The 107,059-nt window shown below is 48.0% G+C and overlaps 8 protein-coding genes across 13 annotated transcripts; 3 read left to right on the top strand and 5 right to left on the bottom strand.

Moving 5' to 3' along the window:
- The first annotated feature begins 1,542 nt into the window (after positions 1–1,542).
- On the top strand, positions 1,543–5,830 carry SLC51B (SLC51 subunit beta). The gene is made up of 5 exons (XM_009981681.2): positions 1,543–1,582; positions 3,044–3,418; positions 3,715–3,858; positions 4,686–4,776; positions 5,611–5,830. The coding sequence occupies exons 1-5, from the start codon at positions 1,543–1,545 to the stop codon at positions 5,828–5,830; spliced, it is 870 nt and encodes a 289-aa protein (XP_009979983.2).
- Positions 5,831–7,268: 1,438 nt separating this feature from the next.
- Positions 7,269–10,219, bottom strand: RASL12 (RAS like family 12). 2 transcript variants are annotated; one of them, XM_086620465.1, is made up of 5 exons: positions 10,111–10,219; positions 9,944–10,000; positions 8,719–8,792; positions 8,435–8,625; positions 7,269–7,653 (listed from the first exon to the last, which is right to left on the bottom strand). In XM_086620465.1, the coding sequence occupies exons 1-5, from the start codon at positions 10,217–10,219 to the stop codon at positions 7,269–7,271; spliced, it is 816 nt and encodes a 271-aa protein (XP_086476591.1). The 2 variants fall into 2 exon arrangements, with proteins under 2 accessions (XP_086476591.1, XP_086476592.1); XM_086620466.1 differs by lacking the exon at positions 9,944–10,000.
- A 2,620-nt stretch (positions 10,220–12,839) lies between these two features.
- On the top strand, positions 12,840–14,225 carry KBTBD13 (kelch repeat and BTB domain containing 13). Its single transcript, XM_086620519.1, has one exon. It carries the CDS (start codon positions 12,840–12,842, stop codon positions 14,223–14,225), a length of 1,386 nt encoding a protein of 461 aa, XP_086476645.1.
- Positions 14,226–18,609: 4,384 nt separating this feature from the next.
- Positions 18,610–31,973, bottom strand: UBAP1L (ubiquitin associated protein 1 like). 2 transcript variants are annotated; one of them, XM_086620425.1, is made up of 6 exons: positions 31,958–31,973; positions 29,044–29,198; positions 26,303–27,049; positions 24,497–24,706; positions 19,798–19,899; positions 18,610–18,793 (listed from the first exon to the last, which is right to left on the bottom strand). In XM_086620425.1, the coding sequence occupies exons 1-6, from the start codon at positions 31,971–31,973 to the stop codon at positions 18,659–18,661; spliced, it is 1,365 nt and encodes a 454-aa protein (XP_086476551.1). In that variant the 3' UTR covers positions 18,610–18,658. The 2 variants fall into 2 exon arrangements, with proteins under 2 accessions (XP_086476551.1, XP_086476552.1); XM_086620426.1 differs by lacking the exon at positions 31,958–31,973 and having other exon boundaries at positions 29,044–29,190.
- A 1,012-nt stretch (positions 31,974–32,985) lies between these two features.
- PDCD7 (programmed cell death 7) lies at positions 32,986–37,982 on the bottom strand. Its single transcript, XM_086620275.1, has 5 exons — positions 37,224–37,982; positions 35,666–35,804; positions 35,083–35,319; positions 34,374–34,461; positions 32,986–33,859 (listed from the first exon to the last, which is right to left on the bottom strand). The coding sequence occupies exons 1-5, from the start codon at positions 37,980–37,982 to the stop codon at positions 33,742–33,744; spliced, it is 1,341 nt and encodes a 446-aa protein (XP_086476401.1). The 3' UTR covers positions 32,986–33,741.
- A 280-nt stretch (positions 37,983–38,262) lies between these two features.
- Positions 38,263–61,040, bottom strand: CLPX (caseinolytic mitochondrial matrix peptidase chaperone subunit X). Of its 2 annotated transcripts, XM_086620273.1 has the most exons (14): positions 60,971–61,040; positions 56,490–56,650; positions 54,971–55,088; positions 49,346–49,500; positions 48,334–48,493; positions 46,973–47,014; positions 45,653–45,829; positions 44,619–44,783; positions 44,183–44,271; positions 43,485–43,649; positions 42,211–42,510; positions 41,625–41,717; positions 41,267–41,373; positions 38,263–40,123 (listed from the first exon to the last, which is right to left on the bottom strand). In XM_086620273.1, the coding sequence occupies exons 1-14, from the start codon at positions 61,038–61,040 to the stop codon at positions 40,033–40,035; spliced, it is 1,893 nt and encodes a 630-aa protein (XP_086476399.1). In that variant the 3' UTR covers positions 38,263–40,032. The 2 variants fall into 2 exon arrangements, with proteins under 2 accessions (XP_086476399.1, XP_086476400.1); XM_086620274.1 differs by lacking the exon at positions 46,973–47,014.
- Positions 61,041–63,122: 2,082 nt separating this feature from the next.
- Positions 63,123–75,884, top strand: SPG21 (SPG21 abhydrolase domain containing, maspardin). 2 transcript variants are annotated; one of them, XM_086620279.1, is made up of 9 exons: positions 63,123–63,155; positions 66,923–67,016; positions 71,157–71,318; positions 72,150–72,230; positions 72,835–72,980; positions 73,479–73,587; positions 74,057–74,164; positions 74,547–74,687; positions 75,021–75,884. In XM_086620279.1, exons 2-9 carry the CDS (start codon positions 66,954–66,956, stop codon positions 75,141–75,143), a joined length of 933 nt encoding a protein of 310 aa, XP_086476405.1. In that variant the 5' UTR covers positions 63,123–63,155; positions 66,923–66,953; the 3' UTR covers positions 75,144–75,884. The 2 variants fall into 2 exon arrangements, with proteins under 2 accessions (XP_086476405.1, XP_086476406.1); XM_086620280.1 differs by lacking the exon at positions 74,057–74,164.
- An 830-nt stretch (positions 75,885–76,714) lies between these two features.
- Positions 76,715–89,864, bottom strand: ANKDD1A (ankyrin repeat and death domain containing 1A). 2 transcript variants are annotated; one of them, XM_086620277.1, is made up of 15 exons: positions 89,831–89,864; positions 87,368–87,471; positions 86,589–86,687; positions 85,912–86,010; positions 85,293–85,397; positions 84,281–84,379; positions 83,759–83,857; positions 82,523–82,621; positions 82,088–82,186; positions 81,798–81,896; positions 80,737–80,835; positions 79,273–79,368; positions 77,842–78,043; positions 77,004–77,135; positions 76,715–76,776 (listed from the first exon to the last, which is right to left on the bottom strand). In XM_086620277.1, exons 1-15 carry the CDS (start codon positions 89,862–89,864, stop codon positions 76,715–76,717), a joined length of 1,527 nt encoding a protein of 508 aa, XP_086476403.1. The 2 variants fall into 2 exon arrangements, with proteins under 2 accessions (XP_086476403.1, XP_086476402.1); XM_086620276.1 differs by having other exon boundaries at positions 86,568–86,687.
- Between the last annotated feature and the right edge of the window lie 17,195 nt (positions 89,865–107,059).

Genomic DNA, 107,059 nt, shown 5'->3' on the forward strand with positions numbered 1-107,059 from the left:
TAAATATCCATTCTGCTTCTGAATCGTACCTGAGACATTCCGGCCTCCCATGGCTGGGGGAGATTTGGCGATGCTGAAGACTTTATGGAGTAGAGAAGTACTGTTAGCAGCTTTCTAGCATCCCTGCTGTGCGTGGCAGTGTTAGTGTGGACGCCAGGAGGTGGTCCACAAGTTATGAAACACCTTAGGAGAAAATCAGCAACATGCATGTCAAATATTCCCGTTCCAGGAAAGGATTAGACAGAAGCCTTGCACAGCAAGATTTAACACATTCAAGTGGCACCTCTTTATTAGGGTTGATTTCACTGGCACCAAGGCTTTATTTCCTCCTTTCTGAGAAGTGATCCGTGTGAGTAAGCTAAAGGTTACCTGGATGGTAAGGTAATTGGCATACCTGACTGCAGGGAGCAGCTTTACCCATATTTTCTGAAATACAGAGTCAAAGTGGACCATGTATCTGAGAGTCCTGTCCTCAAAGAATTGCGAAGAAGTGGTTTTCTGGCAGCAAGGAGCAAGCCTGCATGCCTGGCTGGCTATAAAACGTGAACTTTGAATTGTGAAGACTTTGAGAAGGGGGGCGGAAATAGTAGCAATCATTAGGTCTATAACCCATGGGACAAATGCTTCCCTGAGGAGTCAGCAGCAGCGTTGTTGGCACACCTGACACGGTGGAACGTGCTCGTGGGCGATTTCCAGCAGAGAGTTCCAGACAGTGCCAGGCCACACTACAAAGGTGGGTAAAAGTTGAGAGTGTCAAACAGTCATAAAAGTCCAAGTCTTCGTACAGTAACTGTTGGCCTGTGGGTCCAGCGTGTCTGAGGGACACGTGGGTGTTGTGTCATTTGCCTGTGAGCAAGTGACGGTTCAGATGAGGCCAGTGAGCAGTGGCTGAGCAGTGGGCTGGGAGAGCCGAGCTAACCCTCTCAAACTAACAGTGGGCAGATGGGAAAGCCTTCTGCTCGGGAAGGTCCCTCCAAAGGAGGCTGAAGAACTGAGTTGGACAAGCAGCCATAAAAGCTGGATCGATGCCACTGACAAATGAGGGACTAAAGGTCAAGGAGGAGCTTTCTGCCTCCCTGAGGGATGGGAGATACCTTTGTCTCAATGACAAGCTTGCTTCTCCTCCTCCTGGAGCTGAGCCTTCCACTTCTTCATCTTCACACCCTTATTTTGCTGTCCATGGATTGGCAGGAGGTAGTCGCTGTCCACAAAGAATGTGTTCTCTAAGGACTGTGTCAGGGGAGCAAGGAGGGAAGCAGTGAGGTTAGTTGGGGAGGGGCTGGCTCTCAGCAGCCCAGCTCGCATCTGCACGGGGTCACCTCGGCCAGAGGTCCAACGCCAGGCAGCAGACCCTGTACCAGACCCTCTCTGCTGTCACCTGTTACCTTCGGGGCTCCCACCAGTAAAACCAGTGGCACTGTGCAGTGGGAGCTAGCAAAGGATGCTTTGAAGTTATCTCTCACCTCTCATCTCTTTCCCAGGTGTCTGCGTGCTGAAGAAACACTGGCGAAGGCGTGATCCGTGCCAGCTGCACGTACAAATATGAAGTTCGTCTGGATAATCCCATTTTTCCTGCTGCAAGGTAGAGTCTTGGCTTAGAGGACAATGGTGTGGGTGAGGTAGGTCACACGTGCTGAGGCTGTGCCTCCTCACACACCAGGTTCAGCAGGATTACAAGACATTGTCTGCAGGGCAGGTTCTCAGGAGCTGGATGTATACACGCCAGAACTTCCAGCATTGTTGTGTGACCTTATAAATGCCTGACTGGCTGAAGGCAAACCATACAGATGGTATTGTGGCAAAGGCATGCATTAAAGACCCCACAACTTGCTGGAAATATGGTTTCTTCCTCTCCATGGGCCCATTTTCCTCAGTATGCACCAGCAGCAGCTTGGTTCAAGCATGGGGAGGATTGCACCCTAAGCCTGTGCTTAGAGCACTGTTGCAATCTCTTTGACACCAAGGAAGATGCCTGACTTACAGAGATTTGATTTTTTGAAACTCAAAATCAATGTCTGTTGGGACTGTCTGTACTTCCACTGTGCAGAGGCATGTTTCAGCTGGCGCTTTCAGGTTAGACAGCCAAACTGGAAAGTCCTGAGCCCCAAACCCTTCCCCTGCTGGTTCTGCAGAAACAGAGACATTGGAGATAGTTCCTAGTTCATCCAGCTGAAGCAGGACATCAGGGTGTCTGTCCCCAAAGGGAAAGCAGAAGCCACCCACGAGGCTTACCAAAGGGTCTGAGCCTCCTCTGCTTCTTGGAACAACCCAGGAGAGCAGCCTCCCACCTCCCAGGAGCAGCAGGAAGGGGCTAAGCATGGGCCAGGCTGTGTGGTTCTGGGGACTGGCACCAGCCAGCACACCAAGGGGCCCAGTAAATCTCAAGTCTAGGAGAGGAACTTACCATCATCTCTTCTCCGGGGAACAACTACAGATACAGCTTCAACCAAAGCTGAGCACCAGTTGCACGGACAGTCTAACTGGTCTTCCCTGAACCCACCCAAAAGGATGTGCTTGAGCCATGTTTGCTGAGGAGCGTGGGTCAGGGAAGGCTCAGCTACGAGCCCAGCAGCCCTGGCAAAGAGAAGCTGGACTGGAGGCAGTCTGCCTCTTGAAAGCCTTTTGCCCTTCACTGATTTCTCAGCTCCGGAATTGGATGTCATTCCCATCTGCCCTATACGCTCTGTCTGTGTATATGTCTAGTGCTTAGAGGATGGCCACGCTCATATATGTGCTGGTTTCTTTTTACAAGGGCATGTAGTGACAGGACAAGGGGTAATGGCTTTAAACTGAAAGAGGGCAGATGTAGAGTAGATCTGAGGAAGAAATTCTTCTCTCTGAGGGTGGTGAGGCACTGGCACAGGTTGCCCAGAGGAGTTGTGAATGCCCCATTCCTGGAGGTGTTCAAGGCCAGGCTGAATGAGGCTTTGAGCAACCTGGTGTAGTGGAAGGTGTCCCTGCCCATGGCAGGGGGCTTGGAACTAGATGATCTTGAAGGTCCTTTCCAACCCAAACCATTCCATGATTCTGTGATTCTTTGCAGACACTGAAGCTTTTCTGATGAAAAATGCTAAAGTCAAGCTGTGTTTACAAGCCAGCCCGATGGATGGGAATTTACTGCTTGAGGACTGTAATCCAGAGTCAGATTTCCAGGACTGGTCTTGGCAAGGCCATTCTTTGATGAATCACGGCACACAGAGCTGCCTCTCTGTGGTGGGGGATGACAGAGTGCAGACAAGTCTCTGCAGCAGCGTGGGCTACACGAGCTGGAGCTGCTCAAATTCGCTGCTCTCTCCTCTGGGCAGCAGCCAGAGCTTCCTGGTGGCAAGCAGGAAAGGGGTCACTCTCGACAGCGTGAGCCGCCTCAAGGCCCGATGGCAAGATGGTGCAGACAGGGGCGTGTGCGAGGAGAAAGCAGGTAAGTGCCACAACCTGAGGACCAGTGATACACACCAACACATGCTGCTGGGGAATGTGGAATTGTGGAAAGACACAGTCAGTACCCTGGGGTCTTTCCAACCCTGGGATCTGCAGTGTGAGCCAGAAACGCTCTCCACTTCTCGGTGCATGAAATAAGGCTGTGCCCTCACAGCTGCGTTCATGCCTGCTTGGAGAGAAATGCTGGGCAACCCTAGGAGCCAAGGGAAAGGCCATTTCTAGCCCAAAGTATTGCATCGAGTGACCATTGCATCTTTCTGCTCTTTTCCTCCACAGCCAAGGCAGAGCATGACAGGTACTTCCTTGCAGCCCTTGCCAGCACACACGTGTATGACCACACAGCAGGCAACGTGACCCTTGCGCTGGGTATGGATCAAGCAGAGCTGGAGGCGCTGCTCTGGTTCTTCCGCAGAGAAGACCGTAAGTCCCTTTGATGTTCCTGGGTTGAGAGTTGAAATAGAGATGCACAGTCCTTGGCTGTGAACCCTCCTGCCTAACGGAGACGCCCGAGGGAATTACCTGAGGAGGTGATTTACCCCAAGTACATAAACCCTCAGTCTCCTCTCCAGAAGAGGCAAGCTATGGGTGAAGATGGGCATGAGGCTTTGCTGAGATAGTGTCTCCTCCCTGGGAGGTGTCCAGCCTCTTTCCAGGCGTAGCCTGCCAAGAGAACAGAGGTCTGGGATGACCAGTGATTTTAGCAGCGTGGAGGAAGCAGATCAATATGAGCAGGTCAGTGCCCCGAGTCAACTTCAAAGCCACAAAAATCACGGATGGAGCATCCACTGCCATCTGTGCTGCACAGCCCAGCTGGTGTTCGAAGGCAAAATCTACCTGCCTGAGTGTGGCAGTGGCGGGAAAGGCTGCAGAGCGGAGGGGCCCTTCTAGCAATGCTCATCGTGAGGTGCTGCAGCTCTCAGCCTTCCTCCCACCCTCGGGCACAGCCACCCGCAGCTCGCAGGCAAGGTTGAAAAGCCACACGTGGCAGATGTGGTCAGCATGAGAGATACAGAGCCCGAGGTGGGGGGCTTTGAGCAGCAGAAAGCAGGTGTGTGACTCTCCTGCCTGAGGTTGTCCCCAAAAATGTGGCCTGGGTGCTCTGCTCTGGGTGCTGAGCTGGAAACCAGCAGCTCAGCCTTCATGCTGCAGCCAAGCCACGGCACTCTGAGCTTGGGGATCCTCAGGAAACGCTTGGCCGGGCTCTGCAGACCACACTGCTAACGCTGCCTCTCTGTGCGTTCCCCCAGCGTCAGCGTGGAATTACTCCATCCTTTTACTTTCCTTCATGACCATGATTTTGGGTCTTTCCCTCCTGGCGATTAACGTTGTGCGAAACAGGTGAGTTGGGAAAATCTGGCGGTCTTTTGATGTGTGGTGGTGTGCTGAGACCCCCCAGGCAGACAGGTGTGTGGGTTTGGCAGGACAGGGCGGCGTGCTGAGACGCGGGGCAGGAACAAGCCCTGAGTGATGGGGAGAAGAGCAAAGACAAACTCCCTCTGAACCGTGCTTGTTGTCAAACCTTTGCTGACTCCCTGCTCTCCTCGTGTGTCGCTCAGAACCAGTCGCTGCACATCTCCAGGCGCTGGATCTTCACCGGTAAAGCATCTGCAACAGCCCTGCCCAGCCCAACAGGGATATTAAATGTGTGTAGTGTGAGGTCCTCTCCTATAAGTACAAGGGCCTATAGGGACTGTAGAGCAGGACTCCCCAGCCTTTCCCCGTCTGCATTCCCATGATGTTCCCATGGGCCAAACTGCTGCACAACAACCCCGCAGCTGAGGAGCAACTCGCTGTCTTCTACAGCAAGAAAACTTACATCTGGGTCAGAGCTTTCACCTTCAAATGAGAGAAAAGGAGCTGATGTTACAAGTCTGCCATGCTCACGCTCTTGTTTTAGCGGTGGCTCGCTGGGTGTTCCTGCCTCACTTGGGGCGATGCGATGCTCTGTGTGTTCTCCAAGCGTAAACCCCGTGGCTGTGCGCCCCCAAACACTCCAGACCGCTGACATGGCACAGTGCAGCCGGTGGGATTTGCCCGTGAGCAGCTAACGTGCTCCTGGGGCCAAGGTGTGAAGATATGGATGTAACCATCACTGGGGGTGGATGCCTGTCCCCAGATGCGGGCTGGGCTCACTGCTTCGCTCCACATTTCCTTTTTGTGCCTTCCCTGCAGGAAAAGGAAGATCCACATGTATAGAGCAAGAGTGAGAACCACCCAGCAGGCTGAGCTGGAAGCCACGCAAGCCCTGATGCCTGTGCAGGAGTACAGCCCGGCCGAACCGCGAAAGCAGGAGCCGGTGCCCCAGGAACAGAGATCGGGAGAAGTGGTGGTCCAGTGGAAGGATGGGACCGTCACGTCTCTGTACACAGTCTGGTCCGAGGATGCCATATAATGGCAGCTGAAGTCAAACTGTTTAGGCCCTCAGGAATGTATCGGAATGTCGCGATTCAGAGTGATGGAAGTTTAAAAATGCACTTGAGCCTGGGGAAAGAAAAGAGAGAAAAAAAGGAAGCAGCAGAGCTGCACCCACCGACGTGGCTCTGGACTCGAGGCAAACACATGCCTCCCCCGTTTCAGCTCCCGGCTGCCTGGGCTTTCCCCGCCGTGCTCGTTGCCTCCTGCTTCTCCCCAGCTTCGCCCCCTCCCTCAGATGCTGCCTGCCTCCACCACAAACCGGTGGGAGCCGAGTTGAGCCGGGTGAGAGGTGGGAGGTGGGGGGTTGGAAGTGAGAGGCTTTTCCTGCGGTCAGCCAGGGAATGCGTTGTCAAGTCCCACCAGGAAAACAGCCACATTGAAGCAGCGGCGGTTTTGTTCTTTTCAGAAGTCGTCTTTATTAAAATATTTTCCATTGGTGATGGAAATGCCATACCAAATCTCTCTCTCAGTCATATATATATATTGATGTATATATGTACAAATATACACGTGGCTATTTTACTCCGCAGAGGAACTGCAACTCTGGGGAGAAGCAGAATGTTTAACCTGATACAGCAAATGAAACCGAACGCGCAGCCCTCAGCCCTGGCCTGGGCACAGGTGGAGCTTGGTCCACGTTAGGATTCGCTCCATGCCCTTCACCGGGCACAGGTAGAAGCTACGAAATAATTTAAGACATTTTTGGAAATGCATCAGTCTTTTTAACAAAGGCTTTCCAGAGTGTGTCCTTGTCAGTGAAGCACATCTCCTTGCAAAGCCTTTGAAGAACACTATCGTGTAAAAAGTTGGTTAAAAACCAACTGTTTTGGTATGACTAACTCAATACATGGGAATTGGGTTCAGGACACCTGAGGCCTTTAGGCAGCTGAAACAGTATCTGCACCGTTCTCATTCAGATTAAAAAAAAAAATTCCTCCTACTTATTGCTCCATCAGGGAATCCATGAGACAAACGAGACGGGTGCCTCCGTGCTCGACTAATGAGTAATTCTCCCTTCCTTGGCCCCCGTCGCCGTGCGCCGGTGCCCAAGCTGGCTAGGGGAGCACGGGGACAGCCCTCACCCTCCGGGCAGTGCCTGTGGCTCTGGCTGCTCCTGGAACTGCCCGGATCCACATGGAAAGCCATGGCAGGACAGGGCGCAAACACCGCGGCAGCCCTTGGCCAGGGGGGACGAGAGCCAGGGGGGCGGCAGGCGGGGTGATGCCACAGCCAATTTCAGACCTCGGCACCCAGCCACTCACCAAATTGCCACCACAGGCTTTGCGCCATGGCCACCGTCTGCCGGTGGCTGCTGCTGTGCCCCTAAGTCCATCGCGGATGGTCTCAGCCCTGGCGGAGCCGGGGGGACGGGGGGGTCCCTTGCCCCCACCGTCCACAGCCTGCCAGGACACCTCCTAAAATATCTTGAAGCCTTTCAGCAAGGTGAGCGTGGGAGCTTTCCTCTTGCTCTGAGCCCGTGAGGACTTGACGGTGACCAGCTTGGCCTGGGCCACCGAGGGGATCTCCTTGTAGTTGACGGTGGAGAGGGTGTTGAAAGTGCAGCTGGCCAAGCCATGGCGGGTGGGCAGGGCTACCGGCGTGGCCACTGGTGGGCAGAGACACTCCTCCGTGATGAACAGTGGCCGGACGGGCAGGCTCCGCTCCGCCTGGCGCCGTACCTCCCGCACGGCTTCGTGGAAGATGTGCTGCACCCCCGAGAAGTCCTGGCACGCCGACACCTCGTAGAAGAGGCACCCAAACCTGCTCGCCAGGGACGTCCCTTCAGCTGCGGGCACCTGCCTGGCAAGAGCGGAGGGGATGGGTGCAGCATCCCTCGGAGCACTGCAACCACCCGAAAAGGGGAGCGAGGGGTGCAGGCTGGGAGCAGGGGACCCTGCATCTCACGCCTGCTTGCTGGGGAGCACCGTCCTGGGACAAGCAGGGGACATGAGTCCAAAAGAGTTTTGCCTTTCCCGAAATCCCAGAGCAATGGGCTGCGCGGGTCCCTGGGGAATTGTGCGACCTCCCGTGCCAGGGATATGTGCCAGGAATGCAGGGAGCTGGATGTGATGGCAGCACACTGGGAAGCAGGGAGGAGACGGGGCAGGTCCTTGCCGTGGGGTGGGGGCAATGATGCACAGGGGGGTTCAGCAACATGAGTGACTCAAGGGCCCGTGGGACCAACACTCAGCACGGCCCCAGAGCGGCACAAAAGGCCAGGAGAACACACCGGGGACATCCAGTCCTGGCAGCGGGGACGGGGCAAGGAAGGGCTCCAGGGACAGGGCACATCCCGGGGGAGCGAGAAGCTGGAGCAGGCTCCAGCCCTGCCCGGGGACAGTGACGCTGTCATACAACACAGCCAAAAAACTTCCTGCTGGAAATACCAACGGGCTCAAAATAATCACATCAACCCCCGGGCAGGAGAGCAGGAACCTCGGAGATGGAGGAGGAATACCGACGGGGGGGGAGATAACCACAAAACAGGCAGATTTGGGTTTTCACCCCAGCCAGAGGGATGGGGGACAACCTGTGAGCTCTCCCCCACCGGGAAAAGACAGCTTTCCCCCACGCCAGGTACCTGTATTGCTCCATGTCCAGCTTGTTGCCCAGCAGGATCACGGGGCAGCGGCGCTGGCAGCCCCTGGCATGCAGGGCGAGGACCTCCAGGTAGCGCTGGCAGCCCTCGAAGCTCTTCCTGTCGTCGATGCTGTAGACCACCAGGAAGGCGCTGGCCCAGCGCAGGTAGCGCTCGCAGTTCCCAGGGCCGTCCTGGGGGCGAGAGGAGCGGCTGAGCCGTGGTCCAGCCGTGATCCAGCTGGGTCACACTGGGCATTTGGCACTGGTGGTGCCCCAGTGTCTCACCTGGTCGGCTGTGTCCATCACCTTCAGCAGCACGGGCTGCTGGTCCACCAGCTCCTCCGAGGCGTAGGTGTCCTCTGCAAGGAGAAAGATGGTTGTGAGGATGGGCTGTGGTCTCCCATCTTCTCCAAAGCCAAGCAAAGCTCTGGATGCTTGGGACACCATGGGAAAACCTCAGCCCTCGATGACGAGCATCATCCACCGGCGCCTCCCCCCTCGCTCCTGCCTGAGACAACATTATCTGGGGGGGCTGGTGATGATGCCGCTGCGCAAGCCCGGCTGGGAGCAGTTATTTTCCCCTGTGTGCCGCAAGCGTGGGTTCCCTTGGGAGAAGGAGGGAGGGGAAGGAGCCCGGCGTGGCCATTGCTGCGCTGTGGGCTCAGCCCTTATCTACATGCCGTGACCTGGCGAGATAAAGTGAGCTGGGGGCTTGACACTGGCACTGTTTCCCGATAAATCAGGCAAAGGGAGCACCCTTTTCTTTTGGAAAGAGGGCAGGCAGGGAGAGCCGCTTGGCCTTTCCCCTGCGGAGGAAGATGCCTTCTCCTGGCTGGGTCCTAATGGACACGTTTTGGAAAGGTTTTGACGTGGGAAGATGAAACCACATTCCCAAAAAAGATCCGAGGAGGAAAGGATTTGTCCTTCTTTCCTAAGAGTCGCTGAGTTATTAGGAGCTGGAGTCAGTTCCTGGACATAGTCCATATCTCCCTAATGTCCCCGATAAATCATTTATGGTTCTTCCCCACGCCCTGGAGTCAGGCCTAGGAAAATAGTTATTAATTACTCAAATGAGCGGAAAAAAAAAATAAATAAAAATGCCCAGAACCGCTCGCTGCAAAGCGCAGCCCCCGGGGCCGCCCGGCCTGCAGCCCCCACTCGCCGCCCCAGCCCTTCCCCTGCCCCACACCCCCAGGAGCGAGCAGGAGGCACCGGGTGCTCCCCCAGGACCCCCAGTAATTCAGCTCTCAGTTTCTACAGGGTGATGCAAGGAGCCGACATTCGCCCATGGGACGTGCCCAGGAGAGAGCTGCTTTCACCTCTGTTTTTACAGGCAGGTTTGGGTCAAATCCAGCCTTCCGTTGTTTTTCATGTAATTTTGAGTGGGTTATTTTTATTTTTTTTCCCTTACATGCCATATTCGTGGGAAATGTGGGAGACGGGAAGGATGCTCTGTGGGAGCTCATGGGGAACAACCAGGGGGGTAATACCGGTGGAGAAAACATCTTACCCAAGTTCGGATCATATTCACTTATGAACCTCTTGGTCAGAAACTTCACAGTCAGGGCTGCAGGAGGTGAAAGAGGCAGGTGAGGCGGGTGTCCCCCCATGGCACCAGCACCTTGGCACCCCCCCGATGCCCGGCCATCCCCATGGCGGCAGGGGCACCCATCTCACCTGACTTGCCAGCCCCTCGGCACCCCAGGATGGCCACGTTGCACTCGACGAGGGGGCTTTGGGGCGACCGCTCGCCACCGGCTCGGGGTTTGCCGAACATCGAGGACATCGTCTGTCCTGCAGGAGAGAGCGGGGGGACAGGGGGCACCCGCTGCCATGCTGGATGGGGACCTTCTCACTGCCTGGCTCGTGGGGTGCCCCAACCTGGGGGAAAGTGGGGTTCGGTGGCACCGGGAAGAGGGATCCACTCTCCTCCATCCGCATCGTGGCACCAGGGCAGCAGCATCACCATGCCCCGCTGGCGGCCAGCACCCCACCCAAGCAAAGACAAGGACCCCCCTCATCCCTCAGCCCACCCTTTCCACCCCAGAAACACGAGAAACGCAACCACCCACCTTAAAACCCACGGCCGGAGGAGACGCGGGGCTCGCCGGGGTGCGCGGGGACCGGGGGGAGCAGCGGCCCCCGCACCGCCGGGGCTGCGGATGAATGAGGCAGGAGGAGGCGAGCGCGGCTCCCGCTGCTCGGGCTCCAGCCAAACTCCTTGTAAGGAAAGCTGCCGCGCCGGCGCCGGGCTGGACAGACACACGGCCCCGGCTGGACACACGGCCCCGGCTGGACACACCACCCCGGCTGGACACACCGCCCCGGCTGGACACACCGCCCCGGCCACCCCAAGGACGGTCCCCCCGGCAGGGCAGGGAGCACACCGGCCCCCCCGCCGAGCTGCTGGGGCTTCGAGCAAGGATTTCCAGCCCCCGAACCTGCCCTTGGTGGTCGCCTGCCCCCGGCACCCCGCAACAGCGCGGGGCCGCTGAGGCCGGTGCGCTCACGGCACCTCCCGCAGGCAGGAGCCGCGCCCGGCAGCGGTGCCCCCCGCACGGTGCCCTCCTGCCCACCGCCCGCCCGCCGCGCTTAAGCGCGGACACCTTCTGCTGCTGGCAGGGACTGCAGGGGCGAAAAAATCCAACCTTTTTCCACCTAAAAGGCGCGATCCCGAGGGGGATAAAGGGGAGCATCGGGAGTACTCACCGCCGCTGCCCGCACCGAGCCATGAGCCAGCACCCAGCGGGCTCCGAGCCCGAGTAGGTGGCGGAGGCTGAAGTCAGCGTTGTCATGGCGATCGCAGCTATTTGGGATGGGGCTCAGTGCCCAGGACCGCAGGATACGGCCCCTGGGCCGGCCCCGGGGGGGTTTCTGCCGAGGAGACCGTACTGGGGGGGCTGGGGTACTGGTTGGGAGGGGGGGCCGAGGCTGCTCCGTGGTCACCCAGGGCTGCTGCACTCTTGGGATTATTGCCCCTTAGTGCAGGGAGGATATTTTTAAACCTTCCCAAAATAGTCTGGGAGTGTGGAAGTCCTTGCAAGCCCCAGGGACCAGCAGGATGGGGAGGATGAGGAGGATGGGGATCACACCCCTATGGGAAGCAGAGTCCGTCCAGGGACCCTCGACCCCCAGATCCCCTTTGGACACAGGTCAAGGATGCTGCAAATCAGGGCTAAATGTGATATTTTAAGCAGGGTACCTGTAAGGATCTGTGACAGTAACACAAGCACAAAGCTTTCACTTTCTCCCCAAAACTGAGATTTTTTTGGGGGGGAACCTGTGGGGCCACAATCCTGACTTTGAAATCACGCGGTGCCCCCAGAGCTGCCAGCTGCTGGGGTGAGGGGCTGAGGAGGGAGGAAAAATCCCACCTTTGGCAAGACAGATTGAACGATGCATTGTTGTGCTGCTTGAATTAACTTATGCATCAAAAATAAAGACCAGGTGGTGACGGGAGGAACTGGGGGTCCCATTGCCGGCCCTCCTTGGCACCCCACGACAGAGAGGAAATGGGATTTCTAGCCAGAAAAAAGCTGTGAATAGCACAGAAATGAGCGATATACCACAAATAACACTTTTCTTCACCATCAGCCTCTACGGGAGTCGGGGTGGGGGGGTGTCTCTGCCCGCAGGCGGGTGTTACGGGGAGCAGGGTGAGCCCTGCAGCCAGAGGGGACTTCTCCAGAGGGACGGGGTTTGCTGCACCTAATTTTTCTCACCACGGGATCCCCTAGACGCAGCACGGGCTGGTTTATGGTTCCTTGCGCCGGGGGTGGATGTTGCCCAGGTTGGTCCATGTCTCCTCCCTGGGGAGGGTGGCAAAGGGAACGGCCCCGTAAAAGCTTCTCCCTGCCCGTGGCCACGCTTAGGGGGTGGCAAAGCCCCTTTGCCGTGGCCAGGCTGGACGGAGATTTGCTGGTGAGTTTTGTTGGCTACCTCCCTGCAGCCGCAAACCCCACTTTTTAAGAGAAAAAAAAAAAAATAGTGTAGCAAGATGCTCTCCCCACGTTACCCTCCCCAGGGTGGGCACTGTCCCTTGAACGCACCGCAAGGAGGATGCCCGAGCGTGGGGACGGTGAAACCCGTCTCCCGAGGGCAGCCAGGAATCCTCCGTGGGATGAGCCGTGGTAAAGCCGGGCATCTCCGCCGGGAACCATGGCGGCGGTGACGCCGGAGCCCTGCCCGTGTTTTGGGGGGGCAGCTGAGCCCGGCGGATGCCTTTGAAAGGCCCCGGTCACGAGCTCGGCTATCTTTAGCCGAAGGTATTTATATTTCAAGGCAGCGGCGTGGCGGCCGCCGGGCAGTGCGGCAAAGGCATCAAAGGGTGGAAGAGGCAGGAGGGGGCTGCGCCGGGGCACCAGCGGGTGCTGCCCCCACCCAGAGCCGCTGAGCTCCTGGTGAGGATGACCCCAGAGGAGGAGGAAGGCTCCCAGGCAAGGCCACCGGAGCGGGTGCATATCCAGGTGGAGGAGCAGTGGTTCTGGGTGGAGAAGACCTTGCTGGTGGAGAGCAGCGAGTACTTCCGTGCCCTCTTCCGCTCGGGCATGAAGGAGAGCACGCAGGAGGAGCTCAGGCTGGGGGAGCTGAGCGCAGCCGGGTTCCTCGCCATGCTGCGGGTGCTGGCGGGCGAGAGGCCCATCCTCGGCAGCGAGGAGACCTTCCAGGCGGTGGAGTGTGCCGCCTTCCTGCAGGTGAAGCCCTTGGCCAAGTACCTGATCCACTCCATCAACTCTGACAATTGCATCCTGCTGTACCAAGCCGCTGCTATATTCGGTCTCCTGGACCTCTTCCACTGCGCTGCACTCTACATCAGGGACAGCTACGCTGAGCTGGAGGAGGACCTGGACTGCCTCTCTGCCGACCTGGTGGCCTACGTGGAAACCCTCCTACCCAGCACCTTCGTGGCTGTGGGAGCTCACACACCCACCTTCGAGTTCTTGGAGGACCTCTCCAGGACCATCTGCTACCTGGATGAGGAGACCAACACATGGAGGACCCTCTCCTGCCTGCCGCTGAGTGCCAGCACGTTCCTAGCCGGCATGGCAACCATGGATAATAAGATCTACATCGTGGGTGGCGTCTATGGGGCCAGCAAGCAGGTGGTGGAGAGAAGCTTCTGCTACGATGCCGACACCAACGCCTGGAGCGAGTTCCCCAGCCCTCATCAGCTGCGCTACGACGTCAGGCTGGTGGGCCACGAGGGCTACCTCTATGCCATCGGTGGGGAGTATGAGAAGATCTCACTGAAGTCTGTGGAGAGGTATGACGTGGCCTCCAACACCTGGATGTTCGTCTCTGACCTGCCGCAGCCGAGCGCGGCGGCACCCTGCGCCCAAGCCATGGGCCAGATCTTTGTTTGCTTGTGGAAGCCACTGGACACCACCATCATCTACGAGTACGAGACCCAGCGAGACACTTGGCTTCCCGTCACCGAGCTCAAGCGGCACCAGAGCTACGGGCACTGCATGGTGGCCCACCGTGACAACCTCTACGTCATGCGCAACGGTCCCTCGGATGACTTCTTGCGTTGTGTCATCGACTGCTTCAACCTGACGTCGCAGCAGTGGACCGCCCTGCCTGGCCAGTTCCTGAACAGCAAAGGAGCCCTCTTCACTGCTGTCATCAAGGGTGACACCGTCTACACGGTCAACAAGATGCTGACGCTCCTCTACTCCGTGGAGGAGGAGACCTGGAGGTCCAAGAAGGAGCGGGCGGGTTTCCCGCGCAGCGGCTCCCTGCAGACTTTCCTCCTGCGGCTGCCGAGGCGCGACCACAACATCGCAATGTAGGTAGCCCCCGTCCCACGTTGGGATGCTCTCCTTGCACGTGGCCTCAGCTTTGCACCCACTCCTCCAGGCTCCTCTCCTCCTCTGTGAGGCCGTGCCCAGGTCCAGGGATGTGTCATGTTGGACCTTGGAGGTGACACTAGACCCTGCCAGAGGGAAGGGGCTGCAGGCAGCTGCTGCTGCCTCTGCCTGCTTCACGGGCTGCCTGCAAAGTCCTACCACATGTGGACTCACGAGCCAACTGCGTGCAGGGCTTCATGGCTTCTGCAGAGGACGGGTACCAAAATTGATGCAAACGCAGGTTATATTTATTTTGACCACGCTCTGAAGGTGCGCAGCATCCCACCTCCTCTCTGCTCAGATGGGAAATTACCCATTTTATCCTGGAATTAAAAGGAAAGCTACAAAATCCCTTGTGGTTTTAATTACTCTTGGGGCTTGGGTTGGTTTTTTTTCCCCTCTCTCTTCTGAAGGAACGTACCTCCTGACAAGGTCCCACGTCACAGCTCGCTCCTGCCCGCCGAGTGCTTTCTCAGCTGTGGCTCCGTCAGAGCCGTACGTGGGAGCGTGGTTCCCACGCGGCCCCGTGCTCCCCAGGGACATCTCCACGGCTGCTCCCGGCCGCAGTGGGGTCCTGGGAGGAGGAGGGGAGATCGGGGGAATGAAGGAAAGTATCTCCTGGGCATCGGGTGCTTAGTGCACTGAGAGGTTTCTGGGACCTGAGAACCACCCGTCACCCCCCCACCCCGAGTACATTAACGGTCTGTCAGCTCCTCCAGGCTTATCTGCCAGACCCAATGGGGAGGCAAGCGCTGGTGCTCATCGGAGGCTCATTTGAGCCAAGACAGGGTCTTTTTAGGACATGGCAAACCTTGGAAATACAAAAAGGTGCAAAAAGGGAAGGGAGAGAGGGTCACCATTGCGTGGCCATGCCCGGCTCCTCTCTGTTAGCAAAGCTCCACAATCAGAGGAGCTGTTCTCATGAGATACCATCCTCCCTTATCAGAAGTTGCTGGCCCTCAACACCGGATCTGGGGATGGTTGGAGAACGTGGAGCTCCTCTTTGCTACTGCTGGGAGACCTGTGGGGACCAGAGCAGCAGCAAACGCACACCCTGGCTTAGTTTCCCATCTGTGGGACTGGCTTCAGGCTGGCTGAGCCGTCCCGGCCGAGACGGAGCGGAAGGGAATACCAGCTGGGATGCCTCAAATGCCTCCGCCGCTGACCCTTGCCAAGTTCTCAGCGTTTTCAAAACAGTTCCCGCATTTGAGAAAAAACCCACCCAACACAATCACAAACCAAAACAAACAGGAAAACCCCAGCTCGCATCCATGTCCAGATAGAAGATTGCTCGATGAGCCTTGTCCCCATTTGCCCTCTGCTACCAGGCCAGGCCACCAGCCCACTGTCACCCCCCGGGATGGGGACCACAGCCGGTGGAGGTGAAGGTCTGATGGTGGCATGGGGGAGGCTGGAGATGCTGGTGGACCTCACCCAGCTCTACACCGTGCTGCAGCATTAGTGGAGCGGTGTCACTGTGCTGGGGTGGACCGTCAGCAGAAAGCCCATCAAGTCAAATCCTCGTTCCCTTCCTAGAAGCCAACTAACATTTCACGCTGTCTTCTCCTAACTGAAAGCAGCACACGGAAGCACGCTGCTTTAAAACCATTTTAAGTTGAACAAACAGCTTAAACCCCCCATTAAAATGAAGTTAAAATAATTCTGTTACTAAATATTTACGACGGGCTCCCGTGGCTTGGTTTGAACTTGGCAGGCTCTCCCCTTCCCTCCAGCTCCGAAACCACCGAGCCGTACAACCTCTACCCCCCCGCTTCACATGCTGGTTTTTGACTGTTCAGGGGTTTACACAGATACTTGCTGACGAAATGTGAAAGTTTTCAAAATTTTTAGGTGTAGCACCTGGGGGAAAGAGTGGGTCTTGGCAAGGACTGTTGAGCGTGGCACGGATGCTCCCAGGAGAGGAGCGATTGCTTGCATCCATCAATCCAGACCACGACACAGAATGTAACATGAGATAACTTTAGGTGCATGGGGAGAAAAAAAGAGACAGTTCTTACCTCTGCAAGCAAGGTGAGGAAAAAATGATGAGCCAGGACCAAGCAAATCTTTAATGAAAGCACGAAGCTGCTCAACCTTTGCACAGTGAGGGGGCACGATGCTGCAGAGGTGCTTTGCTCCACCAGAACAGAGCCCCCAACGTTACGCAGTACTGGCACCAGCACAGCACCGTTATCTTCCCCGTTCGATCTTCATGGTGTTTACTCTGCCAAAGATTACAGTTGGAGGAGAAGCGATCTATCTAATCACAGTTTAACCTTTTGCAAGTTTCTTTTTTAAGGTGACATCATCTTGGCAAGGACGAACGTAACAAAAAGCTGTCTGTAGAATGGATTTGCCTTATAAGGGCCGTATCAAAAATAAAAGCTTGTGTAACCAAGGGAAAGTTGGCGGGGAAAACAGGGCTGGGAGCTCCAAGAAGAGCCTGTGAGCTCCCCAAGCACACCAAGATCTCACCGGGCAAACCGTTGGGATTTGGAGAAGGAAGCTGAGACCATGGCTTCTTCCTCAGTTCCCACTTCATAGAATCATAAAATCAGAACGGTTTGGGTTGGAAGGGACCTTGAAGATCATCTAGTTCCAACCCCCCTGCCATGGGCAGGGACATGCTCCACTACACCAGCTTGCTTAACGCCCCATCCAACCTGGTCTTGAACACTTCCAGGGATGGGACATCCACAACTTCTCTGGGCAACCTGTTCCAGTGCCTCACCACCCTCAGTGTAAAAAATTTCTTCCTTAGATCTAATCGAAATCTCCCCTCTTTCAGTTTAAAGCCGTCGCCCCTTGTCCTGTCACTACATGCTCTTGTAAGAGTTGACACAAGAAAGTCAAGTCAAAGTCAAGTCACTTGATGCAAGGAAGTCAACTTAAAGTCAACCTCCACGAAATACACAGCAAGACCTAACTGTCCCCATCACTCCATGACTCACCACCCACAGTTTCCCTGTCCTTTACCTTGCAGAGTATCTCCCTTGGCCATACAAGGTGCCACATTTTCCTTTTCAATGACATTAAAGAAGAGCAGGTATAAAGCATCCTTGGGTATGGACAGGTCAAGTCCCCCAAAACCTGGCTGCCAAGTTTCCTTGTTGTATCTGGATGAGGCCGAAGGCAGCCATGGAGGGCTGTACCCTCCTGCTGGTGTTTGGTACCTACCTGGAGACACACAGAGAAGGGACATGGTGTTTTTAACTTGATTGAAGTACGTTGGGCTGGGAGATCGTTTGGAAGGACACAATGGAAAAGTGGTACTAATGCAACTAATTTAGGATTTTTCTCTGCTAGGCTGCGCCAGCTGGCATTTTCACAGGAAAAGACACAAATACATTTCAGAAGAACCCCTCCAACCGTCTTTACTCAAATAAATTACATCTGTATCTAATTCACAGGAATATAATACACTTCTACATTAAAATTCTGTCCACTGTTCCACTGTCGAGCCGAAAGTCACATCCCGTAAGGTGATCTGAATCTCCCGTTCTCGGTCCTTCAGTTAGATACAAAGATTCTCCCAGGCATCCAGATTTTTCTGATCCTGACATTCATGCTTAACTTCATTTGGAGCCACTGTCTCCACAGTTTAGGGAAGCACCCCCTGGACTTTCCTGATTTGGGCAGAGCATGAGGGCAGCCAAGCCATTCCCCATCTCTTTGTACTGACTCCATGAAATTCCCCAAGCACACACCCTTGCATAAGCCATTTTTCATCACACTGGATAAACTTCATGTGTTTCTAGAGCAAGGGCGGCCTGATTTCCTTCCTTACTCTCATTGAATTGTGTCTTTTTCTCAAGTTTCTAGTTTAAAAGGAGAAGCTAATGTGATCGGACTGGATTTCAGTTACAATATTCAACCCTCACTACATCAGCTGAGACTCCTCCCAAGCAAGGACCTACAAACGTTTCTGCAGGAGCCTTCAGCTTTTATGAAAACAATCTTTTCTTAATCTTTTAAGAATCCACATTTGATTGTCGTGGAAAACACAGCACCAGTCACCCCAGGTGGAGGGAGAAAACTGTGGTTTGGGTTTTGCAAACTCTAAGCCGAAGGAGGTTTGGCTCTTATCGCGTCTCATCTAAACAGCTGAGATGGTCGAGGGTGGAGATGTGTGAGTGAAGAGATAAACACTCCTGCTATAAAGCCTTTGCCTTCGTACAGTGACAAACCCGATTATGATGGATGTCCATAAAACGAGACGAGACACCAAGTTGGTGCTTCAAAGGTTTGTGCCCAGGGAGCCGGTGCTGCTCGGGGTGGGATGGAGCAGCAGAAGGGTGAGCACGTGCTGACCCACCCGAGTCCTTCGGTGGTCCGGTCTGGAGAAGGAAAGCTGTGACCAGAGTCCAGGACGCTGGTCACTGAGTTTTCATCACGAGCTCTTCCAGCGCCTTCTCCCTCTGATTCCCACAGAGCAAAAGAACTTCTTTGATTTCATTTTGCTGGAAACCCATATCGTTAAACTGAGCTAACAAGCGCAAGAATTCAGCTGCCTGGAGGAAGAAGAGAAAGGAGCGATGTTATCATGGAGTTTGAAGGATGGATTTATCGTAGCGTTGAGGCAGAAACAGTGTTGGGTGACACGGCTGCAGCCAGACAACCCGGCCGGGTTGTATTACCGCTGAAGGGCACTCGGTGCCACTGCCAGCAGCACAGCGAGGGCACACATACCCTGCTAGCATTTAAAAGTGTGCCTTTATATCCACCTTTTAAACAAGAAATGTTTCATAAAGTCAGCCTCCAGCTTCGCTTATTCCCTATAAAGCTTAATATTAATTCCACGCAAGCGTCCTCCCATGTTATAAAGAGACCAGGGCAAGGCAGCGCGTACAAGCCGGAATTAATTTGTCCTGCTTTCCCCCTTGCTCAGGCTGGGCCCCAGCACCACGACATCTCCCGGAGCCACGTCCTCAATAAATAACCCCCTGTCTCACACCGAGACCCGGCCACCCTCCCGCTGCCGCAGCCCTAACGAGCAGCGAGCCGGCAATCCTACGTGCCGTCAGCATCACGTCAAACACCAAGTTTCAAGTCAACCAGCCCAAATTTCAAGCAGCTTTTCTCCCACCCCAGCTCTTCACTACCCTCAGGAGAAGATTGGTGATGGAGACCAACACCTGGAGCGCCACCATGGTTCTTCTCTTTGTGGGGTGAATGCAAAGGCGGAGCAGAGAGGGAAGGAGCGAACACGGGTGCTGGTGGGCTCGGGGTGGGGGATTCCCCACGCAGGGGCTGAGTGAGCGCCGTGTTTGCACAGCGGGGTGAGGGGATGGATGGAGAAGAGTGATGGAGCTGGTGTTCTTCCCAGGGGGTCCTCATGGTGATGCTGCCCTGGGGGTCTGCCACTAGTGCGGGTCGCTGCTTGCAGGGCAATGGGTCTGATCTGTTGGGAGGGGGCACGAGGGGCAGCGGAAGTGGAGGGGAGCGTGCAGCCCACTGGAAAAGCGAGCCCGGAGGACATAGCACAAAAGGTCGGGCTGTGCCGCCCCGCTCTGACCTTTTTCTCCGAGTACTGGAACATTTCCATGGCCTCCTCCACCTGCCCTTCCTCGTAGCCCTGCTTCAGCAGCCGGTCACAGGCACCCAGGTAGCTCAGGAACTGCAGAAGAAGACAACCGGGGTTAATCCAACCTCGCAGAAATGGGGATTGAGTGCATTTGGGAGCCCACCTTGCCGCCTTCCAGGGACATGCTCATGGGGAGGACCTGGGCCACCACTGTCCTGCTGGCTCCCATTTGATGCTTGGCCAGGGTGGTCCGTCCATCAGCAGGACTCTCACTGCGAGAAGATCACATTTCGGTCCCCCCCCGGCTCTCCCAGAGTGGGGATGGGAACAAGGTGGAGGGAGGACGAGGAGCAAACCAAACATCTGAACTATCTGAGACACAAAGAGATGGCCTCCAGGCTGCAGGGTGAAGCAGAGCCTGTCCCAGTGAGATGTCTACACCCGGCATCCCTTTGACATGCCGGGGTTCAGGCACGCATGGGTTCGCTCCAGGGTCTGAGCACAAAACCCACCCCGGGGGAGACCCGTGTGCTGTCATTACTGAAAGTAAACAGTTATTTTTGGCTTTCCTCGTTGTTCTTGGAGTGCTGACAGCGCTATTCCCAGCGGTATCTTTTAAATACCACGAGAATCATTCACTGTCCAAAAACATATGGGACAACAGACAATAATAAATGAGCTATACAATAGCAGGGGGAATAAAAACATCCCACGGGTCTCCTCAAAGCCGTGCTGCCTTCATCCAAGGAGGAGCTGATTCATTTCTCCCCAGATCCACCAGCACACAGACCTCTGCCCTCCTCAGCGCCGCCATAGCCAAGGAGAAGGATTCAGTAAAAGACCACAAAACACATGAAAAAGTCAAAAAAGTCCCTCAAACGCTGAGCTGATCGTTTGGCTAAAGAGCAAAGCAAAGATTTTAAGAAATGTCAGCCTAAAGGAGCGGCTTCTTAACTCAAAAATGAGAGTCACTGGCCATTGGCGTTCGTAACCTGGTTTTATTCACCCCGTTACCTGATTAACTAAAATCCCCAGATTATTGCTGTATTTTCTTGCTCTGTCGCAGCAGGGACAGGTGCCCACGGCAGAACACAGCCAGTCCTGGCAGCCTGTTTAAGCCCAGCATGAAATCGGTGCTGTTGGCAACTCAACGATTCTTACCATCACAAAAAAAAAAAAAAATATATATATATACATATATATATCCTCAAGACTAAACAAAACCAGGTTTTTAAATATTATGACCTGCTAACCCCTTGGGTCTGGAACAGTCCCCACCACTCACTGGGGAGGAGGAGGAGGTGCCACTTCCCTCTTGAAGCTCCTTCTCCTCTTTGTAGCTCTCAAGAAGGCTCCTTGTCACACTTGGACATGAAGCTCCTGCAGTGCAGGCACCCCTGGAGAGCTTGGCTTTATCCACTACATGGCCAAGCCAATAACCTCATCCTGAACTTCTCAGGTGGGAAGAGACCTCCAGGCTCTGGTAGATCAGTAATCTGCTGATTTCTCTCTTCCCTCATTTGCTGCCACTTGATGTTTTATGCAGTAATTTAGCTTTTCACATCAAAGACGAGCACGTGCAGTGAGATCCCCCCTCCGCTGAGTTTTTATCTTCCATGTCCTCATACCACTTTGGCTGACTCCCATCGGAAAGGCCCAACCCCATGAGGTCCCTGCTTCAGGTCCTCCAAAAAGTGGCTGCTTAAGAAGAGCAAAGCCTCACCCCAACCGTTTCACCGACCCACCTGGACCATATGCTGCCAGCACAGAAAAAAACACGAGCAACCACCACCAAAGACCCAAAAGCTGATTTCATTGTGGAGGCAGAGGGTAAACATCTCCCCAGTCTCGCAGCAGGGTCAAGCCAGGGACGTGCAAACCCAGTGGGCACTAGCCCTCGGGCCCTGAGCCTCCAGGGACAGAGGCTCTCCGGGGGGACAGAGAGACCCCAGCCAGCACCGCAGCAGACAGCTCTGCTCAATTCACTGTTGCAAACGCTGCCACCGAGAACGCAACTTCTACAAGCATTGGAGAGGCTCTGGGCATGGCTGATGCAAGGCTTGTAGGAAGCGCTGAAGATCTACATTGTCACTTGGGGCAAGACAGCAAGTTCTTTTGGAGGAAGAAAGGGGCAGGAGCACATTATGGAAGCACAACCGAGCATATATTTTGCTATGTTACTGACTTCACAAGAGTCCAACAGTCCATAGGAAGAGGTTCCCCATCCATGTATGGCCAGGAGGTGGCTGGCGCAGTGGGCTGTGTCCCACGGTGAACGCCCTGCTCTGAACCCCGTGCTTACAGCTATCTGGGGAGATGGATGCTGACCAGCTACAGCCATCTGTCACGTCTCACCTCCCATGTACATCAAGAGCTCCATGGATCAACGAGACATTTTTGATTGATCAAGACGCAATGATGCATTTTTGGTTTAGCCCTTGGCCATGACATCCTATATGATGAACCTCTGGCATGTTGGGGCAACTAACCCTCCTTGAGCCTTTTAGAGAGGCTCCTCCACCAACATTGAGAAGGCATCACCTCTGTAAGGCAGCAGACTTGCCTTCTCCACCAGTATGGGCCCTGCCAGTTTGACTTGACACTGCAAAGAAACAGCCATTTTTGGCTACCATCTGGTACGACAATCAATCTTCCCGGTTGAAGCTGTAATCGTCACACACTGAAACCTCGTGCGACACCAGCAAGCAATGAGGAGCACCCACAGCTCTTGTTTTTAACTTGAGATAAAATGTATTTTCCAGGAAGTTTTAGCCTAATTTGGTAGTTCTGTACTTGTAAAAGACGCACGAAGGGCTGAACTTCACCTTTTATCTTGGCTGTATTGGGTATAAATGGGAAAGATGGGAACTGCTGGCGAAGAAGGCACAGGATATAAGGCAGACCTTGTATTTTTGTGCATTAATCTCTTCTTCAAGGGAATGGGAGTCCTGGTGTTTACACGAAGGGAGCAGACTGTACTCATTTCCACCCTTAATAAGATGCATCTCTTCTTCATATTGAAGCCAGCGGTTGCTACAAGACACCCTTGTGTGGCTCTGTGCAAAGAACGTGGGCTGGGCTCTGCCCATCTCCCTCTGCCTAGATGAAACCTTCAGGAATTGAAGAAATAAAGCTTCCCTTCCCACCCCAGCTTGCAGCGACGTTCGCCTGAAACACCAGCGAGGGTCTGGGGAGGCTGGTCCAGCCGGGGGTGACTCAGAAGGGAGCCAGAAGCTCCAGGATGACTCAGCCACAGAGCGGCTTCGTGTGCCGACCAGATGGGCAAGAGTTGGCCCACGCAGCGCAGGCAGCTCCGGGGGAGCACGGGAAGGAGACTGGCACCCAACAGCTGCTGCTCGGTGCCGTGCCTGCTCACACCTCTGCCCGGGGTCTGCTCCTGCTCCCTGGCATGACAGCCCAGGCCACAAAGACGATCGGAGGGGTAGAGCACCTCTGCTGTGAAGACAGGCTGAGAGTTGGGGTTGTTCAGCCTGGAGAAGAGAAGGCTCTGGGAGACCTTCTGGCAGCCCTTCAGTATCTAAAGGGGCTACAAAAAAGCTGGAGAGGGGCTTTTGACAAAGTCGTGTAGTGACGGGACACAGGGCAATGGCTTTAAACTGAAAAAGGTGGAGATTTTGATTAGATCTAAGGAAGAAATTTTTTACAATGAGGGTGGTGAGGCACTGGAACAGGTTGCCCAGAGAAGTTATGGCTGCCCCATCCCTGGAAGTGTTCAAGGCCAGGTTGGATAAGCCTTTGAGCAACCTGGTGTCATGGAAGGTGTCCCTGCCCATGGCAGGGGGGTTGGAACTAGGTGATCTTTAAGGTCCGTTCCAACCCAAACCTATGGGTTTCTACGATTCTATGGTTCTATCCCTCTTGCTATGCTGCGATCAGGCCCCTTCTCTCTCTGCAAGAGCTACTTGGATAATTTAGCCCTATTAAATCCTCTGCTGTGATGGGCAGGTCCAGCCCCAAGCTTGCCAAGCCAGAGGGTCAGAGCCAGCAGCACCTCTCAGGGCACAGATGCTCCAAGCCTGCCTGGACCACAGAGGGTTCATTTGGACAAGCAGAGACCTTGGGAATCGGGGTGTAGCCGAGCGGGCTGTGATATACTCAGATACCAGGGGTAGGAAGATGTTTCACGTTAATTATTTTTAATAAAGTCCAGATTATTATAGAGGTTTCCACAGGAAAAGAGCTCTGGGAGCCAGCCACAATGCTTGCATGGAATCCCTGGTTGCTCCAACACGGGGAGCTTGTGTTTTAGAGAGAGCCCAGACTAATTCCCGAGGTATTTGTACAGTCCTGCTCTGAGAGGATGAGCCATGGCAATAATCATAGGAATCTAACAGCCGGGAAAAAATGACGTGCAAAAAGTTTCCATATAGGGGGGCAACATTTGTACTTCAAAAGGACTCCCCGCTCCATACACCAGATTGAACAGATAACGTTACTCAGCCGTTACTACTCGCTGAAAAGCTGAGGGCGACTCATGGCTGTTCTATTACAGCAAAAGCGCAGACGGGATCTCATGGAAAACCCCGTCAGCTGGGGTCTGATACCAAAGTGGGAAACCCAAGGCCATCAGAAGTCCACCCCAAGCAAGACAGCCATCCGTTTCTCCACAAAAATCAAGTTTTTCTTGATTACCAAAAGCTTTCCGCAGCACCGCGCCAGCTCCACCAACCTGATTTAAGCTTTGCCTTCCGGTCTTCTGGAGGGTGAGGATGGCTTTGCGGGTGGGGTAGCCCAAGGCTATAACGGGCTCGATGAGGTCTCGCTCCTCTTGGCTCAGCGCCGAGAGCAGGTCAGCCGCCGAATCCGGCTGGGATCTGTGGGAACTGAGAGGTCGCGCAGGCGTGGAGGCAGGGGGGAGGCAGGCGTAGGGGCTGAGGGACTGTAAGAAAAAAAACAGATGATGTTCTTCTCACTCCAGCTCATGAAACAATGTCAAACAACAGACAATGCTTTTAAACATTGGCAGTTATCTTGCTCTCTCCAGAAGAGAAAAATTTCCATACATGGAACAAACCCACTTGGGCATCTAAGGAGACCAGACTTAATGAAATCCGGGCTCAGCTATGGACACAGATCAGAGAAAACAGCGCTCAGGAGGGTTCACGGGGCAAAGCGAGCAAAAGCAGCTTCCTTTCCCTGAGAATCCCGGTCATCTCTCCAGCAATAAATGCCATGCTTGTCCTTGACCAGCCAAGCAAGAGGCAGCGGACAGGTGATGCAGCAGCCCAGGCAGGAGGATGTTCCCTTGATGCTCGTGATGCTTATCAGATGTATTCAGGTTCCTGTTCCAAAGCCATCTCCAGAAATGACCTTGCACATGGAAACACTCGTCTGAGTATGAGGCTTCAGTATTTGGCAGGACCCATTTGTAACAGCAGCCCAGCAGGGTGGGCAAAGGATTAGTAATTAGTTGCAACAGCTGTTTAGTGTATAAATACTCACGGGCATTTAATCTTTCCCTGACTACTCTACGTCTAACACAACCACATATAAATAACCTGCCTTCCTGTGTCCCATTGTCCTCATTGCAGGTTTTAAGTAATTCACCTCTCAAGTAGTTGGATGAGATGTGATTTCTTAAAACACATAAATCTTCCAGGCCAGGTTGGATGAAGCTTTGAGCAACCTGATCAGGACACCTGGAAGGTGTCCGTGTCCATGGCAAGGGGGGTTGGAACTAGATGATCTTGAAGGTCCCTTCCAACCTGAACCATTCTGTGCTTCTACGGTGCAATTCAGATTTAAGGTGATGGAAAGCAGTATTTACTCCATTGCTTCACACCACTGTTTCTATTGTTAAACCATTTGTATTTCTAGTAGGAGTATGAAATCTAACGTTTCCTTGACTTTTAAGAAAGGACAGACAGCCCTTGCCACAGAGAAGAACACCAATATTGCAAGGAGAGTTAGGAGAAGTGGCTTTTTCCAGCTACAAAACAGGGTGAAGGAGGGCAGTGAGCACAGGGAGAGGTAATGAGGGAGACCCAGGGCAGAGGGGACGCAGAAACAGCCCGGTTTTGTCTCTGTTCCAGCCTCAGTTTCTCTTCTGGGGCTGCGGGAGGAGCAGCTGTGATGACTGTAAGGGGCATTTCCCCATGGACCTCATTTGTATCTGTTAGAGGGGGAAAATGGAGAGGAAAGAGGGGAAAAAACCTTATTTCACTTCTTTTTTCAAGTGTTTCAATTCAAGATCAAATAAGGTATCTTGCTGGTGGGGAGAAACAGTGATGTCTTGGTTAGGACAGAACACGTAAACATCCTCCCAGAAAGCTTCTCCTTAAACTCCAGCAAAACTCTCCCCCTTCCTTCACTTCTTATGAAAACTTGTCAACAATTTCTCATGGATTTAGAGTTCCCCAAGTCCCATTTTGGTTCCATTTTCCTGGCCAGACCCCAGCAAACCGGACCGATTCGACCCTCCACCTCCCTCCTGCCCCAGTGAGAAGGAAAGTGCTACCAGAAGAAAACACCTCACCGGCACCGTGGGCTTATGCTGTTTGATTGGAGGGATCGGTGCAGCTGGAGGGGTTGGCACCAAGGTGCCCAGCTGGGATATATCCGGCGCTGGCCCATACTTGATGCTGCGGCTGGTGCGGGGACGCTGGGGCAGCGGCTGTGGCACCGGGACCCCTCTGCTCTCCGTGGCAGCTCTGTTCAAAGGATGCACCAGAGCAGCCAGCTTCCTCCTGGCTGCTTCCAGCTCGTTCTTCATGTTGTTAAATATCACCATGGATCTCCTCTGCTTGCTCAGGTCCGGGCTGGCTGGCTTGTTGCTGTTGTTCTCTGGCGGAGGCTCCAGCAAGCCGGGCGATGTCTTTGGTCGGGTCTGGTAAAAGCTGGGACGCAGAGCAACACCTCTGCCAACGCTTCTCCTCCTGGAAGCCTTTTCATCCTTGTCGTTCTCTTCCCAGGAGGTCGAGGAGTACTCATCATCCTCCGAGTACCCGTCCTCCTCCGAGTACCAGGTCTCGCTCTCGGTGTCGGACAAGGCACCTCTGCCCTTGGCATGCCCGTAGCCGTCGTCGGCAGCGCTGAGGCTGACGCAGCGCCGCACCGCCCCGTCCCGCGCTCTCCCCCCGTAGCTGTCGGTGGGGTCCACCAGCAGCAGCCAGCACGGCGGAGCCGTGGGGACGACTTCAGAGGTGACTCGATGCCGGGAGGTTTGCCGCTGAGAGGCCACCTCGACCCAGTAAAGCACTTTCCTTTCCAGTGAGAAGTCGTGCTGCGGAAGAGCGAGAAGGAGGTGGTGAGGGCATCTGAAACCAGAGCTCAGGGCACGGAGCAAACCACGCGCTTCAGGAGGGCACCTTAACAGCTGCATCCTTCCCATGTTGGATTCTATTTCCCAGAGCATCAGGGCTGGCTATGGGCACTAGGGCTGTAGGATTGGGCAGTGCCAGCCTCATCCCTATAGGGAATCCCCAAATTTATACTTGAAAATGATCTGGCTGTGAAGTTATGACTGTTTTGAGTTGTATCTACAATTCTTTTGCTAGGTGTTTTATGCTCAGAGGTGGTTTTGTGTCACTTTGGCTGCTGTGGAAGGGGAGAGGGTGCAGACAGGAGATGTGGGCATCCCCATTTCGGGCAGCTGTGGAGAGGCACCACATCCCATCACAGACTACAGGCTGCCCCTGGAATGGTGGCAGAGCTCGTTTGTGGCCCTCATTAGTGGCACCTGGCAGAGCCACCGCAAGCACGGGGGCTTGGGAGCCACCGAGGGGGGAGATGCCACCTTGGCCAGACGCAGGACCAACTGTGGGAGTCTCTGGTGGCTGAGCTGGTCCCCAAACAGAGTCATCATTTCGCCATATCCTGGCTTAAAATATCAGTGTGTTTGAGACTGAAATCTGAGGGTTTTCCTGGAATAAACAAGCCTTGTCTGTCCCAGAGCTCCCCAAACAAGGTCTCCTCCGGACAGGCAGGCAAGTACGTTCACAGCCCAGGAATGCTGTTTTTACTGCTCCCTGCCACTGGTCAGCTGCGGACCCAAACCAGCCTCCCTGAGGAAAACACCACCACGTGCCTCCAGAAGGATCAGCCCGGACCACCAGCACAACTGCTTGGCCTCGGTGGGGAGCACCGACACATCCCTGACCAGAGAGACACCCAGGGCTGGGGGTTTCCCGGGACAGGGTGGGGTGGTGGACCTCCTCAGCTGGTCCACAGGGATGGAGACCATCACCTGCCTTTACACGGGTGGCAAAAAACATGTGCAGTAAAATTTCCTTTGGCGAAATCGCTTAAAACGCACAACACGGCGACACGTTGAACACGTCCTGCGGATTTGGGATGTGTCGTTTTTAGGGGGAGGGATGAGCGAGGCTGAGCTAGGGGAAGAGCCAGATGTGGGGTTTTACTGCTGGTTCACCCATCGCCAGGAGCGAGCAGAGGCTGTTTGGGATCGCCCAGATCGCCGTCCCCCCGTGGAGTGCACTGACCCCATCTACGGGTGAGACTACTTAAGGCTAAACACGCAGAGTATTCCTGAAATCCTCTTGGGCTGGAGTTGTGCTGGCACTACTCGTAAGCCCCGAGAGCCAACTCCACGGCTTCAGCGCCGTTGTACAGGGAAAGGCTTCCTCCCCCCTTCCAGAGCACCAGGAGCTCCTTCGAATCACTGTGCCGGGTTTAAAATTGGTGACAAAGCTGTTACAGCAACAGGTGTAGATTCCAAAGCAGTTTAGGACTGAGTGATGTGGAAGATCACAAAGTGCCATGGGATATTTCATATATACGTATATATATTAAAAATATATATGTTGCCAGCATAGGTAGTGTTACCTGCTTACATCTCTGTTAGATGTATTAATAAATAATTAATAAGATATTTTTAATAAATGAGACAGTGATGATTCCAGACTAAAAAACAATCCCAGAGCAGAGCCTGAAGTTTGTCACAGAATCCTAGAATCGTTTAGGTTGGTCCTCCTATCCCACAAAACCCCAATCTTCCTGCTTGGATGGGATTGAAAAAAACCAACCCTAAACCAATCCCAAACCAACCCCTTCCTCGCTCCCACCCACCACTAATCCTCCTCACCTCCTCCCACTCCTGCAAAGCAGCCAATTAAGAGGAGATCAATAAGGAGGAGAGGTTTCCCTTCCCTTCTTTCACAAAAAAAGGCAAACGCTGCCGACATCCCTTTAAGCACCCCGCTTTGAGCATCCCCCCAGGAGCGAAGCCGGGCGCGGACACGAGCGGAGCCAACTCACCATGGTGCTCATGAGGATGTCGGCGCAGTCGGGGAGCTCGATGGCCGGGGCTGTGATCAAAGTGTTTTCTCCCTCTGAGGCCCCATCGAGGCTCCTGGCCGTCCGGAAAGGAACTTCATCCAGGTAGCTCATCACCGCTGCCTGAGTTCTCGCTGCTGGACAAAGGGATGAAATAAAACTGTGAAAGGCAGGACTGGCACCTTTGCAGTTGGGTGGAAGGAGGGAAAGATGAGCTATTTCGAGTGATGCCGGTGAGAGGAACGCAGCCCTTAGAGATGCTGCCAGCCGAGTAAAAACCGCTGTGTGCAATGCCCGGGTTTGCAAAATCTTAATTATGGATACCGAGATTTGTCTGAACTAACCTTTGCTATCCTGAGCTTGAGCCAGCAGGACCTGCCCAAGCTTATCGCTTCATTTGGCAGAGATCCTGAGCATTTTTCTCCTCTGCTTCCACCTCCATGCATGCCCCGCTGCTTTCCATCCCTCCTCCTGCCTCTCTCTCTCCCTCCGCTGCCCGTCGCACGCTCCCTATCCCAAGCTGGGGACAGACTGAGCACTTTTTCCACTTACAGAGGCAAAACCCACGGCCCAGAAGAACACCTCCCAGGTCTCCTCTCTCTGTGTGACCCGGGAGCACATGTGGTCACGGAGCTCTTGCATGTGGCCACGTGCTGCTAAGCCATCGCACGGAGCCGCCCGGGGAAGCTGGGGTGAGGACAACCTCTCCAGCGCCGCGGCAGCTTGGCGAGAGCCAGACAAGGGGACTGGTGCATCAGGCAAGCTTCGGTGTCAGAGGGATGTCAAACGAGCCATTTTAAGGCCAGATTAGCTTTTAACAACCATCGAGTCATTTTAAGTGCGGTCGTGTTTTTTAGATGAGGAATAGCAGGGGAAAGAAACATTTCTGATGGACTAGGAATGGTGGCGTGGAAAATCCTACTGCAATAGCGCAGCCATCAGCTCTGTATAAATGTCTCAAGTTAGTAAAAAGCCACTACTTGCTGCACAAAGCTTCAAGTCTTCAGCTTCCCAGTGACAACAGCGTGCCAGATCATTTCCTTTATAAATTGTCAGCTGGCAAGAGCTGAGGTCAGACTTCCACCAAGGTCTGGTACCTGCAGCCTGTGCCTGTTTATCCCAAAGCAGCCATTCTCAGGACACAAAGAGTAAAGACTTGGTGTGACATCTGTTAAGTGCTTTTACCTTTACCAATGTTTTGGGCTATTTTTTCCTTTAAAAAGAAATGGCTTCTATGACAATGAGGATAAACACTGCACAAAAAGAGAATAAGCAGATGAATGCATAGAAGGAAGAAAGAGCTGCCTGTTTAATGCAAAAATAAGGGTGTACAATGGGAAAGGGCATTCAAGGTAGCTCCTTACGTTAGCAGAGGACCAACAAACTGCTTCCAGACCACAAAGAGCGACACGAACAACCGCTCCGTGCAATCCAGTTGCTCTTATCAGAATTACAGAAGAGTTGAGACTCGCCTGCCTACGCCAGCAGCCTGTAACGCCCGGGGCTGCAGCGCAGGCAGAACCTCTAACCGGCTTTGCGGCTCCCGCACGTGTCCTGCTGCGGACACGCGGCACGTTGCAACGTGTTGGGAGCCCGCGTGGAGCCAGGCCACCTGCTGCCCAGCCTAAGAGGGCTCAGCTAAGCCCCAGTCCACGTCAGCGCTGACAAAGACAACGCGTAGGAACATCTGGAAGCGAAGCCGCCTTCCCCCGGCTTGCTCCGACTCCTCCGCACTGCCCCGGCCTGCCGGAGGGATGGATCCTTCTCAGAGCTTACGCTGTAGATCAGCTCTTCCCAAAAGTGGTACTGACCACTGCCGCTGCCAAGCAGGGGCAAAGGAAAGGAGCATCTCGTCGTCCCGCCACGTGTAATGGCTTTACTTGGGTTTAAATGTGACTTGAAGGGATGGAGATGGGTAGGGAACGGGTCTGAAGCCACGACAAAGAAAATATGGAGATTAGATCAGAAATATGGAATAAAATCTTCAGTCTGAGGGTAGTGAGGCACTGGACCAGATTGCCCAGAGAAGCTGTGGCTGCCCCATCCCTGGAAGTGTTCAAGGCCAGGTTGGATGAGGCTTTGAGCAACCTGGTAGAGTGGAAGGTGTCCCTGCCCATGGCAGGGGGGTTGGAACTGGATGATCTTTGAGGTCCCTTCCAACCCAAACCATTCTACGATTCTATGATTATGGTACCACATCTCACTGTATTTCACTGCATAAACACTGTGCTCCGAGAAAGGCTCCCACAAGTGTTAATTCCCCAAACCAGTGTTTAGAAAAAAAGAAGTACAACTGGGGTGAGGAGTGATGACAACGAAAACGCTACTAGACAAAAATAAAAGAGGAAACACCAACTTAGACCAGAAAGCAACTCCTGCAAGGGTTCTGACCTCATCTCCTTCACGCCAGCCCTGCCCACTTTCACATCAAAGACACAGGCTGGCAAACGAAAAAATTTGTATCAGGAAAAGGATGCACCTTAAAAGCTCAAGAAACTTGACCTGAACTAGGACCAGGAAGGAACAGGATGCAAATGAGTCTCAGAAACTCACAGCCAACCCTCACTCTTCTTCTGGGCTATAATAACTTTTTAAAACTTAACTGTAGGAAACACTATACTCAGACAAACTTGAGTCTTCAATCTGCACACACAAGTTTTCGTTAAGAATTAATGCCCCGTCTCCATGTATTTTATGAGTTAAGATTTTAAACATTTCTCTTCCATCTGTGGCTTCAACATCTTCCTCACTAAAAAGACACAACATTTTAGTGCAGATGTCGCTGGACAAGAGCAAATACGTAGAACAAACCACGTGTTTGACATATACCTAAACATCCATCACCCGCTGGCACTTCCGAGTCCTATTCCTACCAACAATATGAAGTTATCCTTACCGTCAGACAAAATCATGGAGCTCTTCCCGCCGTGCAGGGAGGAGAGAGCTGCTTCTCTGCTGCCTGGCTTATCTGCTGCTCAGTTCTTTAAATTCCCACAGCGTCAGACAAGCAGCTGACTTTGACAGTTTTAAGATTATCGTCGCTTACGCCGTCAGCCTGTCTCATCAGCCACGCTGATGAGATAACGAGCCCAGCTATTTAAGCGGAGCATCCTCCGGTCACTAAGTTTCCTGATCAGAAAGTGGTGTTTCTGCAATTGCTTTCATGCTATTTGAACTTTTGCTTTTTCATCAAGTAAGAGTCCCCAGGATCTGACCCAGCCAGAGGTCCTGGAGTCTCCAACAAGATGCTAGAAGTGAGAGTAGGGATGGCAGGACGTACGGACATGCAAATCAGACGCCCCACCTCCAGGGGACTTCATGGTGATCCGTATTTTGGGGTGCTACTGGAGGGCGATATACACGTGAACAAGAGCTGCAAACTTCTGCACCCGGAAAAATTCCATCAAAAATTACCAGTTAGTGTAATTCCATTACAGAAATCAGGGCAAAGCTTCAGCCAAGAAACTCTCAACCCTACACATAAGACCCAAGCATCGAAATTAGGCAATTACATGTTGCCTCTTCCATGAATTACACAAAGTTGTGATGTGAAGAGGTTAAGGAACTGGAGAGATTTAAACCCATTCCCACACATTAGGGCTAAGCAGGAATGACGACTTCAGCTCTGGAAAGATGCCACGACAATCTGCGTAGACCAGCAAAGCCCCAAATCCATACGGCCCACGGCTGTTCCAAGCAAACTGTCCAGCACACGGAAGGTTTTGAAATCAGACACCTCTGTCACCTTGTAGGAGGGACAAGTTCCTTCACACAAATCTTTTGCCAGCAATTCTCTCCACATCGGAGTCGCATTTGATGCCAAGTACTAGGATAAATCTCTCCCTCGGAGCAAAAACCCTTCAAACAACAACAAAGATAATCTATTTTTCTCTAATTACTCTGTACAAAAAACAACTTAGAAAATAGAGTTGTATTTTTTAATCGGATATTATATACACGAACTGTCCCTATACAAAACCAGGTATATATGCAAAAACACAATAGGTGAGACTTCAGATTTTACTGTTTTTTTTTCCAGCAGGCTTATTCATGAAATTTATATATATTCACACGGCTGTCTGACCTATTTCACCACAACTGGGAATTTTTTCCATGTTGTGGTACCCATTTTAGTCCACGAAAGTAAAACGTCAACAGCTGCTTTACCCAACCTTGAAAAACCCTGTCTTGTTTGTACTTTAGAATGTTTAAACTTGTAAGAGGCTCGTTTCCACACACAAAAATACAGAAACTATTTTGAAAGCGATGCTTGACATGCTTCATTTAAGAAGAAAAACATGTTTACTAATGATCTCTTTTATTTTTTTTAAAACTTCTTTATTTCTGGAGATTTCATCATCTGGATTCAGGCTCATAAAGATAAAAGTCACCAAAAATAGGATGTTAATACTGGCACAAATACCCTTGTCAGCAACGTTTCTTTACCAAGTCACTGAGGGACTGCAATTCTGTGCCACGAGAGGCCCAGCAGCTTTGGGCTTGCTCAGGTACTTCCCTGCAGGGTGTGATGGCAAAACCCAGTTCTTACACTTTTCTTCAAGATATTCCAGTACCTGGCTACCAAAACAGAGGATGAGGCTTCCTTGTCAGACCCTCTCATGTTCACACTCGCGATTATAACGAAACATTCCTTCGATGTTGAAATAATTTATTACTAAATTATCTGACAGCTGTGGCCCAAGTGTCATTTGTGGGGTGACTTGGAAGAACCCATCCTGGAGGGATGCAGCTTCCTTCAGGGTGATCAGCTGGCACCAAGTACTGATCCCATTCGTGCCTTTAACAGAGAAAGTGTTGTTTGAGAGGAGAGCTGGTAGGAATTTGATAGTAAGATTTATGATATACCAACACAGGCATCTTTCCATACCGATTAATACACAAAACACTACAAATTGTACTCTGAAACTTGTTTTTCAAAACACAAATGTGAAAATTATATGTACTATTCTATCAAATGGAATGGTTATGCATGGAATTACACTCTGCCTCACACAGGCATCTGTTGGATACAACTCTATCAATCATGGAATCATAGAATCACAGAATGGTTTGGGTTGGAAGGGATCCCAAAGATCATCTAGTTCCAACCCCCCTGCCATGGGCAGGGACACCTTCCACTACACCAGGTTGCTCAAGTGAGAAGCTTGATCCTTAGCTGAAAAAAAAAAAGACAATTCACTGCATAACCATATTTGGAAGTTAACAAACCAAAAGAGACCATAATTCTACAATCTCAAACAAACAGTATTTGTCATTTTTGATAATAAAATAAAGACTTTGTTTAGTTTTACCTGATTTGGATTAGAGCTGCTACAGAATGCTCAGCTTGTAAGTAATACTCTCTGAAGGGCTGCAATAGGTGGGCTAGAGGAAATTCATCTGTTAAAACACAAACACAGAAATCGCTCAGTAAACCACAAAGACCTTCAATTCCAGTAAGTCCTAAAAGGCCCAAATTTGCCAAGTCATTTGCTGCTCCCCAGCTATAACCTGAAATCACTTCCCTATGTAATATATTGAGGACTATTTACATGTTTTGCACGTCTCCTCACCCTTACCAGAGCTGTCAGAGGCAAGTTGAGACTAGCAAAACTTTTCCTGTCTCCATCCTCTAAACAAGGGGAACATATGGACACTGATTCTTTACAGATTACCCGAGTCACACTTACCACATCACCAGACTAAAGCATCTGTTGGGTGCTGGAAGTCTTCAATCTATTCTGTTCATTCTCACTTCAGCTTAATCCACCACCTCCTCACGCAAAACATTATGAAATCGGCTTGAGACATACTGCAGTCTATGCTGAAGAGCTAAACACTTCTTCTGACACCACATGTGTTCACAGCACACTATGTTTATCCCATCTTTTCCTCAGAGCATAAATTGCTCCAGTGGATGATTTCTTTCTCAACATTTTTGTGCCTGCATTTTTAAACCCACTGTCTGAGATGGGGGTGTGGTGTGGAAAAATACTGTTAAGTATAGCATGCAGAATTTACCTGGATCCCCAAACAGTTTGGAATCAATTTCCAGTTTCTGCTGTAGTAGTTTTTCCCTTTCCTTCTTCTGTTTCTTTTCCATCTCTCTCTTCCTTTCTTCCTCCTGTTCTCCCTCCAACATAACTCTCAACGCTCTCTCCTCAGCTTCATACAGCTCTGTGCGATTTTTGAGCAACGTTTTGAGACTCTCCACCTGGTTTTCAAATGCTTCATCTGCTGAGGGGGGAGGACAAACACCTAAACAGAAAGACAACTGATTTTTAATTTTCAAATTCAGAAGGGGCTCTGTTATCAGATGCGAGAGTGGAGCTGGCAACATGTCAGAGGAACATGAGCTTAACCTTGCCAACAACTCTCTCACTGGAAAAATTGAGTCTTTCTATCAAAAAAGATCTTGGAAACATAGGAACACAGTCACTGTATTCAGCATTTTATAGCTATTCTTGCATAACAATGTAACTAAAATTACTAATAAAGAAACAGGTTTTTCAAGCTGCATCTTGCTAGTCAGCACAGGGCACACACATCATCTTATTTCCCGTGTGCACAATTAAAAAAGTTTGGTAAAAATCTCATCATTAACCTTTTCTGCCAGCAGCCTCTTTTCTCAGTTTCCGGAGCTTTTCTAACGCACACAGGACGTCCACCATCCTCTTTGTGTCTGCTTGTTTCTTCCGTACTTCAGATAAGACACTGTCTGCAGCAGCCTTAAGTTCTTGTTCCTACGAAAGAAAGAAAAAAACAAACCAGACGTGAAATATCCCATGTAAAGAAGAATGAAATGCTACTGTCAAAAAGATCAGTGAAGATTTTGATCTCCAGTGCTTATCACAGCCTTCCAGTACTTAAAGGGGGCCTACAGGAAAGCTGGAGAGGGACTTTTTACAAGGGCATGTAGTGACAGGACCAGGCATAATGGCTTTAAACCGAAAGAGAGGAGATTCAGCTTGGATATAAGGAAGAAATTCTTCCCTCTGAGAGTGGTGAGGCACTGGCACAGGTTGCCCAGAGAAGCTGTGGCTGCCTCATCCCTGGAAGTGTTCAAGGCCAGGCTGGATGAGGCTTTGGGCAACCTGGTGTAGTGGAGGGTGTCCCTGCCCATGGCAGGGGGGTTGGAACTAGATGATCTTTGAGGTCCTTTCCAGGCCAAATCATTCTGTGATTCTATGATTCTATGAAAATTCTATGATTCTACGAAAATAACTATTCTATGAAAATAATTCTATGAAAATAACTTCCTAGTATCACAGCCACAGCAAGTAAGTCAACCTCGCCTTTTTATGAAAAACCTAAGACATGAAAGACTTCAAGAAACAAAAAAAAATAATGCTCAGCAATGAATCACTTTGGGCCAAAACAGCTACTGAACTGATAAAGCCTGATAACCTTTAATCACAGAAAGTCAGGGAAAATATTAACAACCAACGTAAAGCATCCGGATTCTGCAGCTCAGCTACTGAGGACCATTAACATGCCACAGCCTGAACACACCACCTTTCCCAACAGCTGCTCTGTCCTGTCCCAGCAGCAGAGCTAGCACCAGCAGCAAGGTAGCTCTTTAGCCACCAGCAAACACAGGTGTGCCTACGCCACTTCCCAGCAAGCCTAACTTGAGGTGGGTGGGTTTTTTTTTTGCTTTGGAGCTGTTTTACTCCCCAGCCAGACCTAAAAGCTTGCAAACAACCAGCTTTACAAGGACAAAGCCAGCAGGCAAAGCTCACGGTTACTGAAACGGTGCTGACCACCGCGGGGTGGCTGTGAGCACCGTGTGCCAGGCTCGAAGCTTGGAACCAGCGAGGAAGACCTCCGCACGCAACCGAGAGCTCAGAAACCACTTAAACCCAACTGCCAAGGCCTGGGACACGAGCGTGGCGAAGCCGAGATGCCCACCGAGGCTTTTAAGGAAGACGCAGGGCTGCACGCCTCGGGAACAGCGTGTTTCCGAGCAAGGGGCACCCACGCAGCGCCCGGGTGGCACCCACTGAGCCGCGGGGGCCAAGGCCAGGCGCCGGGCGGGCACAGCCCACCGCCGGCCAGTTACCGACCGCTCTGCCCCGGCCCTGCACCCCAGGACGTGCGGGAGGCCGCGGGAAGTCACCCCGCAGCCGAGGAAGGCAGGATGGGGCTGCTCAGGGCCGTACCCGGTTCTTCTCCTCCACCTCCTGGATGCGCTTGGCCCTCCACTGGTCGATCTTCGCCTCCCGCTCGGCAGCCCGGGCCGCCTCCTCCTCCTTGGCCGCCTCGGCTTCGTGCTTCCTCCGCTGCAGGCGCAGCCTCCTCTTCCTCGCCCTCTCGGCCTTCCTCCGCAGGGCCTCCCGGTAGCCGGGCTCCCTCAGGGGCCGCACCACCTCCTGCAGCTCCCGCCGCGCCGCCTCCGCCTCCTCCCGCGCCCGGGTCCAGCCCGCCTCGTCCCCCTCGGCCTCCCGCCGCCGCAGGGCCCGGCAGAGCGCGGCCAGCCGCGCCACCCGCCCCAGCGCCGCCACCGCCAGCTCCCGGGCGCTGCTGGGGCTGGCGGCGGCGGGAGGCGGCGGCGGCGGCGGGAGGGCGGCCCGCCGCCGGCCCAGGAACTGCGACAGCCACAGCTCGTCCTGCTGCCGCTGCGCCGCCGCCGCCTCCTCCTCGGCCAGCGGCCGCGGCGGGAACGGAGGAGCCGCTGGAAAGTAGGGGCCGCCGCCCGGCGGGAAGCGCGGCCCCGCGGCGGCCTCGGGCCCGGCCGGCGGCAGCGGCGGCAGGAGGAAGGGCGGGGGCGCTGCCGCCGCCACCGGGAAGGGCCCCGGGCGGGCGGCGGGGCCGGGGAAAGGCGCAGCGGGCGGCGGGAAGGGCCCTGCCGGCGCCACCGGGAAGGCCCGGAACGGCGGCGGCGGCGGGAAGCGCCCGGCGAAAGGCGGCGGCTGCGCCATGTTGTCTTCTCGGCCCACGGCCGCCGCCCGCGCCGCAGCGCCCCCTGGCGGCGCGGAGGACCCGCGTCCCGGTCCCGCTCCCGGTCCCGCTCCCGGTCCCCCCCACCCGCCCCTACAAAGGGGCCGGAGAATTCGTGCCCCCCACGGCTGCCATGCCACCTTTTTTTTCTTCTTTCATACAGATCCACTTAAAACCAAAAAAATAATCCTGAAAAGCTCCCAATACCCATAAACTTGAAAATTTCTGGGGATGACGTCAGGGATGACGACTCTCCACTGCTTGAATATTCGCTTTGTTTTATTCAAACGCCAGAGGTGAAGTACAAACTGTAGTTACACAGCATTTTGTTTCCTTAAAAACAGTTCTTGGTTACATAATTCCAAACAACTTTCAAAACTAAGTTGTTCAACAGTTTCACCTAAAATGTTGGGTTTTTTCCTCAATCCATTTAAAAAAGGATTTGAATTAAAGGATTCAGAATTAAAAGCTTTTTTTTTTTTTTTTCACTCTACAAAAAGTGAGGATGCAGTTACAGATAGTTCACCACAGATTCCCATTTGGAGGGGACTAAGCTGCTCCTAGAAATACCCTCAACTCCAAAGGCAGCTTTTTCTGAACCATTAGTAGGTCATTTAACCCAAAAACCACCTGAAATCCTAAGGGAAGCATCTGTTGCATCTGGCTACAGCTGCATGTCACACTGCTTCTAGGTAAGAACACAAGTATTACAGAAAATTTACATGACAAAAATCAACAAAAATAGGGTCAACGCATCTGCAGTATCCTTTTCTGTCCTAAAACATCCACAAGACTGGAAAGAATGAAGGAAATTTTATTTAAATAGTGTCAATTTAAATTTTAGAAAAAAGGGTCAGTAACACTTAAGTCCAGGTATCACTGAAGGACAAAAAGTTGTGACGATTTTAATTCCCGAAACAAATCGAAAGCACAGATCCCTTAGCGTGTTTACAAAGACTTTTCCTAAAGGATTGAATTAATTTCGGTATAGAACAGAAGAGGGAGGATCTCTTTGCTGTGAGACTAAAAATCGAAGACGAAACCACAAGATGCATCTAGCATTTGAGCGTATAACTTAAAAAGCGCTGTGTCATGTGAGCAATCGCTACTGATTACATCAAAAATATTATACATTTACTTCTTTCATTTCTTAACATTATAAGACAGGTTGGGCAAGTATCTGGCACCAAAAAATTGATGCATGATAGTTCCAATACGTTAAACAAAGTGTACTATATTAGAACATTAATATTTAAAAATTTATGTCGACTTCTCGTCCAAATTCGGATGGCTTACCACTTCCTAGAAATCCTGGTTACCCTTCTGGAAGAACGAGCAAATTACTGGCTTCACCTTCTTTCACAGTATTCAAGGTGACCGAAGCTTACTCCTAACGGAGAGGTGAAGGAAAAGATATTATTTGATATCAGACTCAAATTACTGTAACAAGCTAGTGCCATGTTTTAGCAAAATCTCCCAGCAGCGTCATAGTGTGTCCCATTTTTTCCAAAATCCTGTTGCAAGGGCTTCCTTCCCCCGTCAATGTAACAAGTCACCCCAGCACCCATCGAGTTTCCAACACCAGCAGAAATCTAACACTGACCTGAACGCAACCCCCTGCGAGTCGTACGAGGAGCTAATAGTTTCTTCACCTTCTACTAATTATTAATCTTGATTTCCCATTTGTAGAGTAACGTTATTGTAAAATCTAACTATTGGCAGCACCTGCATTGCTGGTTTAGTTTCTAGGAAGAGCAATCCAGGCGCTGCTAGAATTGCTATACGTTTTAATTGAACAAGTGTAATATACAATTCATATTTGAACATTATGCCAGCCCAGTCCACACAATGTCCATCCAATAAATCAATGTGATGTTGCGGTAAGATACACGATCTGATTTATCAAACAGAGTTCCTCATCAGGTATCGAATTCGGAATAGATCCAATGCCTTTAGTATCAGACTGAAGCCAGAGGCAATCGTAAGGAAATAACCACGTGCGCTTGATGCGGGCGAGTGTTCCGACAGTATTTAATGGTTTGCAGCATCTGCTTGTCGAGGCCAGCCTTCCTCTTCAACGCCAGAGTCGTACTCTTCCTCAGATGAATCTTTAGTGGGAGCCCTATAATTAAAACGAACTGATCAGATACTTTAGAAATTGAGGACAAGAACGGAGAAAGTTTCCGGAGCTTCTGGTAAATGCGCCACCTGCAAAGTGCCCCAGTGACGAACGTCGTGACAAACACCCATCTGCTAAATGACACTCTCACCTGAAAATGGGGCTGCTGTGCAGATTTACACTGCTACCAGCACGCGGTCTCGTTACTGACTTCAACAGTCTTTTGGTTTTCAGTAGAGTCGTTTGATTTAATCAGTAAATTCTGATTTAATCAGTAAATTTTCAGCAAACATGGGTGTTGGTGCTCTACAAAAATAACGTAAAGCAACCATTGCTTTACGAGCAGTATTGTCCACTCCAGTCATTCCCCTGGAGACACCAGGTGTGCTGAGGCAAGCTTCAGGCACACACACAGATGAATACAAAGCACATACTCCAAAAAGTTGTCAGAGGTGGAAACCAAGCCACAGTTCCTAAATTTCAGGCCTATGTTTTTTAATCTGACCCATCTCCTCTCCACTCCATCCTTTGCTCACTAAAATTAAGATTTATTTTTTTTTTAAATCCAGATTCGCCCAGTGCTTTCGATGTTCTACCACATCATTACCATAATACGATCTTTACAACATGAAATTGATTGTTTTAACAGGAGTTCAGCAAATCAATAGATGTGCCTTTGTGGCTCTCCACTGCTGCAACAGCAACGGATAAGGAAATTGCAGCAGTCTGGAGCTTGCATAAAAAAACCCAACCACCTCAGTGGTAGAAAGTAGGAGGAGGAAGGAAAAAAAGTTCTGTTTCAGAAACTTCAGTACAGTCACAATTAAACGTCAGATTTTTACTGTTAGCTTCTGATGTTTATAGATTACTTCTATTTCTACAAGTATACACACACAGGAAACGCTTCAAGTAACTTTATATAGAAGTTTATTTTTAAATTTCTATTTAAAAAAATAGAGCAATATAAACCCAAAGTCTCTAGGACAGAATAGGCATTAGTTCAGGTGCGTACAGTACACAGAGAACTGGATCCTGTTTCGGTTGTATGCATGGGTTTGTGTTCACAGGCTTGTTCCTACAGCAAACATCGGAATACCTGTCTAGCTGTACTACTCATCTGTTCCCAGACTTCCGTTACGGTTTTACCTAACGTATCCTGGCTCCTTTTTGCCTTCTACAACATCTTTGTCAACCTCCACGCATACGATGTCAGAATTGGGCACTTCAAACATGGGCTCCAGCAACAGCTTTTCCTACAAGAAAATAAAGGGAAGCAAGTATTTCTGTAGCCCTCTTCTACTTAACGGTATGGTTAGCAAATGATTTTCAGAGCTCAGAGTTTTCTTGGAAGATCTCCAAATATCCACAGTTTTAGAGAGAGACCGACTCTACCCATATAAGACCCAGAACTAAGTGAGGTTTTGACTGAGAATTGTCAAGATGAAGTCCATACACACACACGTAGGTAACTTCCTTCACTCAATACCAGACTTAGTTTACTCACCATTATAGATCGAAGCCCTCTTGCACCAGTTTTTCTGTCCAGAGCCAGTCTGGCTATAGCCTTCAATGCATCTTCAGTTACATTTAATTCACACTACATAAAGAAAAGCAGTAAGTTTAGTTAATTATTCCATTTATAACTCAACAGTGCGTTGAGAGCAACAGTGTGTTAATGAAAATAGCAAACAGTAGTGATTTTTTTGTTATAGACCAGAACATTTAGCATTTAAGCTGCATACATAAAGCTGCAGCTGTGCTTTGTTTTTCACTAATGTTACCAGTATTGACTCTGTCCCTTTACCTACAACTACTACAAGTACCTCTACAGCACATGAAGTGGCTTTTGATGCCTGCTAGGCAAGGTCTCTGATGTTCATTTGCATGTGAACATGAAGAGCAGCTCAACTACTTCCAGATTACTCGCCCCATAAGAACGGTCAGCAATCTAAAGCAGTCAGGTTTCAACGAGTTAGCTCTTTTTTCAGAGTGAGGAGCTGCACATGGAGGGGGAAGAAGTAATTTTAACTGATACTTCATATCGCTCTAACACAGTTTTCATAAACAAGAATAAAAATAAAAACTCAAACCTTATCCATGCTGAATAGCGCCTGGTACTGAGGAACCACAGCGTTTCGTGGCTCAGTAAGGATCCGTACAAGGGTTTTCTCATCCAGGCTGTGCAGAGGAACCACGACGGGCAAACGTCCCACAAACTCCGGAATCATGCCAAACTCAATGAGATCTCGGGCTTCCACGTGACGCAGCAGACGATCCTTTTCTTCAATATCTTCATGTGGATCGGACTCTCCACTTATATTTGCAAGATCAGCTGCTGCTGCAGCCCTTCTGCCTTTTCCCATGTTAGATGGTGTCCCAAATCCTAGATACTGAAAAAAAAAAAAAAGTGTTATGTTTACAGAACTGTAATAGTTAGGTCTTCTTCATGTAACTGAATCATATTCCATGTGGATAAAAAAAATCTGGTGTGACTATGTCATTACATATTAATTCAAGCGCAAGGAATTATTTCCAGTAAAATTGAGACACCCCGCACAAAATCAATTTCTTATAACATTGAATTACCTCAGTCGGGTATCAACACATTAGACCAAATACGAGTAAGTTTTTCTTAAAATAAAAAAAGGTGAGTAACATGTCCCAACACGTTTACAAATACCAGTGACACGAAAAACGGTGAATGCATACAAGAACGCTTGCACGAAAAGCTATGTGAATTATCCTAAACAGTAATTTGGATTTCAGTCACTCCCCTGTTAGAAACAGGGCACACACTTTGTCAGAAAGCTGCAGGAAGAGGAACTCTGTCCCCAGACATTAATACAAAACCAGTGAACTGCACGACTAGGTATTTTAAGATGATGATAGCTTTTAGCACCATTTGCTCAAACTACCTGAGTATCAACAGTAAACCTTTGGATATCAGTAGAAAAAAGCTTTTTCTCAGTTTCATACTTGGTACACTGTAACTGAAAACAAAATCCTATCATAATTGCTAGAACCGTTTCACATATTCTGTTTTTAAGAAACACAGGACATGACAACAATGTAAAAAGTTTACCACTTAAGTATGGACAGCAAGTCCTCTACTAACAGCTTTCAACCTTTCTTCTGCCCCTGTTTTTTTCCTATTTGCATCTACTAAAAATTTCACTGTGAAAGCAGAGAACACTGCAAGCTATTTAAACCTCCTAACGATATGCTTGTCCTTTGCTTTCTTAGGCTTTTCAGATGGAAAAACACTGCTCTACAAACTTAGTGGGTTTACAAATATTGCAAGACCTTTAAGAGTCAGTAATTAAGATAATCATTTTTCAGTTCAAATACAGCCTGATGTACTCACTTTTTCATTTTTCCTCCTGCTGATAATTCTGTCAAGACCATTAAAAGCACCAGAAGCTACAAAGAGGATGTTTGTTGTGTCAACCTGCACCGTTTCTCCACGTAGTTTACGAGAATTCTTTTCTGGAACATTTACTATTGTGCCTTCTAGTAATTTTAACAAGCCCTAAGAAGGAAAGAAGAAATAAGCAATATAAAATTCCACTGTATAGTATCATATAAAAACACACACTATACTGTGTTTACTTTCACAGATGTATTTTTACGTTTTTAATCCTTTAAGACTTTATAGTAGTAGTGTGTGTCTACAGAGATCAGCTTTCCATACAAGACAAACAACCCCACTCAAGAGTGGACACAGATCTTTGTTTGGGACTCCCACGCACATAAGCTGCATGTAGAAATGAGTCACTTTAAGGGTTTTGTTAAAAAAGGAAAACGTTATCTATTCTTGCCTGTATTATGCAACTTGCTGTCTGGATAGTGCAAAGATTTTTTTAAATTAAAACATTTCTACAAAGCAGTCTCGAGTTGCTTTTGAGATTTATTGGAATGAAGAAAGCAAAGAGGAAAGGTAAGTGCTTCAAAGGCTGGTAATTAAGGAGCTGAAGACTCTGTACACTCCCGTGCTGTTTGACATACAGCAGGATGATACGTAGACTCACCTACGAAGTAACATCACCCCACGGAAGTACTTACTTGTTGAACACCTTCTCCTCCAACATCCCGTAACTGATGGATACCAGGAACGCTGCCAATCTTATCTACTTCATCCAGAAAAACAATTCCTGCAGTTACAGAAAATGGATTTAAGGAAGGCTCCACTTTTTAAGAGAAGCAAGAACGTACACATAGGAAACAACATAATTTCAGATAGCAGCAATCTGTTCTCCTTCTGTACTGTAGACTGCAATAACATGTGTGATCTTGTCCAACTATGGACAAGAACAAAAACTACAAGATACGCTTAGAGCTCTTTTCAGGTTTATCATTTCTGATTTAAACTTTTAAAATTCAGGTACGTGCAACAGGAATATAAATTACACAAATACTGGCGGTCTCACAGCTTGGAGCACTTAGCCAAGATTAACACAACCTAAGAATGAACTTCAGGAAACATACTGTCAAAGTTTACCTTGCTGAGCTTTTTCTACATTGTAGTTGGCATCTTGCAGGAGTTTTGCAATGACAGACTCAATGTCTTCTCCAACATAGCCGGCTTGAGTCAAGGTAGTACAATCGCAGATGGCAAAAGGTACATCTAGGCATTTAGCCAGAGTCTGAGCCAGCAAGGTTTTACCTGATAAAATAAAAACTGAACGTTATATCTGCCATACATTTCTCTAGAGCACACAGACCTAAGTATTTACCACAGGACCATCATTACTGTCATTAGACATTTTGAATGATGCCAGCATGTTCATATATTCATGTATTTTCCAAGGGAGTCAGTTTTCATACACAGTGGTTTTTATGTTGGGTGAGTTATATCTCTGAATTAGACTAATACCACACATTTGGGGCAGACTGAAATGCATACAGTATCACAAATAAAATGTCACACAATATATAAACCAAAATCCATGTACTTGCATCGATTAAAGATTAAATAAAGCAGTAGCCTTTTGCAGACACTCATGCTGCAGAGCAAAGTCCAATTGCTCCTGCTTTGAAGTTGGAAAGAAACAAAATTAAAATATTCAGTGAATGTTCTACCACATAGTCTGCAAAATACTTATCACACTTCAGTACAAACACTCCCACTTTTCATGAACACACAAATATAATCTCTTTTAAGCCCCCAGTAACTGATCTGTCCCAGATGTGAAGCAACACTAACCACAGCATCTCAACTTGCCATCTAAAGCAGAGAAACTTTAAATGCATTTTATCTCAGCCTAGTGAAACTTGTACCTTTTAACTAGTCAGTAAATAATATAGACATTAAAAAAACCAAACAAAACACCACACCACATTACCACCTCCTTTCTTTTTAAGGCCATTTAGCTCGGCTTGTTACCACGGCATAAAAGCAAAAAATCCCAGTTCGGAATTCAGAGTTAGCTTTTTATACACCAAATTTGAATAGTTTCAAAGGAGAGAAATGACTCACTAACAATTAATTCTAAGAAAAAATCTGACGCTTATAAAAACCACACAGCTGTATACCTGATCCAGTTGGTCCAAGCAGCAAAATGTTACTTTTTTCAAGTTTTATGTCATCATTGGGTGAATCTAGTACTTCTCCTCCCCGTTTTTCCTGAGGTATCTGCTGGTTCATTTGTTGCTGCATCGATGCTCCTAAAGCATTACCGTGTGGACTGATTCCAGCAATCTGCAGTAGTTCTGAAGAGAACAGTAACAGCACTGTTTGAGCACTGACAAGGTCTGCCATTACCTTAAACACACAATAAAAACCTTGATTCTTCTGTTTGGTTCTGAAAACCTGCAATTCTATCTGTACAGAAGTTTACAGATAGGACTGCAACAGAAACACAGCACAATTACCACAAAAACACGAGCTCCTTTTGTATTTTTGCACAAGCACGTATTTACATATATGAAAATAATTTCCAATGGTACAGTGGATTATCTAAAAATATTTCTCTACACTGAAACAAGAGAAATTTTCAGTCCTTACAAATGGACTCGTTTTAACAGTAATTTTTTATTTTTAACACGAAAAGAAATCAATACAAACTTTTGATCTGATGAAAGAGCAGAAGATCTGGTACACTATAACAATACAAAAGCAACACACAAGTCTACTCTCAAGACTTAAAAATTTGTCTTAGATCAGTTATTACAGGTTGTGTTTCTACACATGGACACAGAGATTGAGTTGGATTTCCTTTTTTCAGAGTGCTAGAGTTGCAATTGGTTTCCAGGGTAGAATACTGAAGATTAAGAAAACTGGTTTGAAGAGGCATAACTGGGATTACAAATTGATCCACACTAGACTAAGGGAGAAGGTCAATAGTCAGAACTCTGGTGGACTGAAAACAAACATGCCTGACCTTATTCAGATTAAGGAGGAAAAAAAAGGCATTTTAAGGTTCAAGGTGACGGTGCCTATCAAGAGTACAAAGACCCTGCAGAAAACAGCTGCCTGCCTTCCCTTAATATCTGCCTCCCATCGTATCTTGTGTGGCATTATCAATGTAATCAGACCTCAGTTCTAAGTTACAAATAAATCTCAATTTCCACTCGTTCTATTGAGGACAACTGTAAGGATAAATAATTATTTAACCGACTTCATAGAAGGTATCTTTAAATTTTATTTGCTTTCCTACCTAGAACTAGATAAAGACTCAGATCCTAGTCACCTCTTAAAAACACGCTCAATGCCATCAATCAAATTTACTTGTAGAAGAAAAGCAAACAGGATTCTACCCAGCGTTTCAGACTAGTGGTCACTAAACACTCTTCTACATCAACATCCAAAGAGTAGATATTGCAGAGGAGGACACGAGGAGAGAGTTCACTTACTTGTAAATCTGTACTCATCCTCCCGTCTTCTGATTTCTAATTCTAAGAGAGAGGATGAAAACAGTAATAAAAAATAAGTTTATAAAAGCTTATAAATTCTCCACCTCTTGCCCTCTTCTGAATACATCTCAGCACTGTGCACTAATGTATTTCTAACAAGAGATTCCCATATGAATTAGCTTTTATTGCTGTCAAAATTAACTCAAAACCCAACTCGCAAGCTTTTAGAAGGACAGTAAGCTTTCTGCTACTTAAAACAGTATCAATCTATTACCTCTGATCAGGTTTTCATTTTAAAACCACTTATACAAGGGGAAAAAAAAATGCTGCAATATCATTTTGTTTTGAAAAGGCTTCCTTAAACTCTCACATTTATATCCAAGAGTTGCAATGTAAGATTTCACATATTTCAAAGTACTATCCATTATAAATGTTCACTGCCAGTCCCTCTGGGTGTGGACAATTTTATCTTCCTGTGGAGGGTCAGGAACTTCCCTGTGCCAGGTAGACAACTGCTCTCCTACCATTACCAGAACAGTGCTACTAATGTTTCCTCCTCAATTAAAACACTACTTTATGTAAATTCAAAAAACAAAGACAACTTCTGTTTGCTTAGCATACTATTCATTGCAAGACAGAACAAAACAAAACAAAAAAAAAAAATCAAGGTACACTTTGAATCAGAGTCAGTAACTTAATCCTACTTCCAAAAATAAATTAGATCAACATAGTTACACACTTACTCAGTAGCAAAAGTACTGCCAAGAGTAACTCCATCTACACCTGCTGGATATGGAACAATACTATGGTGACCAGGAGATGCTGCCAAGTGCAGCAAGCGAGGTTCAAAAGTCAGCTATTCCTCAAATTCACTATGCAAAACATCGTCTCCATGATCTGCATTGTTGCTTGCAGATCAAGCAGCAGATTTACCATTAAGCAGTAAAGGAGATTATAAAATGAGCCTCCTAAGTTTTTCTTTCTAAAGTTAAAGGAGAATGCCTAATAACATGTGCCAATAAAAAATGCTAAACCTTTAATACATGAGGCAATACCCATGGCATCATAAACCAGGACTACTGTTTAAATAAATCACAGAAGTTCACATACAGTGAAAATTCAATTTAACAGAAATTCTTTTATTCATAGATTCATAGATTTCTAGGTTGGAAAAGACCTTATAGATCATCGAGTCCAACCATCCCTAATCCCCATTAAACCATATCCTCAAGTAGATCATCATTTTAGATCATTTCAATTACAGAACATCTAGTGTCTAGGTAAAACCCTTCTCGGGTTTCTTAAGTTAGGGCCCTGAAATGGTTTTATTTGACCAGAAAAATACCAAGCATCACACAAACCTCTTGGGGTTAAAGAAGTCTGCTTTTCAACTTCTGCTTGCTGCCTCAGGTTAGCTGGGATATTATTGTAGATTCTCTTGTAATGATTGTACACAGCAACTGAAAGCACCTTCTTGGCAAAACACTGACCAACAACGTATTTGTCGAGGTAGTTATAAATCTGAAAAATAACTCAGTCTTAGTAACACTTCTAAATCATCAGCAGCAAAGAAAAAATAGTACATTGCACCAAAGATGAATTTTGGTCTAAACCAAACATTACAGAACTGAGAAACAGAAATCCAACATGTAAAATAAAAAAAAAATATATATTCCTCTTGGTAAGTTTACTTAAAAACGTGGCACTTACACAATCATGTTGTGTCTGGCAGCTCTCCCCTACTAATATTTAAACTCATTGTCATTTTCACTCAAATTTTTAAGAGGAACAGAAATTTCCAGAATGTTTGATTTCTTAGAAAAGGCCTATCCAGGGGCCACGTGCAGCCTCAGAAACCATTACAGTCCACTAGGAGCTGAGAAACACAACAACCTCCCTCGCTATTTCAGAGAGGGAAACCAAATTACTTCAGATGGGTCACGGCCACAAGCTCATCAGCCACAGTTCTCACCCAGAAACAGGCCAAATAAAAGGTTCTGCAGCTACAGAAGGAAGCTGCTAACACTGAGGTGCAGAACATGAGGCCACGGCAGAAAACAAAAGATACTACGGTTGGTGAGGGTTGAGGTTAGCCTCAGGGTCACAACAAGGAGAAAATGAAGGTACTGGACTTCAGTCATAAGACAGAGCCAGAGGAAAACAAGCCCAAGTACTTTTATTGGATCTACTTGCTCCCTTTATCAGTGCTGTGCTGGGTCACACAGCTCTCAGAGGTTTAATCTTGAGCTAATCGTCTTTATTGTTTGCTGCTCTGCCACAGCAGATCATTACACACCTGATGCAGAATAAGAACTAAAGCATTTCACCATGCTGTAACACAAGGAAACACTGGGGTGAAAGGAAAAACCGTACCTTTTTCGGCGGAGGCGGCGGCTTCTGCTGGAATGCCAATTTCACAGCTTCTGCTGCTGACTCGGGCTCTTTAATGATGCTTTTTTTCGTGTCTGCCTCCGACAGGACAACAAAAAAATGGTGACACTTCTCACACTTCACGAAACGGGTGGAAGCTGCAGAAAAAGTAAAATAAAACGGTAAGAGGAATCGCTTGGCATTCATTCAACATTCATCGTAAGACAGAACCGCCACCTCTGCGGTTATACAACACTTCCCCTTCGGTTACCTTAGAAGCTTCAAAAGCAATCACTGGGCTACGAAGTTTAACACAGAGGGAATGCAATTTGCCCAAAAAGTCACAATGCAGAGCAGCAACCAAACACAGGATTAAAAAGCAAAAAATCTCTTTTGGAGAGGGACTTTTTACAAAGGTGCGTAGTGACAGGACAAGGGGCAATGGATTTAAGCTGAAAGAGGGGAGATAAGGATATAAGGAAGAAATTTTCACTCAGAGGGTGGTGAGGCACTGGAACAGGTTGCCCAGAGAAGCTGTGGCTGCCCCATCCCTGGCAGTGTTCAAGGCCAGGTTGGATGAGACTTTGAGCAACCTGGTGTAGTGGAGGGTGTCCCTGCCCATGGCAGGGGGGTTGGAACTGGATGGTCTTTGAGGTCCCTTCCAACCCAAACCATTCCATGATTCTATGTACTTTTTCAGTCACACTACACCCAGAAGAGGAAACTTTGCACCTCAGAGCAATGCAAAACTAATGAGGGCTCCTAACTATGAAGGAATTGTTCCTAACTCTCAAACTAGCAGGCCAAAAAAAAGCAGTGGTTAGGGACAAACTAAAGCCCAGGGAAGCAACCCACAACATCAAAGACAGCACATGGCAGGTTCAGAAAGGCCAGTAGTGGCAGCTCCCACTCTGCATCCCACTGCCTGCAGAACACTACGGAGCCCGCTCGAGTCACCTAAACCCAGGGCATGGAGCACAGCGGGGTCACACAAAAGGCTCATCCCAACAAGAGGCGGCTGTGGTGTCCAACAGATGATCAGGACTTTGATGTTTCGCAAGACCTTTTGCTTATTTATTTTTACTGTCAAGAGCAGAACAGATTTCTTTCAAATTCCAAAAGCCATACTCTCCCACCGCTTGACTTTGTGAACCATGTCTCAAGAGATCGTGTTATCTGCAAAGATGGGTTTCAAAAGCTTGAAAACTAGAACTTGCACTGTTTGTTTTTTTCCCCTCCGGAAAAGCAAAGCTGAAATAATTGAAAACAGACAGTAGAGAAGAATAAATTTGTAATTCAAATAGATATATTTTGACCATATTGCTACACTATCAAATGCAAATGATGTGCAATAGGACCGATTTAAATACATGAGTAAACATATTAAAAACAAAGTAAATGTAGCAAAACAGTCACATGAAAAACTTCAATGTCTAAACTTCTGAAATGATAAAACATTTTCAGAAAATAGCTTGAACACTGTAGTACCAGTTGATTTGAACAACAACCTCTAGCAATAAACAAGCTGCTTATTTATAACTTGTTGCCTCCCATAGAGCTGGCATCAGCAAAAGAGGAGCAGGGTTCTTTTTTTAATATTAAACACACCTCATGGCTGTGTAAGTAAGATCAGCAGATTATTAAAATAACATAGCACGTGATACTGTGACCGTCACAGCTTTATTAACTCTACTCCAAAGAAAATTTGTGTAACAGCTGGAAAGTTCTCCTGGCAACATTCCAAATTACTGTTATCTGTCTGATGGGAATGCCATGGAGAAGCACTTGCATGCACCTCCTCTGACATAACTATTATTTAGCAACAATATTGTAGGAAAAAAACAAACCCAAACTTTCTCCCAGTGCTTACTCAAAACACCTCTGGTATTTTTAATGACTACAGTGCCGTGAGGCTGTTGTCCTTCCTTAGGCAACACTAATAGTCAGCTCTATTAGGATGAAACAGCCATGAGAATATTTGCCCCTTTTATAGATCCACAGGAACGGTTAAAAAAATAGAAAATAAAGAGCAGGCTGTAAGAATACTCTTGTGCATCTTTAAAACGGGATTTACTGAGAAAAATTGTGTAGAAGACATTTTGATCAATTACTCCAAGCAGCACAGAGGAAGGCTATTAGAGATCTTCCTAATTTTCAGCAAGACCAATAGGGTCTGTGGTTACGGAGAAACTCTGATGCACGGGGTGCCTTGGGGAGGAGATGGTTATCAAAACACAGCTGTGAAACCGGCTGGTTTCTGTGCTCTACATGGCAATCTGGAAAAAAGTATCAATATGAGTTCTAACAAAACTTCATGGATGTAGAAAAAAATCTGAGAAGGTTGCTCTGAAACGCAAGGAAACCAAGTTTAAGTGCTGCTACCTCCCTAAAATTGAGCATTCAAATTCGCAGGCAACTTTGCTATTCTTAAATACTGGTGTGTTTTTTTGTGTTCTTTAGCAAATGTAACAGCACAGCAAAGAGCCTTCACATCAAATTTCCTGTCATTGAGGTGCCTGCAAATATTTACAGCGTGGTACAACGCAAGTCAAGTGGTGGTTTTGATTCAGGCAACACCATCACAGAGGCTGTGTTGCAAAGAGCTTTGTAAAGTCCATAGGAGCTGCCCTTGCCTGGTTTTCACAATACATACAGGAAGTAAACAAGCAGAGGATTTATCTTAAAAACACTTGCAGGGTTGAGATAATGGGCTATTATTAAACTGCTAGAAGGGAAAAGGAGAGCAGACAAGCTGATTGCCCATGAAGTACGTACAGTAGCACGGAACTCCGGCGGGTGGGAGTTAACACGATGGCATCAGGTGGAGGCAGTAAGAGCAGTGCCCAGATAAGGCTTCTCATGTCAATCAGGTTTATAGCTTTTGGATTTCACTCTACATCTGAGGCTCACATCTTTTTACTGATCACAAAACTCTCCTTTCAGACCGAGTCTCACAACTCAAAACAGTACAGGAACTGCTGAGAAAGTGTGTCAAAGCAAAATTCCTTTTGGTTTGCATCATATTCTTCCTTAATTGTTAATTACTGGAAAACTATTGCCAAGCAAATCCTTGTGCAAGACTTACAGATGCAAAGTGAAGCCCCATTAAAAACAAACTCCACTGTACCACCAGCCTGTCACACTGCCACTCAACAGCAATTAATTTACTAATAACTGTGGCTTTTATGCAGTATTTTATTTCCCTACTTCTCTCAAAATTACTGAAAAAACTAATATTTAAAACTGAAACAAATGCCAATTGTGTATTTTCCTTTGGCTTTAGATATTTACTTAAGGCTCTACAGTTAGGTAATTCAAACCGGAATTGAGCAAATTCATCATTTTTCCTGACTAAGCAACATCAAAGGCTTATCTGAAAATCAAGTTACAGCATGTTTAATAGAACCTGCAACCCATTCATTTTGGGCAGAACTGGATAGATTTTTTTTTCTTACTAGTTTTTGTTTTCTTTTTTAAAATTGTTTTCAAGACAATTAGTACTTGGCTCTTCTGTTTTCCAGCTGCTTTATATTCTAACAACTTGGCTGGAAAGTAGCGTGCTCAAGTTAACAGACTAAACCAGAAAGAGACAGGTCCAGAGAAAATTTGACCATGACTCACAGAAATTAAAGCAATTACAATCTTTCATTTCTTTTTTTTAAGTTAACAATTAATAGAAAACTGACTACTGCGTTTTTCAAGATGAAAGAAAAAAAACAACCCTGCTCTACTCCATTACCTGGTGCCACTGTGCTTAGCTTGAACCAGTAATGACTTCATTTAAATCCAGTAAAATCCTAAAGCCTGAGTAGAACATGCAAGGATGAGGCAAGTAGATACATTCAATTATTCATAGAATCACAGAATCATCTGGTTGGAAGAGACCCTCAAGATCATCGAGTCCAACCATTCACCCTGTGCTGTCAGGGTCCCTAAACCATGTTGCTCAACACCAAATCCACACGGTTTTTAAACACCTCCAGGGATGGGGACTTCACCACCTCCCTGGGCAGCCTGTTCCAATACTTCACAACCTCCTCTGGAAAGAAATTTTTCCTGATATGTAACCTAAATTTCCCCTGGCGCAACTTGAGGCCATTCCCTCTCGTCCTGTTAAGCAGACTTCCTCATATTTTGACTTCCCCACTTCTGACAAATTGGACCAGCTGTCCTTGCTGTTTTCCCAAGGACACAGTGGGTTCCCAGTCCCAAGCTGTGCACAGTACCTGCTCCGTTCCGATGCTGCAGCTCAAGCGCAGCATCAGTCCTTGTGAACCTGAGATTGCACATACCAGACATTTTCTCCCATAACGCTGGTATGAACAAGCCCTCTAAGAAAGTTTTCCAGCATGCTCAAAGATTCCCAACAACACTGACAATACACTAAATCACATCTCTGGTCTCTGGGGATACAGTGATTGTTCTGCTCTGGGGCAATGCTTGAATAGTATTTCCAGATAAAAGCCCAAACTCCAGTAACAAGGGGAGCAAACACCAGTGAAGTGAGAGAGTTTCAAAATGTCTGTCGACTCATGAACCATCTGATAAGAAGGTAAATGACGTTAAAAATCCTCCCACTGTTTTCAACCACACCTAGTCCAGGGAGAGGCCAACATATTGAACACCACACAGGACTGCACTTCTATTTCCATCAACTAGTGGCAAATTTTTCAGAAATCCTGTTACCTATAGTTTCAAACAAAAAAAAAGGGCTTGTTACCTCTGGGGGGAAAAAAAAAAAAACAGTAGCTGAGGACTGATCCTTTTATCTAACAAATATTTTGTTATTATTAAATTGTCTTGCAATTCATGATGTTTGATCACTTTTATTAAATAGTATTTTATACAAGCAGCAGCAAATAGCAGCACATCTGCTCATTATTTCACAAACTGTGATACTAACAACTGCTGAACAAGTTTATCCTGACCTTGTCTTAAGCATCTTAGTGCACAAGTCTGATCATGACTTGATACTTCCTCCTTGAGCCTCACTAGCTGACAATGGGTATTTGCTTTCTGATGACTCTTTTCCAGGCTGGTCTCATTACTGCTGAAATAAGGAGAAACGTCTTCAAGTCTGATAGAACCTAAAGCATAACTGCCCCTAATTTGGACTGTAGTTCAAAAAAATGTTGTTGCTGCTGGACAATGGGCACCCGATACATTTGGGATTTTCTGGTTGGACTTTCCTGCCTGCTGTCTGGAATGTGTTATGGATCTGACTGCACCACAGAAGACCATTCCAGTAAGTCACCTGTGATATACCAATTCCTCTGGCAGATAAGCACTTTGGTTATAGTACACGCAGGACTGTTTACATGAGCATCTCTCTCACTGCATAAAATGTAACAAACTATTTTAAAACTGTGTATTCACAGCTGTGATCCAAATTCCACTACCGTATTTTGCTCCAGCACACATCCTAGGAAATTGGGCAAACATACTCACAGAGACAATACACACTTTCGTCAATGTGACCAAGCTAAGCATAACAATTTTTTTTACAATTAAATTAAGCTTTACAATTTTATCTAGGCAGATTAAAACTTGGCTATCAGGACTACATTGGATCACAAACACAATTGCATCTGTGGCTATGTGTAAAAGAAAGAATTCATTAAAACTTACACACAAAGGTCTCCACGTGCGTGCACAAGTCACCACACTTCGGGCAGCGCAGCTGGTTCCCTCCTTTTCCAGAGGTTCCAGAGCTTGACTTTTTACCACCCCCTTCACCGACAGACTTCTAAAAAAGATTTCCAGACAGACTTCTAAAAAAGATTTCCAGACAATTAGCCCCAAACAATGAGGCTGTTACATTAGGCATTTAGCAGTGTGTTTATGGAATCCAGTAAGGCAAATATTGCAACAGCTGAAGGACAAAGTAACTACAGTCAGTATTTTTAAAGGCTTTGAAAACTTAGAGCAACACAATATAAGCACTTTGAAGCGTACACACACCTGCATTTCCCAGCTTTGCCAATTTTCGATGCCCACGTAGAGGCATCCCATATCTACATCCAAACTGATGGATTGGTACTAGAACAATAACAAGCTGAACTGTGTCAAGACTGTTTTAATAGTATATTTTAATGTAATTTATTCTAACCCCAGAGAAAAAAAACAAATCATACTTATAGACAGAGTAATTTCATTATGGCAACTGTGTTGATTCTAAGGGTTTCTGAAGCCACAGCTCTTCTCACGTCCTTGACAGATGTAGCTATGCTGGCAGAGGGCTGTAGGGTAGACATGGCCTATAAAACAAGCATCTCAGAAATTGCTTAGAAATATTTTATTTTTTACTTCTAAGGCATAGTTCCCAGCCAGGAACTGACTTGTCTTTCTGCGTTACCCTGTTTATTGGTGTTCAAGATTAACATTTTTTAAATCTATATCTGTTCTATGCTTTCGTACTTTGATTAATAATAAAAGCTTTTGTCAAGAAAAAAAGACTTATTACCAATTTTTATCTTCCTTCTATATTTTTTGAAGAAGTTTAATCTGAGCCTTTGGAACACACCTGTGTCATCTGGACAGTTCCTCAGATTTCACAACGTGCCATAATAAGGTAAAGCTATCGCTTGTGAACTCTCAAAATTTTATTTGCTGACTAAAGAGCAGTTTTATTCTCAGGTAATCATTTATCTGAAGCAGCTGTTTATTAACTACAATTAGAGAGAAAGACTAGGATGAAAATAATTACAATTCACTAACATGAATAAAGCTGGTGCCCTCACAAACTTGTCTTGCTTAATAAATCAACCAAATCAGTGCTGAAAACAAAAACACTTTAAAGTGGACTCACTTTAAAAAGCCTGCTAGGGAGTAGCACACTTTTGAAGCAGAATAGTTCCAATTACTACTCTTTTCCGAGATCCTGAAACCTGTTGTAGATTTGTAACATCCTACAAAGTTTTCAAGGGTCCCTTTACATTAGGCAAAAGATTTATAAACCTGAGAAAAGTATTATAAGATGTTTATAAGGTTCATCTGGTAACAAATTCACAATACTTTTTTTTTTTCCTTTGCTGTCAGCTGTAGCAATTTGAAGGATCAGAGTTGTAAAGAATAAGGAAAAAAATCTACTACAGATATTTAAGAAGTTTTATAAAAACTACTGAAAAACCCAACGTGTGGAGATTACCTTGCTTCCATCACCAGAACCATCCTTGCTTGCACCATCCTTTGAAGCAAAATAAGCTGGTGTTTCCGAAAAGTTTCTAAGAGGAATTCGTCTTAAAGAACAAGTTTCAAAAGTCCCAAGTTTTCCCAAAACAGGGATGCGTGTACGACCACAAGTAATACCTAAAAAACAAACGAAAAAGTTAAAATAAAAACTTAATTTCATGAACCATTACAGTGTAGGGAGAATTCTGCTGATACTACAGGCAGATGATGGAGCCACCTCGTTATCATCCGACCGCGATGCATTTTGGTTGTCACTATATGCTGAACGCTCACAACTTCAATATTCTGTTCCATACTTCCATCCAATTCTTTAGGGACATCACTAAAGAACCCAACCAATGTTTTCCCCAGGTGTAATCTGTTCAAACAGCAATATTCATGTTAAGTACCCAAGTTCTTCACATCAACTCAAAATACTCTAGTTCTAATCTCAGTGTCACCAAACCCCCGAATTGATTTACATAAAACGGAGCTCAAAGGCTTCAGAACTCAACTCTGAACATCCAAATTTCAGTTATCCAAAATAAATTGTTTTCACCCCCTTAATGTTCATCTCATTGAAAGCTGCCTAGATTGTTCAAAACTGACCCATAAGTAACTCCGTGCCCTCTAATGTCAGACAGTTGAGAGTTCCCTTTACGTCATGAAATAATGAACATCCCAGTTACAAAACTGATCCTCGGAACGATAAACAACCAGCACTTATTATGAAATAATTCAACCCCTGAAGTAACAGAGACACCTTTGAAGTGTCTCCTTACCATGCCAAAGTTACCAAAGACGCATCTCAGACTCGCAGATCACATGCCTGCATTTGGTTTTCACTTGTGAACTCTGCTAAAAACTAGTTTCCAGGAATTTGACGTAATGCTTGACAAAGAAAGTTGTCCTGAGGAAAATTAAAACTTGGCATGTGCTGACCTTTAACAGACAGGCACAAGTAAACGCAACGTAATCTCAACTTTGTTGAAACAGTTTACTGCCAACATGAAAAAAAAAACTCATTGAGAAACTACACAGTCTGCTCTTGCAACAGCGAGTAAGATTACGTTTCATGACTAGGTATGGTGTGAACCAACATGTGTCCTGCTTGTGATTGCAACATCTCTCAACACAGATAAGAGCCTGGAATCCACATCCCATACCTCGCTCTCATTTAAAGCGGCAAATTTCTCACTTGCTCTGTGTTTTTCATAAGAATTCTGGGACTTACAGACAGAAGAGCTATATAGCAACAATGACAATTAAAAACGTGCTGGTAATACATGGTTTTACTGTTAGAGATGAGAGAATTCTATAGAAAACCCCAAAACTCCTCTAAAGAAAGAAGAGAGCCAGTAAGAATGGCAAGATGAGCACAGTTTGTTTGCTCTGAAAGAGTTAACAATGACAACTAAGACCTGAAATCTTAGTTCAAAGAGACATTTAAGAAATATCACTTTCCTACTATAACAGGAAAACTGAAAAATAAAGAAAAGCGTCATAGACAAGACTAAATTTACCAGGAAAACACTCACAGGCTTTTGTAAAGTCACAACCAAGAACGCAGCATCAAATTAAATTTGAAGTTGTTTTAGTAACTTAGATCCTGCTTAAGATTCCTGAACTTGAAAATTACTTGCAGCTATTTTTAACAGGCCTAAAAGTGGAATCTTTTAAAAAATCTGTAATAGCTTTACTTCTGTCTGTAAAAGTGAGGGAGGAACAATGATCGACGTGCTTTCCAATTATAAATTCCTCTGCTGGGTGCCACTGCAACACAGCAATACCACTTTAAGACTACACAGGATAAACTACGAAAATATCACAGCAAACAAAAATACTGGCTCAGTTCTGCAAGCAGTTGCACTTTTCCAATTGAATCTGCAGAGAACTCTGCAGACTACGTGCCCCAAGCCCACTCGTCAGTAGAGAATAAGCTGCGGAGAGTATTTACAACACAATAGTTGTTCTGCATTCATTCCCTCTCTTGGGGGCTTATTCCTCATAAATGGTTCCTTTATCGAGATTCGTTCTACCATTTCTAAAGGGAACTGAGAAAAGATTTCTGAACAAAATAAAATAATTTAAAAACAACGAACAAAACCACTTCACCTCCCCTGACCAAAACCCGAAGTCACACAACTCTCCTGCAATACAGGAGATTCCACGGAGAAAGGATGAAGCACTAACACAGAAACTCGAGTGTTTTACCACTAAGCACTGCACAAGGACCAAAGATCACAGATTTTCATGCACAGACACAGAAAACGTACTGAAAACTGTACTGGATGAACTATGAAACCACAGAGAGTGTCGAATACCAAGCCGGTTAAGTGCCACACATTGTGCCCATCTATCGACCAGAAACACCACAGCTGTGGGGCGTCACCTCCAGCATCTGACAGGACACCGGCAGCAGATCCAGGCTGGCCAGCAGCGTTAAACCCGTGCTGTAACACTTTTGTTCCTATTAAATTAACTCTCACAAAAGTCTTCACTTCCCAAAAGACAGCTTTTGGGAACATTAAACTCACCTGCTACACGCAAGCTCTAAAGGGTGTGGATAGGCTAAACCAGGAAAAAAAAATATCTATATTACTATTACATCAGCTTGTGGCTAAACGCAAAAAGCCTTGTCCCTGTGCTTATCACGAAGTCCAAGTGATTTTTTTTGTAATAAATATCATCGTACAATTAAAGACTGAAGCAGTAAGAAAGCTATCACAACCACTTTCTTGCATAAATAAGCCCAGAGGCAGATTTGCAGCAGCCATCAACATTCCAGCCCAACACCTGGCAACTTCCACTGAATGAACCAGATCCTGACAAACGTTCAAATATGCAACAGCTGGCTGGCACAGCAGGACTTGCCCCCACACACAACTGGCAGTCAGGGCTCAGACGGTTTTTGAAACAATAAATTTAAAGGACATTTACCTAACTTAAGAGTGTTGGTGGCAGCAACAGCATCTATCCAGGCTGTTCAGATCAGTGTGTTAAGAAATAACAGGAGGCTCCTTTACACCTTATTAACTTTTAATTGATACTTGAGGAAAGAAATACTGACATTTGGGCCAAGCTTCAAACATCTTGGAAGAATCTATTGCCCAAGGAAGCGATAGGGAGGCTGACAAAATTCTCCTCTCTATCCCACACAACACTTGATCCACTAGACTGATCCATACACTCTGAACACTCTCCAGTTTGTACCAACCAGCAATGGCAAACAAAGTACCTGGCAGAAGATTTAATCTCTAACAACACAAATGCACCAAAATAAGGTCAATTTCGTTTAAAGAACTTTGGTGGAAAGCTGATGCATAAATAATCTCATCACTCTGTATCTGTGTTTTAGTCTCACTTGTTCTTTTGCATACCCATTCCAAATCTTAGTGCTGACAAAAACATGCAAATTTTAAAAAAGATAATCCTGAAGTTAATTCAGTAAGTTACGTGCTTTAAAGTTCATCGTTTCAGTGGGTTTACTGGAGGCCAGACTGGCTGGAGTTGAAAGTACTGGATTAAGCCTTTCAGCACAGCTGACGTCAGAGATGTAAATGTAAAGTCAACTGCAGTGAGTTAACTCATCTCTTGAAGGTAATAAATCATCTCAAACTTGTCGGGCTATTGCTGAGTACATCACCATTCAAAACCCTGTTGCAAATGTGGCAGCAGTAGAGATTTTCTGCACAGTTTGGGAGCAGCACATGGTGTATCAACTCTCACTACTCACAAGAACACCACGAAAAGGACAATAGTGGTAAAAAAGTTCAGTGTCCCTCCACTTCAGCTTCCAGCAAGCTGTTTGCACAGTCTCACCCTTCTACCAAGTTGGAAACAATTACTTTTTGCTAACTGAGCCCAAGTCTTTATGAGAAATATTTCCAGTTTAGGCTGCAAAAAGAGCAGGCTTTTAATCAGTCAGCTAATTAAGCTCATTTACCAACACTGCAGGGTAACACACACTGGACGACTGCTGCTGAAAATCGCTTCCGTCGAAATAAACTCTATTCTCCCATTACATTTCCCAACAGACACTTCAAAGCGGGCTAGTTTTCCAGAACTTCACGGTATGTAATGCTGCCCTTCACCCTGACACGCCACCGGCCGCCCCCTCGCACCACCCAGGGTGACACTAGCAAAAGATTAAGAGAAAAAAAACAAAAAACCACAACAGGTCGAGTCAGCCACCCGTCGCCTGAGCGAAGCCCTTATCGCAGCGCCGCAGCACGGCCGCCGGGAGGGCTCGTCTGTCCGCCCCAGGGAGCGCCTCAGGAGCGCGGCTGCTCCCCGCTGGCACCGCTCCGGCGGGCTGGAGGGGCGCGGAGCGCTGACAGCCGTACGGCGGCCATAGGGAACGGGGCTTCCTTCAGGGAGGCGGAAGGGGCCGCCGCGCTCCAGAGGGCCCAGCCCCGTCGGGGAGCCGCGGCGAGAGGAGAGGAGGACGGCGGTTACCTCTCCGCGCGGAGGGCAGCGTGGAGCCCAGCAGGCGGGCGGCGGCGGCGCAGCTGTGGCAGGCGGACATGATGCGGCCGCGGGCGCGGCCCGCTCTCTCCGCCGCCGACTAGGCCTCACCGGCGGCGGTGCTCGGCGCCCCGCCCCGCCCCGGCGCCGCCCCAGTGACGGCAGCGCGCTGCCGCCCGCCGTCACCGCGCACGCCCCGCGGACTACCGCTCCCAGCAGGCAACGCGCGGGGCGCCGCGCCCGCCGCCGCACCAGCGGCCGCGCGGGACCTCATGGGAGATGTAGTCCTGGGAGGGGGAGCGCGCCTCTCGCCGCACCGCGTTGCATCATAGGAAATGTAGTCCAGGCACCTGCGGCTGCTCACGCAGTCCCTCCCTCTCGCCTCGACATGGGCATTTCAAGCGATTCTTGCCTTTTAATTCCGGCAGGAATTCTTCCCAAATAGAACTTGACAAAAACGATTTTCCTTGGAGCCCAGACATAATTTTTTTTTAAAGTCTTTCGTGAAAAAAATCAAACTGGAACAGCAGCTGAAAACTTCTCAGGAAAATGAAGGAAAGGAAATAAAAATAAGGAAAATGCAGCAGCTTCGGGAGAGAGATGGAAACGATGCCTCGTGTCGTGGGGTGATCTCCAGCCAGGGAACAACATTACGCGTAAACGTATATATTATCTAATCGAATCCACCCTTCGGACATACCTCATGGAGAAGGCACCTACGACTGACGGATACCCATCGCTCCGTTTCTGTCAGCTCACCTTCAACTCCTGTTTGTCGCACACCAATTAAACGCAGCTAATTGATCCCAACTGGTCTTTAGAGGAACGACTCAGAGACAGGAACACTCCACTCCCTGCTCTCCCTAATTAACCGGAGCTGCCCTGCAGCAAACACCATTAGACTGTGCCGTAAGCGGATAACCCGCACAGCAGGAATATTGAATGTCATTTTTAACTTCTACCAAACTCTGGATCGATTTTAACCCTTGTAGAACACAGGTTTAACACCACCACCTACAGCCACACAGCTGCCAATCTGATTTTAATCTGCGTAAAACTCACCACTGTTTCCTTTGAGGAGGTTTTTGATGGAGAAAGGCAGGAATAGCAGGTTGGGCTCAGGGACACACTGACGTACATGGATGAAAGCGGTCTGCCTTGCAGTCACGCCTTACCAAACCACAGAGGGAACCACAACGGCATCTCCAGCGGGTACTGGTTCCAGGCTGGGGCAAACACAGGTTTGTTATCTGGTCCACAGCATGTCTGGACCACTCATGACAACAGGTGGTGGGTGATCTCAGCTCGCCCCCCGAGCTTCCTCTTAAACTTGGGGTACTGAAAGTAAATCAGTAAAATACTTATAAAAAATTATTTGAATGACTATGTTCTCAGCTCACAGCTGTGTTTCTGTACGTATGAAAGGCAGGCACTGCTGTTACATCTTCTAACCCACCCTGTGCAACTCAGCTTTCAGCATAGCCTTGAATTTAACTTTTTTAAAATAAATTGTTTGAATAGACTTAGCTAATGGCAAGATCCAGGTTTCGTATTACAACAAGTACTGCACAACACGCAGACCAAGGGAACTGGACAAAACCTACTGTACTAAAACTAAGCCCCAACCTGGAACGCACACCGCTTCACTCACCACTATTTTCACCGAAATCGCTCGGGATTTCTCACATATACGGCAACAACGACACGCTCTCCCGCTGGAGGGCAGCGGCAGGTCGCGGTGAGGCCTTGCCAAGCACAGCGGCGGCAGAGACCGGAATGAAGCACCGCCGGAGAGCTGCTGTGTTTTATTTCCTCGGTTAAAACGCAATTCTCTGAGGAACCGGCCCAGCGACGACATAACACCGACGCCCGACCCCTCAGACGCTCCCGCCTGACGGACGCTAATGGCCGCCGCGGCCCCTCACGGCCCGCCGACCAATCACCGCCCGGCCGCGGGAGCACGTGACTTCTGCCTCGGTAGCGATGGCGCCGCAACCGCTGACTTCCGCCTCGGCAGCAATGGCGGCCGAAGGCCTTCTGTCCCGCCCACGCGCCTCCCCGCCGTCACGTGGCTGTCGCGGGCGCAACACCCGGAAGTAGCGGCCGGCGGCGGGTGCCCGCGCTTGGGCGCGCCGGGGGAGGAGGAGGAGGAGAGCGGCGGTCCCGCGCCGTCCCGGTGAGGAACGGGGAAGGCCAGGGGTGGCCGCTGTGGGCACAGGCCTTTTCCCGGGCCCGGGGAGGGGGTTCTGCGGGGCCGGTGGGCCCTGAGGGGGCGGAGGGGGTGTGCGGGACAGCGTTACCGCGGGACGCGGCTGTGCCTCAGGGGGCGGGAGGCTGTGAGGCGGGGGGTCTTTTGGGCTCCGGGACGGGCTTATCGCGGCCCCTGAGGGCTTCGGGCTTTGGGGGGTGGCGGGGGTCTCGGCCCCGCAGAGAGCCCCCTGCCCTGCGGTTCCTATTCCCGGGGGGCTCTCGGGGGAAGGGGCCGCCTCCGGCTGTGTTGCGGGAAGGAGAGCCTGGGCCGGGGGTGCTGAGCGGGATTCTGCCCCCTTCTCCCCGCGAATCTGGGGGAGCCGGCTGCGGTTGGGGGGGAGGGATGGATGGAGTAGGGGCTGGGGCCGGCGGGCGCAGCGCAGGGGCAGAGGGGAAGGCGCTTGCTGCCGTGTCCCGGTTATCCATAACTCTTTTTCCCCAGCGCCTGCATTGGGCGTTCATAAAGCACCTGTAGCCCTGGCATCGCCCTGGCATCTCCCTGCGTCTCCCGGTGTTCGCCTGCGGCCCGGCCGGTGCCGGTGGTGCTGATTCAGTCTCTTGGCCCGGGGGAGCGGGCGCTGCGGGAGCGGCTGTGTGGCGGCCCGGGCTCCCGCACACACAGCACCGGGCACTGGAGCAAGTCGCCGATCGTCTGGTCCGGCTGGGTTTCCTCTCCAGTGGTGGGATCAAAGTCTTCCTAATCGATAACGGATAGAAAGTGTCAGTAGTGGGGCATGGGTAACTCACAAGGAGAGTATTCCCAAGTGCTCTGAACACATCCGTAGGTGATTCTTCGTTTAGGGGAATTATTTTTAAGAGGTTGGAGTTGTTCGTGTTGTTTGGTTTTACTGAAAATGAAACTCGGGTCTTTAGAGGCTGGGTCATGTGCAGGATCAGGTTCTGTTTGTGATCTGAGTTACCTTCGCTAGCTTGCTCCCTGTTTTGGGTTCATGGTTTGGCTTTCCTGTGGCTGGAAGAGCACATAGTTGTTGTTGACGCAGATATTTGTGTGTGCAAATTTACTGCTGCATTTCTGTGCCAAGGAAACAATATTTCAGTAACAGGACATGGGCTTCAACTAAAAATTCTGTAGTCAAAGAAAAAATGTTTACTCTGGCTTTAAAAGGTGGCAATCCTGAGGAGTGGGGTTGCAGATGCACCTTCACGAGAAAGGAGCTGGGGGAAATCAGCCCACATCCTGGTGACCAGCAGTTTCCTTCCATGAGTGGTAACAGGTGAACAGGGAAGCTCAAAATTTAAGTTTCAGATGGAATTAGCAGTGCCAAAAGGCTGGCATGGCAGAAAGAGGGGTGATCACAGTGGGGAAAAGATTGCTGACCCTTTATGGCAACCAGATTTGTTACCAGAAGGTCTTCTCCTGTGCCTCTGTGTCTGGGCAGTGCCTAGTGTATTGAGGCCCTGCTGTAATACAGTACCCAGAGAGAATGTGGTGTTTTAAAGCATTTGCTGTATTTTATTTCTGCCCTAATTTTGTCACACCGTGGTTTGCTGAATGGCTTTTTGAATCATAGAATGGTTTGGGTTGGAAGGGACCTCAAAGATCATCTAGTTCCAACCCCCCTGCCATGGGCAGGGACACCCTCCACTACACCAGGTTGCCCAAAGCCTCATCCAACCTGGCCTTGAACACTTCCAGGGATGGGGCATTCACAGTTTCTCTGGGCAACCTGTTCCAGTGCCTCACCACCCTCAGAGTGAAGAATTTCTTCCTTATATCTAGTTGAAATCTGCCCTCTTTCAGTTTAAAGCCATAGCCCCTTGTCCTGTCACTACACACCCTTGTCCAAAGCCCCTCTCCAGCTTTCTTGTAGGCTCCCTTTAAGTACTGGAAGGCTGCAGTTGGAAAACTAGTTGATGTGTGATTATGGAAAGGAATTAGCAGTCTGAACTGCTGTTTCCTTTCTCTGGTGACCAGCTCTCCCCCTTAGTCCAGTAACGCGTCTTTGTGCCTGCTCTGTTTTGCAGGTTGCTGGAATAGATGTTTTTTGCCTCTGCTGTAATTCTACCTGCTGCCAGGCTGTGACAAAGAGCAGAATAATTGATGCAAGCAGCAAAACGAAGCCACATAAAATTGAAACGGTGGCTGTGCAGCTGGATTTCCTAGCTCAAACCCACAGGGCACATGGTACACCTCTCATGCCCGACAAGGAAGAATTTAGAAATTTTGCAATTTAGAAAGTACTTTCCCTTTTAAAATTCATGCTTTCTGTGCTTGGAAAATGGTAAATGAAGACTGAAAGATGAGGAAATTGTAAATAACTCTTAATCCAGCTGTAACCCAGTAAGCTGGTTAAGTCTGCACACCGGCAGCTTTCCTGCAGGGAGAAATGAATGGGAGTGACTCACGGAATGTACTGAGGTCTGATTATAGCAAGAATTAAGAAACAAAACCTATTGATTTATGCTTGGCAACTGCTAAGTAACAAAAGCAAAAGCTGCTTTGTTTTATTGTGCTCAGTGCTGTGTGTGAATGCATGAAAATCATCTCCTGAGGCAGTTGGCTTTCGGGGTGAAGGCTTCAAAACTGTTTGGTGCCATCTGTTGTGTAAATGGAAGCTGAAGGTCTCTCCCTGCTTTACAGAAAGTTAAATCTAGAAGTTACCCAAGTGTTTATTACAAATGAATAGAGTATTACAAGGTACTCGTTACGTATGTTAGGATGTGAGACCCCACCTGGAATACTACGTTCAGCTCTGGTGTCCCCAGCACAAGAAGGACGTGGAGCTGCTGGAGCAGGTTCAGACGAGGCCACGAAGATGATCCAAGGGCTGGAGCACCTCTGCTATGGAGACAGGCTGAGAGAGTTGGCCCGTTCAGCCTGGAGAAGAGAAGGCTCCAGGGTGATCTTATTGCAGCTTTCCAGTACTTAAAGGGAGCCTACAGGAGCACTGGAGAGGGGCATTTTACAAGGGCGTGTAGTGGCAGGGGTTGGAACCAGATGATCTTTGAGATCCCTTCCAACCCAAACCATTCTATGATTCTATGACATTGTGACTTCAGGGTGAATTAGTGGCATTCCTGGGTGGACCCAAGTCTGAATCGATTTGTTCTATGTTAATTGGTGTGCTTCAAAGATGTCTTTGTTGGTGACTCCTGACAAGAGTCAGCTTCTGTGTGGGAGAATTAAAACTCCAGGGCTCTTCTGTAAATTAAGCCTCAGATCAGCTGATGTTCCCGATGTGCTTTGGGGCTCCTTTGGGTCAGTTATGCTGAGATGGAGGAACATAGTGTGAATGCTCCGGCAGCAGGTTCATAAAATGATGTAGTCTTGTCTGAACCGCGGAGTGAATCGTGTTATTATTATATGAATTTGGAGTGCTTTATGAATTAAACAAATGGAAAACATGCTTTAGCTTTTTAAGCCACTTACAGCCTGCAACCCAATTGTCCTTCTTTGCAACTGTTAAACGGGAATGCTTTTACAAAAGTGTCACCATTTCCTAATTAGGCTGATACAGCAAGGCAGTCAGGTGACCACCTCTCAGGGGAATAATTAAATGGTTTGTGATGAAAACTGAGGATAAGTAAACTCGGTGTGAGTCAGAAGTAGTATAATCAACTGATAAGAGTGAACTCACCCTGCAAATGCTTTACGTACACGGCGCAGCTCTTGAGTGCTGCCTACGGGAAAGCTGTTGTATTGATTTCTAACTTCGTCTCTCTTTTTTCCAGGCTGACCTAAACTGAGTTTTTTCTAAGCACCATGGGAGAGATTAAAGTCTCTCCTGACTATAACTGGTTCAGAAGCACAGTTCCTCTTAAAAAGGTACGTATGGCTGCAATCGACTTGTGGGTGAAATGCCTCCTCTTGCTCTGTAGTGAGAGAGACTAAGCTGTTGGTTAGTGCAGAACAGTCCTGGCTGTGCCAGTCACCTGGCTCATCCCCCAAACTCGTGTCTTATGTGTCATAGGAGTGTGTGCAACCATGCTCTGAATTTTCACGTGCTTCTCAGAGGTCACTTCCATGTGCGATGGTGGGGAACAGAGGCTCGTGGTTGTGAGCCACAACAGCAGTACCTGGCGTCCTGATGCCAGCCATGCCTGAGGAGGAGACTCCGAGGAAATAGTGTGTGCTGGGGACCACGTACGTGGCCTCTCACGGAGCTGCCTGCGTGCACTGCACCGCAGCAGGGCAGCTGACCCAGAGCCACCTCTGCCATTCCTACCCGTTGGCCTCAGGCTGAAGCAGAGCTTCTGAAGGCAACTTCTTGGCAGTTGGGCTGCGTGCAGGCTTCCTGAGAGTGGAAAGATGCCTTAACCACAGTGGAAAAAAAAAAATGGTTTCTACTCCTTCACGTCCTTTTCATGTCTTCTGCTTAATCACACTGTCCAACCACTTTCTCCTCCTGCTTGAGTTTCTCCACTTCCTTTCACTGAACCACAGGAGAGTGTTTGAGGTGTGCAGCGCTCCAACTTCTGCTCTCCATGTGCCAAGTGACAGGGCATGGAGTGCAGCACTGGTTGGTAGCTGCTGACCCAGACTAGCTCTCCGGCGTAGCTTTGCAGATAAGGCTTGCTGAGGCTCTGGTTACAGACTGACCTGCAGCAGCCCAGGCTCCTGCCAACCTGAAGGATGCCCCAGCTGCCGTTCCACCCCAGCCTGCTGCTCCTGCAAGCATCATTGCTCATGTCTCCATATGAGCTGAGCGGAGTTGGTGACCTGTCTTGCTTGGGGTGTTTTATGGCTTGTTTCTGCACTGCCTTTCACCTGGTTCAGTTCCATAATCTGGATGGCTGCGCGGGCTGTAGGAACACGAGGATGTGCTGGCAGCAGAGGCAAGAGCAGTGTTACGTCTTTCAACAGCAAGTGGGATTGTGGGTCAGCCACTCGAAAGGGACTGTGTCCCCAAACCTAAGGAACAACACTTAAATGTGCCCAGCATGATTTCCCCTGTGCGTAGCATTCCCTAAGAAATTACTGTTACAAAAGGGCTGTAGGATTCTCCATTCAGGGTTTCTCATTAATTTTTGCCAGTTTGTGTCTTCTGTAAATAAGAAAGATTTACTGCTGTTGACTGCGCATGCTCCGGCTGTCCAGCTTCTTTCCGTTTTTTACTGGTACCAGATCTGCTGGGTCTGTTTGTGCCCGGGTCAGCAAAGCCGGGAGACAGTATTGCAGTGGGAAGACGTGTGGGTGCTCTGAGGCGCTGCTTTATGGGATGCAGTGTGGTAAATGAAGGGAGCTGGAGGCTGTGGTTACGACAGAATGCATTGCTGCTGCCGTGGGGGACTGGGTGACGCTGCAGCTTGCTGCCAGGGGCCCTTGCCTTCAGCTGCTGCTGACTACTCAGGATTTCATAAACGAGGACACGTGTAAACTGAAGCTGCTGGTGACCTTTAGACTAGGCAGTGCCTTACTAACCCTTTTGAGTGATTCAGTCTACTCAAAAGTAAAATGATGCCACGGTGATGTGTGGGGTATGAACAAGGTGGAAATAAACAAACTAGTCCTGGTTTCTAGAGAGAGAAGAAAAAAAAGAAAAAAGCACAATTTGAAGATGTAATTAATCCTGAAGCAGTCTTTAGGAATACATTTCCGTGCATTATCCCCCAAAAAGTATAGGCAAAGCACATGCAGTACAGAGGAAGGAACAACCAACCCTCGTTACTGCTACTGAGCACACGTTACTGCTGTCTGACCAAGCTGAGGAAGCAGAGCCAGAGCTGTTTGCTTGAAAACAGGCTGAGATGCTCCTGGCAGGAGCAGGAGATGCACAGTTCCATCACCCTTCCTGCTCCTGTCAGCTGTAGGAAGTACAGCACGGAAAATAAAAATTTTAAACTAAGCCTGTAGCTTTGCCTGTCAGCCTCCGTTTGCAGCTACCGCTCGCTGTCTTGGGTAAGTCCTTCCTAAAAGTCTTCAGCAGGGGACACCCTGTTCTGCCCTTGTTTCAACGCAGTGGAAGCTGTGGGTGATCTTGATTGATTGACCAGAACAAGAAAAAGGCTGGTGACTCCTAAATCACCAGTTAACCACGCTGGTGTCTGCCTGCGCAGAACTTCGGAGCGGGAGTTCAACTGTCCGACACGTGGTTAGCAGTCAAACAGAACAATTTTTGGAACCCACTGATTCATTGTCTGGGCTGGAGGAAAGAAATGTTACCTCTCAGCCTCGTTTCCCGTCACATGAGATAACTCTGGTTTTCTGATTTTAAGAAATATGCTTCGTTTTTAGAAATATTCCTAAAGGTAAACTTTGTCATAGCCACCAACAGCCACCCTGAACGGATCCGACATTACTGATGGGCAAGGCCTGGAGCTCTGGAGTTGTGTGCAGAGAGTTGGTTTTTGGGAGGTTTGGAGGACTTTTGTACAAGGTTTATTTTTAAATGGTTTCAGTGGTCTGGAAGCTCTGGTATGCAGTCTTTTTTTTTTTTTTTTTTTTCTCCTTAGAGACTTTACAAAACAACAGTATCATGTGATTTCTCACATGCTCCCAGAGCCTGAAATCCTGGCTTTATTACAGGAGATTTGTTAGTCAAGCAAATCTGATTTGTGATACGCTGTTCTCCTCTGATTCCCTGAGAAGCTTAACTGCTGTGATGGAAAAGCAAATTGTGCTTGTATATTGCTGTTCAAAAAGCTGTAAAATCTTGATGCAGGGGAGATGAATTCCCACTGTGTGATGCAGGGTTTCCCCAGAGGTTTGGGCTTTCTCATCTGGTATGAGCTGCACACTTCTGGGTCGTGGAGTGTTGAAAGAGCATCCTAAATACACAAACCAGTTTACTGGTAGAACAGGCCCTGTAAAAACAAGTCAGGCTCCAGCACTGCTAGAAAAAAAGACCTTTATCTTTAAAAGAATAAGAATTAGGTACTAATTGTGGTAGGACTTCTAGCTTCTGCCCTGAGATGGGCACTGTAGGAGAAATTGCTCATTAATGATAGTAGCTCTTGTGTGAATAATCTGCTTCAGCCACCGCGTGTCCTGGGCACTCCAGATGCTCCCAAGATGCTGCCAGATGACGGGAGTGTTTTTCTTTCCAGGTCAGCTTTGCAGTGCTGCTTTGGGAGTTGCGTGTGTCTCTGTTTCTGGCAGCTGGCTGTAACTGTTTCAGATCAATAATTCGTGGTGTTAGCTGCTTAATTCAGTAGGCTTGCATCTATCCAGACCTGTAACATCTTTTGTTCAGCGAATGCAAATGTCGATGGTTGTTTAAAAAGCTGCCCCCAGGGGCAGTGCTGGCTCCTCCAGCCTACAGCTGGTGCTCTCTAGTAGAACTGACCCTCCTGGGTCTCTCCTGGGCCATGGCACGGTGGCTACTTTCCCAAGCGTGCTTCTCTGCATGTGGAATGTTTCGTAAACCTGATCCCTCGGGGCACAGCCGTGCTGTTCCCGTGATTTATTTCTGTATGAATTTTCAGATCCAAATGTACCATTGTTCCGACTGAGGCCCTCTGAGTTGAAATCCAGAGCAAAGCATTGCAAACTTTACTTAACCACACTTCCTCAGAAAGGAAGAGAGATTTTTTTTTTTTCAGGGTGTCATTTCGGAAGCGCAGTCCATCCCTGTAAAACCAACATAATTCACAACTTTCAGCAGTTCTCCAGTTGTCTGCAGCAGGATGAGCTCCCATGAGACAGCGCATGCCGTGCTGTCGCTGACTCCGTGCGATGCAGCGTTCGTGATCCAGCTTATCCAGGACAAACAAAGCATCTGGTCTGGCAGTGCATGGCAGCAGTTCTGTTTCCAGCAGTATTCACACAAACATTGTCATTCCTGTTAGTAAACAGCCTTAGAGCAGAAAGCTACTGGGAAAAGGAGTGAAAGATGGTCTTGTTCAAAGGTCTCTCAAGTATTATCTACTAGATGACAGAAATTTTGTAGAAGCAACCTGGAAGCTGGCTGAGGAACCTCATTTGTCTTGTGTGTTTCTTCTCCCCCCTGTGCCTCTCTTGTTCCAGATAATAGTAGACGATGATGACAGCAAAGTCTGGTCGTTGTATGATGCAGGACCTAGGAGCATTCGGTGCCCGCTCATATTTCTCCCTCCTGTAAGCGGGACTGCAGATGTGTTTTTCCAGCAAATTTTGGCACTGACTGGATGGGGCTACAGAGTTATTGCTGTGAGTATTGTCCATCCTGTGTCGAAGTTAGCGTACTCATGCTTGTTGTTCTAATCAGAGGTTGGACAATGAACTTCCTCGTGTTGACTAAGGAGAATCCACAAAAAAAAACTGATTCTAAGTTGTACTCCAAAGTATGCAGCATGCAGATCCAGCTGAAATCTGCTGTGCGTTTATGGCAGCGTTTACCCAGAGCCTTGTGCATACACATTATTAACTTCTGGGTCTGTTTTCTCCCTTGGGTGCTCTGGACACCGGTCATCTTTGCCTCCAGCTGGATCTTTATTAGCCGTGAGGCCAGCATATAGGTTAGCTCAGGGTTTCTGTATAGGAATGGTGGATAACCTGGTTCTTAGCCTGCCTAGCTGCAAATGCTAAGTCATTCCTTAAAATCCTAACAGCACGCTCTCCCGTGGCTTCTCAGCACCTGAGCCGAACTGAAATAATTGATTTGTGTAACAACATTGCTGTTAAACAGTATGGCTTTAGGAGTACTGTTGTTTCTCTAGCAGTGGTTAATGATTTCTGTACCTGCCAACTTTACGTGCTACGGAATTGCTGAAAAATCATTCCAGCCTCTCCTCCCCCCGATTACAGAACGAAGCAATGCTGCACTTTCCCCAACAAACTTGCTCTGCGGCGCTCTCAGTTGCATCTTTTTGTGCAAGCGAGGGGGAGGCGTTCACACTTTCTGGCTGCAGGGACCTCGCTGAGGAGCGTGAGCCTCATGATATGTCCCGAAACCTTTAATGTGATAATTGGTGGGACTTTCAAGCGGACAGCTGACAGGTGCTGATCAGACTGGCTTCTTCTAACTTCCTGTTATTTTAGTTGCAGTATCCGGTGTACTGGGATCACCTTGAGTTCTGTGATGGATTCAGAAAACTGTTAGACCACCTTCAGCTGGACAAAGTGAGTGCTCAGAGATGGGGAAATGGATGTATAGTTGTAGGAAAAAGCTAATGTTTGGAAGAGGCTCATTTAAGAGCAAGTGTATAAAACATGACACAAAAACGTAGCCTGTAAATAAAGATGCTGTGTTGCAATTTTACTTTTGAAACAAGTTTATTTTTGAAGGTGAATGCCCTTGAACGTTGTCATACTTGGCCTGAATTCAACTCCTGTTCTAGGCCTATTAAATTGCATTGGTTAACTAGTTTTTTCCTGAGATCCTGTGGAAGTTACCCTTCCTAACTCATGTAGTACAGGATACCACAATAAAGTATCTTGGATTGCAATAGCTAGTGAAGACAAAGTAAAATGTTTACTTTTTTTCTTAACCTTAATGAGCAAACAAAAATTTGAGCTGTGATCTGGAACACTTCCTTTTTTCAGTGTTTGTCACATTTGTATCACGCATAAAACCAGAAGCTGAAGAGAAGAATTTGATTCTTCTAAAAAACGGCTTATGAAGACAGGTTATAACTTGGATGACTTATTTTCGTAATGAAATGTGAAATAAGTGACCTCAAAGCACAACAAGTGTAATATGATGGGTTTTTTTACCTTAAATTAGGTCCACCTTTTTGGAGCTTCTCTGGGAGGCTTTCTGGCTCAAAAATTTGCTGAATACACACACAAATCTCCCAGAGTTCAATCTCTCATCCTGTGTAATTCCTTTAGTGACACTTCTATCTTCAATCAGACATGGACAGCAAACAGGTAAGGAAGACTGAGATAAGTGATAGGATGCGTAGCATTAATTTTTGGTTTTTGCGATGAAATGTGACGCTGCTTTGGCTGGACATGTGTCTAACCTGTTTCCAGCCTGGGCGAGGGAGGTGCGGGATGGAGTACTTGTGACTTTTAAAGCCACACCATGAGGGAAATGAGAATTTTCACAATTGGGAGTGTGGAATTTGAGAGACGCATCATCCTGTGGTCCTCTGTGTGGTCAGATTTAAGAACTCTGCTTGTTCTCTAGAAAAACCGTTTAGAGTGAGAAAAGTGCTGTTTACCATGTTTAAAATACTCTTGCAGTGTAAGACTAACAACTTCCCAGGGCCCTTCAAGCACCTAGCTGCAAGGTTTTCCATCTCTGTGCTTCCATTTGAAGTTAAAGCACAGAGTCAGTGCAAGGAAAGGGAGCGCTTACAACAGAGCATCTTAATGTCCGAGTCCTGGTTGCTTGAAGATTGTTACATCTTGTTTCTATTTTAGCTTTTGGCTGATGCCTGCTTTTATGCTGAAAAAAATTGTCCTTGGGAATTTTGCATCTGGTCCTCTAGATCCTGAAATGGCCGATGGGATTGATTTCATGGTGGACAGGGTAGGTAGCTGCGTGATGTCAATCTCTGTAGAAGATGTACTCAGCAGGAGGTGGTAGGTATTGCTGCTGCTTGCTGCATTTACTTAGCCAGAAGGGAGGATTAAGGAATGGATTCTTAGCAGGTGCTGGCTGTCGCACCCCCAGCAATTTAACTGGTGCTGTGGTGGTCTGCCTTACAGTTCTGTTTATTTATGTAGATCAGAAGAGAAGTAGTGAAGAAACTGAGGTGTGGAAGAGGACAAAGTGCTGGCATACGTCTGTAGGCCAGGCTCTGGAGGCAGCAGCAACTAATGGAACATGTTTTAAGCAGTTGTTTCATGCAGAGAGATACTAAGTTGGAACTGTGAGCTTCATCTGAAGTGCAGTCATGTTTCCCTTTAAAACTGACTTTCTTTGGCTGTGTTGTTAATGTTGCATTAAGTTCCTGCAGTGAAGTATGTTGTTAATCAGTGTTTCTCCCTGCTGAAAGCTGGAGAGTCTGGGCCAGAGCGAGCTCGCTTCAAGACTCACCCTCAACTGCCAGAACTCCTACGTAGAACCTCATAAAATTCGAGACATCCCTGTAACCATTATGGATGTAAGTTAATCTCAACATGATCTTTTTTTTTAAAAAAAAAAAGAAAAGCTGTTTCCTGCCCTTGGCAGGTGGGGCCTGGATATTTTGTTAGCAACTTAATAAATACTTACAGCATCTAACTTCGTATTTAGATAAGCCTCCTACTGACTGGGCAACACTGTGACTCTTCTGCGTTGCATTATGAATTGGACGTTCTGTGCTGTAACAGCCATATGTTGGCTTTCTAGCTGTCAAAACCCAAAGTGTTTGCTTGTTTTGTGTTTCATTAATGCTGTTCCACAGAGGAGCTGAGAATTCCTTCGAGGGGCAGCATATATCCAGTCGGATTTAATAAGCAAAACCTGATTAGATTCAGAACTAACTGCTGTGACTTGTTACGTAGGTGTTTGACCAAAGCGCGCTTTCGACTGAAGCAAAAGAAGAAATGTATAAGCTTTATCCTAATGCCAGAAGAGCTCATCTCAAGACAGGAGGCAACTTCCCGTATCTCTGCAGGAGTGCTGAGGTCAACCTGTATATTCAGGTGAGTCTCGGCGTTCCAGCCCAATCTGCTGATGCGTACAGCTGGAACAGCAGCAGGAGACTCTTTTTCTGTGCCTGCTCTTGTTTCTGAACCTGCCTGAGTTCCGTTCGCTCTGGCTCCCAGATCACCAATACAGGGCTGGCAGCAGCCACCTTCATGGAGGGTTGGCTTTGGGGGTTTGACTGTTGCCTGTTTCCTCTGTCCTCTCTCTGAACTCTTGTGCTCCAGAGCCATAATTTCATCCTCCCAAAAATTACTCAGACGGAATGTTTCTCTTTCACCAAAACCTTGTGCTTCTACACCTGTTTCAGTGTTGTTTTCCATGTCCGACAGATCCATTTGCTGCAGTTCCATGGTACCCGGTATGCAGCTATTGATCCCTCCATGGTCAGCGCAGAAGAGCTGGAAGTCCAAAAGATCAGGCTGTGCTCCAGCAACGAGCAGGAAGAGCAGTAGGTTTTTGAGCGCCGATGAAAAGGAGGAATCGGTTTGGTGGTCTTCCTGTGTACAATCAACTGTTCCCACTCTGCCTTTTCCCTTGCGTTAGCCGATGAGCACTGTGTGATTCCAACGGGATCAATAGTCAGTGAACTACCCACGGACAATAACCTCCCGCAGTGTAATGAGATAGATCTCTTTAATTTTTAGTCTTTGAATTCGAGGAAGCATCTTTGAAGATTACAGTTTTAAAAAACAAAGACATTTTTGCTACCAAAGTCTTCACTATCATGTTCTTAAGCAGAACAGTATTTCTTTTTATATTTTTCACTCAGCTGTATATATTGCCACATGCAGAGTATTGTGTACTTAAAAGCTGACATATATTTTTTTTGTTGAATATTTGGGTTAAAAGATGCTTAAGTGCCAATGTTGCCATCACTTATTTGCTTCGTATGTTGTGTTGTACATTAGTTTCTATTTGAAATGGTTTGAATTTTTAACTTCCTTGCCATTTAAAAATGGTTTTCAATAAAACTTCCAATTTCAGCAACTGTCTCTTGTTTTGACTACAAGAGAACAGCAGTGTAGCTTACTGCAGTCCTGGTCTGCCTCTACCGATACCTCTAGAAATTAAGAAAATCAGCACCTTCTGCTTGAATTCACCTCAGGCTTTAATTACAAGGTTGCACTGGTTTAGCTCTAAGTAAGAATTATGTAGTATTTTTTTAATAAAGAATGACTAAGACATAACTTGCAAATTTATGGGTAAAATCTGGATTTATTGAAATACAGACATTATTTTCCCCTTGAAACACTGTAAAAAATAAAAAGTATTACATGACAAATTGTTATTTGAGAAAACTGTATGTCCTTGTCAGAGGCTGTGTGGATAACCAATGACCATTCTTATCTTACACTTTTCAAGCTGTAACCAAAAGTCACCTATTTGATTTATAAACAGTCCCTGTATGATAATGTACATTATCAAACAGTGTATGTTCATGTTGTTCTCTGAAACTTTTTGTGGAGAGCCAAAACCTTAAACATCACAACCCTTAAGGTTCTGAAAGGACCCAAATGGTAGCTTTGACCTTTCTTCTTAAATTCACACCCTAACAGGGAAGTTCTGAACACATCTAAGAGACAAGTTGATAGACGCCTCCCCCCTCAAAAAAAAAGGTGATTAAAAATACTCCTGAAAACAAAGACTTTCCCCTCAATAACTTAAACAATGGGCAATTAAAAATTTATATACAAAAATGTGATGTAAACAAGTTACAGTAAAAGTGTAGCATTTCCTGATACTCACAGTATGCCAAGTTAGGCTCAGCTCACTGAACTCTTGCCACAGCACCCAGACCATACGCAATGGCTGAAAAAAATCTCTTCTGTGTAGAGGCCTTTTCCATCGCTGGCGTTTGCCCATGCCCGTGTCATTTCAGACTGAGAAGGAAGCAGCAGCAGCCATGCCAGCTGTTGATGGACAAGGAGCCCTGAAGTTGCAGCTGTCCTCTGACCAGTAGCAAAGGAGTGTTTCTCTCCAGCTCTAAGACAAGCTGAGGATGCACGAGTTGAAGGACCCACCATCACATCGCTATGCACTTCCGTGGAGAGGCAGAGTCTGCGTTGGCTTTTTTCCGAATGCTTTCTGTAAAAGAGAGAACATTCTGCTGCACAGAAAGAGTAAAGCTGTGGCAGGATGTGTTAATTCATCAAAATAACAGGAAGAGAAAGAAACGACGCGTAATGGTAGCAAGGTGGCTTCCAGCTGGCGTGGACTGGCTCCACTTAAGTTTTCCTCTGTGTGTGTGGTGTAACCACGGAATTCAGGCAGTGCTCAGCGTGCGCTATTTGAAGGAAGACAGAAGTTATTACCTGCTAGATCTCTTCTTCCGATCCCCACAAGGCCTTCGTACAGTCCCTTGATGGGATTTTCTCCCGCCGTCATCACGCCGTGGAGCCAGATGAGCAACATTCTGTGGCCGTGCTCCCTGTAGCTTTTAGTGCCTGGCAAGATGAAACCACAACTGAAATCCTGCACTTACACCGTGCAGCCCTGACCAGAGCGGATTTCTGCACTGGTGGGTTGGGACACCGCTCTCTCCTCTGGATTTTACCATGAGGCTCTAAAGTACAATTTGGCTTTACTGCTGGTTGATTAATGTGAAACTTAACAGAGTGGGTCATGGATGAGCTTGGGCTTGTCAGACAACCATTCATGGCAATATGGAATGTCTGCCTTCAGAGCACAGCTCGACCCCTTGCTCGTGTCGTGCCCACCACAGGATTCCCTACGGTAACCGAGCCAGCGGCGATCTGTTTCCGAAACTCAGAACCTGCTTCTGCTGACAGATCTGTTCAATTCTCAATGGGACTTCACTGCCTTCTTGGTTAAAAGACAAAAGTAAACCCAGCAGGTTTCTTCTGTCCTAGAGAACAAGAATTTTTTAATTTCTGTTGCCAGGACTAACAGGCCTGGCAGTACCTCAAAAGCAGAGAGCAATGGACCACTAACCCCCATGCTTGTGTGCTTTACTCCTAGACAAATTGCAGTGTGTAAATCCCTCCACATTAATTAAATACAAGATTTTTGACCTCATCTTTTCAAATAAGCCAGCTGGGTTTCTTCATGCTTTGCTAGTACTGCAGACTTCTCTCCTAGAAAAACACAGTCCAAGCGAAGGAAGGAAAATATCTGGGCAGTGTTTTATACCTGTCCACTGTTGCTCAATGGCCCTAATGTGGGCATCAGTGAATTTCCAGTAATGTGCCAGCTTCTTCCATTCACCAGGTTTGAGGTACTTCGTAGCTAATCTCCACATGACGGAGCGAATGTGCTGTGTTTCCAGCCTGTGATCTTGCTTAAAGGTCAAGTGCTTTGCCACCCAGGAGTCGGAGTCGCTGTTCAGATTGTCCTGCAAAGCCAGAACAGGGGTTTCCGTTGGGATGCTGCAGAGGTACCTGTCATTCTGCAGCCTCCCACATCCTTGGCTCTGCGGGTTGCTGTGAGCTCCTTCTGGCACAGCACATTTTATTCTCTTTATTCTCCTGTCTCTCTGTTCTAATCACGCATGTTAACAGCCCAGTTAACAGCAGTTTGCTGTGGCAGCCCCTTCGGATTGCAATCTGCATTTCTACAGTGCCTTTTATCTGGGGCTTGTATGCAGAATCATTTCATTAAATCTCCTTGCTCCCCTGCAACACAGGCCCTGCTCATCTCCTTTACTGCAAAGAGGGTAAATGACTTTCCCCAAAGGTGATCCGAGGGCTGGAACACCTCTGCTATGAAGACAGGCTGAGAGTTGGGGTTGTTCAGCCTGGAGAAGGCTCCAGTGAGACCTTCTAGCAGCCTTCCAATACTTAAAAGGGGACTACAGGAAAGCTGGAGAGGGACTTTTGACAAGGGCATGTAGTGACAGGACAAGAGGAAATGGCTTTAAACTGAAAGAGGGCAGATTTAGATTGGATATAAGGAAGAAATTTTTCACTCAAGGGTGGTGAGGCACTGGACCAGGTTGCCCAGAGAAGTTGTAGATGCCCCATCCCTGGAAGTGTTCAAGGCCAGGCTGGATGAGGCTTTGGGCAACCTGGTGTAGTGAAAGGTGTCCCTGCCCACGGCAGGGGGGTTGGAACTAGATGATCTTTGAGGTCCCTTCCAACCCAAGCAAACCCGGCAGTTTGGGAGGGAAGTCGGTTATATGACTCAAACAAGACCCGATCGCTCTGCTCCAAGAGGTGTCTCCCACTGTTGAAAAACTCCCCACGTCCCACCTGGTGACCTCAGGCCAAGCATTTTCCTGCTCAGTGCTTCAGTTTCGCCTTCTGGGAAAAGGAACTAATGCTGCCTCACTCCCTTCTACTGGGCTTTGAGAACAGCTGCCAGAGAATCTTTGAAAAACCCCGTTACCTTCAGGGAAGCCCGGGGCTTTTAAATACAGAGGCTTTTTTAAATAAGGAAGGATGTTGTTGGCATGGTGAGGACTTTGGTTTTTCTTAAGTAAGGTGATGAAAGTAGAGGTCACGCTGTTACAGGATGTCCTGTGTTTCCTTTCCTTTTGACAGTTGGTAACGTGGAGTGTCAATAGAGAGGATAAAGCTACATCTGCCCTGGAAAGCACGGGGGCTGGCGGTGTAAGCCACTCACCTTTTCCCATTTGTAAAACCGATCGGCTTTGATAATCATGTCCGCCAAGTTGATGTGATTGCCTCGAGCAGCGACATCCAGAGATGTTTTCCCTTGCTGAAATTAGAAGGGGAAAAATGAGCTGGAAAAGACCTTGCATGCTTAGGAAGAACAATCTCCATGCCCACCTGGCAGTCTGTAGCAGCATGGCCTATTGAGAAATGCACCCAGCCGGGATGAAGGACCCCTGTCCTCCACCTGTAAGCACCTCGGATGTGAGCCAGCTTCGAGCTACCGCGCGCAGGGCACAGGGAGTCATTTTCTAGGCTCTGCAGCGTCTCCTCTGTCGTCACAGGGGATCTGCCCACTTGGCAGAAGCGGCTGGGGAAGCATCCTGTAAGGCACAGGGGATGGCAGGGCACTTTCGGGCTCCCAGCACCATGAGCGCGGCCATCAAAGGACCAGCTCCACACTACAATCCAAGGCATTTTATAGCCTTTGGCACGGCAGGTTTGCTGACACATGAAACTGAAGTGATTTACACAACCACATTAATTTTATAGGCTCCACACATGCATGATTAGAAACTGTCTCCTGGGAGAAGCACAAGCTGATGGGACTATGAAAATGTAACTACACTCCTTATATGAGCATGATTTTGGATTCAGGGGAAATGGGGGGGGAGGATTTGTATTTATTATCTAAAAGCAGAAAGGAACAAGATGTGAAAGTTGCATGAAGGAAAGCCAGCCCAGCCATCAGGCACTTCAGTGAGAATGGTTCTAGCCTCAGATGTGAGCAGAAACCCAGTTTTACTCAGAAAAGTGTAAATGTGTTTCCTGCACTGAGTCTCGCCATGGTTCCACAGGCTGCTGGAAGGTGGCAAACATTCACTGCAGCTGAAGGCCGTTCCAGCCAAGTGGCCTCGAGTCTGTATGTGCTTTAACCCACTGCGAATGGCAGACAGTATTTTAATCCCTGGCCAAGACCCCTTCAGCATTTTTGGGCACGTACCACACTTTCAGGCTGCACACAACTTGCCTGATTCCTCTAGAATTCCTTTTGTTGGTTTTCCTTTGGAAAAGCCCTGGACATCGGTGCCAGGTCTATACCAACCAGACACTTTTAACCTATTAAAATATGTGTGTTGTAATTCTTGAGGTATATTATTTATCATTATTTGAGAAGATCTTTGATATTAACGTGCAAGATAGCACAAGGAGTAGTAGAAGGAACTAAAACATCTTAGAGAAGAAAAAGTTTGCTCATCGTGTGAACTGTTTTCTATCTTCCTAAGAACCAGTCACTTCTTTCCTGGAAAATACATCAAAATAACCTACTCAGCAGTGTTTCAAGGCCTTATCCCTGGAAATATCCAGATATTATTACTAGCCTTCCTTGAAAATTGTGAAAAACAGTGGCAAAAACCATTTATATTTTCCCTCCATAACCCACATAATCTATCCAACCCCTGGAGACATTTACCTTGTCTGTTAGCTTCAAATTAACTCCTGCAATGAGAATCATCTCGGCAATGTCCTGCCTGCCATGCTCCGCAGCGATGTGGAGTGAGGTCTGCTGCCTCTGCAGAAGGAGGGTGAAAGGACTCAGTTTCAGAGAAGAAGTGCGAGGCTGGAAGGATAGGACAGAACACCACCAGGAGGAAGCGCTGTAACAACGTTGTCAGCTCTGCCCTCCTTTCCCCTCTATCCCTTTTTCAACTGAAAGCCAAAAACTCTCCTTCCTCAAACTAGAGTTGGGTTCCTCAGGCTGAGCAGAACTGCTCTGCCCTTGTCCCAGCACCAGCACTAGGAAGCCTCTCCGATAACATTTCAGTCTAAAGAAGGAACCTCTTCAGTTCCATACAGTTCCTGAGGGTCACTTACGGGTCTATATTATCTCCCATTATTTAAACAATTTCTGTAGGCAGATAGCTTGGCCGAGGGAGGAAAGGACCTGTGCCAGTTCTTTGTTCCCGGGACACAGGGCCGGGTTACATGTATGCACTGAGAACTGTACGCACCTTGAGACTGTCTAATGGAAACACCTGAAATCAAACACAGAACGTGGCAGTTCTATGGTGTCATCAGGAGAGAACATGGCTACAAGAATGAACGTTAACCAAAACATTACAAACAAGTTACACATTCGTTAGCAAAGCCCTACATTCACAAAATTACCATTTGGTGGGACAATCGGCTATCTCCAAGCTTCCCTCCCGTTCTCGGCCCCCTAAACATTTTGCAGAATATCTTCCGGCCTGAAATTTTTCACACCTGCTTCGAGAAGGGAGGCAAGAGCCTGACTATGCAATGTCTCTGTGCACAGGTCCCAGGGACATGACACAGCCCACGTGTTGAATGTCATCAGGCGATTACCTCACTGCAACACTCAGAGTCATTTCCCAGGTTTCATGTTTCCTAAGTTGAGCTTCCAGGTTTTCCCCATTTTAAAGCACTTTTCTTTAATCCTGTCCACGAGGTGGTCAAACCTCGCATGAAATGGGTTCACATTTCAAAGACAAAGAACAGGAGCTGCAATCTTACATTATCTGGAATGTCAAGGTCACACTCCGCATCGATGAAGAGCTTCACCATGGCTGGAAAGTTCTGCAGTACCGCTATGTGTGTCGCTGATGCGTTTTGCTGTGAAAAGAAGACCCTGTGCTTAGAAAAAGCTTAACTCATGGCACTGAGAGGACCATGCTGTGCCCAGTGTGTCTTACTCTAAGCCAGCTGCCAGCCTGGACCCAAGCAGCACTGTGGGTCCTTACAGAGTTGCTTTGTGGTCTTGAACAGCCCCACAAACTGGCTTTGCAGCATTGAGCGGGACTTACATGATTAACAGCGTTTGTGTGGATTCCTGCATCCATGAGGATCCTGGCTATCTCCTCATAGCCATGCAGCGCTGCATAATGGAGGCAGCTCATCTTCTTCTAAGAGACACATCAGAAGAGATGGGTATTAGTCAGGGCTTCTTCTCAGAGGCTGCAGTTGTTACAGACTGCCCACAGAGATCTCCTTGCTTCCCTCCTGCAAGATCCCCACGCCCCCACACTGACAAGTTCACAGAGATTGTCTCCATAGCCAAACCAGTCCCAGGGCAGCTTCTCTCGCCTCGTTGTACAAAGCCATACGTATTTTCCTGTGGATTCCCTGAGCTAGTTCTGAAGTGCTGGGCCCCACATGGCCTCACCTGATAATGGGTGCCCTCCCTGGGCGAAAATCCACCAAGTAGTGTCTGGAAATGGAATCACCCCCATGGAGCTCACCTGGGTTTGGGCATTGACATTGGCACCTGCTTCCAAGAGCAGCTTCACGCAGTCGCTGTGACCCCCCTCAGCTGCCAAGTGCAGAGCCGTAAGTCCTTCCTGGACAAGGCAAAAAAAGAGACAAGCAGCATTTCTGGAGACAAGGCCAAGACAGAGCAGCAGAACAGGCAAGCCTCTACCCCCTCCTCTGAATCCATGACATGTTACAGTAACAATTCTGAGGGCCAGGGTGATTGTTAGGAAAATAAAGGACATGATTATCTGCCACCAACATATCAGAGCACTGCTCTTTCCTTATGCCACTGAAAACAGCTAGTCTATGGGCCACAAGACAGAGATAATGTTCATCAATTTTTCTCCCCTTCAGCCCATTAGCAAACCAAAAGGGATTTTACATGGACAATGATGACAAACCATTTTCCTAGAGCAGCCCAGAAACAGTGATAGGCAGAACTGGAAACCCATGGCCCTCAGACCACTGGTTTTCCCTTCAGAGGGCTGCAGTTCATTTATTTACAAGAAAGAAGCAGAACGCCTAAGTGATTTAACCTGGTTTTACTATTGTTCTTCACACAAAAGGCAGCTCATCTGGGGGAAGACAAATGCTACCTGAGTTACCGTAGAAGGTGGTTTCCCTTTTCTTTCAGACCTTAATCACAATCAAACACACTTTTCAAAGACAGTAACCAAATAAGACTAAAAAAAATGTTGATAAACTTAATTCTGAGTGTGCCCTGGAATAAATAACAGCGTTACTAAGCCAATATTTGCTATCTAAACCATTAACTATGTTCCAGCCACATAATTTTCCAAAGTAGGTCTGTCAAAGAGAGATCTTAAACAGAAGGTCCATATGTTCAGTGACTAAGTCAATACTATCAAGCATAGTTAGTTTAGCTTAAAACACACTCAATAACCATTTAGGCACTTGAACGTACAAGGGTCAGGGAGAAAAAGGGAGATTAAATGGAGTGATAAGGTAGGTCAGGAGATACAGCAGGAAGAAAAGGCAACACTTTAGAATCGGACATTGGTCCAAGAAGGATGTTGCCTTTCACTGATACTCTGCAAGCGTGGCCTGCATTTACACACGTAGGCTTTTAGATAAAATCAGCTATCTCCCAGACTTCTCCTGTCCATACTGATTATTCAGCCTGATGACTGTGGCTGGAGAGTATTTCTAGGGAGGGAAAGGGCGAAACTGATGTGGTTTTTATTTCATTTAAATGTACTTACTAAGTTCTTTTCATCAAGGTCCACTCCAACATCTATAATCTTCTGCAGCACAGAGAGATGTCCATTTTTAGCAGCTAAATGCAATGCTGTGTTTTCTTCCTGAAAGTAAACATCACTTCATACAGGTATGTATCACGGGACTGAGTGTTAATACACCACAACCTTATACAGAGTATATCCAGAGTGACTGAAGAGGAGGTTGTTAACGAGTAGCAAGAGTCTGAAACAGTCTTCTAATAGGTGCACCAGGGAGGGAAGAAACCCAGCTACCTTAAACTGGAGCATGGTCCATCAGACATGCTGTGTATCCTGTTTGAAAAGTCCTGGAGAGAAATCCAATATGGACTGAGGTGCAAATGGCTTGCAAGTGGATAGGGAAGAAAAGCCCTGACATACCACAACCATAGTTACAACTGCTGACAACTTGCCACACATGAGCCTCATTTGGCAACCTGTTCCCCGACTTTCACATCCTCTAATCCTTGGACTTTACCTCTCTTGCCTGTGGTTTTATGCCCATACCTTGTCTTTGGCACTGTGAGAACAACCCAGTCGAATCAGGAACTCCACCACCTCCAGCTGCCCATGTTCTGCAGCCAGGTGAAATGCTGTCCTGTCCATCTTTGAAAGGAAACAGAAAGAAGCACAGCCCAAGAAAGGCTCAGAAAGCACAAGATGACCTCATCTGCTGCAAGCAATATAATGATGTCTTGTGCAAAAACCCAGTTGCACAGCAAGCCTAGTGTCTACAGAGAGGAAAAGTGCTGCACTTGGAAAATAGTTATCTTTTATTCTGTTGCTAATTTTTGTTCTGCTTTACCTTTGGGATGACCCTAACAAAACAAGGTGAACAGAACTACCACTGGGACTAACAACTCCAAGCACTTCAGTCTTGCCAAACACTGGAAAAGAGATCATTTCAGTGTTTATTTCACATAAATAGAGGATAATAAATAGCTTACTAAAAGAAATTAAGGATTAAAAAAAATGGAATTAGTATCTGAGACTCCAGTTATTGAATGAGTCAGAATCCCTTTTGGGGAAATGGTTAAGGCACATCTCTGGTTGCCTCATTTAACTCACAAGCATCAGAGCAGGGATCACTTTGTGGTTCCTACAAAGGCCAGGGAGTGGAAAAGAGTGTGTGTCAGCTCTGGAGTGGTCCTACGCTGTCTTCAGGAACAGATCAGGCAATGCTGGAACATGCTGGGAGAGGGTCACCCTTGGTTATTGCTTACCTACAACACACCCTGGAGCACCAGCTGCGAGAGAGGAGGATGTTGAAATTCCTGAATTTATTCTGCAAAAGGCTACACTGGGACAGTCTGGCTGCCAAAGCCTGACCAAAGCTGGAATCCCCATCATGCCTAAGCCCTCCTCTGCAGGAGGGTCAGAGCCTGTGTGGGATACCCTTGGTACTCCAGGAGTAGCATCTGATTCTGAGTCTCTTCCCAAGACCAAGGGCAACATTTCTCCTAAGATCAACAGAGCAAGCGCAGACTTCATGAAGCAAAGCAGTGAAGAGCCTTCTTACCTTGTCTGTCTTATCCACACACACGTCCTCCAGGTCCTCCATGATGAACTCTATCACCTGGATGTGTCCCCTCTGAGCCGCACAGTGGAGCAGGTTCCTGCCATTCTGGAAAGGAGATGAAGGATCATTCCTCTAACAAGGCCAAGACTGCGGGACAGTCTATTTTAACAACCTGTTCCTGTTAGAAAAGACCCATTTGATGTCTCCCTGCACCTCTAGGGCTAAACTACCTCATACTGCAGACAGCAAGTTATGACTCTGAAGTATTAACGTTCCTTTTCCCAACCAAGGTCTATTTTAAAATACACAGACTGCTGATTCACTAAACCCATCTCCCATTTCTGTAACACCTTCCACCTCAGCACTGTACAAATGTGAGCTGAGAAAGCCTTGTACATCTCTACAGCTACAATTATTACACCTGTTTTAGGAATAAACCTAGGCTCAGAGGTGAAGATGACCTCACCTGAGATCACACTGCCAGGCAGGAGTGCAGACAGCAGTCCCCACAGCAGATGCTGTCACACACGATCACCTTAGCTCACAGGTTAGCCTCCCTCTCTCCCCCCCATCACCGTCTGGAGCCACATGATAGACCCATGTAGGGAGACTCTCTCACCCTATTGACACAGTCAATCTTGGCCCCAGCATTGACGAGGATCTGCAGGATGCGGAGGTGGCCAAACCAGGCAGACAGGAGAAGTGCATTCATTCCAAACTGGGCAGGAGACAAAAGAGATGCTTATAGCTGAATTCCAGCCACCTCCATCCCCACCCTGGAGGGAAGCTGTCCCTCTACCTCCATGAAGTTTCTCAAATTATTTTTTTTTTGCCCCACTTTCTCTAATTACTGTTATTCCTACCATAGATGGTCTCAGCAGCTGAGCAGAGACCTGCCTCTTGACTGCCACCTCCTAGTCAATGGTGCGTATTAGCCTGGTTGTTATGAGGGAAGAACGGACTTGCTGGCAGTCACTGTCCTCCCACAAGTCCCAACAACACGACCAGAAGAAGGCAACCACCCCCGTGCTACACAGAAAACCTCACAGATTCTACCAGCCACCGTGCATTCAAGGAAAAGGCCAAAAGACAAAGCACAGACACATCTGAAAGCTCCAGAAAAACACTGCACCTGTCCCAGCAGGGAGGCCACAGCCCCCCAAGCACTGCGATGCTTCGTGCCACCCACCCAGGGCTAAAGTGAAGCCTGTAACTGCTGGCCCAGCACCCAGCTCCCACCACTCTCCCAACACAGAACACAACTGCAGGACACGCAAAGGAGATTTGCCTTCGTACACTGTCTTCATCATCCACTGGGACGCCGTGGTCCAGGAGCAGCCGCACAGCATCCACATTCCCTGCTCCCACAGCCCAGTGCAGCGCAGTTCGGTCTGTCTAGAAAGGAAAGAAGGAGAGAAGGAAGGCTGATGTATGCAGAATGCGTGTGTATCCACCAGCCTTCCTGAAGGCCAAAATCTCCTTTGCCATCCATGGAGCCAGAATTTCCCACACTGTGCAGGGTTTTCTTTGGATAGAGCCCTCTGTCTCTTTGCTCTCTTGTCAGGCAGACAGGTGCTTGTCACCTTCTACTCAGAAACTGCAGTTCTGAACTATAATGACAGCACAGGAATGAGAAACATCGCTGACCATGGATGGACAGACTGAAACAGTAGGGATGGGTGCAATCCCGTGTTTCCAGGAACCTGCTGGTCAACAAGAGGAGACCTGCACCAGGGACTGGGTTAGTCCCACGACCCTGGCGTACAGAGATAGCAAAATCAAAGCCTTTCATTGCAGCCGTGTGTGTCTGACACACGTTTTCCAAGGGGAGCCATAAATTATCACCCTGCCTCAGCACTTGCAACTTTCCAGTCTGGCCAGGATGACAATGCTGTGGGTTCCAGTGTGTTGTGAAACTGCTCGGTTGCTACAGACCGTATTTAGCACTGGGTAGTGTATGTTAAAGCCTTAACCAATTCCGCAGCTAATGAGGAGAGCAGTGTTAAGGAGCCGCGGTTCTGAAATGCACCCTCAGCACTTCCTGTAACCTAGAGGTGGAAAAACCCAGGACTTACACTGTTTTTGGCTTTGATGTCGACCCCTCTCCTGATGAGCTCCTCCATCCTGGCTGTGTCATTACGCTTTGCTGCATCGTGGAACTCCTTCTCTGAATGAAGCACTGCGGCAGAGGCAGAAGAGCAGGCATTAAAACAGTGCTGGCAAGGAGTATGGAGTAGCATACCTTAACAAACCTCCCCTTCATCCCACCAGCCCCGGTGGCTTCAAGGAACGATGACTGCAAAAAGATTCTTCAAGCAACAATCCCAGCCCTACAGACGTTGGTATGTTTGCTGAATTCGTCTTCTCTCATGATCTGCCCTTCCCTGAGTACCCCTGTGCCACATCAGTGCTCTTCCAGTTCTACTAGCTTCTTTTCTAATTCAATGTCTTTCTCTGCATGAGCTTGTTCCAGCTGCAAAACGTTCTGATCCATTAGGTCCATGTCCTCTGGGCATCAACCGAGGCCCAGAGCCGGTGTGAGGGCTCAGGCAGATGACACAGACCCTCCCCTCCATCCCTCTGTGTACATCCTGCTGCTCTACAAGGAGGCCTTTACACACGGTCCTGCTGTGCTCCTCCGGGCAACCTGAACCAGCCAAGCAGCACAAAACTGCTCGCCTGGCCTGTGATTAGTGTTGCATCTCTTAATAGACCGTGGCAGTTCTGGGCATAATTTACCACAACCGCAGTATTTGTCCTGCACAGTTAGGCACAATTTAAGGGTGTGTACTCTCCATGCTGGGCCTAGCCCCAACAATCTTCTCCTTGATGGAACAAACCTTCCTGCCAAGAAACGAGAGTAAGGCTGTGACTCCGGGCCCGCCGCAACCCTACAGGGAGGCTCTCAAGGTTTTTGGCAAGGCTGGTGTCAGTTTTTGTTGGACTCTGTCTCTGTCCTAGTGCTTTTGGAGAATTCTTTTGAGAGGTGCTTGAGGCTGACCCCTCAGCCTGTCACAGCCTGCTGGAGAGTTGTCTCAGGGTAAGAGGGGCTCAATGCAACTTTAGTTTGTGTCGACGTAACCAACTAGACACTAACCACATGCCATACAAGTGGCACCAAAACATATTAATGTTCCCGTTCCGCCACACTGAGGAGATAAGAGACTTGCTGCCTAAATAGCACTACCCTATTTCTCTCTGGAGGCCACAGAAGGAAGGCATCCCTACTGTGGAAGCTTAGAGCAGCAGAGGTATAACCTTATCCTCTAATTTCTGTTTGTCTTACCTTCAAACAAAAACATTTAGCTCAAGAAAAACACAAATAACACAAATCTTAATACCAGACAGGGTCATTCAAGAGTGCTGGACCTGCTGCTTCACTGAAGGCTGCAGGATTTGGACACTGATTTCTGCAGAAATAGGATTTTCTGTACTGTATATCGAGACTCTTTTCTCATCCGGTCAGGTGCGTTAACGGGACTGCATTTCCACACTGCACAGACCCTTCATCTGAGAAGAAATATCAGAACTTGGGAAAAACCTATGGAGTTTATGTTCATTATCAACACAAGTGGCTACGCACATATTGTGTGCTTAACTCCGTTCAGTGGAGTAAACGCTATGTTTCAGTCAAAGAAATGTTGCTGCCCCTGCTCTCCAGGGAACAGAAATGTGTTCTTACATCTTATGCTTGCACAAAGCTTCATTGTCAAGAGATGCCAAACGGCCCCTTGACTTTTTCCTCTACCTGTGAAGATGCAGGAACAAACCTTCCATTGCTAAGGCTGTAGAAGCCGCGGTTTATTTATTTTCAGCGACACGTGGGAAACCATTTGACGGTCTGAGTTTCCTACTTAGTGTCCACACTGGCGAAGCTAGCCTGGTAAATGTAAATGCACTCCTCATCACAGCATGCCTCCTTCCAGCAGCAGCATTTCAGCAGATATTTAGCAGTTTTTCCCTCTCTTTTGAGCTCAGGTTCCAGGATATTTCATAGCTCCTGCTACTGAATATGATGAATTCAGTTACCCAAACAGCACGGAAAACAATTTTCAGCGATTTACCCTCAGTGCAATGCACCAACTCACAGGCAGTTTATTATGCAAGAGATTCAAAAAAGCAGCAAAGAGATGAAAAGCATGCAAATAAATGCGCTAAAACTGCCCGCTGGCCTCTACCTGAGGCTGCAGGACACAAAGACAACCCAGGACAGCCCAAGACCGGTCGATAAAAGGGTTTAAAACGCCAAAGTGGGGGGTACTGGTGTAATCCACAGCATCTTAGGGGAACACGATGCTTTAGGCAAAAGCAATTTCGACTCCTGAGCAGGTTATACGCCTAGTTTGTTTCCGAACGGATTTTTATATATATTTTTATATCTCGTTATTCTTTACAGCATCTCGCCCTGCCCCAGAGCTCCGCTCCGGGCCCGGGGAAGGACCGGGGCCGCGCCCGCCCTCTCCCACCACACGAATCCCCCCTCTCGGCGCGGCCACCCGCGCTCCGCAGGGGCAGCCGCCGCCTCTCCCCCCACTCACGGGTGTCGCCTTCCGACGCCAGATCGTCCTCCATGGCGCGGCCGGCCCGCCCGCCCCGCCGCCTCAGGGCGGGCTGAGGGGCGCGGCCCCGCCGCCTCGGGGCGGGCTGATTGCTAGCGCCGCGCTGCCGCAGAGCGCCTCTTCTAACTGTTATTCAAAGGAAAATTAAAATGAAATAAATCCTCTTTCCCACAAACGCAGTGTTTTCGGGCCGGTTTGGGATGACTTGAGGGGGAAAACGCAGCTGCCGCCATTTCAGTCAGGGGGCTGCGCGGCCGTCGCTTACGCCGGTGCCGCCCTTTACCTCAGCGTAGCGCGGCTCCGGCGCTGTTACTCCGAGGCTGTTGGTGGTTTAATTCTGTCTCCAAAGCGATGTGGGAGGAGAAGGGAATTCTGTGGGAAATAGGAGGTGGGTTGTTGGGGTTTTTCACTGAAAGCAGGGTTCATTTGGTGTTGCTAGGGGATGACATGGCCGGGGCACGGCAGCAGGTGCCGGAGGAGGTTAAAAGCGCCCTTCACTCAGCGTTTTAGTGAATTCTCCTGTTTCAACATCTGGGTCTGATTTTGTCTTTTCTTTTCTTTTCCATTTTGATAGTACGAGGAGGAAGGAACCAAGCAGTGGCTGAGCTGAGGTTGAAAGCAGAATCAGATCTGTTTTGGGGAGGTCTGAGATAGGCAGGAAAAAAAGGTCCAAAACAGCCAAAAAAGTTACAAGACATGGTGCTTGGTCCTGTCAGTGCAGTCCATCTCCAGGCTGGAGACATGCTGTTGCCTTTCCATGAAGGACACGGTGGTGGCTCTTCTGGCAGCAAATCTTTCCTGGACCTGGACAGCGGCCAGTTGTTCTGCCACAGCCATTTCAGCCCAGCTCATGTGAGGTCTCTGCTGTGGGTCCGGCTTTCTCCCCAGAACTAATTTATCAAGTTAAGTGTGGCAGACGAGTGTTCCCTAATCCTCACATTTGCTCGCCTTTTCCTGTCTTTGCTTGTGCTCAGTTTTGCTGCAGATAGGAGATGACATGTTGAGTTACACCTCGGGTCAGTTGAGTCAATGCTGTTTGTTGGCGTTCAAGTGCATGGGAAGGTGGTGCAAGGAGAGAGGAATAACCTGTTCTGTAAGCCCAGGATGGGCAGAACTGACAGGCATGGTCTGAAACCATGGCAGGCAGGACTTTGGTTTCTCCCATGTGTGTCTTCCCGGTGGCCAAGAGAGCGAAGGAGAGTACACTGCAGGAAGGGGAGTTTCTTTGCTGCTGGTCTCAGGATAGCAGAAGTGACATCAGATTTGTATTCTTGCCCTGTGCCATGCTGGCCTACAGACTTGGTCCTTGTCATGCCAGAGAAGTTGTAGATGCCCCATCCCTGGAAGTGTTCAAGGCCAGGTTGGATGAGGCTTTGAGCAACCTGGTGTAGTGGAAGGTGGCCCTGCCCATGGCAGGGGGGTTGGAACTAAATGATCTTTGAGGTCCCTTCCAACCCAAACCGTTCTGTGATTCTATGGGCCGCTCTCTGCCCTCAGCAGGACTCCCTGGTGGAGTCTCCCCGGGCCCTCCAGCCTCTTGTTTAGGCTGCGAGTGCACGCTGATCCCGGCGACCACACGAGGGTGCCAGTGCTGTTCACCTGCCACCGTCTGCTGCAGCCAGCGATGCACTCCCCGGTGCAGATGGGGCTCTTCCCTGGGCTCAGGCCACTTTTGGGGGACATCGCTGTCCCGGGGACCCTTGTGCTGGTCTGTGCTGCTCCTGCAAGAGAGTATGGGCCGTGTGCGTATGGTGGGAGATACAGGGGGGCAGGCAATGTCCTGGTGGGATGCGGAGATGCATGCAGAGGCCCTCTGCTACTTCAGAAATGTCCCTCCTTGGGCACAGCTACCCCCTGTGCAGCAACACCAGAACTGTCTTCAGGGCTGCAAGCAGCAGGACTGAGCTGGGGGTTTGGATCTCATCGAAGCCCAGTGCCAAAGGTCTCTGTTAGCGAAGTGCTGACCCACTGCAGGGACCACTAGCAGCGCTTGGCCTGCCCAGCTGTGAAACGGGGAGATAGAATCATAGAATCATAGAATGGTTTGGATTGGAAAGGACCTCAAAGAACATCTAGTTCCAACCCCCCTGCCATGGGCAGGGAAACCCTCCACTACACCAGGTTGCCCAAAGCCTCATCCAACCTGGTCTTGAACACTTCCAGGGATGGGGCACCTACAACTTCTCTGGGCGACCTGGTCCAGTGTCTCACCAATCCTAGATCCTAAGCTCTTGAGTGAACACAGATTGTGTGGGGGTCTGTGGCTAGCTGCTGGTCTCGGAGATTTGGATTTGTGTTTTGTTTTGCTTTTATTCAAATTGAATTAAAAAAAAACGTCTCCAGGAGGAAAAGCAAACATAAGGTCTGTCTGGATAAAGGGGAAGCCCTTCTTTTGTACAATAGCTCAGCGGATAGAGCATCCTCCCCAAGGAAAGGGGAAAGCTAGGCTTGATCCGTGCTTCTGCCGGAGGGGAGATGCAAACCCCGGTCGCCACAAGACCCCAGAGAGTACTGTAAACAGCAGGCTACAGGCATGTCTGGTGCGGAGAGTTTTTCTTGCTCTTTCCTGTTATTTTAAATAATTAATGATTTGATGGAGCAGGGAGTGGAGAAGGCAGGTGTCCTGTCTCCCTGGAGAGCAGTCTGTGCACCCGGCAAGACGGAGTCTTGCTCTCTCTCGATGAATATTTAAGTGTCTTTAGACAAACTGGAATGGCGCCAGCAGGAATGACTGAGAACGGCTGAGCCCTTCCCACTGGGTATCCTAGGGCCCGGGGAAACAACCCTGAATAGGGCAGAGAATAATCCCTGCTTGTACGGCCTTACAGTGCATCCCAGCCTCGGGTGGGACTTCTGGCTCTGGCTAGTCTTTTGTTACCCTGTAAGAGATCCTTGGATGGAAAGCTGTCTGGACTGAACCTGCCACTGTTAATGTCATTGTCTGTACCTCTTCCAGAGCTTGAATCAGGCAGGACTGGTCACCTACGGCTCTCCTTCTGCTTAATGTTGACCTCAGAAGAGAAGTAGCGCAGATGCACTGAAAGTTCACATCTGTTTGTGGGCTTGGGTGTTTCCAGCAGGCAGAAAAAAGGCAATGTAAGCAGTTCCTTCTGTCCTTACTAAATAGGTATGTGTTCAGGGGTGGAAGGGATGAAGATTTTCTGCTGATACTAAGTATAGAATGCAGCAAGGATTTATTAACCACGCAGAACACTTGCCTAGCGATCCATTTATTAGCTAACAGACTTAAAAGAGCTTTTGGATTTTTCCGCTAATGTTGTAGCATAACGAATGACAGGAGGAGGTGGTAATTTGAGCTCTTTTTTGCAATATATTCCTGATATTGACCCCGTCTTCAGAAAGGTGTTAAAGTCTTTGACTTTATTTCACTTGAAGAATAATTTTAGCTAAGCTGGCCATGTGCCCTTTCTCGCTTAGGAGAGAAGCTCTCTGGCATAGCATTTTGTGCTCTTACCCTGCATGCACAATTTTTATGTGTTAGTTTAGGATAATCATTATTTTCAAACTCCACCTTTCAAAAATCATGAGCCAAGCTGCTTAAATCCATGCCATTTTAAAACGTGCCTCTGTTTGCTCTCTGGTTTATTTGTCTACACTGTGATTTTAAAGTCAGTCAGATTTGCAGCTAGTCATGTAATACACCCCACAAACTAGTATGTGTTTGTGCAGAAACAGTTGCTTACCTAAAGGTTTAGCAAATTGGACTTTTATTTATAATCTTTTGGAAGCAAAACTGGAAGGTGACTCCTCCTGCCTGCAGCTGCCTGTAGTCTGGGAAGCCAAGCCTCTGCTTCCCTGGTGCTGCCCACCGTGGGCAAGCCTGGCTTTGGGAACAACCTCCAGCCCTGGAGGATTGTCTTTTCTGGCATATGCTGCCATAGTCGGGAAACTAAATATTACATGGAAGAGGGGATGACCACGTTCCTCTTTCAGTGCTGATGGACTGTTTTTACGTGACTGGGTGTCAAGCAGTGCAATGTGCTGAGCTAGCAACCATGGGCTCTGCGTGGCAACACCTAAACAAGATCCTTTGGGCACTGTGGTACACGGCTGCCATTGATGCCATGAGGAATTGTGTATTTATGCTTCTTTACGTCCCTGCTGTGCGTATGAAAGGGACTAACTGTACCAGCTCTGTGTCCTGGCTTGCAAACTGTGCTTCTGGGTATGTCCCATTAGAATGGAACAAACGTTGGAGCTTTGGCTACATGGCTTCATGTGTGGCTCCATCTTATTTGTTTTTGTCTGGGCCAGGCGTTTAGTTGTTCTGTAGACTAGGTTATTTTTAGTGCTTTCTTTGATAACTCTGTTGCTGTGACATGCTGCGGAGCCAGAACTCCTCTGGGAACATCCCAGCAATGCACACAAACATCAGCCCCGTAGCTTCTAACGGTCAACATATGAAGCTTTCAGGAAGCTGGACACCTAATGATACTCCACAAACCCACTCTGGAAGGCTGAGAAGGGATCCAGCACTTTCTTCAAAGGCTGTATTCATCTCCTTGCAAGGCTTCCACAGAGGAACAGCTTGTTAGAGGGACCTGTGGAGCTTGGAAGCTTTGCCAACGATAATTCAAGCCCAATTCTCAAGTCAAATATTTAGTTAAACAGAGACTGTCTGATGACTGGATTAGACACAGACGGCATCTGAGTGAGCTCGACACTTCAGGTTTTTGTCAGTGTCCATTTCACGAGCCTATAATTCCGTTTTTCCTGTCTTCCCAGACTCTGCTCATCCTGTGTAGTGTTTCAGACAACGCAAGATGAAGGATTTCAGCAGAGCTGTTGCTCCTAGCTCAGGAAGCAGCCTGTATCACAAAATTATGTTCTCTGCCTAGGCTTAGGAATAATCCAGTATTACGGGATTGAGAGGAAATGAAATGTTAGAGAAATTGAAGGTTTTGTTTGTTTCTTTGTTTGTTTTTAAGGAAATTCCCAAGGAAGCCAGGAAATGTCAGAGAGTGGGGGAGCGAGTCTTGCCCAGCAAGATGCTGCTGCATGGGGTTGGCACAGATAGTTCAATCCATGTTAACAGCAACTGGAAGTTTCAGCTGGTGATTTTGAACTTCCCTTTCCTGTCACTGTTGCTTCCCAAAGCCGATAGGCCTTTAAATCCCTTGAAAAGATAAATGGGCTTAAGCTTCTATGTAGCTTTGAAAGTGAAGCTTACACTCAATTAACACGGTGGCCGGGGATGTTCCTGATGATCAGGTCACCCCTGTTGATCTCTGACCTTCACATAGACCTCACTGACATGAGTTCACCACATCTTCCAACTCAGTATGTTCTCCTTCTAGCTGAGAAGAACTGGGCTGACATCTATCCTGCAGGAATATAAGAGAAGCTGAAAAATACCTGCTGAGTATCATTTTTACCTGAATGATATCTTAGAAAAAATACTGTTTGGGGAGGAAATTTGTTATATCCGTGATGTTTTGCTGAAGGAGGACTATATGAGCCCACTCTGTTCATACTCCCTTGATGCATGAGTCCCACGTTTGACCAGTAGCTGGGAGATTACTGGTGTGACAATCTCTGTCTGACAGTGATGATGAGGTCACGGTGGTCATCCTGGCCTTGCTTTGAACTGTATGCCTTACTGGAAGAGTGAAGGCCGGTCTTTCAAAACCAGGAATATACGACTCATATGCTCTTAAAACATCTACGATGTGAAGGAAAGCAAGTGTAGCAGGGAAGGATCTAAAGGGCAGAAAATCTTTCTTGAATTTGAGAGGAGAAAGATGTGATGGAGCTGGGGACCCGACCCTGCCTGGTTTGAATGGGATGGTTAGCTGAGCAAGTGTTTGGTTATGGGAGGTGGGAACGGCTGCATCATATAAACCAAGCAATAATCGGACACCGAATGCTAATCTCCTTGCTGACATGCCTGGAGGCAAGGTTTTTATTCTCACTTTCCTGCATGTGTAAAAAGAGAGAGGATCCTCTGCTTCCTGGGCCTCTGAGGACTGTCTGGCTCCTAAAGGCAATCTCTTCCCCACCTTTTTCAGGACAAAAGTGCAGCTGAAATATAGGATTTTATAAGCGTAAGCCTAAAATGCTGAAACTTACAGCCAGAGGCACAGCCCTCAGCTGCTCTTACGTCATGCGGTAGGACTCCATGCAAAATTTGAAGTGAAACAAAAAAATCTTGTGTTTGAGCATTTAATAAAAGCAAAGTGGAAGCAAAGGGTCACTAAGCTGTGGTGCCATTGCTCCCTTCTTCTCCGACCCCATGGTAAACCACGGAGTGCAGCAGGAGCAGGAGAGCACGCTGTCAGGAGGCAGCACCGCAGCTTTGGAAGCATTTCATTTCTCTCTCTCAGCAATTTTCTTCCAGAACCCGAAACATCTGTCTCTGCCTCCAGCCACATGCAAGTGCACCGAAAAGAGTTTTGTTCCAAGCTTAATGAGTAATTTCATGGTCTTGGAATTGGAGGCAGGGGGAGGGGGATGGGACAGCAGCCGGAGTTACGTGCTTTCCAAGGAGCTCTGCTGATGTCAAATTGCAGCCTGATGACTTTTATTTTATTGCAGCCCACCAGGCTTCGCTTTAACGTCTGCTGTTAGAGTTGCTGGTGGTCAGTGCAGAAACAGCTCCTACACAGGCTGCTGCGTTCCTGGGGCTTCCTCACTTCTGGGCACAACAAGCAACATGGAAAATAATGACATCAGTGGAGAGGAGGTGGGGGAGCTCAGCTGGGCGTCAGCTCGGCTCTGTTCGTGGAGAGAGCACGCGTGAATGCAAAAAACCCTTTGCCTGTCCCACTTCTGGCTTCAGTGCATGTGCTCGCAGAAGGAGGGATAAGGAAACAAACAACCCTGGGCAGATGTGTAATCACATTGCTGGAGTGTCTAGGAGATGATGCTGAGATGTGGTGATGCACATGGTCTGAGAACAGATATAGAATGAGCTGATTCAAATTGTTGCTGGTCTCAGCAGATGTTTAAAAAGCACAAACCCCAGCTTTCTCTTTAAGAAGGACAGAGTTATCTGTAGAGAGCGATAATCTGTACAGAGGACAGGAAACAGAAGGCAGATGTTGTCATATGTTTATCATATGTTTCCACCACAGGGTCTTCCTTTGGGACAGGCTTGCAGATCCCAGGCCCCAGAGCAGGACATGCACAGCTCCATGGATGCTCCATGCTGTGTTTATCTAGGGCAGAAGACTATACAGAGCTCTTCCTCCACCTGACCAGGTTCTCCTGGTCTGGAGAGGAAGTTTATATAATATACACTGGCTGTGACTCATCTGTAGAGCCTGACTCACGTTCATGCTGTTACTCATAGAAAGGAAAAGCCAAACAGCAACCAGTCTGTGCCTGTAGACACCTGTAATTCTCCAACTTTCTGCTGTTCATCTCTGGATGAGTTTCTGTTTATCGGCATTAACGCACTTCGCCTGCTGAAGCTTTTAATACTTCTCTCTACAGAGAAAGACCTGAGACCTGGCTGTTGCTCACTTGCACCTGTGTTGTCCTCTCATCAGGGTTCAGGGAGACACGGGGTCCTGGTTCCTCCTCTTGCAGCGTGATGGGTGGGTTATTCTGTGTTAGAGACCTCACAAGCATGAGTTGGATTTGAAAACCTCACCCAAGATCTGCATGGGGAGGCTTTAGCTCCGGTGGAAACCGGAAACCATTGGGAACCGGTGCCTGCCTCTACAGCTGGGCCAAACCCAGCCTTCCCCATTTTAGCCTCATTCCATGTAAAAACCACAGTGCAGCCCTTCCTGAACTGCACAGGAGAGCACAGTGCAAAGCTCCAGGTGGGTGGGCTGTCCAGAGGACAAGGAAGGATCTTGAGCCTGGGGCAGGGGTTGTGCCAGTTAAGGCAGTTTCCTCTGGGTTACAGGAAGCTGAGGTTCAAGTCACCGATGGAAGTCTTGCAGAGGGGAGCTCGGCCTCAAACCTGGCTCTCCCTTCTCAGTGCTGTCTGCTGCTCTTAGGCCACTCTAAGGTTCTGCTCTCTCATCATTTGCCTTGATCTGATCTAAAGAGCTTTGATCAGAATTGCTCCATGGACTCTCAGATGAAAAGCTGAGGTTTCAGTTATTTTCTGGTGGAAAAATATTTAATTGAAAAAATTCCTTTGTAGCCTTGGTATGCTTTCAGTTGGCATGCTGCCTACCCCTCTCTGAAAATACTGCTGATTTTGAGCGCAAGTGCTTCTTGGGAGGCTAGTTTCTTTGGTTGTGATCCCTCACTTTTAGGTTTCTTTTTACCTTGAGCAGATGGTAGGAGTTGGCCTCTTGCTACGTGGCACTGAAGTGACCTTCTGAGGCTGCCTGCATGTCATGTGGCCCTTCTTGGTGGAGCATGACTGAGAGAGCTCCTAGTTCTTGTAGCATTCAAGGAGCAGCCACTGCCCTGCTGCTCCTTGCTGTCTGCTGTTAATACTCCACCGCCCCCGGCTCTGGCAGCCGTGTTTGCAAAAAGCTCTGCGGGCAGTAGAAGCAAGCTGGTTTCATCATGACAATGTAGTTATCCTTTTAAGGGAAAATTCCCTCCGGGAGCCAACCCTCAATTACCTTCTGCTCCAGTGCCTTCTTGTTGGAGATGGCTTGTAACACAGCTGAGTTACAGCCGCAGTAACTCAGTTGAGCACCCAGCCGCTCCGAAAAAGTATAATAATGAAACTCTCTTGGCTTCTGTTGTTTGCGAGTGATTGCTGCATCTAGAAATTGGGGTCAAAACCCAAATTACTGGCCTCCCTCATCAGAGCATTTGTGCAGAATCAATCTGTGGACATTACATCTTCAAAGCGAGGTGGTGTTCCCATGGTATTAATAGGGTCATATGCAGATACCGTGCTCTTCCCTAAACAACATCTGTTGCAAAATTTGGGAGCTCTGGGTAGAACCAGACTGGTGATAATCAGCTGACCCAAGTGTCTGCTAAATTCCAGGAAACTGGGGTAGGCAGTGGCTGCATTTCAATTTGCTGTTATTCATGGTGGTGAATGGAGGGGGGGGGGGGGGGGGGGATGTCCTCCAAGGGTCCTGATTCGGAAGCCGAGAAACTCCTTCTGTTCTGCTGACAAGTCTCATAGTCCACGGGAGCGATGTCTAACCGGGATGGGGCTGCTGTGGAGGTCACCCTCTGGCTCTGTCGCGATGAGCAGAGCAGGAGCGTGCAGAGCTGTAGAGAACAGCCTGTGCTCTTTCTATTATATAGGAATGGTGGCTTTGGCTGCAAGCCCCCGAATTTACATCTCTTGTGTTCAGCGCTGAAAATACTTTGATTCCAAATGAGCTGCTTACCAGAAGAACATGACACTCTTGAACACAAACTTGTCATAGGAATGAGACCAGACTCCTTAAAGAAGTTCTAGGGACTGCTTCTTTTGACATGTGGAAGTTTACTGTGGCTGTCTGAGGAAACGACATTTTCTCTCTGGGCAATAACAGACACAACTGAAAAAACCCTGAACCTTGTACCTGTGCAGCAACTATTGTCTTGAGCCAAAACAAATGGACCACAGCCTGTGGTGTGGCTGGATCATCTGAGGATGAAATGATGCTTCTTGGAGGACACAGTCACAGAGGAGCCAGGCTGGATGCCTGTGCCCCATCTTGAGGCCTGAAATGCACAGGAATCCTATTCTGTCTGTCTAAAGCCAGACTAAAAGATCTTTCCCATCTTCTCAGCCTTCCCAAAACTGCTCCCTTTTGAAATGTCAACTTTTCAAAGCTTTTTTTGTACTTTTTTTTTTAAACCCGGACACTTTTCCACATCTGTAGTCCTCTTTTAGCAGTTTTGGATTGCTGTTTTGCCCTGAAAATATTTTGCCAGAAAATTTCTAATCAGCGATTCCCGTGAGGCCCTGATTCCGCCCTTGGAGGTGGGAGGTTTTGAACCCACCTAGGCAGAAATGCAGAAGTGTGGCTAAGCTGAGAGCAATCCTGTCATTTGAATACATAACTATTGTTTGAACTGATGACCTTTCAGAAGCTCGTTAGTCCTTGGCAGTCAAAAACAAGTGGAATTTATTTGCCTCGCTCAGGAAATACAACTCGTGCTGTTGAAAATTCAGCGTTACTCCAGAGAAAGTGCTGGTCAGAGGCTCTGTTGCTTGGACAGGAAGGTTATCCACGTGCTGAGGACTGGCACCGGAAAATGTAGGTTCAAATGTGTATCATCTCCCGTGATCTCCCATGTGATATCTGGCCATGTTTTTTTCTATGAGATTCATTTCCCCTTCACCACCGTTTCTTGCGAAGACGCGCAACACGTGAAGAACTGGGCAGTGCTTTGCTGTCATGGTGATGTGGTCTAAACAAACCCGGAGTATTTTGCCAGTATTTCAAAACTGACTTCTTGTTGCGAATGAAATAGCAGAAGAGCTTGCAGTTTTGCTCGCACAGATCCTCGCTCAGTTAGTCGTGCTGCCTTGCATGTCTGTTGGACTTCTGGAGATCTTCTAGAGTTTTATCAGTTTCATTGATAAATATCCCAGTGTGCAGTGGTGTGCTAGATAAGTTGTATCTATAACTGATTAGAATTTCTCCTTTAAGAAGCATTTCTTTCTGTGCAAGGTAGGTTTCTCCAAAGGGAAACAATAATTATCCTCCAAAACTACTTGAGGATTTTATTTTGTTTTGGGGAGGGGAAATACTAATATGATTAAAGAATTCACCAAGCATCTGAAACCCATTTAGAGACCAAGAGGGAATTAAATGTTTCAATAAGGGGTAAGGGAAAGCCAGTAACCAGCTTTCAAATATCCTCATTTCTGGATATGACCCAGCTGTGTAGTTCTGAGGGGAAGGAGAGTTTGGATCGGTTTGCATTGCATCTATGTCACATCCTCCTTACCCATGAAAGGGAGCTACTACTTAGCAATGCCTCCTCACAGCTTGCCCCCTTCCTACCTCTGGCCTCTTCTCTAGTCCACTCTCTTATAGTCTGTGCTCCAGATGGCTTTGTCTTTTTCCCCAGAACATCTCGAAAATACTTCAAGTTCTTCTTTCTTATTTTAAATGAACAATACGGTAGATGTAACAGCTATCTGTAGTATCTGCACACTATGTCTTATCACTTACAGGCTAGGAATAATAGTTCTTTAACTGTTATATCACCCAAAGAAAGCAGGATTTGGGGGTTCATTCCTATCCTTGCTAAGAGTGAAAGAAGACATCAAAGGTCAAATTCTTAGAATAGGCTTTTTTTTTTGTTTGTTTGTTTGCTGTTTTTAGGAGCACTCCATCTGGCCATCTAATGTTCAGGTCATCTAATGTTTGCTGCAAAATGTCCCTACTGCACCAATTAAAAGTAAAAGTATCTGCTGCCAGAGAAGGGGTTGGGAGCCCAGCTCTTTAACGGTCTGTGCCTTTACCTTCATTCTGCAGGGTGAGAAGCTCCACTGTCTCTCCTGGCTGTAATGCAAGGCAGAATTCATTCATGGCCACAAAACATCTTCAGGTCTCCATATTGGAAGATGCTATAAAAAAATTGCCAATAGTGTTGATAGTCAAAAAAAGTAAGTATTTCTAGCTTGGATTCCCAGCATTTTGCTTCCATTCATTCATTTATTTTGAGCAAATAATTTTAGAATTCATTTCCTGACTTTGAAAAATTCCTACGTTCCAAAGTGTAAACTTATCCCCCATGGGGATGTAGAAACCAACTCGTGAATCCAACAGGGGCGAGGAGTAAGGAGGTTTTCTTGGCAGTGGCACAACTAAAACTTATGGCCAGCTTCTATCCGCACAGCGCCGAGCTTTCTAGGAACAGGTTGTTGTGGCAGAGAAGAGGCATGAGATGGGAAAGTAGGGAAAGATGAGAACTGAAGTCTGGAGCAGAAGAGAAGATAAGAAAGCTGGGGAGAGCAGGCCAGGCTGAGGAGGTGTGAGCAGGGTCTGCAGGGCACCACATTTATCATCCTACAGCTCCCCAGCGAGAGGGAAAAAGGGGTTAGAGACCTGAAGAGCCTGTGGGGTTTTTTAGCCACTCGGTCTGGTTGCTGAGGCTTCTGCCAGTGTCCTGTGGAAACTATATGGCTGGGAAGGACCTCAGGCAACAGTTTGATCCAACTTTCTGGGCAGAAGAGGGTGAGATATACCCACCCTCCTGCATATCTGCTCTTAAGAAGTTCCTGTGATGGAGGTTCCCCTGCGAATCTCATTCTAGAATATATCCACCCTGGGCCTGAAAGACTGAATTCTACATAGAATAGAATTCTAAAAATTCTAAATAGAGTTTGTCCATATTTTTTTCTGCAAATTAAGCCAACTTTGTTGTTTCCCTTTACCCAATGGCTGTGGTAAGCTTTTGACAGTCATCCCTCCTGCAATAACTTCTTACAATGGCATTTTGCAATATTCCACAAGATTTCTTTTTTTTTTTTCTATAGGTATGAATGCATGTATTTTACATATCATAGAATTATAGAATCATGGAATCGTAGAATGGTTTGGGTTAGAAGGAACCTTAAAGATCATCTAGTTACAAGCCCCCTGCCATGAGCAGAGACACCTTCCACTAGACCAGGTTGCTCAAAGCCTCATCCAACCTGGCCTTGAACACTTCCAGGGAAGAGGCAGCCACAGCTTCTCTGGGCAACCTGTGCCAGTGCCTCACCACCCTCAGTGCAAAAAATTTCTTCCTTAGATCTAATCGAAATCTTGCCTCTTTCAGTTTAAAGCCATTGCCCCGTGTCCTGTCACTACACGCCCTTGTAAAAAGTCCCTCTCCAGCTTTCTTGTAGCCTCTTTAGTTATTGGAAGTCTGCTAGAAGGTCTCCCCGGAGCCTTCTCTTCTCCAGGCTGAACAGCCCCAACTCTCTCAGCCTGTCTCCATAGCAGAGGTGCTCCAGCACTCGCATCATCTTCGTGGCCTCCTCTGGACCCGCTCCAGCCGCTCCATGTCCTTCTTGTGCTGGGGACCCCAGAGCTGAACGCAGTATTCTAGGTGGGGTCTCACGAGAGCAGAGCAGAGGGGGAGAATCACCTCCCTTGACCTGCTGCCCACACTGCTTTGGATGCAGCCCAGGCCACAGTTGGCTTTCTGGGCTGCCAGTGCACATTGACGGCTCATGGTGAGCTTCTCCTCAACCAGCACCTGCAAGTCCTTCTCCTCTGGGCATCTTTAGTAAAGATGCACTAAGGTAGGATTCCTTCACCATGTCCTCACACTTAATGCTTTACCAACCTCTGCGAAGCTCAGGCAGACGGAGGTGTGAGGACTAAGCCTCCAGCTGCTCTCTGAAGCAGAGCTAGTGGGACTGGGTCTGTGATACCCAGGAGGAGATGGAAAATACACAGCTTAAAGTACCTGGCATTGACCTCAGGCAGCAGGATTGCTTCTGGGAATGAAATCGTTAATGCTTTGTTAACATCACATTGGCGGTTGTCACAGGAATATTGTGGGTCGCTTAGCCGTGAGGTAAGGCGCTAGAAGGACACAGTGACTAAGTTTCCCGGAATAAATGAAGCACTGGCTTTCTGAAGGATGTGAACTCACATAGCACAACAGAACAGGCTTCTCCATTCTCTAAACATGGTGGGTATCTTCTGTGCCTGCAGAACTCTTAAGCTGGAAAGAGGGAGTCTTGGAGAGCTTCACTGTTGATGACTCACATTTAAGATAAAACACACTTTTTAATAGCAAGAATAATGAGTCATCAGAGTAAACTAGCCAATGGCGTAGTAAATCCTTTGGCATCCTGGGACTGGAAGAGCTCTTTCTGCTCTTTTTCAGTTGCAAATTACTGATTTCTGCAGAATCGCTGCATGGAACCTAGGCCCTGCATTTTCTGTTTCAGATTACACGATAACACAGTCTTTTCGAACCAGTAATCCATGACTATTCATTGAATTAAAAGCAGTCAGGCAAATGTTTCATATGCCAATACTATGTATGTTTGAGTTTATGAGGTTTTTTAATCGCATTTCATGTAGTCCTAGACACGTCCCTTCCTTGCTGACATCAATTTAAGGCCAAAATGTGATGTGGTCTGTTTTCTTAGTGTGAGAGGAAGAGATTGCCTTTCTCTGCAGTATATCTGTAGAAATCAACCTCATGTCTTGGAGATTCCTTTGAGGAGCAGCCTCCTTCCCAGCAAGGGGTTAGAGGGTTTACTAAGCACATTTTTTTACCCAAAGGAAGCCAAGCTTGTGCAATAGGATGGCACGTATATTTGCACTTTTTTCCCTGCTTCCTCATAACTTTTGAACCTACTGACCAGTTTCTACCCAGTTTTTGCAGAAAGGAAGCAGTCACTATGATACCAGCTTCTTATCTTCCCATAGCTCACTGGCATCTGGGCAGAGGAACGAGACTCTGGTGTTGCTCACCACCAAAAGGATGACTTCTGAGCGAGCTCAGCGTTTTGTAGACACCAGAGAGTCCGCGTGAAGATGTTAAGGGCAGCCCAGACAGCATTCCTGGACACTGCACTCAGTGAGGTGCCAGTGAGGAACGAGGATGCTTCCCACTGCTTTCTAGAAGGAACAGGAGCAGATCCTGCCCTCAGCCGTGCTTTCTGGCCAGGACAGCCAAGCTGGCAGGCAAGGATGACTCAGGAACTTCACAGCTCCAGCCCTGTGCCAGCCGCAGCCCCCAGTGCTTCTCCTTCCTCCGGGCTTGTGGTTAGCACAGCATCTAGCTCACCCCAGCCCAACCACAGCCTGTGCAACACGTCCTCTTCCAGAGCAAAGCCTCAACGTGCTGGTCCTGGCGACTCTTCTTTGCTCCTATTCAGGACAAACGGCTCTTAAACAGCTGATATTTAAAAGGGGGTTTTATTGCCAAATCTCAAAGCTCTTTTACAAGCAGGAGACAAAGTGCTGCCTTTCCATGGGCTGCAGCAGCTGCTTTTCAGATCGTCATCCACATTTGCTTGCTTGCAAACTCACTTCCTTCCTGTCACACGCATGTAACCTGGTGGCACAGCCCGAAACACAGACTCACACCCAGCGCTCCATGCCCAGGGGGTTTGCAGGCACAAAAAAAAACAGCCTTAGTGCAGCCAGAAATTAGACGTAAGTTTAAACCTAAGTTTAAAGGGAGATTAAAACCAAAAGTGCATGGTGGCAGGATGTACGCTGAAGATGGGAGTTGCTGTATAAGGTCAGAGCAGGATCCTGTCTCTGACTCGGCCCAGCACTGCCATTTGCAGAAGAGCATGTAAAAACACCCCGGAAGGTAGTTGCAGAACTCCTCGCTCTCCCGCCCTAGGCAAGACCTGGCTCATGACCAAAATGAGAAGAACAAGTGGGAAAACTGCAGAAGGAACATGATGCGTTTTTTCCTGCAAAGTCCAGGTGAATCAGGCTTACAGCCGGGCTAGATATTTTAGGATGAAACTGCTGATCTGATTAGAAAAAATAATTAAAACCAAAGAGTCTCTAACACAGCGTTTTCAGCAGTAGAGTTACGGGGTGCTACGGAGATTCCACTTAAGTTATACTTATTTACAAGACATAATACAAATCTAGTAAGTTCTGCTAGTACAGCAAATACAGTAATTAGCTGTAGCTTGTAAAATGATTTAACTTGCCCATTTCCTAACAGACCCAGGGTTTTTTTATCTTTTAAGATTCCTACTGATGGGTATTCAGTAAAATGTCAGACATTTATTCATTAGAATATTCAGTATAATATCAAAAATATACAGCAAATATAAGCACACCCTGTAGGTTTGGCTGTAACAGATGGGGACGTCTGGCTATTTTCACCAGCACTTTGCCAGACAGGTATCCACAGAACACACCGTCACGAGAAAACACCTGTGAGAGCAAAAGCATTTGTGTAGAAATTCAGGGAACGAGTTATTCCATAAGCTCTTTCCATTCTCCTGGGTTTTCAGTTCCAGGCTTTGCTTTGCCCATCCTGCAGTTTAGGACTGGCTTCTGCTTTGGGATAGGAAGCTGTACGCAGAGTTTGCCCTGGTTTGTGTGTCTTCCTGTTAGTGTGAACTGCTTTTTCCCCATCTAATTTATCTCTTGTTACAGAACCGCATCTTGCAAAAGGCCTCCCTGCTCTCTGAAGCTGATGCCTCTCGACTTCCAGTGCACACCAGGTTCTGACAGCTCACATTCATACCACACAGTGTTCGGTAAACAAAAGTGCACATGCAGAAAAATACACTTAGATAGCAGATAGGCACTGAGTATTGTCTGTGTTATTAGCCCTTGTCCTAAGGATGTCTGGAAAGGCAAATAAGACCCGTGGTTCACATTGAATCTACAGCAGCAAATGACACAGATCCAGAGTTTGCTCCAGGCTGTGTGCCTGGGAGTGGGCTTAGGATGTAGGAAACTTTTTGTCTCAAAGCAAAGCTTTTTGGCACCTGAGCCCTGAGAGTTTGACTGTGTAGAACTTTCCACGTGAGGGAGTAACAAGGGAATTCCCATGCGATGTCTATGGCTGTCTTGAGAGGGGGACAGACCACTGACACCAAGGCTGCTTTAATCAAAAGAGGCAGAAATATCAGTTCTAGTCACTACCTGCCTTGGTGGCTCCGGGTGGTGAAAAACAGGCTATTTGGAAGCCCAAAGCCCACATTTCTGCGCTCAGACCTGAAGTGCCCACTGCCTCACCTAACAAAAGGCTCAGATGAAGCTTTACTGGGCTGCTGCTATGGGGGTTGCTTGCAGCCCATCCATCATAGCCTTGTGGAACCTGGGAAATTATAAAAGACAAAACAGAAGGAAAAGAAACGGATGAGCTAAGAGGGCAGTGCTGGTGAACGAGAGAAAAGAGCTTAGGCAGCGTGTCACTCCTTAAAACCAGACTGGAACCGTGCTTCCAGAGTCTGGCTCAAGCAAAGGAGAAGTCCTTCAGGGTCTCACAATGAGTCTCCTCAGAGCAGCTCTAGAGAACAGGGGAGGGGACCCAGCTCAGGTAACGGGCCATACAGCAGCAGTGCAAAGACATGATTTTATCACAACTGTGACCACTAAAGACCACAGGAACTGTAGCTGCTTTCAGCAAGTGGGCAGGGAAGCTGTGGGAATTGTGCCGGAGCCTTCTGCAATGCCTTCCGCAGATCCTTCTGTTAGCGATGCCTTTTTATTTTAATATACTTAAGCCACTGGGACCAGCCCCAAAGTTGTGCGTGCAAAATGCCTTTCCCTCTGTGTACTCCAATCACAGACGTCTGTGCCAAACCCCGGCTCTCAGGCTGGCCAGGACGCGGCAGGTAGAGACGTGTTAAATACGAAGAGGGATCTCATCCAGAGC

Source organism: Tauraco erythrolophus, chromosome 14 (assembly GCF_009769465.1).
Source record: "Tauraco erythrolophus isolate bTauEry1 chromosome 14, bTauEry1.pri, whole genome shotgun sequence".
Lineage (NCBI taxonomy): Eukaryota > Metazoa > Chordata > Aves > Musophagiformes > Musophagidae > Tauraco > Tauraco erythrolophus.

Excerpts from the sequence above, each read along its gene's own strand:
- SLC51B (XM_009981681.2), top strand. The coding sequence starts at position 1,543 with ATGAAGTTCGTCTGGATAATCCCATTTTTCCTGCTGCAAG. Across the intron at positions 3,859-4,685 it reads GTTCTTCCGCAGAGAAGACC|CGTCAGCGTGGAATTACTCC; the intron begins GTAAGTCCCTTT and ends GCGTTCCCCCAG. Across the intron at positions 4,777-5,610 it reads ATTAACGTTGTGCGAAACAG|GAAAAGGAAGATCCACATGT; the intron begins GTGAGTTGGGAA and ends CCTTCCCTGCAG.
- ANKDD1A (XM_086620276.1), bottom strand. The coding sequence starts at position 89,864 with ATGGAGGACGATCTGGCGTCGGAAGGCGACACCC. Across the intron at positions 83,858-84,280 it reads CTCACAGTGCCAAAGACAAG|GAAGAAAACACAGCATTGCA; the intron begins GTATGGGCATAA and ends GTTTACTTTCAG. Across the intron at positions 79,369-80,736 it reads ATTTGAAGCTAACAGACAAG|CAAGGGAAAACATCTCTGGA; the intron begins GTAAATGTCTCC and ends TTCTAATTTCAG.
- SPG21 (XM_086620279.1), top strand. The coding sequence starts at position 66,954 with ATGGGAGAGATTAAAGTCTCTCCTGACTATAACTGGTTCAGAAGCACA. Across the intron at positions 72,981-73,478 it reads CAGACATGGACAGCAAACAG|CTTTTGGCTGATGCCTGCTT; the intron begins GTAAGGAAGACT and ends TTTCTATTTTAG. Across the intron at positions 73,588-74,056 it reads TTGATTTCATGGTGGACAGG|CTGGAGAGTCTGGGCCAGAG; the intron begins GTAGGTAGCTGC and ends CCCTGCTGAAAG.
- KBTBD13 (XM_086620519.1), top strand. The coding sequence starts at position 12,840 with ATGACCCCAGAGGAGGAGGAAGGCTCCCAGGCAAGGCCACCGGAGCGG.
- CLPX (XM_086620273.1), bottom strand. The coding sequence starts at position 61,040 with ATGTCCGCCTGCCACAGCTGCGCCGCCGCCGCCCGCCTGCTGGGCTCC. Across the intron at positions 55,089-56,489 it reads GTTCTGGTGATGGAAGCAAG|AAGTCTGTCGGTGAAGGGGG; the intron begins GTAATCTCCACA and ends AATCTTTTTTAG. Across the intron at positions 45,830-46,972 it reads GGATGAGTACAGATTTACAA|AACTACTGCAGATTGCTGGA; the intron begins GTAAGTGAACTC and ends TGTTCTCTTCAG.
- RASL12 (XM_086620465.1), bottom strand. The coding sequence starts at position 10,219 with ATGTCCTCGATGTTCGGCAAACCCCGAGCCGGTGGCGAGCGGTCGCCC. Across the intron at positions 8,626-8,718 it reads TGATGGACACAGCCGACCAG|GACGGCCCTGGGAACTGCGA; the intron begins GTGAGACACTGG and ends TCTCGCCCCCAG. Across the intron at positions 7,654-8,434 it reads CTGGACATGGAGCAATACAG|GCAGGTGCCCGCAGCTGAAG; the intron begins GTACCTGGCGTG and ends CGCTCTTGCCAG.
- UBAP1L (XM_086620425.1), bottom strand. Across the intron at positions 27,050-29,043 it reads ACATCCTCATGAGCACCATG|CACGACTTCTCACTGGAAAG; the intron begins GTGAGTTGGCTC and ends GCTCTTCCGCAG. Across the intron at positions 24,707-26,302 it reads AGCATAAGCCCACGGTGCCG|TCCCTCAGCCCCTACGCCTG; the intron begins GTGAGGTGTTTT and ends TTTTTCTTACAG.
- PDCD7 (XM_086620275.1), bottom strand. The coding sequence starts at position 37,982 with ATGGCGCAGCCGCCGCCTTTCGCCGGGCGCTTCCCGCCGCCGCCGCCG. Across the intron at positions 35,805-37,223 it reads AGGTGGAGGAGAAGAACCGG|GAACAAGAACTTAAGGCTGC; the intron begins GTACGGCCCTGA and ends TTTCTTTCGTAG. Across the intron at positions 33,860-34,373 it reads GCAGCTCTAATCCAAATCAG|GCACGAATGGGATCAGTACT; the intron begins GTAAAACTAAAC and ends TCTCTGTTAAAG.